At 37.8% G+C, this 144179-nt stretch overlaps 3 protein-coding genes and 2 pseudogenes across 3 annotated transcripts; all 5 read left to right on the top strand.

The window, feature by feature from the left end:
• The window catches only part of LOC138813724 (peptidyl-prolyl cis-trans isomerase FKBP3 pseudogene), a 650-nt pseudogene extending 386 nt beyond the window's left edge, over positions 1–264 (top strand).
• A 3031-nt stretch (positions 265–3295) lies between these two features.
• Positions 3296–18291, top strand: LOC138813723 (vomeronasal type-2 receptor 116-like). The gene is made up of 8 exons (XM_070002105.1): positions 3296–3307; positions 4845–4915; positions 5083–5229; positions 11974–12262; positions 13366–14172; positions 15187–15414; positions 16349–16472; positions 17369–18291. The coding sequence occupies exons 1-8, from the start codon at positions 3296–3298 to the stop codon at positions 18289–18291; spliced, it is 2601 nt and encodes an 866-aa protein (XP_069858206.1).
• A 25446-nt stretch (positions 18292–43737) lies between these two features.
• On the top strand, positions 43738–52032 carry LOC138813722 (vomeronasal type-2 receptor 116-like). The gene is made up of 6 exons (XM_070002104.1): positions 43738–43766; positions 45709–45997; positions 47259–48065; positions 49142–49369; positions 50315–50438; positions 51122–52032. Exons 1-6 carry the CDS (start codon positions 43738–43740, stop codon positions 52030–52032), a joined length of 2388 nt encoding a protein of 795 aa, XP_069858205.1.
• Positions 52033–86640: 34608 nt separating this feature from the next.
• On the top strand, positions 86641–91280 carry LOC138813721 (vomeronasal type-2 receptor 116-like; annotated as a pseudogene).
• Positions 91281–99209: 7929 nt separating this feature from the next.
• LOC138813719 (vomeronasal type-2 receptor 116-like) lies at positions 99210–143374 on the top strand. Its single transcript, XM_070002103.1, has 6 exons — positions 99210–99325; positions 136721–137009; positions 138091–138897; positions 140012–140239; positions 141195–141318; positions 142452–143374. Exons 1-6 carry the CDS (start codon positions 99210–99212, stop codon positions 143372–143374), a joined length of 2487 nt encoding a protein of 828 aa, XP_069858204.1.
• The last annotated feature ends 805 nt before the right edge of the window (positions 143375–144179 follow it).

The raw sequence follows: 144179 nt of genomic DNA, 5'->3' as shown, positions 1-144179 counted from the left end.
ATGCTGTTCACTGCTGGTATACAAGAACAGTACAGGATGGAACTGTTTTTGATACTAATATTCAAACAAGAAGAAGAAAAGGGCCAAGCCTTTAAGTTTTAAGGTTGGAGTAGGTAAAGTTATCAGACTATGAGTAAAGGAGAAAAGGTTGGACTGGAGATTGAGCCAGAATGGGCTTATGGGAAGAAAGGACAGCCTGATGCCAAAATTCCACCAAATGCAAAACTTATGATCCATTCATCTACTGAGGGGCATCTGGGTTGATTCCATATCTTAGCTATGGTAAATAATGCTGCAATAAACATAGTTGTGGTGGTAGCTTTAGTGTGGTCTTTTTTGTAAACATTAGGGTAAATGCCCAAAAGTGGGATTGCTGGGTCATAGGGGAGTTCTATGTGAAGTCTTTTGAGGAAACTCCATGCTGCTTTCCAAAGTGGTTGAACAAGTTTACATTCCCACCAACAATGAAGTAAAGGTTCCTTTCTGTCCACATCCCCTCCAGCATCTGTTGTTGTTAGTGATGGCACACTTGTTGCCGTTCTAACAATGAGTACATTTCTTATCAAGCATTGTTGCCTCCTCCTTTGTTTCCTCTTCCTCTTCCTTCCCAACTCCCCCCAGACCCCATTACCCACCTCATCTGCCACCCCCCCTCCAAAGTTGTAAAGTTCATTTTTTGACGTAACTACAAATTCAATGTGATACCTATCAATATTCCACCTGATTCTTCAAGGAAACAGAACAGGCAATCAAAAAATTCATATGGAACAATAAAAGATCCAGAGTAGCAAAAAATGATTCTTAACAGAAAGAACAGTGCTGGAGGAATATCAATACCAAATATCAAACTCTACTACAAAGCCATAGTAATCAAAACAGCTTGGTACTGGCACAAGAACAGACCTCAGGACCAATGGAACAGAATTGAAAACCCAGAAATGAACCTACAGACATATAGCCATCTAATCTTCGATAAGGGAGCTAAAAAATAGAATGGAAGAAAGACATCTTCAGTAAATGGTGCTGACAAAATTGGTTAATCAGCTGTAGAAAACCAAAGCTAGATCCTTATATATAACCTTGCACCAGAATCAATTCCAAACGGATAAAAGACTTTGAAGTCAAAGCAGACACTCTGAAAACATTACAGGATAGATTGGAGAAACCCTAGGTCTCCTTGGCACAGAGAAATTTTCTTAATAGAGACCCAGAAACACAACAAATCAAAGAAAGTTTAGACAAACGGAATTGCATGAAATTGTAGAGCTTCTGCATGGCAAAGGACATAGCTAGCAAAATCAATAGAAAGCCCACGGATTGGGAGAAGATCTTTACTAGCCATACAACGGACAAAGGTCTCATATCTAAAATATACCTGGAACTCAAAAAATTAAATCCCCCAACAACAAATCCTCAAAGAAACAACTGCCCAATAAATAAGTGGGCGAAAGACTTAAAGAGAAACTTCTTTGAAGAGGAAAGAAGGATGGCCAATAGACACATGAAGAAATGTTCAACCTCCCTAGCCATAAAAGAAATGCAAATTAAAACAACATTGAGATACTGCCTCACCCCAGTTAGAATGGCTATAATCAAGAATTCTAATAACAACAGATGGTGGAATGGATGTGGACAGAAGGGAACCTTACTGTATTGTTGGTGGGATTGTATACTTGTCTCGACCTGAATTCTATAGAATATCATTTAGTATTGGGTTGAACATTTTGAAGAATTCAGCAATTCCAACAAGTGAGATCGAGGTCTAGAAAAACATATAAATGGCTCATTGTACCCAGCTCACAATGTCAATGTTTTGCTCTGTGACACCCAAATGATATCAGGGATGTCAAACTCTACATACAGTGATTCAATGGAAATAGAGACACTGCAGCTGTTTCTCAGGTAGCAGGTAAAATCTTTCCTCCATTTTTGAACTTATGCAGAAATGAACAAGGTTTCCTATTAGTGTATGTGGACAGTTTGTAAACTATAGTTCTGCTTAATACACTGTTAATTTTTCAAAACACCAAATGGATAAATGCTTCACCTTAAGAGCTTCCTATCTCAGAATCCCAGAAAGAACTGCTGGTGTCAGGGAGACTTCTAATCTATGAGCCAGGCAGAATGCAAAGGCTGCATGCTTGTTCACATAAGGGCACTACATGTGCTGATTAAATACTTACATTCACAGAGCTACCCCCTCTGTGACTAAACTTACACATATCTTCTCTTTGGCACTGTGGCCAGATATCCAAGGGTGCTCTAAGTTATGAATGATCCTTGTTTTTCTAGACTCCAGAAAATCAAGAGCTAAAACTTAAGATAAAACAATATAGTGCAGATAGGAAAAATATCAGAACATCCTGTATAGCCAGTAACTTTCTGGTAAAAATTTCAAGTCACTCAGAACCTAAGAGCAAGAACCCTGAAATGGGATTATATCAAGCTAAACGCATTTGGCACAACAAACTAAAGAGTCACTAGCCTGAATAAGTGGCTTATACAATTTGCCACCTAAACCTGTGGCAAGTGATTAACAGCCAGAATATACAGGAAGCTCAAAACACTACACTCCTAAAGGATCCACAATCCAATCAACAATCTAGTAATTAAACTAAAAGAAACTTCTCAAAACAAGAAGTATAAAAGGCTAATAAAATAGAGAAATGCTCAACATTCTTGGCATCAAGGAAATGGAAAGATAATTTTATTTCACTCTTGTGACAATGTCTGTCATAGAGAATACAAATAACAAATGGTCATAAGAATGTAGGATCCACCTGTATCCCTAATTGAACCCATTGCAACAATGAGATGTACAAGACTTTTATGTTGAAAAATGAACTTTACAACTTTGGTGGGGGTGGGGGAGTGTGAGGGTGGGGAATGGGAAGGGATAGTAAAGGGAAACAAAGGAGGAGGTAACAATGCTTGATAAGAAAGGTACTCATCACCTTGTTCATTTAATTGTAACCCCTCTGTATGGTATTTTCACACAACTAAAAGGATGTAGGAAAGGAGACACTTAAACACTAATCATGAGGATGTAATTTCAGGTACACATTAAGGAAATCAGTATGTAGGTTCTTCCAGAACTTATAGATTTATGGCATGGACCAGTGCCACCATCTTGTGAGACTGAAGCCCATTGCATGCAGACATATACATATGTAAATAAATCCTAGGTCCAACTAATATATGGTACTAAGAACTTAAAAAATAAATGATAAAAATCATATGTAATGTAATATATACAAAAGTGTAAAAAAGGTCAGATAAATTTTTGTTGGATGAAATGAACCCCAAGGTAAGTATTCAAATGTTTTTTTCTTTCATTTGAATGTTTCTAACATATTTATAAGATGATTTTTTTGTTGCTGTGTATGTCCCTCCCCCATGGTATAACCGCTGCTCTCACTGTATTTGATGTTGGTATAATTTGTGGAGGGGAAGGGAAAAAAAACAAATCGTTTAAGTAGGGATACAGGTGGACCCATTGCCACAATGAGATGTACAAGTTGTCGAACTTTAAAACTTTGGCCTGGGCGGGGTGTGGGGGGGGTGGAGATTGGGGGGGAGATGGGAAGGGATGGGAAGGGGAAACAAAGGAGGAGGAGGAGGCAACAATGCTTGATAAGAAATGTACTCATTATCTTGCCCATTTAATTGTAATCCATCTATATGGTATTTTCACAAAAAAGTGTAAAAAAGCAGTGGCAATCTCATGAGAAAGGGTGTTACGTTTCCTCCTGCATTTTATTTTATTTTTTTATTTTTTTTTTTGTCGGTCGTGGGGCTTGAACTCTGGGCCTGGGCCCTGTCCCTCAGCTCTTCAGCTCAAGGCGAGCGCTCTACCCCTTGAGCTACAGCGCCACTTCCGGTTTTATGGTGGTTTATTGGAGATAGGAGTCTCGCGGTCTTTCCTGCCGGGGCTGGCTTTGAACCGCGATCCTCAGATCTCAGACTCCTGAGTAGCTAGGATTACAGGCGTGAGCCACCAGCGCCCGGCTCCTCCTGCATTTTAAAGTACAGATCTGATGAATATTTTCTGATACTCAGAGCGTGAATTTGCATAAGTGTACCATAACTTACATCCAGCACTACATTTTTGCATAGGGTGTGTTCACTGCCCTGAGCCATCTCAGATCTAAAGGGCCACTGAAGTCTCTGTATGGAATTTGGGTTTAACATATGTTGACAAATAAAAATCATATAGTTGGTTTTGATATTGATTTTTAGTTTGTCATTGAGAATAACTTCCTCTATTATATGTCCTCAGAAGGCTGCAACATGAAAATACCTACGTTAGCATGTTTAGTAATAAGTACTTGTTTGAGAGTGACAGTTCAGTATGCAAAAATGGGACTCAATTTCAGCATTGACTTTGAGTTACTGACATGTAATTGCTGGTTTCAGCAGCATCTTTGCTTCCTCAGGCAGTAGAAAATGGGTGCATTTCTGTAGGGTTCTGCACATGGAATTCCCATTGAAACCTGGCTGGATCAACCACCAATGTTCGGTGGCTGTTGTGACATGGTGTGTGTTAATAGAATCTCTGGATGTGATGCTCTCATAACTTTGGTTAACATCTCACAGACACAGACTCTTCAGAACATTTCACCATGCACAGCATATGGCATCCTCTTAGGCAATCCAGTTGCATCATCACAAATGGCTTTCATGAAAATAGTTTCCTGACACAGATGTTGGACAAAAACTATCCAAGATAACTTCATCTCTGGGGACTCACTCTCTGTGGTCTTAGATGGAATCATAGCACCTTGGCCAAAAGAAGGCAAATCCACAAACATGCTTTCTAACTCATGTTTTTCTCCTGGATGAAGGCCACAGATGTAGAGCCCCAGGATATGGTTTCTGGGGACTCACAAGAGGCTTTGATGGAAGATCAGCTACAGTATAGGTCTCTGGCAATAAAAAGATACATATGTACACATATGTGTGAATAAAGGTATCTGACACTGTGGGTCTCACTTCCAGCCAGAATTTCTGCTGGGCAGAGGATTCAGGGATGTACCTTATGACTTTCACACTCCTTCTTCTCCAGCTTCCCCTTTTTGTCAGATCATTGGCTGGCACTAGCTGCTTTTCTGCAATGAAGCATGGAGCACACATGGATGGAGATGTGATGATTGCTGGGTTTTTCCCTCTCTACACTTTGGGAATTGATCTTAGCAACAGTGAAGCTTCTAGGCAAGAAGAGAACATGCCGTAAGTAACTCATCATTTTATTTCCGTCTACTGTTATGTTCTGAGAATGGGCAATGGTTGAGCATACAATCAATGGTCTCTGTCTTTGCTACACTGACCTTCCATCTCTATTGCAGCAGGAATAGCTGTTTCTTTATTTTGTCTTGCATCTATTGTTGAGTGTTTTCCTGCCTGCTAGTAAGAAACAGGAGGAGGCAACAATGCTTGATAAGACATGTACTCATTACCGTGCTCATGTAATTGTAACCCTACTGTAAGGTATTTTCACAATAAAAAAAAGAAAATACTCTATTTCCTTCTATGTAGTTTCACCTTTCCAGGCTGGTAAATTCTTAACTTTACTGTAGCATCCTTGTATCTCCTCCATGCCAACGATCACTGCAGAAGATGAAATCATGTCCTTACAAACAACCTGAAATACTGCCACCTGTTCTGTACAAAAGGCTGCAGCCACATTTCCTTGCCCCTGAGGCCAGTAGTATGAGCAATTTCTATATTGATAGATCCCTTTTGAGGACATTGATAAACATTCTTATTGTATCTGGTGGCTCATGCCTGTGCTCTTAACTACCTACAGATCTGAGGTGGAGGTTTGAAGCCAGCCAAGGCTGGAAAATCTGTGAGACTTTGATTTCCAATTAGTACATTGCCTATTTAGTATTGTTACCTTCTCCTTTGTTTTTCCCCTGAAATACCTTCCCTGTCTATCTCCCTAACTTCATACCACCTCCTCCCTGGTGAAGTTATAAAATTCATTTTCAGTATAGTGTCCTGTACATTGCCTGTATTCTTTTTTTCCTCTGAGTGTATTTATTTACTATTTTTGCCAGTACCTGGGTTTGAACTCAGGGCTTGAACATTGTCCCTTAGCTTTTTTACTCAAAGCTAGCACTCTACAACTTGAGCCACAACTCTGTTTCCAACGTTCTGGTAGTTAATAGGCAAGCAGAGTCTCATGGGTTTGTCTGCCTAGGCACAGATACAAAGTGAAGTCTGGGCTGGGTTAGTAAATTTGGGGGGGCAGTTAGTATAATTTTATGCATGGACCACTGATGATTGGCTTGTTTTGCACTTTTGATTGTTTTTTTATGTCAAGGCTGATGTTCTACCACTTCATGGAGCTATGCCTCCATTTCTAGCTTTTTGTTGGTTAAATGGAGAGAAAGACTATCATTGAGTTTTCTGATGCTGTAGCCTTGACTTAGGATCCTTGGGTGTCAGCCTCCTGTTCAGCTAGCATTACAGGTATGAGCCACCAGCACAGGTAGTTTCAATTCCTTGAAGAATATCCAATCTTTAATTTTTAGATGCCATCACCAAAACTGCAATTTTTGCCTGGGTTGATAGTTATATTATGTTGTTTTGATTTGTATTGCCCTCATTACTCAAATGTTGGGACTTTTTTTGTATTGATTTTCCATTTGTACATTTTAATTTTTAAAGTGTCTACTCTTGTGTTTGTTCCTTGATTGGTTTTTTTTCCATCCCACTTTTGAGCATTTACCCAAAGGATCACAAACAAGATCATAACAAAGCTACCAGTACAACTATGTTTATCGCAGTATTATTTACCATAGCTAAGATACAGAACCAACCCAGATGCCCCTCAGTAGATGAATGGATCAAGAAAGTTTTATATATATATATATATATATATATGTATATATGCACACACACACACACACACACACACACACACACACACACACACACACACACACACACACACACACACACACACACACATAATGGAATCCCATGCCTTCATCAGAAAGAATGACATTGCCCCCTTTGGCAGGAAATGGAAAGACTTGGAAAAATTACATTAATTGAAGTAAGCCAGGCCCAAAGAAACATTGGTCCAATGGTTTCCCTTATTGCATTAACTAGTATATGTCTAGGACAAGCAGAAAAGGTAAAAACTCTGTACATATGACAAGATAAGTTGATGTTAAATAAAATTAGGCCCAAGATTAGGACCCAAGTGGTTTTTTTCTTGCTATTGTTTCTAATGTATATATAATGTACCATGTGAATTTTTTTGTTTCTTTTTATGATCCTTCTCCACACTATAACCCCTGATTTCACTGTATTTGATTTCAGTGCCCTCCATGTTGTACATACACTTCTCTAATTTGGGGAGGGGAAGGGAAAAAACAAAATGCTTAAATAGGGATACAGGTTGACCCATTGTAACAATAGGATGTACAACACACTACCTTAAAAACGAACTTTACAACTTTGGCAGGGTGTTGGGAGTAGTTGTGGAGTTGGGAGGTAAGTGATGGTAGGAAAAAACACAGGAGGATGTCACAATGCTTGATAGGCAATGTACTCATTATCTTGCTCATGTGATTTAAAGCACACAGAAATGTGGTGAGCTGGATGCCGGTGGCTCACACCTGTAATCCTACCTACTCAGGAGGCTGAGATCTGAGGATCTTGATTCAAAGCCAGTCTGGGAAGGAAAGTCCATGAGACCCTTACCTCCAGTAAACCACTCAGAAAACTGGAAGTGGTGCTGTGGCTCAAGAGGTAGAGCACTTCCCTTGAGCTGCAGAGCTGAGGGACAGCGCCCAGTTCCTGAATTAAAGCCCCATATCCAACCAAAAAATATCTGGCTAGTTTTTTTTGTCCTAGCCCACAATCTCTCCTGGAGAAAACTCAGTATGTTGATGAGAGATGGTTCATTCAGATATTTGTTAAAATGATCTAGGGATAAAAATCGACTAATTATCTGTGAGATCATAGGTTCCATCCATAGCACTCCAAAAACAAAAGAAAAGAAAGTATAAAAACTCATATATTGTTTTGTAGAATGGGAACTTCTATGTACAACTACTTAAAGATAATAAAATAAAAAGACAAGTTTCATACCTATTGTATCACTGATAAATGTTAAAGTTCTAAAATTGTAACAAAATAAATGTCTTTTAAAGATTATTATCCTTTTTATTTCTCACTGTGTGTAATTCTTAGAGCCCTGTATCATTTATCATATCTTAGTTTATTTACTTGTAGATTTATAGGCACATTTTAGGTGTTACAATGAGGGAAACCATGGAACTTACATTTCTTTGGGCCTGTCTCACATTCTTTTCTTAAGTCACCCAGGGCTATTGATGATGAATTGAGTTTTTTTGGAATTAATCTATAGTTTGGCCTTGAGTTTTTATTCGTTCATCCTTTCTAACTTTTTTTTTTAGGATGGCCAGGAAAAACATAAGCATTTTTTATTAAAATGTCTTAGGTGTTATTTGCATTTCTTTTAAAGTTATTTTGTATCCTTTTCTTTTTTTATTGTGAAAATACTGTACAGAGGGGTTACAATTACATGGGCAAGATAATGTAAAGTTTGTTTTCAACATAACGACTTGTACATCTCATTGTTGCTATGGGTCCACCTGTATCCCTATTTAAACGATTTGTTTTTCCCCTTCACCTCCACAAATTATACCGACATCAAATACAGTGAAAGCAGGGGTTATACTGTGGGGGAGGGACATACAAAGCAACAAAGAATTAATCTTATAAATGTGTTAGAAACAATTGCATGAAAGAAAAAAAAACATTTGAATATATATCTTAGGATTCATTTCCCTAACATCACCTTATTGGACCTTTTCTGCTTGACTCAGACATATACTAGATATTGCAAATAAGGGAAACCATGGGACCTATGTTTCTTTGGGCCTGGCTTATTTCACTTAATATGATTTTTTCCAAGTCTTTCCATTTCCTAACAAATGGGGCAATGTCATTCTTTCTGATGGATGCCTAGAATTCTATTGCATATATATACCACATTTTCTTGATCCATCATCTACTGAGGGGCATCTGTGTTGGTTCCATATCTTAGCTATAGTAAATAGTGCTGCAATAAACATAGTTGTGCTGGTAGCTTTAGTGTGGTCTTGTTTGTAAACATTTGGATAAATATCCAAAAGTGGGATTACTCGGAATTTTCTGCATTTCCATTCCCATTCATTGTTGATAGATCACTTCTGATTCCTGCCATTATATAACTTCTTCAGGTTTATTGAAGCTTCTTCCACACTTTCTCTCCTTTATTGAGTTCATTGGTAGTGACTTTTGATTTCTGGATTATAAGATTTCGTTTGTCTGTTATAGATTTTGTGCTACTTAGGAAGCTCAAAGAGGATTACAGCAGGATATTTTAGAATGATGACAACTATCCCGGCTGAAGAGGATGAAAAAAAAGAGACAATATACAAGAAATATTGGGAGATGATCAAATACATAAGTGGATATACAGTAATGTTTTAATGAAATCTTTCATTTAACTTTTAATAAAACTTTTTCATTTACTACTTTACAGTAAAATATTAAAGACATACAAATGAAAATTGCAACTGCATTGTAGTCTTCCCATCATTTATAATAATTTTACACTGTTCTATAGTAAATACTAGATACACCAATAATTTTTCCCACTTCATAAGAATTATATGTATGATTTCTCTAGCACATTTGCAATGTTAGAACAATCTCAGGTTACTTGTATAGTCACTTTTACCAATAATTTTGATACATTTTGTTTTATTTAGGTTGCTGCACCATTTTGTTGAAAAGAGTATTTTTCTTTCAATCTTTATTTTAGCCAGTTTATCAAATATTAAATGGCTATATGTCTGTGGGTTCGATTCCAGGTCTTCTAATCTGTTCCATTTTCATCTGACCTATTTTGTGCTGCCACTAAACTGTTTTAAGTACCATGGTTCTGTAATTGAGTTTGAAGTTTGGTATTGTTATTCCATCTACAATGTTCCACTAGCTAAGACTTGCCTTGCTTTTCAGGATCTTTTGTTATTTGAATTTTTTGGCTGCTCTCTTCATATCTTTAAACAAATTTGTTGGGGTTTTAATGGATATTGCATTGAATTTGTAATTTGCTTTGGGCAGTATTTCATTTTCACAATGTTAAATCTTCCAATCCAGGAGCTCTCAGATTATCTTTCCATCCTCTTAAGACTTCTTCAATTTTGTTTTTGAATTTTTTAAACTTTTCACTATAGAGGTCCTTCACCTCTTTGGTTAACTCCTAGGTATTTTGTATTTTTTAATTCTATTTCAAATGGAGTTTCTTTTCTGATTTCAGCCTTGATCTTCTTGATAATGGCATAAAAATGGTATTGATTTTTGTGGGTTGATTTATACCTGGCTATTTTGACAAAGTTTTGGATCAACTCTGTAAGCTGTGAAAGGAAATTTTGGAGTCCTTCAACTACAGGATCATGCCATCTTTAAAAAGGGATAGTTTTACTTCTTCCATATTTGCATTCCCTGCATGGTTTTCTCTTGCCTATTTTGCTTGCTAGGAATTCCAGTACTATGTTGAAGAGAATAGAGAGAGTATATATTCTCTTATTTCTGATATTAGAGGAAATACCTTTAGTTTTTCACCATTAATCATAACACTGACTCTATATTTCTCATACACACATGGAATGGTCCATGGATCCTAGCTTCTCCAGAGCTTTCATTATAATGAGGTGATAATCATGTAGCTGTTGTCCTAACTTCTGTTGATCTGTTGTAATATGTAATTAACTGATATCTGTTAACCTAGCTTTTCATCCCTGAGATAAATCCCATTCAATCATCATGTATGATCTTCTTGATCATTTTCTAAATTTTGTGGAGGAGTGTTACAACAATATACATCAAGGAGATAGGTCTAAAATTCTCTTTCCTTCATGAGTCCCTTTCTAATTTGGGGATAAGTGTAACAATGGCATCATAGAATGAGTTTGGCAGTGTTCCTTCCTATGCTATTTCAATGAAGAGTTTGAATGAGTATTGGTGATAATTCTCCTTCAAAAGTCTTACAGAATTTGGTTGTGAAGCCATCAGGTCTTGGGCTCTTCCTGGAAGGTCAGTTATTGCCAATTCAACCTCATTGCTTTTGCTGGGTCTGTTTATTAAGTTTATGTCTACCTGATTCAGTTTGGGTATATAGGAATATATCCATTTCTTCCTGATTATTATATTTGTTGCCAAGAGGCTTATAAAGTATTCCCTTAGAATATTCTGAATTTTGTTGGATCTGTGGTGATTCCCCCCTGTAATCTCTAATATTATTTATTTGGGTGTCTTTCTCTTTTATTTAATTAATTTGGGTAGAGTCCTGTCAATGCTGTAAATTTTTTCAAATAATCAACTTTTGTTTTTACAGATTATTTGCATTTTAAGTCTCTAATTCATTTAATTATACTCTAATTATTTTCTTCTGTGTACTTGTTTTGAGTTTTACTTGCTCTGGTTTGTCTAAAAGCTCGAGTTGCATCATTAGGGTATTGCTTTGAGATTTTTCTAATTTGTTGGTGCAAGCATATGGATATCAATTTTCCTCTGAGTACTATCTTGCTGTTTCCCAAAGGATTTGTTATTTTGTGTCTTCATTTTATTTGAATCCTGAAAATCATTAAACTTCACCTCTTATCTCCTTGATGACCTACTGATTCTCAACAATAAATTATTCTGTTTCCATGAGTTTGAGTATTTTCTTTGATGGTTTCTGCTGTTGAGCTCTACTTTTATTTTGTTATGATCTAACAAGGACAGGGTCTATATTCTTGTGTGTACACACACACACACACACACACACACACACACACACACACACACATATATGTATATATATATATATATATGTCGGTGGTGTGGCCATCAAAGTCATAACTTTTGAAATATTCCTTCTAAATTTCTATGTTCATTATGCAGGTTTATCTTGAAGAACTATCAGCTTGTGTTGGCCTTGGCTTTTGCTATTGAGGAGATCAACAAAAACCCTGAACTTTTACATAACTTGACTCTGGGATTTGATATCTATGATGTTTACTTCGAAGTTTGGGCAGTATTTAAGAATCCCTTCATTTGGCTCTTTGGGAAATACAAGATTCCAAACTACTCCTGTAGAAGAGACAGCAAGTCTATAGCAGTACTAACAGGACCATTGGGAATAACATCTGCCCGCATTGGGACATTGCTGGAACTCTACAGATTTCCACAGGTGAAGGTGAACTTAGTGGGGGAATATAAAAATGTCTCATTTGGTGCTATTCCAGATGTTAGGAGAGAATGATAAGAGCCTGGTGTTATGAACCTATCAGATTTTGTGGTATCAAAGAGTAAGTATGCAAAGATAGGAAGATATGTATATTCCCACTTTTTGGAAAATGAGATGGAAAAATCACAGAAACAAATGGATTATTTATTATTTCAAGTGTAATCAATAATTTAAAAAGACAAAAAGTGCAAAATGACTTTGATGTGTGGACATATGCTGAGCAGAGTATTGGTGACTCACACTTATAATCCCAGCTATTCTGGAATTTTTTATCTCCAATTAACCAGCAAAACCAGTAAAAAAAAGTGTGTTTCAAGTGGTAGAACACCAACATTGAGGACAAAAACCACGGGAATGCATGAGGCCTGAGTTCATTCCCTTGTCCTGGCATGCATGTGCACACACACACACACACACACACACAAACACACAGGTGCATGTGGACAAGATATTATGTTGAATGACATGTCAGGCTCAGAATGATAAAGGGGAGATATGTTCTCTCATATGGGAAAGATAGAACTAAAATAATAACATGTCATATATAATAAATATGATAATGTATAGCCATTTATATATATGTATATATATATATATACATGATTAATTGGAGTAAAGTATGGCATATATGGGGGTTGAATTCCATGGAATAACCATTTCTGATCTACTGAATATAAAAATATGAACACTAGGAAGCTGAAGCATATCTTCTCTGAGGGGGTTAGTTGTAACAGGAAAAAGTCAAAAGAATTGGGAATGTATGAAGAAAAACATAATGTTAAATGTACATATGTGAAAATAGAATTAGGAAATCAGGGAATTGGTTGGGCTGATAGACATGAGAGTAGTTAATGGAAATGGTGACAAAGACCAAGAGACATACAAATAAATTGATATTTTGTACAAATATTGATTTTTTTCTCAAAAACTAAAACAAAAATGTACCTTTCACCTAATTCAACTGGTTCTTCACATACTTGAAGATTAAAATTGTGATGGATGGCAATCTTCTCATTCATGGAGTATCCAATTTTGTTTCCATTTAGTTTACCTTTGGGCCTTTTGATCATGCCTTGAGTGACCATAAGCAGTTTCCTGCTCTCTATCAGATGGCCCCAAAGGACACATCAATAGCCACTGCCATGGTCTCCTTACTGCTTCACTTCAACTGGAACTGGGTGGGACTGTTGACATCAGAGGATGAGAATGGTTTGTGGGTTCTTGTTAAATTGAAAGAAGAAATGGTCAAGAACAGAGTTTGCATTGCCTATGAGCTAGTGATCTCAAGTAAAACCATCTCACAGATGTTCAATTTAATGAAAATATATAATCAGATAAATAAATCTTCAGCAAATGTCCTCATGATATATGGTGATAATGAGTCACTACTAGATTTAATGATGTGTTATGAGCAAATTTTAATAAAAGGAAAAGTTTGCCTCATGAACTCACATTGGGATTTAACCACGAGAAAGAACTATTTCATGCTAGGCTCATTCCATGTACCTCTCATTTTTTCACACCATCATGCAGATGTTTCTGGATTCACAGATTTTATCAAGGCAGTTAATCCTTCCAAATATCCAGAAGACTTTGTTCTTGCTAGGCTGTGGTTTGTGTCTTTTAATTGTTCTGATTCCAAGACTGACTGTGTAAAATGGGACAATTGTCTTCATGATGCCTCTTTGGATTGGTTGCCTGGGAATATTTTTGACAGGACTATGTCTGGAGACAGTTATCATATATACAATGCTGTTTACACTGTGGCCCAGGTTCTCCATGAGATGCTTCTTCATCAAACAGAAGTTCAAACAATGGGAAGTAGTAAAGAGACACTGCCTTCCCCTGCACAGGTAATTTCTTCTATATTTCAGTGCACACACCATGAGCAAAGACACTTCCTAGAGGATTTCTTACTGTATAAAATTAAATATTTCAGGTGTTTTTCAAAACCCAGTAAAGTATGGGTGAAATTTTGGTGAGAAACTCTATACATGTGTTCATTGCTCTTAAGAAAAAATAGGCCAGGTCAGTAACAAGGATAAAATATATACCATGGATAGTATTTTTGAATATATACATATATATATACACCTATAAACACATACACATACATACATACATGTATTTCTTGTTTAGTGTTAGAATTCAGTTAAGCTTTTCTTGTTTAGTGTTAGAATTCAGTTAAGCTTTTCTTGGAGCTTGAGCTTAGGGTGTGGATGCTGTCTCTGTGTCTTTTTGTGCTCAAGGATAATGCTCTACTACTTGAGCCACAGTAGTACTTTTGTCATATTCTGAGTGGTTTATTGATGATAAGTGTCTCATGGACTTTTTCTCTGGCCTGCTTTCAAATCACGATCCTCGGATCTTAGCTTCTTGAGTAGATAGGATTACAGTTGTGAGCCACAAACACCTGGCTTATGAATTCAGCTAGTTACAAATAACCTTAACATGCTCATAGCTACTGTTTTCAAAAGTGTAAATTCCGTGTTTCCCTGAATTACTTCAGTACTTGCAGAGGATGACCTACCAAACAGCATTTTTTAATCCATATTTTCATAAGTCATCTCTTTTCATTCAATTTTGGTATAAAAAGTTCAGCAAGCTCAAAAAATAATTCATTAAAATATGGAGGTAGGTAACTGAAAAATTGTCTTATTCATGGCTATTTGTCTGGTCTTGATTTCTCCAGAAAAAGGCCTTCTACTCCTCTTCTGAGTGACAAGGATTCAGGAGGGTTATTGTTATTCCTCAATAGATTTTCTTATGGAATACTTCATTGCTGTCTATGCTATTCTAGAATTCAGAATTGGAGATTAAAGGCAACTAGGAGTTTTCTTCACCATATAATGATGCATCTCTTTTAGTTGCACCTTTTCCTAAAGAACATACAATTTTACAATCCTGCTGGAGATGAAATAATTTTGGATGAGAAAACAAAATTAGAGCCAGAGTATGACATTCTGAACATATGGAATTTTCCGGAAGGTCTTCAACTTACAGTGAAAGTAGGAAAGTTTTCTCCATATGCTCTGCATGGTAATCAACTGTCTTTATCTGAAAATATGGTAGAGTGGGCCATAGGTACTACAGAGGTGAGTTGGATCTAATCCCAACGACTTTAAGGACATACATATAAGCAAAATTTACCCTTGAGATTTATACCTGGTTGAGTGTCAGCTTTCTCCCATAATGCTAACAACTCAGATATCTGAAATGTGAATATCATGGTTTAAAGTCAGTCCAAACAAGAAAGTTTGGACTTACCTCCAGTTAACTACAAAAATCTGGAAGTGGAGCTATGGATCAAGTGGTAGAGTGTTAATCTTGAGCAAAAAACTGAGGGTCAATGTCCAGTTCTTGGGTTCAAACCCTGCAATCAGCACCAACACATTACAGGTGTTTCTAAATATTGACTTATCATATTATCATAAAACATAAATTGTTCATTTCTTATTGGTTCCTAACATTATGATAACTTATGAGAAGAATCACTTTATGTGGTTGAGAGGTTTCTTTGCTCACTTGTGTGGATGGAGGTTTCATTAAATGGTTAGTTGACCTGTTACTTGGGCATCTTTGGTGAGAGTAATCATTGAATATGTCTGTGAGAAGATAGTGTCTTTATGGCCACTGGAAAATGAAGAGGAAGATAGGATGGCCCTGGGGTTCACACAACCCTCTGAAAGAGATGTTTCCTCCTTGCTCTTCCCCACATCACAGATGAGTAGGAGACAACATATACTGACATGAATTGAAGGAATTTCTACAGGCATCTATACTGGGTCTGACTTTCTCACCATTAGTTTCCACCTTTTAAAGATCCCATTTTTTTAAATAGTTCAACAGGTTAGAAATAAAAGTTGTAGCACAAAAGCCTTTTGTAATCATGATATATGGTTTCGATTACCGAATTTAATTAATCAACTTCACTTACCTGCTTAGAAACATTATTCTTATTAATACAATTCTTTAAAACAATGCACTTTTTGGAGTGTTAGTTACTGACACAGAACTGATTTTCCTCAGACTCCTCACTCTGCCTGCAGTGAGAGTTGTGGTCCTGGATTCAGGACATCTCGTCAAGAGGAAAAGGCTGCTTGTTGTTTTGATTGTAATCTTTGCCCAGAGAATGAGATTGCTAATGGAACAGGTAAGTCCATGACTTATGAAGAAATTGTTCATCTCTCCTTTGTTTTTGTCAATCCAACCATGTCAGTGCAAAAGTTGCATCTTAGGACTATCAATCTTGTTTTCTTCTCAGTGTTAAGAATTAAAATTTATGATGTAGTTAGTTGTATTGCTAGTTGGAGTATGGCAGATCAGGGCTTTGAGTTACATCTATAATAATACTTTCTAGTCTAGTGCAGGCAAAGTTATCTCCAGGAATTCCTCTTATCTCTAATAATTAAGACAAGTGTAAACATGACATTAAACACAAGTCTTATTGAGAACATTGATCATCTTGAAAATTACACACACAAAAAACATGGATCATGCATAGATTCATTTCTCTGTACTCAGAGACAGAGCAAGAGCTCAGAAAGGGGGATTCCATTTAATAAGGAAGCATGAATATAGAGTGTCCAAGAGTGTTTTCTCTGTTTCTACAGATTCATAGATGAGTTGGATAGAGCAATATAATGAAATGAATTCAAGGACGTTTCCACAGGAACAAAATTAATCTTTACAGAGATGTGTAGGAAATTGAAAGCTGCATTATGTACAATTTTCAGTAAGATTACAGTAAGCTGCAAAATTTTGTTAGTGTGAGCAAAAGTGTAGAAAATTGTTATTAGTATATTAGAATATTCCAAATAGCACATTAACAATACTTGTGATAATACTTGGAGGAAAAAATAGCTGAACAAAAAAGTCTGAATACTGAAGAAGTTGGTTTAGCAAAGAAAGAAAATTGATTTTTTGACAGTCAGTTTTGGAACTATGGTAGATTATGTTAGGATTACATCTAAGTAAACAATTTGCTAATATCTTTGAAAAAAAGGAAGCTCAAACCAAGAACTAATGGCACTTTACACTTCTTATCAGATATGGACCAGTGTGTGAAGTGTCCAGATCATCAGTATGCTAACACACAGAGAACACAGTGCCTCCTGAGAGCTGCAAGTTTCCTGGCTTTTGGAGATCCTTTGGGCATGGCTCTGGCCTTCATGGCTCTTTGCTTCTCTATGCTCACTGCTGTTGTTCTTGGGATGTTTTTGAAACACCATGACACTGCCATTGTCAAGGCCAATAACAGGGCTCTCAGCTACATCCTACTCATCTCCCTCATCTTCTGTTTTCTCTGCTCCTTGCTGTTTCTTGGCCGACCCAACACAGTCACCTGCATCCTGCAGCAAATTGCCTTTGGAATTGTGTTTACTATGGCTATTTCCACAGTGTTGGCCAAAACAGTTACTGTGGTTCTGGCTTTCAAGGCCACTTCCCCAGGGAGAATGATGAGGTGGCTGCTGGTATCAGGGGCTCCTAACTTCATCATCCCTATCTGCACCCTCATCCAGGTGACTCTCTGTGGACTCTGGCTGGGAACCTCTCCTCCTTTTGTGGACACCGATGCACACTCTGAACATGGCCATGTCATCATCCTGTGCAACAAGGGCTCCCTCACTGCCTTCTACTGTGTCCTAGGATACCTTGGCTTTCTGGCCCTGTCCAGCTTCACCATGGCTTTTCTGGCTAGGAACCTGCCTGACACCTTCAATGAGGCCAAGTTCCTGACTTTCAGCATGCTGGTGTTCTGCAGTGTGTGGCTCACCTTCCTGCCTGTCTACCACAGTGCCAAGGGGAAGGTCATGGTGGCTGTGGAGGTCTTCTCCATCTTGGCCTCTGGTGCAGGACTCCTAGGCTGCATTTTTGCCCCAAAGTGTTACAACATCTTGTTAATGCCAAATAGAAATTCTCTGCATGACTTTAGGGATAAAAGACATAGTAGAAGAAGTAAGCCTTCTTAAGATTGAACTCATGTTTGATTAGTATATAGAAGGTCTGATCTAAATCTCTAGCAAATTTTCATTGTCATTTTCATTTGTATGATGAGGTTTTTACCTCAGTGAATAAAGGTCAATTGTTTCTTTTTCTAGTTGTGGTAGTCTGAAGCAGTGGTGATCACCTTTTAAAAGTGATTTTTTTCCTCATATAATTTGGTTCTTCCTATTTGTTTTGCACTTAACCCTATTATCCCCTCTTGTTGGTGTCTTTTCACTATTGTCTTTCTCAGTCACTTTTCTAGATTTTTAGTTATATTGAATTCCTGTCTGCATACTACCATGTTTCAAAATCTTCTAATGCATTTCCTTACGCTTTTTGTTTACAAAGTTTCATCTTTTTATGTTAGCCTTAGAGATTGTTTTGTTTAATACTAATACTAATACTATTCTTAATCACATATTTTTCTTTTGCAATAATCCTAAATCTCCATCATAGGAAGTTTCTCTCTATGTCTTTCTTGGTCTGGCCTTTGGCCATTTTCCTCCTTCCCTCTCCTCCTCCTTCCCCTCTCTGTTCTTTCCTCCTATGGCTTTTGGAACAGATTGCATAAGATAAAAAATGCCCTTAATTTAATGTTACAATGTTAAGTTAATTTTTTACTTTTCTCTTAAGATTGAATTTTGTAATGCATAGTAATTTGTTCCTCCATGTCTGGAGACACCTTTCAATTTATTGTTGCCGAATCACTACTTATTAACATTATTTCTTGTAGTTTTATCACTTTCTAATAAAAGATAAATGTTAAAACATGAACATTTTTATCTGTAGAATTCTGAATGTCTTAATTTGATAGGGAATGTATTACTTATTGTGTCAACTAGTTTGATTTAGTAGGTTCTATACTATCTTTACGTAATCACATATAAACACATATAATCACATATAAAGACATATAAACACAATAACATCCATATCTTATCTCTTCCAGTGATTATTACATGTTTCTTCTGACATTAATTACATTTATTTATGCATGCTTAAACTCTGGTTTAGACTGTTCCATACCTTTCTCACTTAAGGCTGCTTTACCACTAGAGCCACTGGTACATTTCTAGCTCTTTGGACTTTAATTGGAAATAAGTATCTCAGCCACTTTCCTGCCCAGGCTGACTTTGAAACACTTCTCACATTTGCATTTCTAATAGATAACTACTGACAAGAGGTTTCTATTAAATTTTTCTTGAAAACACAACAGTGTGTTGGTTAAAAAAATATTGTGTATGTGTTCTTTTGAGGACATGCTGTCTAACAAATGAAAATGTAATTAGATTTCCAACTTCCTTAGCATGTTAAAAAATATATGATCAAAATATGCATGTTTTTATTGAGTTTTTGTCTATCTCCTTTATTTATTTTAAGAATTTCATTAATACGGTTGACTTTATATTTTTGAGTAAAATACTGAATCCTCATTTTGTGATGTGAAGTTTTTGGGAGGGTATTTGATGTTAGTGTTTTGCATAGTATTTTGTGTTCCTTGCTAATTTCTTCTTAGTTGAAATTTCAGTAAACTTACACAATACTTTTTATCTTTAATGAATTAATGAAGAGAATGACCACATGGATGTCTTGCTGTTTTGAAGCAAGAGTGGATGGATGTCAGGCATGGAGGAAGGTAATGGCGCATAAAAGAAAAGTTCATGGATAAATAATACGATAGAGACAGGAAGAAGTTCACAAGGAAAATGTGCCTTTATAATTTTTTTATGTTACAATAAAATTTTAACGATGAAAAATAAGTGGATTTAGGCCATGAGTCATGGCTCTCTCATTGTCTGTGCGTGTGCGTGTGTGTGTGTGTGTGTGTATTTTGTGTGTGTGTGTGTGTGTGTGTGTGTGTGTGTGTGTGTGTGTGTAGGGGGGTTAGAGTGGACAAATGCTATATGAAAAATTTTATCAATTTTATGTTGCTTGCAAAAGGTTTAGGTGCATTTTATCAAAACCTTGGGGATTTCATATGCTTGGAGGCCATTAAGATATATTAAATATTTTAGAATAAATAAAAATTTTGGACAAAGACCTGTGTAATCAAAAGACTTCATGAGCACATTTAAAACTCTCATACTAAACCCAATTTATCCATATACACTAGTAAAAATTTAAAGTAATACAAAAAATTAAAAGTCGATAACTTCTGCTTGGTCCAAAACTAATTTTAATCTACTAAGTTAAAGGAAACTGCCAGGCACAGTTTTTCTCGCCTGTATTCCTAGCTACTGAGGAGACTGAGATCTGAGGATTCTAATTTTCATTTTGTTCACTCTGTTAATTATGGCTTCCATTGTGCTTTACATAGAGGAAATTGAGCCACTTATGGCTTCTGTATCCTGAGTATTAACCTCAATTCTTAGCAAGGTGTGTACTGCATCTATTTTTGCTTGCATCCCCTGTTTGAAATCTTGCATGTCTTTTGATATTTTGTTCTGTGTTCCTTAAATTTCTGATCTATTTCTCACTTTAATTTTTGAGTCATTGCCTCCAGCATCTCTTGGATGTAGCATTTGTCTTCCCTTCTTGCTTTGCTTACACTGGGACTCTCCCCTGGGTAGCTGCTGGCTTTTGGGGGTAGCATGATATCCTGGGTATTGATAAATCCTGTAATTTTTCTCTGAGATTTTCACATGGAAATTCAGGGATTCTTTTGGACTAATCTGAAACTCTGACTGTTTTGTTTAATAGGTGCCTGTCTTTGCTTGGTTCTGGGTTGGTTCCTGGATCAATTGATGAAGCTTGCTCTTGGCACTGGGTTGGCTGAGAGAGTCTGTACCTGGTCTCTGTTCTGTTGGGGGAGAGGCTGACCTGCAGCTGCTAGCCTGACCCACATAGGGCTCTCAGCTCTCTGCTCGAGATCACAGGCAGTTCCTGCCTTTAGCCAAAGACTGAGCAGCCTAGACAGCTCATGCTTTCTCCTATGGGTGCTCTTGGTAAGACTGGGTGTTCTGGATGTACTCTCCCATTTGCTGGTGTCTGCTATGAGTTCTTGACTATAATCAGGTGCTGGTAGCCTGAACTGCCCAATCACCAGCCTGGGATATACAAGTCAGGCTCTTGTGGGATTTGGCCTTCTAGTTCTCCTGTCCTGGGGACAGAGGTCTTTTGCCATCATGTGTGCTATTCCTAGGGGGTGTGGTTCCTTCTGCAGAGGCATATTCTCAGCTTCTAGCTTTAACCAGGATGGGTGGGCTGTGCTGCTCAGGCTCTGGATCCCCAGGACTGGCTGCCTCCCAGGCCCCTGCTGGGGCATGCCAATTGGACCTGTGTTGCTGGGTATGTCCATGGGGTATGCTGCTGGATTATGCAATTTGGACTTTTTCCACTGCTTGGTGCTGTGGCCTGTGGACACTGTTCCTGGCTTGGGCATTTAAGCTCCCTCTCAGGGGCGATTTTGATCAAGCCTGGAGGATTGGATATGCTCCATTGGCTGGTGGGACGCTTTAACAGTTCCCAGTTTTAGTGGGACCTGTAGTTCAAGTAGTGGTGGGAACTCTGGGTCAAACGTTGGGGATTACCGTAAGCACTGGTTTTCATTGGAGGGATGCTGTCACACTGCAGCTAGTTGGGAACTCTCCAGTGGTGCTGTGACAGATAGCTCTTTCTGTGTGATGTAGGTGGCTGTTGCCACTGTGCTCTGTGTTTGGTTGAGATGCTTGTGGGCTGGACTGTGTTGTGGCCACTCTGGGTCTGTGCTTCTCACCTTCTCTGCCTCTGTTGATACTGCCCTTGTCAGCTCTGTGGGCATTTTTTGACCTGGATCCTGGCCAATGTGTGGAGGAGGGGGCTTCACTCAGGTTCTGAGCTCTGAAATTTCTGTCTCTGTTTGCACTCTCTGGGTGGGCACCAGCACCTTGTGAGTCTTCTGCACTGGTGTTCTATGGACCGACCTCTGTAGTTCTTGGATTCCCCTTGTGAGGCCCAGTGGTTTTGGCTGGATGGGGTGGCACAACTCCCGTTAAAGGTGGGGGAAGGGTCTTTGTGCAGGTTCCAAGCTCTGAGATTTCTGTTTGTAATCAGCGGGTCCAGCCCTGACACCTTGGGTATCTTTTGTGCTGGTGATCGGCAGAAGACCACTTGGGGCTCTGGTGTATCTGGCAGTCCCCGTTGTGCCAGGCTGGCCATGGTTTGTTGCATTGCTGTGCAGCTAGCAAGGGTTGGTGGAAGGGTCTTCGTGCTTTTCTGTTCTGAAATTCTTCCCTTCCTTCCCTTTCTTCCCTCCCTCCCTCCCTCTCTCCCTCCCTCCCTTACTTCCTTGTTTCCTTGTTTCCTTCCTTCCTTCCTCCTTCTTTCCTTCCTTCCTTCCTTCCTTCCTACCTTCTTTCCTCCCTCCATCCGTCCCTCCCTCCCTCCGTCCCTCCATCCCTCTCTCTCTTTCTTTCTTTCTTTCTTTCTTTCTTTCTTTCTTTCTTTCTTTCTTTCTTTCTTTCTTTCTTTCTTTCTTTCTTTCTTTTTCTCTCTCTCTCTTTCTCTCTCTTTCTCTCTCTCTCTCTCTTTCTCTCTCTCTCTCTCTTTCTTTCTTTCTTTCTTTCTTTCTTTCTTTCTTTCTTTCTTTCTTTCTTTCTTTCTTTCTTTCTTCCTTTCTTTCTCTTCTTTCTTTCTCTTCTTTCTTTCTTTCCTATCTCTTCCTGCTTTTCTCTGGATGTTGGTCTCCATTGGAATTCGGAATCTCTGTTTGGTTGGAGAGAGCTGTGATGTTTCCCTACTGTCCTGTCACCACCTTGGCCCCCTTCTGAAAGGGTTAACCCTTCTAAATACTCAGAAGACTATTACCTTGTTGGTTGTTGAAAGGTTAAAGTTTGAGGCAGTGACCACCACTTGTTGCCTGTTTCTGTCTAGCAAAGCAACACGTGGTGGTAATCAAAACCCCTGGTTGACTTTGGAAAGCAGTATGGAGGTTCCTGAAAAGACTTCACATAGAGCTCCCCTATGACCCAGCAATCCCACTTTTGGGCATTTACCCAAATGTTTACAAACAAGACCACACTAAAGCTACCAGCACAACTATGTTTATTGCAGCATTATTTACCATAGCTAAGATCTGGAACCAACCCAGATGCCCCTCAGTATATGAATGGATCAAGAAAATGTGGTATATGTACACAATGTAATTCTATGCCTCCATCAGAAAGAATGACATTGCCCCATTTGTTAGGAAATGGAAAGGCTTGGAAAAAATTATATTAAGTAAGCCAAGCCCAAAGAAACATAGGCCCCATGGTTTCCCTTATTTGCAATATCTAGTATATGTATGAGTCAAACAGGAAAGGTCAGATAATGTGATGTTAGGAAAATGAACCCTTAGATATGTATTTAAATGTTTTTTTTCTTTCATGCATTTGTTTCTAACTCATTTATAAGATTATTTCTTTGTTGCTTTGTATGTCCCTCCCCCACAGTATAACCCCTGTTTCCACTATATTTGATGTCGGTATAATTTGTGGAGGAGATGGGGAAAACAAGTCGTTTAAGGATACAGGTGGACCCAATGCAACTATAAGAAGTACAAGTTGTCATGTCAAAAACGAACTTTACAACTTTGGTGTGGGGGGAGGGAGATTTGGTGGGGGGGGCCAGGAGGCTGGGAAGGGATGTGAAGGGTAAACCAAGGAGGAGGCTGCAATGCTTGATAAGAAATGTACTCATTATCTTGCCCATGTAATTTTAACCCCTCTGTACAGTATGTTTACACAAAATAAAAATTAAAATTAAAAAAAAAAACAACCCTGGTTGATTGTGTGCATATATAAGACCTGCAAATCCTTAGCTCTGAGCTCTCCTCCTAGGCTCCGATGTGTCAGAGTGTAGGATGAGGTCTGAGCTGCAGCCCGTTTAAATAAAACAGCTGTAGAGTCTGACTCTCAGTGTTCTTCTTGCAGGGATTCCTGCGACCTTGGCATAACATATTAGTGGGGGCTCATCTGGGATACCCCCCAAAGGCCCCGAGACCTCAGACTCCAAAGGTAAAACAGCCCTGTCTTTGTTAATTTGTCTTGTCCTGTCATTTGTCTGCTTTACTTTCGCTTTCCTTTGTGAGGAAGGCTGCTCCAATTCGTAAAGGTTTGTCAAAGCGGATGCGCTTGCATGACAACCCAGGAGGAACTGGGAGACGTCCCAGATCCTCTTGTGGGTCGGGGGTCCTTGGAACCCTGGCGTGTGGGGCGGGGGTCCTTGGAACCTCACCCATGTGAATTGTGGGGCGAGAGTCGGTTTCGAGGCTCAACTCGCCCACTGTGGGTCTGCTCCTTCTGCTGTGGGGCATGGGTGTCCCATTACAGGAGTCAGTGGACCAATTCGGGAGATCTCTACTTTGTAAGCTTTTATTCATAATTGTCAGGCCTGCATGTGTTTTGTTTGTACTGTTTATTGTTTTTTGGACTGTACAACTGACAGGACTGGAAACCATGGGCAACACTCCATCTAGCCCCTAGACTTACAAAAAGAAACTAAGAAAGAGTTAAAGAAATTGTACTTCTCCCCCCCCCCCCCCCCCGGTTTTTCAGGGAGATAACTTGGAAGAAGAAATGTTTCCTCCCCCATACTCCCCTTCCCAGGTTCCTTTTTCAGAACCTGAGAATGATCAAGAGGAGGAGGGAGCTATAGAACTCTCAGCACCTGCCCTTAAAGTTTCTGAGGGGCCAGTCACTGGATGCCGCCATGGGATCAACCCTCCATCTAATGCAGCTGTTTTTCCCTTACACGCTGTAGGTCCTGTGGATGTGGATGGTCAACAACAACTCCAATATTAGCCATTTTCTACCAGTGATCTATACAATTGGCGCACCCAAAATGCCCCCTTTTCTGAGAAACCCCAGGATTTAATTCGTTTGCTTGAAACTATTCTCTTTACTCATCAGCCCACTTGGGATGATTGCAGTCAGCTTTTACTGAATTTCAATTGATTGTGTAGGCTGCTGTAAGGAGGGGCAGCCTCTTGCTATGTTTACCTCTGGGGCAGAGCCTTCTCTGCCTGGGCTGGGTGACTTTCCCCTGGGTGGAGCTGAGCCTGGCAGGACAGGTCAGGTTCCTGTGACCTGGTAAATGACTCTTGTTTTCTTCCAAGACCTGAATTGGAGGTAGCTGCTCAGCTGGGCCTTTGTTAGTATCAAAGATGGAGATTTCCAGTAGTGGGGTAGGGAGGAGCTGCCTTCCCTCCTCTGCATCCTGAGGAGGAGTGAGGATGTCAGGGTTCTATTCACACTGGAGTTTTGGTTCCTGGGTTGTCTCTGGTCTGAGATCTGCAGGATGAAGATATCTGTTCCTTGTTTGTTCTTGCTGGTGTTGAGCAGAATCTGCTCACCTGCTATGCCTGGCACCTTTGTCCCAGACTCTCTGTGTTGTAGGTATAGTGACTATGGCCACTGCCACCACAGCCTAGGCTACCGGCTAGTGCTCAGATCTGTCTCCTTGCCTGGATTTTCCCTCTCTGGCCAAACTCTCTGTACTGTAATGGCACACTTGGTGCAATTCTCTGGCCTAGGATTGTTCACTGGAACACTAAAACTGCTTTCTATGTGAGAGCTTGTTTAGCCTCCAGATTCTCCTCTGCCATTTTTTCAGAACCTCCTCCCAAAATACTGGTTTTTCAAAAAAGTAGAGGACATATGAAGAAAAATTCTACATTGGGTATAAATTGGGAAAAGGACTATTTTGAAAATATCTGCATTACTAAAAATTATATATATATATGTATATACACATATCTATATATCTATATCTATATCTCTATAAAAACCCAGGTCTGGAATCTTCCCAACTGTCCTTCAATGCATAAAGGAACCAAGAATGTGGTGTATATATACAATGGATTTTTGTTCATTCATAGGACTATATGATGTACCATTTGTACTGAGGTGAAATAATCTGGAAAAAATGTATACTAAGTGATGTTAGTCGTGCCTAGAGAAAGGAAGGATGAATGTTTCCCTTTATGTAGGGTAGATAGTAAAACCTTAGGTGATATGCAAGTTTATTCAGATATATTAGCTGAAATACAGTAGATTCATGGGAGAATTCAAATAATGTAATTCGGTACAAAGGCAAAGCCAACTTTCTGCAAAATTAAACACCAGGAAACAGGCACCCCAAAGGGTGGGATCAAATCACTGGAAAGGAGTAGCCAAATGAAGAGGAGAAGAGGAAAATGCAGCCACACATCTAATATATATCCACCAAAATAGAAAGATGGAAAAGGTGGATTGGGGAGATTGAGTCAATCATTGAAAGGGGTGACGTTGATGAAGTTATATATAGTATGTTTAAACTGCTTTATTAAAAGGCAATTTCACTGTATAGACTTAAAGATAATTTAAATTTAAAAACTAAAACTAAAAACGAAAAGAGTTTTTTAATGTATTTTGATGCTTCCATGTTTGTGTATAATGTACTCTTTTTAGAAACATAACAAATAATATGCATCAACAACACCCCTTCTTTTTTTTGGTTACATTTTCATTTATTTAACTATACTTCAAGATAACTCTGCAGGGCTTTAAAATGATTTTACTATTTTTTTAGTGTGAAAACACCATGCAGAGGGGTTACATTACATGGGCAAGATAATGATTACATTTCTTATCAAGCATTGTTGCCTCCTGAGGACTATGATAGGCAGGTACTGCAAAATGATCCCTATCTCTAGCCTTTCTTTGCACTGAGTATTTTTGTGATTGCTTTTGGTATTTGCCCATGAATGGGTTCTAGTCTTTCTATTGAAGTTTGGTGCCACAGATGGAATGACAGGCATATGACCCAATATTCAGCTTCTTCTATTTACATAGAGTGTCAGGATATTGTTTTTAGTCTGGGTTCGCCTGGAATAACAATGTTAGTGCTCTCAGTCTTCCTCCTCACACTCACATCTACATACACACACATACACACACACACACACACACACACACACACACACACACACAAATAGTTTGAACACAAAGCATGTACCTCATTAAGAGGGACTCAAGAAAGTTGTGCCTAGGCTGTGTGTGAACTATGATCCCAATCTCAGCCATGAGAGCACGTTGCACTACAGTCATGAGTCTCCAGGCCTGGCTCATTTCTTTAGTGTGCTGGATAGGGAACCAGAATCTAAAACTGAGCCACAGGATAGGCCATATTCATCAAGTTTTGTTCTTCTATCGTAAGCTATTGCAGTACTACTTAGAAAATCATTATCTATGTTGCTTCAATGTTTCCCTTATTCATCTATCTGTAGTTTCATGTTTGAAGCTCTTAAGTTCAAGAATCTGATGGAATGACAGGGAACTATTTCCAGTCTTCTTCAAGAGACAATGCAGTTTTACAAACAAAATACGTTACAGAAAAATCTTGTGTCCATTATATGTAATTGGCTATGTTGTCAACAATCAGTTGACTATAGCTATGTGGAATTGTTCTGAATCACCTATTATGTTTACTGGTTTCCAGATATTTTTTGATACCAGTGTCAATGTGACTTTGTTTCAGTGGTTGTGTAGTATAGTTTGAAATCATGTTTACCATATTTCTAGTATTGTGCTTTTTCCTCCTGTTTTTGTACTTTCATTGTGTGAATCCAAATAAATTTTAAGAGATTTTTTTGTGAGGGACAACATTGGAATTTTCAAGGGAAATGAATCTGTGAGTTTTTTTGTAAATCAGGCATTTCAACAACATTCATGCTCCTCTATAAAAATGAGAAGTGCTTCCTGTTCTCTTCTCTTCTCTTCTCTTCTCTGATTCTTGCTTCTACATCCTCTGGCTTTCAAGATGGACAGAGGACTTTGATGCCTTAGGTTGAATTTCCCTCGGACATCTTTGGAGGCTGTGGCAGACAGGTGCGTACAATGGTATCTTTCTTCATCAGTGTTTTGGGGTTGGTATAAAGTCTTCTGCTGGCATCTTTATGTTCCTGAAACTATGAGATATCATTTGAAAAGAGAAGATGTTTGCCTGTATATGGTATGTGTGAATTAACCCTCTAAGTACAGTTCTCTCATAACTTTAGTTGACAACTCAGAGGCATATACTTTTTCTGGCTATTTCACCATTCACATGACAGGGCATCATCTCATGCAATCCATTTGCATCATCCCAAATGACTTTCATGGGACTTGACACAGACTTTGGACAAACTTTAAGCAAGATAACTCCATCTCTGGGGCCTCACTATCTGTGGTCTTGAATGAAATCACAGCATCTGTGGGGAAGAAGGCAAATCTCCAAACATGTTTTCTAACTCATATTTTTCTTCCTGAGAGCCCTTGAGAATAGTCTTACCCATTACTTCTGAGGATTCACAGAGGCTTTGATTAGAGGTGAGCTATAGTGTAGATCTCTGTCAATAAAAAGACACATATGCACATATACATAAATGAAACTATGGGCCTCACTTCCTGCCAGCATTTCTGCTAGGCAGATGCTTCAAGGATGTGCCCTTTGGCTTTCACACTCCTCATTTTTTATCTTCCTCTCCCTGTCAGGTCCTTGGCTGGTACTAGCTGCTTTTCTACAATGAAGCACCGAGCACACATGGATGGAGATGTGATGATCACTGGGTTTTTCCCTCTCTACACTTTGGGAATAGAACAAGGTAACATCCATGCTTCCAGGCAAGAAGACAACAAGATGTAAGTAATTCAATAGTCTGTTTCCATTTACTGTTTTATTCTGAGGATGTTCACTGGGTGAGGGACTTCTGGGTGCACACATCAATGATCTCTCTCCCTCTACAGTGACTTCCATAACCGTTATATCAAGAGCAGCTCAGTTTCATTATGTTGTCTTACATTTACTGTTGAGTGATTTTCTACCTTCTAGCAGGAAAGGACTCTATATTTCCTTCCATGTAGCTTCTCCTTTCCAGGTCTGTAAGTTCTTCACTTTACTGTATCTTCTCCCTTTGAGCTTTCACTGTGGAAAATAAGTGATGTTAAATAAGTGATGTTCAATCAACCTGAGTCACTGTCGTGGGATCTGTATTATGGCTGAAACTACATTTCCTTACCCCCTAGGCCAGTAGTCTGAGAACTTTGTGTAGTAATACCTGAATGTTGCAAATGTTGATAAAATTTCTTATGGTGGCTCATTCCTACAATCCTAACTAATCATGGGCTCATTTGTGTGGATGCAGGTGTGAAGCCATCCCTGGGTGGCAAATCTGTGAGACTTTTATCTCCAATTTCCCAGCCAAAAGCTAGAAATGAAGTTGTGGTTCAAGTGACAGTGTGCAAGCCTTGAGCCAAAAAGCTCAAGAACAATGCAAAGGCACTGATTTCATGACGTACATTTGGGGAGCTCACACATACACTCATTCTTAGTGTGCAAATGTAGTTACTGTTCCAAATTAAGCCATATGTCATTGTTTCATGTCAGATATGCTCCACAACTCAGCTGTTAACAGGCAGCTCTGCATTATGAAAGATTTCTTGTGGGAGAATTTCATGTGCTCAAGATGAGTTCATCTTTACTTATGCACATACATATTCTTGAAATTTTGTCTGTAACACAGTTTCAGTAATATCTGGCTATAGTAAAAGAAAGAGAAAAGCAAAGAAAAATGACTGCCCAGAACTTCCAGAAATTCTAGCACACTATCTGACTTCTGTTGCAAAAGATAATGTCATTGTCTTTATCACTGGTACTCTTTTTTAAGTGCTACTATGACAACTATAGTCAGAGGCTGCTGTCCACAAATGAGACCAGAGACTCCAGGATAAGAATTCCATTCTTCTGTGCTATAGAAGATACATGTCCTTCGTTTTTATATCACTGGTACGTTTATATTACTCTCTTGCTGGTCTGGGGAACTCAGGGCCTGGTTGCTGTCCCTGAACATTTTTGCTGAAGGCTAGTGCTTTATCACTTGAGCCACAGCTCCTCTTCTGGTATCTTTTGGTAGTTAAATGGACATTAGAATCTCACAGACATCCTTGTCCAAGCTGTCTTGAAAACATGATCCTCAGGTCTTAGCCACATGAGCAGTTAAGACTAAAGGTGTGTGTCAATACTGTCTGGCTTACCTTATTTTTGTATTGCACACTATTTACCCATGTTTAACTGATTTTCATTCTCTTAATTTCCCAAAATATATTTGATATTTTTGTTGAGGTGCTAATATAGAAACGTTGAGTAGCATGGTTTCAGCTGATGGATATTTCTTTGCTATCCCCAGATACAAAGGAAGTCTGATCTTGGTTAGTACAATTTTATGCATGCTACTGACTACAGATAGAAATACTTATTGACTAAATCTTTGTTGTAGATAAATAGAACATGGCAGTTTGACATCAGTATGTGAGAGATCTGACTCAAGTCTACATCCATTGATGTTAGCTGATGCTTGCCAATTTTGATTCAATGTGGTGCTTGTGCTAAGTATTTGGTTCAAGTTGTGGTTCCGCACTACATGCCCTGCACTTTGATCATATTCACTCACTCTTTTAAAACCACTTTTTTTTCCTTGAGAAGAAATATTTTATTCAGTAATCATTTTTGAAGGCATATTTAGGTAAATTTTAACTACTTTTTATTGTAAAAATAGGAAATGTATTAATTAAAACCACTTTTATATCGTGTCATGCATCATTTTTCCTCTCTCGTATCTCCAATTTCTTGTACTCACTTTTACTTGTTTGAGGTAGCTATGAATGAGCCACTGGGTATTGGCTTACTTTGGCTTACATTGGCTTACATACAAGAGTATGTATTTTTTCTCAAAGCTGATATTCTACAACTTGAGGCACACCTCCATCTCTAGCTCCTTGTTGGTTGATTAGAGATAAAATGTGCCATGGACTTTTCTGTGGCAGATCACTTTGACTTTGCCTCCTTAGCTGTCAGCTTCTTGCTCAGCTAGGGTTGCAGGTATATGCCTCCAATAGAGATAGTTTTAATTTCTTGAAGAATCACCAAACTTTGATTTTTATATGCCATTCCCAAAACTGTAATTTTTCTCTGGGTTAATGAATAATTAATGGGTGCTCTGATTGCCCAAATGATGGAATATCATTTTTTATTGTGATTTTCTATTTCTATTTTTTAATTTAGCAAAATCAACTTTAATGAAACTAATTTCAAATAAAGGATTTAAGAGAGGCAGGACAAGGTGTTTTACTATACAGAACAGAAAAATAATTCAGCAAGCACTTGTTTCTTAATTCTATCCACTACAGAGGGTATAAATATCATATCTTATGGATTCTAGCAAATCAGCTTTATTTTGAAAATACATCACTTTATTTCCCCAACAATGCAGCCACACATCACAGACCTGACATAGGACAGTCACATGATTTCTTCAGCAACTTTCAAGGTTTCCAAAAGTTTCCTGGAGTTTACAGCCAGAAAGGTTTCAAATATTAAAACTTTATCCATAACTACAAGTTCCTTTGATGTTTGGGTTATTGAAGACAAACTCACTGGATAACTTGTCTTCAACATAGTCCATTTCTGTTCCTAGAAGTATTAGTTGTGCTTTCTTGTCGATGAATTCTTGACTTCATCTTGAACAACCTCTTCATCAGAATCTCCTCTTGTCTTCATATATTCTCGAGTATAAGAAAGGCCATTACAGGCCCTGGTTCAGACACCAACTTTCACACCTACATGTTCAGGCTTATCTTTAAGAAGCTGTTTTATCTTGTTTACTGCTGAAGGTATCAGAGTGAGGGTGGCTAGAGTGGACTGCAGCTTCCTCTTGCTCACAGCAGGAATAGTAGACCAGACTAAGAGACAGATATCTTCACCATCCCACGGTCCGGTTGTCCAGGTCCCTCGGGCCCAGCTGAGACCCTGCAGGCTCTCTCCATGGGCACAGCAGGTGCATTGATGCCACAACCTCCTGCCTCTATTTCTAGTTTCACAGTATCTGTTTCTTGATTGGATTTTTCTCTTCTGGTATTTAATTTTTAGAATTACATGATGCTATTTAACAGAAAATTTATATACACTTTATGTATAAATTTATATATAGTTGCATATAAGTATTATCTATAGTTTCATATATTTAGTTATATACATGTTCTTTTTTTACTATATAATACATAGTATGTATAATACATATTATACATACTCTATGTACTCCTACCAGTAAATTTAATACATTTTAAAAGATTATTTTCTTTATATAGCTGTACAAAGGAGTTGTCCTTCAACAGAGCAGTTGATGAAAACAAAGTGTCTTTTTGTCACCCCATTTAACATTCTAACCCACCACTCCCACCCTCAACTCCAAACGTCATTTTTCTTAATTGTAGATTATGTCTTGAATTTTTGCCATTTAACAAAGCAATTTATGTATACAAAGCATCTGGATCTGTATGATCCATCAATATGCTTCACCCCTTCTACCCAATCCTTCTCTATATCATATCCAATGTATTCTTGCCTGCGTTCTACTCGATATCCACGTTCATGCTTCTATTCCTCTGCATTGGCCTCCCACATCCCTCAGGTATTCCTAGTACTCATTTTGTTGGCCTTTGCCTTTATCGTGCTAAGGAATTATACTCTTTGTGCTCCTCATAGATTCTATTGTACTTCAGATAATTCATTCATTATTGCTTGGGTGCAATCCAGAGTGCTTACTTCTAGAATTATAGACACATTCTGCTTCCCATGAAAGAGGGAAATTATGAATTCTGGGCTACTCTGGGTCTGGCTTACTTAACATCATCTCCTAGTAATTCTATTTCTTTATTTTTGTTGGTTGTGGGTTCTGAACTCTGGGCCTGAGCACTGTCCCTCAGCTCTTCAGCTCAAGGTTAGTGCTCTACCACTTGAGCCACAGTGCCACTCCTGGCTTTTTTTTTTTTTTTGATGTAGTGCTGAGTAATCAAACCCAGGGTCTCATGCATGCAAGGCGAGCACTCTACCATTGAACCACCTTTCCAGCCCCCTCCATTTCTTTGTGAATGGTTCAACATCATTCTTTCTAATGGGAAGGTTTCCACTGTGTATGTATATAAAGGTATCTGGGATGATTCTATATCTTCGCTATGGTAAATAAAGCTGCAATAAACATGATTGTGGTAGTAGTTTTAATGTTTCCTTGTTCATGTTCTATTGGAAATATGCTCAGAAGTGGAGTTGGTTTGTCATATTTCTATATTTTCTATATATATATATATATATATATATATATATATATATATATATATATATAGTAAAGATACTGTACAGAGGGATTAAAATAACATTAGTAAAGTAATGAGAACATTCCCTGTCAAGCATTGTTAACTCCTTTTTTGTTTTTCCCCTACTATCCTTTTTCTCCCCACCTTACCAATTCCTCCTCACCATCAAGTTGCAAAGGCTGTTTTCAACATAGTGTTTTGTACATGTCATTATTACAATGGGTCAACCTGTATCCTTGTTTCAGTATTGTGTTATTTCCCTTCCCCTCCCGAAATGTTTGTACAAGATGTAGGGCACCAGAACCAAATACAGTGATGACACGGGTTATACCCTGTGGGAAGGACATAAAAAGAAATGAAAAAAAAATCACATAGCACATTATAAGTACATTTAAAACATCAGCAACAAAGATAAAGCCTCTGTGTCCCTATCTTGGGGTTCATTTTGCTTAGTGTCATCTTATATAGTCATATGCACATAGCATTTGAACTTTTCTGCTTGTCTTAGACATATACTAGTTATTGCAGATAAGGGAAACCATGGAACCTATGTTTCTTTAGGCCTGGCTTAATTCACTTAATATAATTTTTTCGAAGTCTTTCCATTTCTTAACATGGACAGTGTGATTCTTTCTGCTGGAGGCATAGAATTCACTTTTGTACATATAACATATTTTTTGATCCGTTCATCTACAAAGGGGCATTTGTGTTGGTTCCATATCTTGCTATGGGGAATAATACTGTAATATACATAGCTGTGCTGGTAGCTTTAGTATGGTCTTGTTTGTGATCATTTGAGTAAATGCCCCAAGTTGGGATTGCTGGGTTTTGTGGAACCTCCATACTGCTTTCCAAATTGTTGGGCAAGTTTACACTCCCATTAACAATGCAGTAGGGTTCCATTTTGTCCACATCCCCTCTAGCATTTGTTGTTACTAGATTTCCTGATTATAGCCATTCTAACTGGGGTGAGGTAAAATCTCAATTTTATTTTGATTCACATTTCTTTATGGCTAGAGAAGTTGAGCATTTCTTCATATGTCTATTGGCTATTCTTATTTCCTATTCAGAGAATTTTTTTTTTGCCCACTTATTTGTCGGACAGATGTTTCTTTGAGGATTTGTTGTTGGGATATTTAGTTTTTTGAGTTCAAATTATATTTTAGATATGAGACCCTTGTATGTTGTATCGCTAGTAAGGATCTTCTCCCAGTCCATGGGCTTTCTACTGGTCTTGCTAGCTATGACCTTTACCATGCTGAAGCTCTGCAGTTTCATGCAATCCCATTTGCCCATCCTTTCTTTGATGGGTTGTGTTTTGGGGTCTTCGTTCAGGAAATTTTGGTCTGTGCCATGGAGGCCTAGAGTTTCTGCTATTCCTTTCTGTAATGTTGTTAGGTTGTCTGCTTTGACTTTGAGGTCTTTGATCCACTTGAAGTAGATTCTGGTGCAGGGTGATGTATAAGGGTCTATCTTTAGTTTTCTGCAGGTGTTTAACCAGTTTTGCTAGCATCATTTATTGAAGGGGATTTCTTTCTTTTATTCTATTTTTTAGCTCTTTTATCGAAGATTAGGTGATTATAGGTCTGTGGGTTCATTTCTGGTTCTTCAGTTCTATTCCATTGATCCTCAGGTTTGTTCCTGTGCCAGTACCAAGCTGTTTTGATCACAATGGCTTTGAAGTAGTTTGAAATTTGGAATTGATATTCCTCCAGCACCGTTTGTTCTGCTAAGGACTGTTTTTGCTACTTGGGGTCTTTATTGTTCCATATTAATGTTAGATTGCTTCTTTTATTTAATTCAAGAATGAGGTTAGGATATTGATGGGTGTTACATTATATTTATAGATAGCCTTGGCACTATTGCCCTTTTCATGATGTAAATCCTCCCAATCCAGGAACATAGGAGGTTTTCCCACTGCCTTAATTGTGCTTTCATTTCCTTTTTCAGGTTTTTAAAGTTTTCATCATAGAGGTCCTTCACTTCTTTCATTAACTCCTATTTTATATTTTGTTGGTCTATTACAAAAGGAGTTGCCTTCTTGATTTCAGCTGCACTCTTCTCGTTATTGACATATAGAAATCCATTTATTTTTGAGGGTTAATTTTATACCTTACTACTTTTTCATATTTTGCATTAGGTCAAGTAACTTGGGAGTGGAGTTAATGGGGCTGTTTAAATACAAGATCATATCATCTGCAAGAGGGAGTGTTTTACTTCATCTTTTCGTATTTGGATCCCCTTTATATTTACATCTTGTATTAGTGTTCTAGGTAGGCATTATAATACTAATTAGAAGAGTCGTGGAGAGAGTGGATATCTTTGTGTCATTCTTGATTTAAGAGGAAATGGCTTTATCTTTTCTCCATTAAGTATAATGCTGGCTGTAGTTTTGTCATATACAGCCTTTATTATAGGGAGGAATGTTCCATGGATTCCTAGTTTTTTCTAGAGGTTTCATCATAAAGGGGTGTTGGATCTTGTCACATGCTTTTTCTGCATCTATTGGGTTACTCATTTGGATCTTATCCTTGCTCTTGTTGATGTGATGAATTATATTAATTGATTTGCATATATTGAACCAGCTTTGCATCCCTGAAATGAATCTTGTTTGATTGTGGTGTATGAATTTTTGGATGAATTGTTGAAGTCATTTGGCCAAAAATTTTTTGAGAATTTTTGCAAAATTAAATCCCCCAACAACAAATCCTCAAAGAAACATCTGCCCAATAAATAAGTAGACTAAAGACTTGAAGAGAAATTTCTCTGAAGAGGAAATAAGGATGACCAATAGACACATGAAGAAATGCTAAACTTCTCTAGCCATATAGTTTGTATTTGAGAACGTAAGGGATAACACATAGAAGGTAGAACAAGGAAGAATTAACACAACAGTGATATACACTAGAAACTATGTGGAAAATGAACTGGATATGTTGTGAGGGAGGATGGGTGGGAAAGATAGGGAGAGAATGATAAAACCACAAACATAATTTAAAAAAAATTGTACTCCTCACTCATGTACCTGTAAACATGCTGCATATCAACTCTACAATAAAAATAATATATGATAATTAAATTATAAGCCCCAAAATAAAATAAACAGGCCCTTCACAAGCAATGAAATTAGATTGGCAATAACAGAGCTCCTTCCCCAGGAATTCCTAGCTTTACAGCCAAATTCTAAAAGACTTTTAAAGGAGAATTTTCACCAGTACTCCTCAAAATCTTCAATGAAATAGAAAGGGAGGGAACACTAGTAATTCTATGAAGCCAGCATTACACTCATCTCCAAACAAGAGAAGGCCACACTGAGAAAACACAACTCTATACCTTTCTTCTCAATGAATGTCTATGCAATGCCTCTCAACAAAATACTGACAAATAGAATCCAACAACTGATCCAGAAAATCATACATTATGACCAAAGAGATTCATACCAGGGATGCAAATCTGGTTTAACTTATCTAAGTCAACTAACATATTATAGCACATCAATAGAAGAAAGACCAAAATCCACATTATTAACTCAATTGAAGCAGAAATCACCTTTGACGATATCCACACCCCTTAAGATAAAATGTCTAGGAAAGCTAGGAATCTTTGGAACATGTCTCAATGTAAGAAAGAATGTATACGAACAATCTACAACCAGTTTTATGCTTAATGGTGAACAACTAAAACTATCTCCCCCAAATCCAGGAACAAAACAAGGATATTCACTCTCTCCATTCTTCTTCCACATAATATTGGAATTGTTAGCAAGAGCAGTATGCAGGGTAAAAGCAGTTAGGTGAACCAAATATGGAAGGTAGAATAAAATCATCCTTTTTACAGATGACATGATCATATACTCAAGCAAACCTAAAATCCCCTCTTCTGTAGCTAAAATTGATCCTGAACTTTGGTGAAATAGCCAGGTACAAAATCAACTCACAAATATTAATGCCCCTTATGCCATTGACAGAAGTTCGAGGCTGAAATTACAATAGCACCCATTTGCAATTTCCTCAAAAATAATAAATTACCTGGGAATGAACTAATAGGGGAAAGACCACTATAGTGAAAACATTAACAATTTAAACCGGAAAGCAAGGAAGGCTTACAAGTGGAAAGACAGAGACATAAAATTCCATATATATATATATATATATACATATATATGTGATATATATATATATGTATATATATATATATATATATATCTCACATTTTCTTGATCCATTCATATACTGAGGGACATCTGGGTTGGTTCCATATCTCAGCTATGGTAAATAATGTTGCAATAAAAATACGTGTGCTGGTAGCTTTCATATGGTCTTGTTGTGATCATTTGGGTTTATGCCCAAAAGTGGGATTGCCGGGACTTAGGGGAGCTCTATGTGGAGTCTTTTGAGGAACATCCATTCTGCTTTGCAAAGTGGTAGAACAAGTTTACATTCCCACCAACAATGCAGTAGGGTCCCTTTCTGGCCACTTCCCCTCCAGCATATGTTGTTATTAGATTTTCTGATTATAGCCATTCTAACTGGGGTGAAGTGCAATTTCAATGTTCTTTCTGATGGAGTTATAGAATTACATTTTGCATATATAACACATTTTCTTGATCCATTCATCTACAAAGGGGCATCTGGGTTTATTTCATATCTTGCTCTGGGGAATAATACTGTGATATACATAGCTGTGCTTGTAGCTTTAGTGTGGTCTTGTTTGTGATCATTTGGGTAAATGCCCCAAATTGGGATTGCTGGGTTTTGTGGAACTGCCATACTGCTTTCCAAATTGTTGGACAAATTTATACTCCCACCAACAATGCAGTAGGGTTCCCTTTTGTCCACATCCCCTCCAGCATCTGTTGTTATTAGATTTCCTGATTATAGCCATTCTAACTGGGATGCGTGAAATCTCAATGTTATGTATTTATTTATGTAAGTCAATCACGTTGTGGGACCTGAACTCTGGACCTGTGCTCTGTCCCTCTGCTCTTCAGCTCAAGGCTAACCATCTACCACATGAGTCACAGAGCCACTTCTGGCTTTTTCTGTTTATGTGGTGCTGAGGAATCGAACTTAGGGCCTCAAGCATGCAGGCACTCTACCACTGAACCTCCTTCCCAGCCCTCAATCACTGTTTTTATTTGTAGTTTTATAGGGACATTTTCATCACCATAAATGAGGGAAATGCACCTCATATGTCTTAATATAATTTTTTCATGGTTTTCCATTTCCTCACAAAAGTTATAGTATCATTCTTTCTGATAGATAAGTATAATTCATATATATATATATATATATATTGTTTTATTGTTCCATCATCCATTGAAAGACATCTAGGTGGATTCCATATCATGGTTAGAATAAACAATGCTACAATAATCTTGATGAAGCTTGGGGCTTTAGTGTGGTCTGGTTTGTGGTCCATTGGATAAATGCCAACCAGTGGGATTGCTGGGTCATAGGCGAGCTCTACTCTTAGTCTTTTAAGAAAACTCCAGACTGCTATACAGAGTGCTTGACAAGATTACATTAATTGGGTTTCCTTTGGGCTACATCCCTACCTGCAATTGTTACTGTTTTTCTGGTAATGGCCATTATAACTGGAATAGTTAGAATCTCAATGTTATTTTGATTTGCCTTTCTTCTTTTTAAATTTTATTTTATCATAGAAGTGATGCAAAGAGCATTTACAGGTACATATGTAAGGTAATGAGTACATTTCTTTTCCAACAGTGATACCCCCTCCCTTGCTTCTCCCATTTTCCCTCCCTCGACTTCCCTCGTCCACAAGCAGAAGGTTTATTTCAAATGGAGTGTCTGGTGAGTATCACAGTTATAATGGTTCACTGTGTCCCTCTCTTTTTCTGATTCCCCTTTCCTTCTCAAATCAGATAAACTTATATAGAAGAAAAATGGTATCAAAATTAGAAACTGTGACCACAAGGAAGAAAGCAGAGCAGAAAGAAACAAAAGACAAAAGTAATGTCTCCTGAGGTGTTGAACACACTTCTTCATCTATCTAGTGCCCGTTTTTCTTCATATGAGAAGTCTCCTTGAAGGTCTTTGGCCCTTATATTGATTGGGTTGTTGAGTTTGTTACTTTTGTTTTGTGGTGTGAATTTTTGAGCTCTATGTATATGTTAGATATGACACCTTTATCTGCTGTATAGCTAGTCAAGATTTTTCTCCCATTCTCTGGGCTATTCATTTATCTTCCTAGCTATGTCCCTTGCAACACAGAATTTCTTCAGTTTAATACAGTCCCATTTATCCAGTCTTTCTTTGATTGGTTGTGATTCTGGATCTTTGATTTGAATATTTTACCCTGTGGCTAGAAGGCTTAGGCGTTTCCCTACCTCTTCCTCTAATATTTTCACAGTGTATGGCCTTACAATGAGGTCTTTGATACATTTAGGGTTGATTCTGGTGCAATGCGTTATATGGGCATATAGCTCCCATTTTCTGCCAATTTTGTGAACACTGTTTGTGTAAGAAGTAATCTTTCTTGTAAGCTGTGTTTTTGGCTCCCTTATCAAATATTAGGTGTCTACATGTTTGTGTGATTGTTTCTGTGTCTTCTGTTCTGGTTGATTGGGCTTCAGGCCTATTCTTGTGGCAATTCCAAGATGTGTTTTTTTATTGTAAAAATGTTGTACAGAGGGTTTACACTTACATGAGTAGGGTAATGAGCATATTTCATAGCGAGCATGGTTACCTCCTCCTTTATTTTCCCCCTACCATCACTTCCCTCCCTACCTTCCCAACTCGTCCCTCTCCTCCACACCAATATTGTAATGTTCATTTTCAATATTGTGTCCTGTATATCTCGTCATCACAATGAATCATTCTGCATACCCATTTATGCATTCTGCAATATCTCTTCCCCTCCTGAAATTACAAAAATGTATTTACAAGGTGCAGAACACTGGCATCAAATCCAGTGAAACAGGGGTTATACCATGGGGGAAAAACATCAGTAGAAAAAATATCATGCAGTGCATTGTAAGTACATTAAAAACAATAGCAAGCAAGGAAAAAAACCACTTGTGTTCCTGTCTTGGTGTATATTTTGCTTAACATTATCTCATGTGGCTGTATGTACATAGCCTTTGACCTTCTCTGCTTGTCCTAGACATGTACTAGTCACTGAAAACCAGGGAAACCATGGGACCTATGTTCCTTTGGGCCTGGTTTAATTCATTTAATATAATTTCTCTAAGTATTTCCATTTCCTAACGAAAGAAGCAATATCATTCCTTCTGATGCAGTCATAGCATTCCATTGTATGTACGTGTGTGTGTGTGTGTGTGTGTGTGTGTGTGTGTGTATCATATTTTCTTGATCCGTTCATCTACTGAGGGGCATGGGGGTTGGTTCCATATCTTAGGTATGGTAAATAATGCTGCAATAAACATGATTGTTCTGGTAGCTTTAGTTTGACCTTATTTGTGATCATTTGAGCATCTGTCCAAAAGTGGGATTACTGGGTCATAAGGGAGCTCAATATGGAGTCTTTTGAGGAACCTCCATACTGCTTTCCAGAGTGGTTGAACAAGTTTACACTTCCACCAACAATGCAGTAGGTGTCCCTTTGGCCACATCTCCTCCAGTATCTGTTGTTACTAGATTTCTTAATTATAGCCATTCTAACTGGGGAGACGTGAAATCTCAGTGTTGTCTTGATTTGCATTTCTTTCATAGGTAGAAAAGTTGAGCATTTCTTCATGTGTCTATTAGCCATTATTATTATTATGGCTTCTTAATAAAGCTTCAACTTTACTATTGATCTTCATCTTGCACTGTTCTTCCTGCTAAGATTTTATTTCTCCTACTCTAGATCTTTAATTATTCTATATGAATTTTTGGATTGATTTGTCTATTTCTTTGAAGAATGTTGCAGAATTTTGAATGGTATTGCATTGGATTTGTATACAGCTCTGGACAGAATTGCTATTTTCATGATGCTAATTCTTCTAAACCAGGAGCTTGGAATGTTTTTTCATTTCCTTGTCATCTTCAGTGACTTTATATGCATATTAAAAGATTTCACAATATAGATCCTTTCCAACTTTGGTTAATTTTTTTTTCGGTCTTGGGGCCAGAACTCTGGGCTTAGGTGTTGTCCTCAGGTCATTAGATCAAGGCTAGTGCTCTACCAGTTGAGCTCCAATGCCACTTCTGGCTTTTCTGCTTATGTGATGCTGAGGAATCGAACTCAGGAGCGTCATGCATGCAAGGCCTGATTAAGTTAATTTTTAAGTATTTTTGTGAGGGCTTTACAAATGCCATTGCTTTCTTGATTTTAACATTTTTTTCACTGGAAGGCTACAGGAAGGCTACATACTTCTTGGTTTAATTTCATAGCTTGCCCCTTTTCCAAACTTTTGAATTAACTTAAGTAGCTTGGGGTGAAGAACCTACAGGATTCTTTAAATACAGGATCATTTTGTCCACCAAGAGGAATACTATTTTTCCCTATTTGTTTGCAATTTATGTGTTTTTCTTGCCTTATTTCTCTTGCTAGGAATTTTACCACTGTGTTCAAAAGGAATGGAGAGTGTAGGCATCCTTGTCTTGTTCTGATTTTAGAGGGAATGGTTTTAAATTTTTTCCATTAAGTATAATGTTAACTCTAGGTTTGTCATAGATAAACTTTATTATATTGAAGAGCCTTCCATGGATTCATAGATTCTCTAGAGCGTTTATCATAATCAGATGTTAAATCTGGACAAATGATTTTTCTGTGTATATTGAGATGATCATGTGGTTCTTTGCCTCGGTTGATGTGTTAATTGACATGTATATTGAAACAGGATTTCAATACTGAATGAATTCCATTTGAACATATGTATGATTTTTTTGGTTACTTGTGGAATTTGGTTGGATAGAGATTTGTTGAGAAGTTTTTTTTTATCAATGTCCATCAATGAAATGGGTCTATAGTTCTCTTTTATTAATGGGGTCCTATCTGGTTTGGGTTTGAGTATTATGTTGGCTTCACAAAATGATTTTGGTTGTGCTCTTTCCCCTTCTATTTCATTGAAGAGTTGAGGAGTATGCAAGTGACTTCCTATTTGAAGACCTTATAGATTACTGCTTTGAATCCATCTGCTTCTTGGCTTTTCATGAAAAAGAGGCCTTTATATCCATTTCAATTGTCTTAATTGTTATTGGTATTTATATCACCTCCTGGAAGTGGTCTTCCAAGGAAGAGTCCCCTATGAAGAACTCACAGATTCCAGAGCCAGTTTAGAGCAGAAGTGTTCTTGAGGGTCTTTCTGTCTGGATATGGCAGATTCAATCTCCTCTTCCTGTTTCCCCTTACCTTGGTCCTGTGGTGTCTCTCCTCCTTTGACTTTTGTGGCAGCAACAGCTTCTCTCCATAGTGGTCCCCAAGGTGATTCTGATGACTGCCTGATTTCCCTCTTTGTGTTTCTAGGGTTACTACTTTGTGTCATGATTTTGTCAGTATCACACTGTTCTTTGTTTAAGGTCGACTGGTGACACTTCATGCATGTCCTTCTGGGTCTCCCTTGGCTGCCTAGGGAGGCTAGAGTCAGAATCTGCAGCTGCTCACAGTGGTCTGCATGCTCTTACTGTTCTGCTCCTGTGTTTCTGCTGTGTGTATTTGAATGAGTCTCTGTTTAAAGTTTGATTGATGTGGATTTCTTGAGGTGAAGTGGATGCAAGGAAATTAAACAGCTGTTTGGTTGGACCCATCCAAGGAGTTTACATGTGATGATTCCACCATATTCCAGGAAGTGTCTGGTCTGCCTTTGAGGTGCATCATTAAGGTACTGACGAGATTTTTCTAATTGTTTGATGGAAGCACTTACTGAACTGTGCTCTGAGAACTGCCTTTGTTGTGGGCCAAAGGAATTAATATTTTATTTGTTATTTCACAGTGAATCCCAGGAACAATTAAATTTCCATTTTTATTTCTCTCTTCAAAGAACTCCTGAAGACTCATCAATGACTTGCTCAGTTGCCATGAATTTGAGTACTATCTGTGATTCATTTGCTGTTGTGCTCAGGTTTCATTGTGTTCACAGGAGTTAGGGTATACATTCTTGTATATTTTTCTTGTTCATTAATGTTTCTGTTTTGTGGTCTAAAAAACTTACTTCAGTATTTCATGTAGGAAAGATTTAGTGGAGAAACATTCTCTTAACTGTGCTTCTCAGGGTATATCTTTATCCTTCCTCTATTTCTACAGGATAGGTTTACTAGGTGCAATACTCGGGATGGATAATTTAGATTTTTTATCTTCAGTACTGTGAAGATCACTTGTCATGTTCTCTTAACTTATATGGACTCTACTGAGAAGGCAGCTGTTATGTAATTGGGGGCACACCTATGTGATATAGGTCTCATCTCAGTTCTACTTTAGAGAATTATCCCTGTATATATATTCCACTTGTGAGTGATTCATGCTAAGACAACTTGCTGAAGATATCATGGTCAAAAGTTTGATCATCTTTTCAACTTTAAGACTTACTTTGTATACCTCTTCGTTTGCTTTTTAAAATTTTTTTTTATTGTGAAACTACCATACAGAGGGATTACAATTACATGGGCAAGTTAATGAGTACATTTCTTATCAAGCATTGTTGCCTCTTCCTTTGTTTCCCCTTCCCATCCCTACCCATCTTCCCTCCCTCCCCCCCGCCCCACCTGATCAAAGATGTAAAGTTCATTTTTCAATATTACAACTTGTACATCTCATTGTAGCAATAGGTCCAACTGTATCCCTATTTAAAAGGTTTGTTTGTTTTTGCACTTCCCCTCCACAAATTATACCAACATCAAATACAATGAAAGCAGGGGTTATACCATGGGGGAGGGACATACAAAGCAACAAAGAAATCATCTTATAAATATGTTAGAAACAATCACAGGAAAGAAAAAAACCTATCTTGGGGTTCATTTCACCTAACATTAACTTATCTGACCTTTTCTGCTTGACTACGTTTGCTTTTTTGAAAATACTCTCGTCAACTTTTTTGTTGTTGGTGGTGGTGATGTGGCTTGAACTCTGGTCTTGGGTGCTGTCCTTGCACTCTTCAGCTCAAGGCAAGTGTGCTACAGCTTGAGCCACAGAGCCACTTCCTCCCATCAACTTTTGACAAACCCTTTTCACAATCTTCATTCCTACATTTTATTCCTTCATATGTGGATGTTCATTTCCTCAAACTCAGATGTTCATTTCCTCAAGCTCAGTTTTTCCTTCTGTTTAGAACATTTTAGAATATGACAGGCTATTATTGTGACCACTTTACATATACCTACAGTGTAGATTAAGCAAGTTGATCTTTTCATTGGTATTTTCAATGTGCCTTTATTAATCCTTTTTAAACAATACCAGTTGATATCATTATATTAGTTTCTTTAGAATATACTCACTCAGGACCTTGCATGTGAACACACACACACGCGCGCACACACACACACACACACACACACACCCCTTGGTGAACACTGACAGGACACAGAGAAAGAAAGAATGAAAAGTACTTTGATCCTCTTTATTTTGTCTTATTGTATCCTTTGCAGTATTTCTATGTTAATATATTGGGAGGAGATTAGTGATCTATGCATTTTACCATGGAGGTCTTGGAACTGTTTTTTTTTTTAATGCAAAGATTATCTACCGTTACCTCCTCAATCTTCATGTGTTGGGTTCCTGCCTCCACAATGAGTACCTTGAATTTGGTAGCATCCTTTTCATTTTGTTACATAAATAAAAATAAAATCCACATCCTTGATAGTTTAGCTCTTTTCTGATTGTTACCAATAAGACTTATTCTATATGTTGGTCTATGGCAGAGCTTGCTATAGAATCATTCATAAATAACACTTTGCTTCTGAATATTGCACTTGAATTAAACATTCCTTTGTTAACCTGATGTGTGATACAAACATGTAACATAAACTTGGTGACTTAAAACACAAGAATTATTTTTAACACAAGTGTAGCTATTTGCCCTAAAATATAGTGGCAACACAATGTTGAATACCAAATCCAAGACAAAAGCCTTTTGCTGTGGTGCATGTGGTAAAGGGGAAAACAAATTCTCCCTTGATTTAGGTATCTCATTCTCATTCATGACAAATACCCTTCATGTCCTTAGATCTTTATACATGCACAAGATACTATGTACACATTCCCTTCTAATTCAGGTAATATTTAATATGTTACTTGACAAAGAAACCAACATTTAATGTGTGGAAGTCTTAAGTTTTGAAATACTCCTCCTCAATTTCTTTCCTCATTATGCAGCTTTTTGTTTAAGAACTATCAGTGTGTTTTGGCCTTGGCTTTTGCTATTGAGGAGATCAACAAGAATCCTCATCTTTTACATAACTTGACTCTGGGATTTGATATCTATGATGATGAATTCAGAACTTGGAAGATGTTTAAGAATCCCTTCGTTTGTCTCTTTGGGAATTACAAGATTCCAAACTACTCCTGTATAAGAGACAGCAGGTCTATAGCAGTACTTACAGGACCATCAGAAATAACATCTTACCAGATTGGGACATTGTTGGGACTCTACAAATTTCCACAGGTGAGAGTGAAAGGTGTGGATGGATTCAAAAATGTCTAATTTCATGCCATTTCAGGATTTAGAAGAGAATGACAGGAAGAGACTGGATTCACGAACAAATCAAGTTTTGTGGGATCAAAGGATAATTACTCAAAGATAGTGAAGATACATATTTTCACATTTTGTAAAAAGAGAAAAGATTTGAGCAGACAAATGGATAATTTATTGTTTCAAGCCTCATCAATAAATTTCTTAAATAAATCAGGAAATGGAAAGGACTTTGCAGTGTACTGACTGAGCAGGATACTGATGGACCACGTCAGTAATCCTAGGTAATCAGGAAAGTTGTATCTCCAATTAACCTACAAAGAGTACCAGGTGAATGTATGACTCAAATGGTACATCACAAACTTGAGGGAAATTGCCAAGGAAGTGCAAGAAGCCATATTTGTACCCCTGTACTGATATTCATATGTACACACACACACAAATACACGCGCGCGCACACACACACACACACACACACACAAAAGATACTATGTTGAATGAAATAAATCAGGCTCAGAATGAGAAAGGGTATACTATGTTGAATGAAATAAATCAGGGTCAGAATGAGAAAGGGTAAATGTGTGCTCTCATATGTGAAAGTTAGATCTAACATATGCACATGTAATATGAATTAACTCTGGAACACATACATAGACACACACACACATACACACACAAATATATATATGATCCATCTGACTAAAGTATCGTATACAGAGGAGTGGAACTCCATAGTGGAACTTTTCTGATCTATTGACAGTACAAAAAATAAAGACAAGGATGAGGCAATAATGCTTGATAGGAAATATACTCATTACCTTGCTCCTGTAACTGTAACCTCTCTGTATAGTATTTTTATAATTAAAAACTTATTAAAAATGAACACCAAAAAGATGAAACATATCTTGTTGGGTAGGTGTTAAGGGAAAATGCCAAGGAATATGGAATGGTGAAAAACAACATGATATACAATGGGCATATATGAAAATGGATTTAGGAGTGGGTCAGGTTGATGTAGACAGGAAAAATTGATGGAAATTGTGACAAACATAACTAGATAATTACAAGTCAATTGATATGTTCTGCAGCTTTTCAAAAACAAATTATTTTTCAAAAACTAAAAAAAATCATATCTTCCACCTACTTCAACTGGTTCTTAACAGAATTCAAGATTGAGATTACAATGCATGTAAATCTTCTCATTCATGGAGCAACCAATTTTCTTTCTTTTTAGTTTACCTTTGGACCTTTTGATCATGCCCTGAGTGACCATGTTAAATTTCCTGCTCTCTATCAGATGGCTCCAAAGGACACATCAATAGCGACAGCCATGGTCACATTACTGCTTCACTTCAACTGGAGCTGGGTGGGAGCATTGACCACAGAGAATGAGCATAGTACATGGTTTCTTGATGAATTGAAAGAAGAGATGGCCAAGAACAGAGTTTGTTTAGCCTATGAGTTAATGATCTCAACCCAAGAAGTGGCATATGTATTCAAACTCATGGCAATTCATAAAGAGATAAATCTATCTTCAGCAAGTGTCCTCATCATATATGGTGATAATGATTCACTGATACTTTTCATGGTATTTATTGAGCAAATTTTTATTCATGGCAAAGTTTGTATCATGAGCTCTCAGTGGGATTTCACCGTGAAGACAAAATATTTCATGCTAGGCTCATTGCATGTACCTCTGATTTTTACACACCATCATGTAGATGTTTTTGGATTCACAGATTTTGTCAAGGCAGTTAAGCCTTCCAAATACCCAGAAGACATTTTTCTTGCCAGGCTGTGGTTTCTGTCTTTTAATTGCTCAGATTCTGAGTCTGACTGTGTAACATGGGACAACTGTGCTCATGATGCCTCTTTAGCTTGGTTGCCTGTGCATATTTTTGACATGACAATGTCTGGAGACAGTTACAATATATACAACTCTTTGTATGCTGTGGCCCAGGCTCTCCATGAGATGCTTCTTCATCAAACAGAAGTTCAACCCATGGGGGATAGAAAAGAAACATGGCTTTCACCTGAACATGTAATTTCTTCTATGTTGGGGTACACACATCAGGAGCAAAGGCACTTCATAGATGTTTTTTTTACTGTAGGAAATTAAATATTCCTGTGTGTTTCTGTATGTGTATATGTATATGTAATTTGTGTATATGTATACATATGTTTGTATTAATATGTTATATACAATTTGGTTGTTGAAATGAATGAATATTTCAGTATTTGAAGCAATTTTCGGAACTCTTAAGCTTTTTTCTTCTACTGTGAGCTCAAAATTGAACAAATGTAGATTCACATTTAACAATTGAATATTTCAGGGGATTTTCAAAACCTTGTATGTTTCTTTATGTTTCAATGTCTTTGAGGCCTATGTGAATATGAAAACAACAGGCTAGAAATGAGGCTAAATTATATTCCATATTTCTATAAATTAATTTTGGCCAATGCAGGGACTTGAACACAGTGCCTAGACTATAACCTGAGTGTCTTAGTGCCCAAGGATAGTGCTCAATCACTAGAGCAGACCATTTCTTCTGGATTTTCTGAATTGTTTATTGGAGACATGGGTCTCACTAACTTTTCTGCCCAGGCTGGCTTCCAAGTATGATACTCTGATCTGAGCCACCTGAGTAGCTATGATTACATCTGTAAGTCACCAGCAACTTGCTCATGAATTCCTTTAGTTACTAATAACCTCAACATGTTCATAGCTAGAAAACTGCAAGTTGAGCTTTTCCCTATGAGTTTCTTCATCATAGCAAAGGATGACCTAATGAACAGAATTACCGATATTTTTTATGGGACCAAGTTTCGTACAACTTTTGGAATTAAACATTTAAAATAGTGGTTGTGGCAAGGTAGAGTAAAATTATTTCTCTGGAAAAAAACTGTTTCTAATCCTTTTCTGAGTGATCAGGAAAGATTTTCAGAGTGATTATTTTTATTCCTCCATAGTTTTTCTTCTGAGATACTTAATTAGATGTCTCTACTGTTTTTGAATTCAGAATCAGAGATTAAAGGCAATCAGGAGTGTCTCTTACTTCAGGTTTTTTGTCTTATCTCTGGGATTTACTTCACCATAAGTTGATGTCTTTCTTTTAGCTGCACAGTTTTCTGAAGAACATCCAGTTTTACAGTCCTACTAGAGATCAAGTGATTTGGGACGAGAAAAGGAAATTGGAGCCAGAGTATGACATTCTGAATATTTGGAACTTTCCAGAAGGTTTGGAACTTGCAGTGAGAATAGGGAAATTTTCTCCATATGCTCCACATGGCAGTCAACTGTCTTTATCTGAAGATATGGTAGAGTGGGCCATTGGAACTACAGAGGTGAGTTGCATCTAATCCTAATAATTTTAAGCACACGCACATCAGAAAGAGAAACCCTTTAAATTTGTACCTGGTTGAGAGGCATCAAATTTCTCCAATTATCCTAGCAACTAATAGAGATGAGATGATAATATCATAGTTCAGTGCCAGCTCATACAGGAAACTCTGTGAGACTCTTATCTGCAATTAACCTCCAAAAATCTGTAAGTGGAGCTGTGTCTCACCTAGTAGATTGCTATCCTTGAACAAAAATACCTCACGTCTGGTGCCCAGGTCTTGATTTCAAGTCCTAGGATCAGAACAAAAGAGTTAAATGTGTTTCTATATATTCATTTTGAATATTGTCAGAAGATGTAAATTACATATGTGTCAGTAGATATCTAACACTGAGATAAAGTACCCGAGGAGTTAAATCATGTGTTTTAAAGTTTTCTTTTGCTCCTTTCTGTGAAGATTCATTCAATGGTTAATTTATCTGCTACTTAAATGTGTTTGATTAGAGGAACCACGGAAGTCTCCTGTAAGCAGATTCTCCCTCATGACCACTGGAAAGTAAAGTGAAATGGTCCTGGGACTGATATAACCCTACAAAGTGGAGGGCTCCTCTGTTCTCTTTCCATTGTCACGGTGGAGTAGGAGAAAGTATATAATGACATGAATTCAAGGACATCCCATATGGCTGTGCACTAGAAATTACTTTCTCACCACTACTTTCCACTTTTTAAAAATCCCATACCTTTCAATAATTCAACAGACTACAAATCAAGATCGAAGCACATAGCCTTTAGGAATCATGGAGTATGGTACTTATAACAGAATTCAATAAATCGACTGCACTTACCTGCTTAAAAAATTATGCTTAAACATCCAATTGTAAGACAATGGATTGTTGTAATGTTTGCTATGAGTCTGAACAGTTACTGACACATCCCTGCCTTTCCACAGACTCCTCACTCTGTCTGCAGTGAGAGTTGTCATCCTGGATTCAGGAAATCCTCTCAGGAGGGACAGGCTGCCTGTTGCTTTGATTGTACACCTTGCCCAGGAAATGAGATTGCTAATGGGACAGGTGAGTCCATAACTTATAAAGAAATCCTTTATCTCTCCCTAGTTATCCTCAATCCAAACAAGTTAATTTAAAAACTCTGTATTGGGATTACAGAGCCCCTTCTCCTTCTCTCTGTTAATAAGTAAATTCTAACAAGTTGTGGTATTGCTAATGCTACTATGGTAGAACATCGCTTTAAATTACATATTGACAAAGATTTTTCAGTCTATTGCATGGAAAGTTTTCTCCAGGAATCCTTCTTATCACTATCTGTTAAGACAAGTCTAAATTCTTACGTAAATTAAACGTAAGTCCTGTACGGAAAGTATTCATATTAAAACTCACATTTTACTGCCACAGAAAACTTGGATCTTGCTTATCTTTATTTCTCGGTGCCCAGAACTCTTCTTGGCAAAGGGCAAGGGCTCAGTAGGCTAGAATCAGTTCAAGAGCATGACTCTAGAGGGTCTGTTCCTACACCTTCACAAGTAAGCAGGCAAGACAAGCATAATGAGATTAAATTGAGGATAATATAATACAAGTAAAATGAATGTCTTTCAGAAACATATAGGGAAATGTAAGCTGTATAATTCCCAATTTTAATTGATAGTAAGACTCTTTATCAACAGGACAAAAAGTATAAAAAATTTGTATATTAACACAGTTAATAAAAAAGTAATGGTATTATATACATGTCTCACTAGATATGGAGCAATGTGTGAAGTGTCCAGATCATCAGTATGCCAACACAAAGAAGACTCAGTGCTTCTTGAGAGCTGCAAGTTTCCTGGCTTTTGAAGATCCCATGGGCATGGCTCTGGCCTGCATGGCTCTTTGCTTCACCTTGTTAACCACTGCTGTTCTTGGGATGTTTTTGAAACACCAAGACACTCCCATTGTCAAGGCCAATAACCAGGCTCTCAGCTACATCTTACTCATCTCCCTCATCTTCTGTTTCCTCTGTTCCTTGCTGTTTCTTGGCCGACCCAACACAATCACCTGCATCTTGCAGCAAACTGCCTTTGGAATTGTGTTCACTGTGGCTGTTTCCACAGTGTTGGCCAAAACAGTGACTGTGGTTCTGGCCTTCAAGGCCACTTCCCCAGGAAGAAGGATGAGGTGGCTGCTGGTATCAGGGGCTCCTAACTTCATCATCCCCATCTGCACCCTCATCCAGGTCACCCTGTGTGGACTGTGGCTGGGAATCTCTCCTCCCTTTGTGGACACAGATGCATACTCTGAGCATGGCCACATCATCATCCTGTGCAACAAGGGCTCCCTCATCGCCTTCTACTGTGTCCTGGGATACCTGGGCTCCCTGGCCCTGGCCAGCTTCACTGTGGCTTTTCTGGCCAGGAACCTGCCTGACACCTTCAATGAGGCCAAGTTCCTGACCTTCAGCATGCTGGTGTTCTGCAGTGTGTGGCTCACCTTCCTGCCTGTCTACCACAGTGCCAAGGGGAAGGTCATGGTGGCTGTGGAGGTCTTCTCAATCTTGGCCTCTGGGGCAGGGCTCCTAGGTTGTATATTTGCCCCCAAGTTTTACATCATCTTATTAATGCCAAATAGAAATTCTCTGCATGGTTTCAGGGAAAAAAGGACAAATAGGCACTGAAGATTAAGCACATAGGTTCGATCAGATCAGTATACAGACGGTTTTATCTAAATCTTCAGTAATTATCTCCTATTTTATGGTGTATATTATGGATGTTTTGCTTCAAAGACTAAGGATCTAGTGTACATTTTCATAGCAGAAGTAGTCACTAATGATGGTCATCACAATTTAAACAAGAGTTTTCATTCTATGTTTTTGATTCCACCTATTTAATCTGAGCTTAATTCTATCATCACCTCATCTTCATTAATTTCTTTTCACTCCTGTCTTTCTCATGAACTTTTCAAAAATTTTCAGGATATTAACTTCCTGTCTGCATACCACCACATTTCAGAGTCCTCAAATCCATTTCATTAATATTTTCCTCTTCACAAATTTACATCTTTTAATGTTGTCTTTAGATATTGCTTTGTTCAGTACTTGTATATTTCTGCTCACACGTTCTCCTCTTCAAATTATCCTGAATCTCTTTTGTGGGACCTTCCTTTCTGTCCCAGTCTCTCTTTCTCTTTGTCTCTCTCCATCTCCTTTTTTGTCTTCTTCTTCCTTTTCTCACCTCTTCCCACATACATGTTAGAAATGACTTGTGTGTGTTAGAAAAATTAAACTTTGACTTAAGTTTTCAATTGATAAGATTTTTTAAAATTTCTTTGTATGGTTAAAGTCCATCATTCATAATAGTAAGCCCAATCTTGCCTGGATATGCTTTTTATTTTATGGTTTATTAATCATGGTTTATTAATTTGACACAAAGAAATTTGAATATTAAATATATGTAAGGTTACTTCCTGTAATATTCTCACTTCTAGCAGTCTGTTAAAACAACGAAATTTTTACTTGCCACATTTCAGGACTCATGATAAGCACAGCTTTATTCATTGTTTAAATAGGTTGATTTAGTGGGCTTTATAGTATGTTTACAGAATAACATAATTAAGAGATATGGACACAATTGCACTCGTCTGTTCAAGAGTTCTTTTCAAGTTGCTTTATTATTGAATTATTATATATATTCATATATATGTATATATATATAGTTAAAATACCCTACATAGGGGTTCCAATTACATGGACAATTAATGAGTTCTTATTAAGCATTGTTGCCTCCTCCTTTGTTTCCCCTTCCCATCCCTTCCCATCTCCTCCATCTCCCCCAATCCTGCCCTACCCTGGGCCAAAGTTGTAAAGTTCGTTTTTTGACATAACATCTTGTACATCTCATTGTTGCAATGGGTCAACCTGTATCTCTCTTTAAACAATTTGTTTTTTTGCTTCACTCCACAAATTATACCAACATCAAATACAGTGGAAACGGGTTATACCATGGCGGAAGTACATTCAAATCAACAAAGAAATCATGTTATAAATATGTTAGAAACAATCAAAAGAAAGAAAAAAGTTTTAATATCTTGGGGCTAATTTTGCCTAACATCAACTTATCGGACCATCTCTGCTTGTCTCAGATATATACTAGTAATTGCAAATAAGGGAAACCATGGGACCTATGTTTCTTTGGGCCTGGCTTACTTCACTTAATATAACTTTTTCCATGTCTTTCCATTTCCTAACAAATGGGGCAATGTCATTCTTTCTGATAGAGGCATAGAATTCCATTATATATATATATATATGTATATATATATATATATATATATATATATATATATATATATATATATACCACATTTTCTTGATCCATTTATCTACGGAAGGGCATCTGGATTGGTTCCATATCTTAGCTATGGTAAATAATGCTGCAATAAACATAGATGTACTGGTAGCTTTAACACAGTCTTGCTTGTGATCATTTGGATAAATGTCCTAAAGTGGGATTTCTGAGTCTTAGAGGAGCTCTGTGTGGAGTTTTTTGAGGAACCTCTATACTACTTTCCAAAGTAGTTGAACAAGTTTACACTCCCACCAACAATGCAATAAGGTTCCCTTTGTCCACATCTTCTCCAGCATCTGTTGTTATTAGAGTTCTTGATTATAGCTATTCTAACTGGGATGAGATGGTATCTAAATGTTGTTTTGATTTGCATTTCTTTAATGGCTAGGAAGGTTGAGCATTTCTTCATGTGTCTATTGGCCATTCTTCTTTGCTATTCAGAGAAAGTTTCTCTTTATGATTTCAGCCCACTTATTTATTGGGCAGTTGTTTCTTTGAGGATTTGTTGTTGGGGTATTTAATTTTTTTGGGGGGGGGATCTTGTCGTGGGGCCTGAACTCTTGACCTCTCCTCTGTCCCTCACCTTTTCAGCTCAAGGCTAGAACTCTACCACCTGAGCCACAGCGCCATTCCTGCTAAATGATTCTTTTGTTTTCTTCCAAGGCCTGAGTTGGAGCTAGCTACTCAGCTTGGCCTTTGTCAATATCAAAGATATGGATCTCTGGTGGTGGGGGAGGTGGCCTTCCCTCCTCTGCTCCCTGAGAAGGAGTGAGGATGTCAGGGTTCTACTTATGCCAGAGTCTTTGTTCCTGGGCAATATCTGGTCTGGCATCTGCTGGATGAAGATACCTGCATCTTGTGAGTTCTTTCAGATGTTGAGTAGAATCTATTCATCTGCTGCATCTGGTGCCTTTGTCCCAGATTCTCTCTGTTGTAGGTATGGCCCCTATGGCAGCTACCATTGCCACAGCCTCCACTGCCACTACAGCTACTGGAAAGTGCTCAGATCTGTCTCCTTGCCTGGATTTTCCCTCTCTTTTTTGTGCTCTTTTTTTAAAATTTAATTTTATTTTATTTGTGAACATACTATACAGAGGGGTTACAATTAAATGGGCAGGATAATGCATACATTTCTTACCAAGCATTGCAGCCTCCTCCTTTGTTTACCCTTCACATCCCTTCCCAGCCACCACCTTCTCCCCCCAATCCCAATCCTTCTCCTTCCCCCTCCTTTCCCACCCCTTCCCCACACCTACGTTGTAAAGCTTGTTTTGGACATGACAACTTGTACTTCTCATTGTTGCAACAGGTCCACCTGTATCCTTAAACAACTGGTTTTTCCCCGTCTCCTCCACAAGTTATACTGACATCAAATATAGTGAAAGCAGGGGTTATACTGTGGGGGAGGGACATACAAAGCAACAAAGAGATAATCTTATAAATGCGTTAGAAACACATGCATGAAAGAAAAAAACATTAAAATACATATCTAAGGGTTCATTTTCCTGACATCACCATTATCTGACCTTTTCCGCTTGACTCATACATATACTAGATATTGCAAATAAGGGAAACCATGGGACCTATGTTTCTTTGGGCCTGGCTTACTTCACTTAATATAATTTTTTCCAAGTTTTTCCATTTCCTAACAAATGAGGCAATGTCAATCTTTCTGATGGAGGCATAGAATTCCATTGTGTATATAGACCACATTTTCTTGATCCATTCATCTACTGAGGGGCATCTGGGTTGGTTCCATATCTTAGCTATGGTAAATAATGCTGCAATAAACATAGTTGTGCTGGTAGCTTTAGTTTGGTCTTGTTTGTAAACATTTGGGTAAATGCCCAAAAGAGGGATTGCTGAGTCATAAGGGAGTTCTATGTGTTGTCTTTTGAGGAACCTCCATACTGCTTTCCAAAGTGGTTGAACAAGTTTACATTCCCACCAACAATGAAGTAAGGTTGCTTTCTGTACATATCCCCTCCAGCATCTGTTGTTGTTAGAGTTCTTGATTTTTGCTGTTCTAACTGGAGTGAGGTGATATTTCAATGTTGTTTTGATTTGCATTTCTTTTATGGCTAGGGATGTTGAGCATTTCTTCATGTGTCTATTGGCCATCCTTCTTTCTTCTTCAGAGAAGTTTCTCTTTAAGTCTTTCGCCCACTTATTTATTGGGCAGTTGTTTCTTTGAGGATTTGTTGTTGGGTGGTTTAATTTTTTGAGTTCCAAGTATATTTTAGATATGAGACCCTTGTCAGTTGTATGGCTAGTAAAGATCTTCTCCCAATCCGTGGGCTTTCTATTGATCTTGCTAGCTATGTCATTTGCCCTGCAGAAGCTCTGTAACTTTATGCAATCCCATTTGTCCAACCTTTCTTTGATTTGTTGTGTTTCCGGGTCTCTATTCAGAAAATTTCAGGCTGAGCCAAGGAGACCTAGGGTTTCTCCTATTCCATCCTGGTTCAGGGTGATATATAAGGATCTAGCTTTAGTTTTCTACATGTAGTTAACCAATTTTGCCAGCACCATTTACTGAAGAGGCTGTCTTTCTTTCATTCTATTGATTTAGCTCCTTTATCGAAGATTAGATGGCAATAGGTCTGTAGGTTCATTTCTGGGTTTTCAATTCTATTCCATTGGTCCTGCGGTCTGTTCTTATGCCAATACCAGGCTGTTTTGATTACTATGGCTTTATAGTAGAGTTTGAAATTTGGTATTGATATTCCTCCAGCAGTGTTCTTTCCGTTGAAGAGCGTTTTTGCTATTCGGGGTCTTTTGTTGTTCCATATGAATTTTTGGATTGCCTCTTCTATTTCCTTGAAGAATGAGGTTGGAATTTTGATAGGTATTGCGTTGAATTTGTAGATAGCCTTGGGATGTATTTCCATTTTCACGATGTTAATCTTCCCAATTCAGGTGCATGGGAGGTTTTGCCACTTTTTAAGTTCTGTGTTGATTTCCTTTTTCAAGTTTTTAAAGTTTTCATCATAGAGTTCTTTCACTTCTTTGGTTAAGTTAATTCCTAGGAATTTTATTTTTTGTGGGGCTATTACAAATGGAGTTGCTTTCCTAATTTCAGCCACACTTTTCTCATTGTTGGCATACAGAAAAGCCATTGATTTTTGGGTGTTAATTTTATATCCTGTTACTTTGCCAAAGTTTTGAATTAGCTTGAGTAATTTGGGAGTGGAGTCTATAGATTCTTTAAATACAAGATCATGTCATCTGCAAAGAGGGAGAGTTTTATTTCTTCTTTCCCTATTTGGATCCCCTTTATGTCTGCATCTTGTCTTATTGCTGTAGCTAGGCATTCTAATACTAGATTGAAGAGAAGTGGAGAGAGTGGACATCCTTGTCTTGTTCCTGAGTTAAGAGGAAATGGCTTTAGTTTTTCACCATTGAGTATAATGCTGGCTGTAGGTTTGTCATATATAGCCTTTATTGTATTGAGGAATGTTCCAAGGATTCCTAATTTTTCTAAAACCTTCATCATGAAGGGGTGTTGGATCTTGTCGAATGCTATTTCTGCATCTATTGAGATAACCATGTGGTTCTTATTCTTGATGCTGTTGATGGGATGAATAATATTAATTGATTTGCATATATTGAACCATCTTTGCATCCCTGAAATGAATCCTGTTTGATCATGGTGTATGATTTCTTGGATGAATTGTTGAAGTCGATTGGCCAAAATTTTGTTGAGAAGTTTTGCATCAATGTTCATCAAAGAAATGGGTCTATAGTTCTCTTTCTTTGATGAGTCCCTGCCTGGTTTTGGGATGAGGGTTATGATGGCTTCATAGAATGTGTTCGGTAGTGAGCTTTCTCTTTCAATTTCATTGAAGAGTTGGAGGAGTATTGCTGTGAGCTCTGCTTTGAAGGCCTTGTAAAATTCTGCTGTAAAACCATCTGGTCCTGGACTTTTCTTAGCTGGGAGGTCTCTTATTGCTGTTTCTATTTCAGTGCTTGATATGGGCCTGTTAAGATAGTTTAACTCATCTTGGTTTAGTTTTGGCATGTCAATATTTGCTAGGAAAAGGTCCATTTCTGTCAAGTTCTCAAACTTATTAGCATAAAGTTTTGAGAAGTATTCCCTTATAATGTTCTGAATCTTGGTTGTTTCCATGGTGATGTTTCCATTCTCATCTCTGAGTTTATTTATTTGGGTGTGTTCTCTTCTTTTTCTGATAATATTTGCTAAGGGTCTGTCAATTTTGTTAAGTTTTTCGAAGAACCAACTCTTTGTTTTGTTGATTCTTTCTATAGTTTTTTTTGATTCTAATTCATTTAATTCTGACTTAATTTTAACGATTTCTTTCCATCTACTGGATTGGGGTTTATCTTGCTGCTCTTTTTCAAGGAGGTTTAGATGTGTCATTAAATTGTTAGTTTCCGATCTCTCCAATTTGTTGATGTAGGAGCTCAGAACTATAAACTTGCCTCTGAGTACTGCCTTTGCTGTGTCCCAGAGGAGCTGGTAATTTGTGTGTTCATTTTTGTTGAATAGCATGAACATTTGAATTTCCTTTCTAATCTCTTCCATGACCCACTCATGATTCAGCAGTGTGTTGTTCAGCCTCCATGTCATACCGGACTTTCTTTGGTGGCTTTTGGTGTTGAGTTCTAATTTTATTCCCTTGTGGTCAGAGAGAATGCAAGGTATAACTTCAATGTTTCTGAATTTAGACAAGTTTGTTTTGTGGCCTCAAATGTGGTCTATTTTAGAAAAAGTTACATGTGCTGCTGAGAAAAACGTGTATTCTGATGCTGCTGGGTGAAATGTTCGGTAAATGTCTGTTAAGTCTAGTTGATCTATGCAGCTGTTTAGATCTTCAGTTTCTCTATTGAGTTTTTATGGAGTTGATCTATCTAGTGTGGAGAGTGGTGTGTTAAAATCCCCAACAATTAATGTCTTTGGATGTATATGGGATTTGAGGGAAAGTAGTGTTTCTTTGATAAATTTGGGTGCTCCATTGTTTGGCGAATAGATATTTAGAATTGTAATATCCTCCTGCAGGAGAGATCCCTTAATTAGTATGTAGCGACCTTCCTTATCTCTTCTCACGAATTTTAATTTGAAGTCTATTTTATCTGATATTATGATTGCAACTCCCTCCTGTTCATGGGGGCCGTTTGCTTGGTAGATTTTGTTCCAGCCTTTAACATTGAAAATGTGTTTGTTTTTACGGGCAAGATGTGACTCCTGCAGGCAGGAGATAGAAGGGTCTTGTTTTTTAATCCAACTAGACAGTCTATGTCGCTTAATTGGAGAGGTCAGTCCGTTAACGTTAAGAGATAGGACTGAGAGGTATTTGGGAGTTCCTACCATGTTATCCACCTTCTTGGGGGGTGCGAAAACTGGGTTCTTCCTATGGTTCTTGGATTCTCAGTTTGGTTGCAGTTTGTTGGCCTTTATTGTGGTCTTGTTGGTTTTCTATGTGTAGGATATCTTTAAGAACCTTTTGTAGAGCTGTTTTGGTGGAGATGTATTGTTTCAATTTTTCTTTGCTATGGAAAGTTTTTATTTGGCCTTCAATTATGAAGGAGAGTTTAGCTGGGTACAGTATTCTTGGTTGATAGTTGTTTGTTTTTAGGGCATGGCATACGTCATTCCAGGCTCTTCTTGCTTTGATTGTCTCTGCTGAGAAATCTGAGGTGATTCTAATTGGTTTCCCTTTATAGGTGATTAACCTCTTCTCCCTGACAGCTTTAAGGATCTTTTCCTCGGTCTGAGTTGATCCTGTGTGGATTATCATGTGATGGTGGGATGGTCTGGTCTATTTGGGGTTCTGAAAGCTTCTTGTATTTGAATAGGACTATCTTCTTGTATGTTTGGGAAGTTCTCTGCTAGGATCCTGTTAAACAAATTTCCTAGACCATTAACTTCTGTTTCTAGGTGCTCCTCTACACCCATTATCCTTTGATTAGGCCTTCTGATCGTGTATTCCAGGTGTTGGATAGATCTATCCTATTTCTTGGACTTGTCTTGGATTGTTGTATGTTCTTTGTCTATAATATCTAGGCTGTCTTCAATCCCTCAGATTCGATCTTCTGCATGGTCTAACCTGCTGTCAAGACTTTCTACTTTGTTTTTTTTTTAAATCTCTTTTCCTTCTTATTGGTCAGCTTTGATGGCTTCAAGTTCTTTGTTGAAGCTCTGTTTTAGGTCTTGTATGAATTTCTTTACTTCCTTAATTTGGTGCTCAGTGTTTGTTCTCAAATCACTTAGTTGATTGGTTATGGTTTCTTTGGACTCCCATTCCTTCTGTTGGGTTCCATTCAGCATTCCCTTTGTGGTCTCCCTGACTTCTTTCAGTTCTTTGTTAATGGATTCCATGAATGCCTTTAGTGATCTTTGTGTATTCTCTACCTGGTCTCTCAATTCCTGTATTACTCTTTGATTATCTTCCTCCCGTTCATGGGATTCCTGCAGTTCTCTTTGAGTGTTCTCAGCCTGCTCACGCCATTCCTCCCTTTCTCTTTGAGTATTCTCAAGTTGCTCAACCAAATCCTGTATCAGTTTTTGAGTAGCTTCCTCACACTTATGATATTCCTGTTTAAACTTTTGGGATACTTCCTCTCTGTCCCTATCACGCACATACAGAGTCCTTTGTAAGTTGTCAAACTTCTCATTTATCATGTTTGCTAGTAGTGTTTGTAGAGCTATTTGGGAACTCTCCTCTGGATTATTCATTATCTGTTCTGACCCCTGATTATCACGATTGGGAATTGAGATACCCGGATTTGCCATTTTTCTTGTGTTTTTCCGGCTTACTGTGCCCATTTGAGATGAAAATAGCACCAGTTTTGTGCTAGAACACTATCTTAAGGCAACCATCAACCAAAGTTTTCATTTGTACAGTCAATAGTCTACAGATACAATTTAGTTCAACAGATACATCTATTCTACATCAAACAACTATATGTTAATGGGCTTCAAACCACAGAGAAGAATTTGGAAGACCAGAAATTATTAGTGTTAGGGAGAGATGTGGGTAAAAAATAGGAATAGATTGGTGTGGGGAGGCACAGGGAGAGTTAACTATGTCCTAATCTCAATGCAGGAAATAGGTTGAGTAGGATGCAAGTAGAGAGAGAGAGAAAAAGAAGAAAGGGAAAGGGAAATGAAAAGAGACCAGGAAAAAATAGAAACGTAAAAATTAATATTATTATGGAGATAAAAGACAGTCTATTTAGAGAGGAGTGTGAATATATTGAGAGAAGGGGAGGGACATAGAGGGGATGTGAAAAACTTAAAAAATGCTTAAAATATTATATAGGTATAAAGAGGTAGTACTGCTATTAAGGAATTTAAGTCTCAGAGGTTTTGAATTGAGTAATAAATTTGTGGATTAAGTGTGTACACAATGGGGGTAGAGTCTACTAGTTAACTATGGGTGTATCTGAGGATGTGCAGGACAAGAGTTAAGTCAGATAAAGAAGAGCAAAAAAGAGGAAAAGGTGAAAAGGATAAGAAAGGGGGAAAAAGATCAGAATTTCAGTAGAGCTAAACAAAAAACAAAAATATAATTAAAAAAGAAAGAAAAAGAGGAAGAAGACAAGAAAAGAAAGGAAAATGCACATTCACGTATTCCTAAAATAAAAATTATAAGAGGAAAAAAAAGTTACTGGAAAACAATTTTTTTTCAAAAAAGCCATAAAATAAAGATTAATAAAAGTTTTAGAAAAGAAAAAAAATTTATATATATAAGGTACCAAAAAGAAGAAGAAGAAGAAGAAAAAAAAAAAGAAAACAAAAAGTTCTTTGATTTTTTTTTTTTGATTTTTTTTGGGAGGGGTGGGAAAAATCTTGTATCTCCCTTGTGTCTGTAACCAGCCTCTTGTTGGAGTCTCTGGTCAGCTTGAGGTCCTGTGGCTTGATTGGTTTCTTAAGTCAGTTTGTTTGAACAGGCAGAAAAATGCTCTGCTTTACCCAAGATTTTGAGATCCCCCTCCCAGGTTAGTTTAATGGGAGGGTGATCTGCTTTGAGGATCACAAAAGAGGGGGATGCAGTGATGAGGCTAGGTTCTGGGTAGAGTTGAGGCATTTCAACAAACAGTAGCTTTTCCCTGGGGCTATTTTGTGAAAAACTCAGAGAGCCCAGCCTGGAGCCATTCTCAGGGTTTCTGTTTTTCAATTGATTGTGGAGGCTGCTAGAGGGAGGGGCAGCCTATGGTTCTGGTTACCCAGTGAGGAAAGCCACTCCAATGGCTGGCGCCTGAACTGGGTGACTTTTCCCTGGATGGAGCTGAGTCTGGCATGTCACTTTGCCGTTACGTTCCTGTGACCTGCTAAATGACTTGTTTTATTCCAAGGCCTGAGTTGGAGCTAGCAGCTCCGCCGAGCTTTGTCGGTATCCAAAATGGAGATCACCGGTGCTGGGGGGCGAGGGGTGGCTTTCCCTCCTCTGCTCCCTGAGAAGGAGTGAGGACGTCAGGCTTCTACTCACACCGAGTCTTGGTTCCTGGGTCGTCTCTGGTCTGCAAACTGCAGGATGAAGATGCCCGCTCCTTGTCGGTTCTTGCTTGTGTTGAGTAGAATCTGCTTGCCTGGTGTGTCTGTCTCCTTCGTCCCAGACTTTCTGTGGCTCAGGTTTGGGTGCCCTGTAGTCGCCGCCGCGACCCTGCCGCCGCCGCGGTGGCTGCTTGCAAGTGCTCAGATGTGTCTCCTTGCCTTGGTTTCCCCTCTCTTGCCTAACTTTCTGTCCTGTGATGGCACACTTGGTGTGATTCTCTGGCTTAGGACTGTTCACTGGAACTCTAAAACTGCTTTCTATGCAAAAGCTTCTTCAGATTCCAACTTCTCCTCCGCCATCTTCCCGGAACTCCTCTGGATTTTCCCTCTCTGACCAAACTCTCTGTATTGTGATGGCACACTTGGTGTGATTGTCTTGGCTAGGACTGTTCACTGGTACACTAAAACTGCTTTCTATGTGAGAGCTTGTTTAGCCTCCAGCGAGAATTCCCCTCCACCATCTTCCCATTCTTTCTCTTCCTGTTTCTTCTGATATTAATTCAATTGTTTTATGCATACTTGTACTCATGGCCTATACTGGCCTTTGTTTTTCTCTCAAGGCTTCTTTACCACTTCAACCACAGCTCCATTTCTTCTTGTTGGTCTGTTATTGGAAATAAGAGTGTTGACAGCACCTGTTCTTCACTCCTGTAATCCTAGCTACTTAGTAGGCTGATATTTGGGGATTGCAATTCCAAGCCAGGGCAGGAAGGAAAGGCCAGCACACTCTCTTCTCCAATTAACAAACAGAAACCTGGAATTGGTGCTGAGGCTCAAGTTGTAGAGTCCTATTCTTGAGCTGAAGAGCTGAGGAACAGTGCCCATTATCGACAAAAAAGGGACTCATATACTTTGCTCCACTGGCTGATCTCAAAAGTCTTCTCTCATTTACATTTGTAATAAATAAATGGCTATGATACTGTAGCTATTTATAAATTGAATTTTAAGTTGACAATATAACAATGTGAGGTAAAAATTTCATGTGCTTTTTCTTTTGTTGTTTAAAAAAATGCAATTAATTGTCAACTTCTTCACTATGGTAACCAAGATATAATCAAAATTCCCTTCAGTTACTATTGAGTTTTTGACCATCTTCTCTATTTATTTAGGGAACTTCATTAATAGAGTTGAGTTTATATTATTGAGAAAAATGCAGAATCCTCATTGTATCATGTGAAATTTTTGGAAGAATTTTTTTTCTAAGTTAGGTTTTTCATAATTTTACACAACACTTTTTCTCTTAAATGAAGGAATGAAAAGAATGTACACATTGATGGATTGATTGTTGAAGTAAGATTGGATGGATGGGAGCAAAGGAGAAAATAAATTCATGTAAAGAAAAGTTCATAGATAAATAGGTAGAAGAATGGAAGTAAGAACGGGCAAGAAAATATAGCCATATGAAAGTGTTTTGTAACCCATTGTAACACTGAGATTTACAAGTCACTTTGTTGAAAAATGAACTTTACAATATAGGTAGGGGTGAGGGGTATAGTTGTGGAGGTGAGAGGGAAGGGATGATAGGATAAAAACAAAGGAGGAGGCAACAATGCTTGATACGAAATGTACTAATTAGCTTGCTCGTGTAACTTTAACCCCTTTGTTTAGTATTTTTACAATAAAAAAAAACAAAAAAAATGTTCATGAAACTAAGGTGAGAGACCTCAGTTGGGTAAGACATTGGGGCCAGCTACATCGCTAAGCTTTCCTTTTAGCTGTCGGTGGAACCACAGCTCAGCAGGTTCCAAGGAGGGAAACAATGGGCAAGAGCAGAATAAACTGAATTGATGGTTGATTTAGGTGAAGTAAAAGATACAGGGTTGGTAAGAATTATGTGTGTGTGTGGGGGCCTAAGGGCTCAGAACCCTAATACTTTCATTGAATATTGCATTGATCTCGTATGTTGGAAAATGGGTGCTTAATTGAGTCAATTATAGAGTGACACCTCTCAAAAGTCACCCACTAGGTTAAGTGTTTTCAGACCAAGAAATGGTCTGAAAGCTGTAATAAATAATCACAAATATATGTTAAACCCATTCAACAAAGTAGTCAATAAACCAGCAATCACTAGAGTGAGAAGTCAAGGAACCCATCTAATTCCAAATAGTACCTAATACAACTGATACAAAGTATCTCAAATATCAAGGAATAAATGTAAACCAAGGAAGTGAAAGACATCTACAAAGAAAAGCATTGGTTTTTCAAAAAAGTAGAAGACATAAGAAGAAAAATTTTCCATTGGGCATACATTGGGAAAAGGACAATTATGGAAATATCTGCACTGAAAAACAAAGGAGGGGGTAATAATGCTAGCTAGGAAATGGGCTAATTACCTTACTCAGGTTACTGTAACTCTTCTGTACAGTACTTTACAATTAAAAATATATATTTAAACTAAAAACTAAAAAATAAAATATCTGCATCACTCAAAATTATATATACATACGTACTACATACATTATACATACTAATATACTGTATAAATATACAGTAACTTTACAATAAAATATATATTTAAAATAGAAAATAAAAAATAAAATATATGTATCACTCAAAATTGTATATACATATATACATACATTATATATATCATATATGTGATATATACACCTATCTATATCCAAAAAATATGATATGTATCTATATATCTATATCTATATCTAAATCTGTATCTATATCTATATCTACATGACCGAGGTCTGGAATCTTCCCAGATGCCCTTCAGTGGATAAAGGGACCAAGAATGTGGTCTACATACACAATGTTTTTTTGTTCATTCATAAGAATGAATGATGTACCATTTGTAATGAGACGCAAAAACTGGAAAAACTGTATATTACCTGAAGTAAGTCTGGCCCAGAATAACAAAGGATGAATGTTTTCCTTTATGTATGGAAGCTAGAATTAGTTTATAAATAAAAGCTTGGGTGATATGCAAGTTTATTGAAATGTATTAACTGAAATACAGTAGATTCAAGGGAGATTTAAAACAATGTAATTCCCTACAAAGGAAAAGTCAACTTTCTGCAAAATAAAACACCAGGAAACAGGTACTCCAAGAGCTGGAATCAGGTTAGGGAAAAGGGGTAGACAAATGAAGAGGAGAATGCAGTCATACACCAAATATATATCCTACAAAATGAAAAGATGGAAGAAGTGGATAGAGGAGGGATGAGTGAAACGTTGAAAGGGGGGACATTGATCAATTTATATATAGTATTCGTAAATTGCTTTGAAAATCCAACTCCAATGTACAATGTCTTAAAGACAATTTAAATTCCAAAACTAAAAATGAAAAAGTGAAGAGTTTTTGTAAGTGTTTTGATGTTTCCACGTATGCATATAATATACTCTTTTTAGACACACAACAAATAATATCCATCAATACCATCCCTTTTAAAAATGATTTTTGCAGGTCTCATTATCCCATTTTCCTAAATGTATATTAAGTCCATTGGTCATGTGGAAGCTGTTACATCTCCATTGACCTTCTGCCTCCATCATAAGCCATGACCTTTGTTTTATTCCCACCATTCATTTTTGTTGACCATTTTTGTGCCAGTACTATGGCATGAATTCAGGGCCTGAGTGATATCCCTTAGCTTCTTTGTGGAGTGTACAGATTCTTTCATGCTGATCCACACCCACTTTTGCAATGCTTTTTGAGGACCATGATAGCCAGTTACTATAGAATGAGCTCTATCTCCAGCCCATCTTTGCAGAGTATTTTTGTGATTGTATCTTACTTTTGCTATATGCCCATGCCTGGGCTCCAATCTTTCTATTAATGCTTGTTGCCACAGCTGGAATGACAGGCATAGGCCTCAACATCCAGCTTCTTCCCTTTACACAGAATCTGAGGATATTATTTATAGCCTGGACTGGCTTGGAATCACTCTCCTCCTGATATCAGCCCCGCTTCTCAGCACACTCAACTCACATACACGCACACAGAGGCACACAAACACTCATAGACACACAGACACACGCAAACAGACACCCACACATAGTTTGCATATAAAGCATGTACCAACCCACACTGCTATTGATTAAGAGGGTCTCATGAAAGTTGTGCCTAAGTTGTCTCTGAACTGGGATCCCAATCTCAGCTATGTGAGCATATTGCACTTCACTCATGAGCCTCTATTTTGGCTCAGTTCTTTAGTGTGCTGGGTATGGAACCCAGGATCTAAAACTTAGCCACAGCCTAGGCCATATTGATCAAGTTTTGCTCTTCTTTCTTAAGCGATTGCAGTACTACTTAGAAAATCATTACCTCCGTCTGTTGCTTCAAGTGTTTCCCTTATTTATCTCTCTGTAGTTTCATGTTTGAAGATCTTAAGTTGAGGACTCTGGTGGAATGACAGGAAAGTATTCCCAGTCTTCAACAAGTGGCAATGCAGTTTTACAAACAAAATTTGTTACAGAAGCAATCTTGTGTCCACTACTTGTAATTGGCCATGTTGTCAACAATCAGTTGATTGTAGTTATGTAGGATTGTTCTGGATCATCTATTATGTTTACTGGTTTCCAGTTGTTCTTGGCACCAGTGTCAATTGACTTTGTTTCGATGGTAGTGTAATATAGTTTTAAAACAGGTCTACCATATTTCCAGCATTATGATTTTTCCTTATGGTTTTGTTCTTTCATTGTGTGAATCCAAATAAATTTAAGAGATTATTTCTTGTCAAGGACAACATTGGAATTTGGAAGGAAATGAATCCAGTAGTTTGTAAATTGGGCATTTCAACAATATTCGTGTTCATCCATAAAAATGGGAGGTGCTTCCTGTTCTATTCTCTTCGCTGATTCTTTCTTCTACATCCTCTGGTTCTCAAGATTGGTCGAGGACTTTGATGCCTTAGGTTGAATTTCCCTTAGACAACTTTGGAGGCTGTGGCAAATGGGGTGTTACCTGAGTGTCTTTCTTTATCAGTGAATTTGTGTTGTGGTAAGCCTTCTGCTGGCATCTTTATGGCATTGAAATACATGATATCATTTGAAGAGGGATGTTTGCCTGCATATGGTGTGTGTGAACTTACTCTCTAAGTACATTGTCTTCATAACTTTAGTTAACAACTCAAAGATATAGACTTTTTATGGCCATTTCACCATTCACATGACATGGCATAATCTCATTCAATCCAGTTGCATTATCCTAAATGACGTTCATGCAAATAGTTTCTAGACATAAACTTTGGACAAATTTTAAGCAAGTTAACTCCATCTCTGGGGCCTCACTATCTGTGGTCTTGGATGAAATCACAGCACCTGGGTTGAAGAAGGCAAATTTGCAACTATTTTTTCTAACTCATGTTTTTCTTCCCCAAGCAAGGCTACAAATACAGAGTCCCTGGGAATAGTCTTACACAGTATTTCTGAGGACTCACAGAGGCTTTGATTAGAGGTGAGCTATAGTGTAGATCTCTGTCAATAAAAAGACTCATATGCATACATACAAAGATATATGAATATACGTAGCTGAAACTGTGGGCCTCACTTCCTGCCAGCATTTCTGCTTGGCAGATGTTTCCAGGATGTTCCCTTTGGCTTTCACATTCCTCCATCCCTATCAGGTCCTTGGCTGACACTAGCTGCTTTTCTACAATGGATGGAGATGTGATGATCACTGGGTTTTTCCGTCTCTACACTTTAGGAATAGATCACAGTAGCAGTCATGCTTCCAGGCAAGAAGAAAACAAGGTATAAGTAATTCAATATTTTATTTTCATTACTGTTTTATTTTGAGGATGTTTGATGGGTGAGGGAACTCTGTGTGCACACATCAATAATCTGTCTCCTCTATTCTGACCTCCATCCCTATTGCCCCAGGAGCAGCTCAGTTTCATTGTTTTGTCTTACATGTGATATTAATTGATTTTCTGCCTGCTAGCAGGAGAGGACTCTCTTTCCTTCCATGTAGCTTCTCCTTTCCAGTTTTATAAGTTCTTTACTTTTCTGAAATAAGCCTGTATCTCCTCCATTTCAACTGTCACTGTGGATTATGAAGTGATGTTAGTACAATCAACCTGAGTCACTGGTATGAGTTCTGGATTAAAAGGCTGCCACTTCATTTCCTTATCCCCTACACCACACATTTGAGACCTTGTTTTTTAGTAACACGTATATATGAGAATGTTGATAAAATTTCCTATGGTTGCTCATGCCTATAATCCGAACTAATCATTGGGGTGATATCTGAGGATGGAGGTTTGAAGCCAACCCAGTCAGGAAAAGCTTTGTGCCATTTTTCTTCAGTTAACCAGCCAATTGCTGGAAATGAATTTGTGGCTCAAGTGACAGTGTGTTAGCCTTGAGCCAAAAAGCCCAAGAATAGTGCCGAGGAACAAATTTCATGCCTTAGAACTCAATTGCACATGTGCGTGCGCACGCACACACACACATACACACACACTCATTCACATACATACAGTTTCTGAGTGTACACAAGCAGTTACTGTTCCAAATTAAGCCTTGTGGCATTGTTTCCTGTCAGATAGGCTCCATGATCCAAATGTTACCAGGCAGCTCAGTGTTATGAAAGATTCCTCGTGGGGGAGTTTACTTGCCCAAGATGAGTTCTTCATTCCTTGTGGCACATGCATATTCTTGAAGTTCTGACTGTAACAGTCTCCCACTAATAAGTGGGTATACTAAAAGAAAAAGAAAAGAAAGAAAATGACTACACAGAGCTTCAAGATACTCTAGCCAACTATGTGATTCCTTCTGCAAGAGAAAATGTCATTTTCTCCATCATCAGCACTGATTTTTAAGTGCTGGTACGATAACTATAGCCAGAGGCAGCTGCCCATAATTGAGAGCAAAGATCCCAAGACAGGAATTACTCTCTTCTGTGCTATAGAAGATCCATGGCTTCATTCTATATGTCACTGATATATTTATCTTTCTTACTTTCATCCTGGTCCTGGGATATTAACCCTGTGGGCTGTTCCTGAATATTTTTGCTGAAGGCTTGTGCTTTAGCACTTGAGCCACAGCTCTACTTCTGGCATTCTTTGTTGGTTAAAAGAAGATAAGAGACTCACAGCCATCCCTTCCCAGGCTTCCCATGCTGCCTTGAAAACATGATGCTCAGGTCTCAGCCTAATGAGTAGTTCAGAAGAAAGATGTGAGGCACTACTCTCCAATTTTGCTTATTCTTTATATTTGACACTATATACCTATGTTTTGCTGTTTTTTATTCTTTTAATTTCCCAATATATATTTGAGTATTTTCTTGAAGCTGTTAATATAGACACATTGAGTAGTATGTTTTTTAGCAGGTGGCTGTTTCTTTGCTACTCACAGATACAAAGTAATGTCTGGTCTGGGTTAGTAAAATTTTATGCATACTATTGACCACAGATAGAAATATTTGTTGACTAAATTTTCTTCTAGATAAATAGAACACTGCAGTTAGACATCAGTAGCCTAGGGATTTGACTAAAGTCTATACGTACTGATCTTATCTGATGTTTGCCAATTTTGATACAATGTATGCCAAGTACCTGGTTCATGTTGTAGTTGATACTGCATGTCACACACTTGATTTTATTCACTCATTCTTTATAACCATTTCTATGTCATGCCACACTTCATTTTTTCTCTCCCATATGTCTAATGTCCTCTACCCATTTTCATTTTTTGAGGTTCCTAGGAATAAGCCACTGGTGATTGGTGATTGGCTTACTTTGGACTCTTGAATGCATTTTCATCTCAAAGCTGATACACTATCACTATACCTCCACTTCAAGCTTTCTGTTGGTTGACTGGAGATAAAATGTGCCCTGGAATTTTCTGTGACAGCTCACTTTCACTCAGGATCCTGAGCTTTGTGTTTCTTTTTAGCCAGGATTGCAGGTCTAAGCCACCAGTAGAGATAGTTTTAATTTCCATTTTAAGTTGATGTTGTTGCACAGTGATATTTAGATATCTATTTTAAATTTTCTGCACAGGATGTCCAGTTTTGACGGCATTATTCTTTCAGCCTATATTTTTGACCCCTCTATCAAATATTAGATGGCAAAAGTCTTTGTGTTCATATCATTGTCTTTTGCTCCATTGGTCCTCTGTTTTATCTTTTTGCCAGTACCATGTTGTTTTTATTACTGGGCCTCTCTAATAGAGCATGAAATTCAGTATTGTTATTTGTCCAACATTGTTCTGAACACTAAGAATTGCTTTGCTTTCCTTGGTCTTTTCTAATTCTTTATGAGTATTTGGATTGCTTTCTCTGTCTCTGAATAATATTGTTGGGATTTTTTGAGATTGCCTCACATTCTTAAATTACTTTGGGCATTTTTTTCATTTTCACAATGCAAATTCTTCCAGTCCAAGAGCACAAAATATCTTTCCATCTTCTTAAGTCCTCCTTGCTTTCCTGTTTCAAATTGTTTATGTTTTCACTATAGTGGTTTTTCACCTATTGGTTCATTTCCAGGTATTTTATAATTTTGAGGCAATTGCAAATGGAGTACTATTGTAATTTCAGCCTGATCTTCTGTCAATAGCATAAGGAAATGCTATTTTGTCAAAGTTCAGGATCAATTTTAGTAGCTATGGAAGAGATTTTGGGCTCCATTAAGTACAGTGTATGTCATCTGTAAAAAGTGATGGTTTTACTCTTCCTTCCCTATTTGGTTCACCTAAACCCTTGTCCACTGCATAGTGTTCTTCTAGGAATTCCAATACTATATTCAAGAGGACTGCATAGAATGGACATTCTTGTTTTGTTCCTGAATTTAGGGGAAATATCTTTAGTTGTTCACCATTAAACATAAAACTGACTGTAGATTTTTCATGTACAGTATTTCATTTTTATTGTAAAAATGTTGTACAGAAGGGTTATAGTTACATCAATAGGGTAATGAGCACATTTCATAGTGAGCATTCTTACCTACTTTATTTTCCCCCTACCATCAATTCCCTCCCCCCTCCCCAATTCATCCTGGCTCCCCACCTCAACATTGTGACATTCATTTTTAATATAATGTCCTGTACATGTCATCATCACAATGAGTCAGCCTGCATCCCCATTTAAGCATTCTGCAATATCCCTTCCCCTCGTGAATTTACAAAAATGTATTTACAAGGTGCAGAATATTGACATCACTTCCAGTAACAACAGGGGTTATACCATGGGGGAAGAACATACAATAGAAAGAACAGAATCACATAGTGCATTGTAAGTACATTAAAGACAATAGCAAGCAAGAAAAAAACAAAAACCTCTTGTGTCCCTGTCTTGGGGTACATTTTGCTTAACATTATCTTATGTGGTTGTATAAACGTAGTCTTTGACCTTCCCTACATCATGGGATCTATGTTTCTTTGAGCCTGGCTTACTACTTAATATAATTTTTTCCAAGTCTTTTCATTTCCTAATGAAAGAGGCAATGTCATTCTTTCTGACAGAGGCATAGAATTCCATCATATATATATATATATATATATATATATATATATATATCTCACATTTTCTTGATCCATTTATCTACTGAGGGGGATTGGGGTTGGTTCCATATCTTAGCTATAGTAAATAATGCTGTGATAAACATGATTGTGCTGGTAGCTTTGGTATGACCTTGTTTGTGATCATTTGGGTAAATGCCCAAAAGTGGGATTGCTGGGTCATTAGGGAGCTCTATGTGGAGTCTTTTGAGGAACCTCCACACTGCTTTCCAGAGTGGTTGAACAAGTTTACACTCCCACCAACAAAGCAGTAGGATTCCAATTTGGTCACATTCCCTCCAGCATCTGTTTTTACTAGATTTTTTAAACAAGCTTTTATTGTGAAAATACCATACAGAGCAGTTACAATTACATGAGTAAGATAATGAGTGCATTTCTTTTTTTTTTTTTTTTTTTTTTTTAAATTGTATTTTATTTTATTTGAGAACATACTGTACAGAGGGGCTACAATTACATGGGCAGAATAATGCATACATTTCTTAGCAAGCATTGCAGCCTCCTCCTTTGTTTACCCTTCACTTCCCTTCCCTGCCTCCCCCCTCCCCCCACCCAATTTTACCCCCCTCCCCCCACCCAATTATACCCCCCTCCTCCCCCCACACCGAAATTGTAAAGCTGGTTTTGACATGACATTTTGTACTTCTCATTGTTGCAACAGGTCCACCTGAATCCTTAAACGATTTGTTTGTCCCCATCTCCTCCACATGATATACTGATATCAAATATAGTGAAAGCGGGGGTTACACTGTGGGGGAGGGACATACAAAGCAATAAAGGAATAATCTTATAAATGCATTAGAAATACATGCATGAAAGAAACGAAAACATTAAAATACATATTTAAGGGTTCATTTTCCTAACATCACATTATCTGGCCTTTTCCGCTTGACTCATACCTATACTAGATATTGCAAATAAGGGAAACCATGGGCCCTATGCTTCTTTGGGCCTGGCTTACTTCACTTAATATAATTTTTTCCAAACCTTTCCATTTCCTAACAAATGGGGAAATGTCATTCTTTCTGATGGAGGCATAGAATTCCATTGTGTATATATACCACATTTTCTTGATCCATTCATCTACTGAGGGGCATCTGGGTTGGTTCCATATCTTAGCTATGGTAAATAATGCTGCAATAAACATAGTTGTGCTGGTAGCTTTAGTGTGGTCTTGTTTGTAAACATTTGGGTAAATGCCCAAAAGTGGGATTGCTGGATCATAGGGGAGATCTATGTGAAGTCTTTTGAGGAACCTCCATACTGCTTTCCAAAGTGGTTGAACAAGTTTACATTCCCACCAACAATGAAGTAAGGTTCCTTTCTGTCCACATCCCCTCCAGCATCTGTTGTTATTAGAGTTCTTGATTTTTGCTGTTCTAACTGGAGTGAGGTGATATCTCAATGTTGTTTTGATTTGCATTTCTTTTATGGCTAGGGATGTTGAACATTTCTTCATGTGTCTATTGGCCATCCTTCTTTCTTCTTCAGAGAAGCTTCTCTTTAAGTCTTTCGCCCACTTATTTATTGGGCAGTTGTTTCTTTGAGGATTTGTTGTTGGGTGGTTTAATTTTTTGAGTTCCAAGTATATTTTTGATATGAGACCTTTGTCCGTTGTATGGCTAGTAAAGATCTTCTCCCAATCGGTGGGCTTTCTATTGATCTTGCCAGCTATGTCATTTGCCCTGCAGAAGCTCTGCAATCTTATGCAATCCCATTTGTCCAACCTTTCTTTGATTTGTTGTGCTTCCGGGTCTCTATTCAGAAAATTTCGACCTGAGCCAAGGAGACCTAGGGTTTCTCCTATTCCATCCTGTAATGTTTTCAGAGTGTCTGCTTTGAGTTCAAGGTCTTTCTAAACCTCCTCGAAAAAGAGCAGCAAGATAAACCCCAATCCAGTAGACGGAAAGAAATAATCAAAATTAAATCAGAATTAAATGAATTAGAATCCAAAAAAACTATAGAAAGAATCAACAAAACAAAGAGTTGGTTCTTCGAAAAACTTAACAAAATCGATAGACCCTTAGCAAACCTTATCAGAAAAAGGAGAGAGCACACCCAAATTAATAAACTCAGAGATGAGAATGGAAATATCACCACGGAAACAACCAAGATTCAGAACATTATAAGGGAATACTTCTCAAAACTTTATGCTAATAAGTTTGAGAACTTGACAGAAATGGACCTTTTCCTAGCAAATATTGACATGCCAAAACTAAACCAAGATGAGTTAAACCAGCTTAACAGGCCCATATCAAGCATTGAAATAGAAACAGCAATAAGAGACCTCCCAGCTAAGAAAAGTCCAGGACCAGATGGTTTTACAGCGGAATTTTACAAGGCCTTCAAAGCAGAGCTCACACCAATACTCCTCCAACTCTTCAATGAAATTGAAAGAGAAAGCTCACTACCAAACACATTCTATGAAGCCATCATAACCCTCATCCCAAAACCAGGCAGGGACTCATCAAAGAAAGAAAACTATAGACCCATTTCTTTGATGAACATTGATGCAAAACTTCTCAACAAAATTTTGGCCAATCGACTTCAACAATTCATCCAAAAAATCATACACCATGATCAAACAGGATTCATTTCAGGGATGCAAAGCTGGTTCAATATACGCAAATCAATTAATATTATTCATCACATCAACAGGAGCAAGAATAAGAACCACATGGTTATCTCAATAGATGCAGAAAAAGCATTTGACAAGATCCAACACCACTTTATGATGAAGGTTCTGGAAAAATTAGGAATCCATGGAACATTCCTCAATACAATAAAGGCTGTATATGACAAACCTACAGCCAGCATTATACTCAATGGTGAAAAACTAAAGCCATTTCCTCTTAACTCAGGAACAAGACAAGGATGCCCACTCTCTCCACTTCTCTTCAATCTAGTATTAGAATGCCTAGCTACAGCAATAAGGCAAGATGCAGACATAAAGGGGATCCAAATAGGGAAAGAAGAAATAAAACTTTCCCTCTTTGCAGATGACATGATCTTGTATTTAAAGAATCCCATAGACTCCACTCCCAAATTACTCAAGCTGATTCAAAACTTTGGCAAAGTAGCAGGTTATAAAATTAACCCCCAAAAATCAATGGCTTTTCTATATGCCAACAATGAGAAAAGTGTGGCTGAAATTAGGAAAGCAACTCCATTTGTAATAGCCCCACAAAAAATAAAATACCTAGGAATTAACTTAACCAAAGAAGTGAAGGACCTCTATGATGAAAACTTTAAAATCTTGAAAAAGGAAATCAACACAGAACTTAAAAAATGGCAAAACCTCCCATGCTCCTGGATTGGCAAGATTAACATCGTGAAAATGGCAATACTTCCAAGGCTATCTACAAATTCAACGCGATACCTATCAAAATTCCACCCTCATTCTTCAAGGAAATAGAGGAGGCAATCCAAAAATTCATATGGAACAATAAAAGACCCCGAATAGCAAAAACGCTCCTCAACGGAAAGAACACTGCTGGAGGAATATCAATACCAAATTTCAAACTCTACTATAAAGCCATAGTAATCAAAACAGCTTGGTATTGGCATAAGAACAGACCTCAGGACCAATGGAATAGAATTGAAAACCCAGAAATGAACCTACAGACCTATAGCCATCTAATCTTCGATAAGGAAGCTAAAACAATAGAATGGAAGAAAGACAGCCTCTTCAGTAAATGGTGCTGGCAAAATTGGTTAACTACATGTAGAAAACTAAAGCTAGATCCTTATATATCACCCTGCACCAGAATCAACTCCAAATGGATGAGTGCATTTCTTATCCAGTATTGTTGCCTCCTCCATTGTTTTTCCCTCGGTTAAAGCCATTCTAGCTGGGGTGAGGTAGAATCTCAGTGTTGTCTTGATTTGCATTTCTTTTATGTTTAGAAAGGTCAAGAATTTTTTCATATGTCTATTGGCAATTCTTATTTCCTCTTCAGAGAAGTCCCTATATAAGTCTTAAGCCTATTTTTTAATCGGGCAGTTGTATGTTTGAGGATTTGTTGTTGTGGGATTTATTTTTTTGTGTTCCAGGTTTATTTTAGATATAAGACCCTTATCCATAGTATGGTTATTGAAGATCTACTCCCCATCCATGGGCTTTTTGTTTATCTTGCTAGCTATGTCCTTTGCCTTGCAGAAGCTCTGCAGTTTTATGCAATCCCATTTCTCCAACCATTCTTTGATTTGTTGTGCTTCTGAGTCTGTATTAAGAAGATGTCGGCCTGTGGCAAGGACCCCTAGGGTTTCTCCTGTTTTTATGTAATGTATTCAGGGTGTCTGCTTTGAAGAGAAATCTCCCAAAGATTCCTAGCTTCTCCAGACCTTTGATCATAAATAGGTGTGGATATGTCAAGGGTGTTTTCTGCTTCAGTTGAATTAATCATATCGATTTTGTTGTTGCTTCTGCTGATGCACTATATTAATTGACTTAGGTATGTTAAACCAGATTTACATCCCAGGCATGAGTCCTCTTTGATAATAATGTATGATTTGCTAAATCAGTTGTTGGATTCTATTTGCCAGTATTTTGTTGAGGGGTATTGCTTCAATGTTCATTGAGGAGAATGATATAGTGTTGTGTTTCCTCAGTGTGGCCTTTTCTTGTTTGGAGATGAGTGTAATGATGGCTGTATAGAATGAGTAGTGTTTACTACCTTTCTATTTCATTGAAGAGTTTAAGGAGTACTGTTGAAAATTCTCCTTTAAAGGTATTTTAGAATTTGGCTGTAAAGCCATCAGGTGCTGAGCATTTCTGGGGAGTGCAGTCTGTTATTGCCAATACAATTTAATTGCTTGTGAAGGGCCTGCTTAATTTACTTATGGGTTTATAATTTATTTATCACGTGTTCTTGTTATGGTAGAGTTGATATGCTGAGAGTTTACACATACATGAATAAAGAATACAATTCTTTTTGAATCATGTCTATTCTTTCCTCACTCTCTATCAGCCTTTCCATATCCAGTTCATTTTCTACACAATGTCTAGTGAATATCACTGTTGCAATGTTTCACTGTGTCCCTCTGTTTCTCTGATTCATATTCCCTTCTCAAATCACAGAAACTTATATCAAAGAAGATGGGTACTAAAATCAGAAACTGTAATCAGAGGGAATAAACCAGGGCAGAAACAGAAGAGAAAAGTAATTGCAACTTTGCCAGAGGGGAATAATAGGGGATATGGGGGAGGAGGAGGGGGAGTTTGGATGGGATAGGAAGGGGAAACAAAGGAGGAGGCAACAATGCTTGATAAGAAATGTACTCATTATTTTGCCCATGTAGTTGTAACTCCTCTGTATGGTATTTTCACAATTAAAAAACAAAAGTAATGTTTCCTGATGAGTTGAACACGCTACTTCATTTATCTGTTGACCATTTATTCTTCCTCTGAGAAGTTTCTCTTAAGGTCTTTAGCCCCTTTTTTTGATTGGGTTGTTGAATTTGGGAATTTTGTTTTGTGGTGTTAATTTTTGAGCTCTAGGTATATGTTAGTTATGACCACTTTGTCTGATGCATAGCTTGTCAAGATTTTTCTCCCATTCTGTCGGCTATTCATTTGTCTTCCTAGCTATGTCCCTTACTATGCAGAATCTCTTCAATTTAATACAGTCCCATTTATCCAATTTTTCTTTGATTTCTTGTGATTCTGGATCTTTGCTTAGAATGTTTTAACCTGTGGCTAGAAGGCTTAGTTGTTCCTCAGCCCTTACTGTAATACTTTCACAGTATCTGGCTTTACATTGAGGTCTTTCATCCATTTAAGGTTGATTTTGCTACAATGTGATTTTGCTACAGAAGCATATAGCTTCTGTTTTCTGCATGTAGATAGCCAATTTTGCCAGCAATTCTTGTGTAAGAGGGTATCTTTCTGAGAAGTTGTGTTTTTTGCTCACTTATCAAATATTAGGTGGTTATATGTTTGTGTGATTGTTTCTGTATCTTTTCTTCTGTTTGCCAACACCAAAATATTTTTATTACTATGGCTTTGTAATAAAGCTTTACGTTTGGTATTGATCTTCCTTCAGTACTGTTCTTCCTGCTAAGGATTTTATTTTTGCCACTCCATGTGTTTTATTATTCTGCATGGATTTTTGGGTTGATTTGTCTATTTCTTTGAAGAAAATTGCTGGAATTTTGATGAGTATTGCATTGGATTTGTGTATTGCTCTGCACAGAATTTTATTTTCATGATGCTAATTCTTCCAAACTAGGAGAATGGGAAAATTTTCCATTTCCTTAAGTCAGCTTCAATGTCTTTACAAGAGGTTTAGATATTTTCTTTTCTTTTTTTTGGGGGGGGGGTCCAGTCGTGGGGCCTGAACTCTGTGCCTGGGTGCTGTCCCTGAGCTCTTCAGCTCAAGGCTAATGCTCTACCACTTGAGCCACAGCACCACTTCTGGCCATTTTTTGCTTATGTGGTACTGAGGAATCGAACCCAGGGCCTCATGCATACAAGGCAAGCACTCTACCCCTGAGCCACCTTCCCAGCCCCAAGGTTTAGATATTTTCACAATATAATTCTTTCCTATATTTGGTTAGGATAAGTATTTTAGTAAGACTATGAAAAATGGAGTTGCTTTCTTGATTTCAGTATCACTCTTCTCACTGGTGGCACACAAGAAGGCTTCTGATTTTTGTCGTTTGATTTCATAGCTTGCTCCTTTGCCAAACTTTTGAATCAATATAAGTTGCTTTGGGTGAGGAACTTACAGGATTCTTTAAATACAGGATCATATTGTGTACCAGGAGGAATACTTCTACTTTTTCTTTCTCTATTTGGATTCCATTTATTTATTTTTCTTGCCTTATTTCTCTTGCTAGGAATTGCAGCAGTATGTTCAAGAGGAATGGGCAGTGTAGGCATCCTAGTCTTGTTCTGATATTAGACAGAATGGTTTTAAATTTTGCCCTTTAAGTATAATATTGTAAGCATGTTTGTCATAGATAGCCTTTATTATATTGAAGAACCTTCCATGGATTCATAGCTTCTCTGGAGCTTTTATCATAAAGGAGTGTTCAATCTTATTAAATGATTTTTCTGAGTATATTGAGATGATCATGTGGTTCTTTCCTGTGTGGATGTGTTGAATTACATTAATTGACTTATGTATATTGAACCAGGTTTGAAATCCTGGAATGAATCCCATTTGAACATAATGTATGTTTTTTTGTCTTGGTTACTGTTGAGTTTGTTTGGCTAGAATTTGTTGGAACGTTTAGAATCAATGCCCATCAAAAAAAATTGATCAATAGTTTTCTTTTACTGATTGGTTCCTATCCAGTTTGCAAATGAGTATTATGTTGGCTTCACAGAATGACTTTGGTAGTGATCTTTCCCTTTCTATTTCATTGAAGAGTTTGAGGAGTATGCAAGTGAGATCCTTTGTGTATACCTTATAGATTCCTGCTATGAATCCATCTGGTCCTGGGCTTGTTATGAATGGGAGGCCTTTATTGCCTATTTCAATTGCCTTGATTATTATTGGGTATTTATATCACCACCTAGAACTGGTTCTCCAAGGAAGGACTCCCCCATGAAGTACTCACAGTTTCCAGAGCCAGTTATGTGCTGGGCAGTAGGAGTCTTCTTGAAGGGCCTCTGTTTCTAGATGAGGCAGCCTGTTTCCTCCTCCTTTTTCGTCCTGGTCCTGTGGGGTCTTTCCTCCTTTGTGGTGTGTGGCAGCAGCAGTAGCCTCTCCATAGTGGTCCCCAAGGTCATTCAGATGTCTGCCTTCTTTCTATCCTGTGTTTCTATGGTTAGTGTTTGTGGTGTGATTCCTTCAATATCACACTGTTCTCTGTTTAAGGCTGGACTGGTGGTACTTCGGGCATGTCCTGCTGGGTCTCTCTGGGCTGCCTGGGGATGCTAGGGTCAGAGGCTGTAGCTGCTCTGCAGTGATCTGCATGCTGTGGATCTCTTGAGGTAAAGTGGATACAAGGAATCTAAATAGCTGTTTTGTTGGACATGTCTAAGGAGTTTACATGAGAGAATGGCACCACCTTCCCTGAAGTGTTAGTTCTGCCTATGAGGTACATCATCAAGTTATTGACTTGAGATTTTTTAATTGGATGATGCAAGCACTTACGTACATGGACTATTCTCTGATAACTGCCTTTGTTGTGGGCCAATGGAGTTGATATTTTATGTGTTTTTTACATTGAATTCCAGAACTCCGGAAGACTCATCAATGAATTGCTCAGTTTCCATGAGTTTGAGTTTTTTCTGTGAATCATTTGCTGTTGTACTCTAGTTTCATTGTGTTCACAGGAAACAGGGTATACTTTCTTGTACATTTTTCTTGTTCATTAATGTTTCTGTTTTGTGGTCTGAAAATCTTACTGTATCATTTCATGCAGGCAGGATATAGTGGAGATACATTCTCTTCACTGTGCTTCCCTGGGGACATCTTTATCCTTCCTTCATTACTTTAGGATAGCATTGCTAGGTGCCATATTCTTGGTGAATAGTTTAGATTTTTTTTGAGAAGCCATCATTTATTCTGCTGTAACTTTTCCAGCCACTATGGCAAGCACAAATCAGCTGACAACCCAATGCAAAAATCTTGTTCATACTCACAAGAGAACAAAAAATGAATTTCACATTACCAGCCAAATTGCTAAAATTACATTTTTGACTTGAGTAAATATTTATTTTTTCATATATATTTGTATTGTAAAACTACTGTACAGAGGGGTAACAAATACATGGGTAGGGTTATGAGTACATTTTCTATCCAGCATCGTTACCTCTCCTTAGTTTTTTTCCTACCACTCATTCCCATCCCACCTCCTCAACTCCTGCCTTCCCCATTGACATTGTAAAGTTCGTTTTCAACATAGTGTCTTGGACATCTCATTGTTACAATGGGTCAAGCTGTATCCTTGTTTCCGCATTCTGTTGTTTCCCTTCCCTACCTGAATTAGAAAAATGTATAAACAAGATGCAGGGAACCGGAATCAAATACAGTGAAAATGGGTTATACCATGGGGGAAAAACATAGGAAAGACACACAAAAAATCACACGGTACATTATAAAGACATTAAAAACCACAACAAGAAGGATAAAACCACTTGTGTCCCTATGTTGGGGTTCATTTCGTTAGCATCTTCTTGTTTTTTAATCTTTTTTTTTTATTGTGAAAATACCATACAGAGAGGTTACAATTACATGGGCAAGATAATGAGTAGATTTCTTATCAAGCATTGTTGCCTCCTCCTTTGTTTCCCCTTCCCATCCCTTCCCTTCCCTTTCTACCCTCCCCACCTGATTCCCTCCCCTTATCAAAGTTATAAAGTTTATTTTTCCACATAAGGACTTGTACATCTCATTGTTGCAATGGGTACACCAGTATCCCTATTAAAATGATTTGTTTTTTCCCTTCCCCTACACAAATTATATCAACATCAAATACAGTGAAAACAGGGGTTATACTGTGGGGGAGGGACATAAAAAACAACAAAGAAATCATCTTACAAATGTGTTAAAAACAGTCACAAGAAAGAAAAAAAACGTTTGAATCCTTATCTTGGGGTTCCTTTTGCCTAACTTCAAATTATCTGATCATTTCTGCTTGTTTCAGACATACACTTGTAATTGCAAATACAGGAAACCATGGGACCTATGTTTCTTTGGGCCTAGCTTACTTCCCTTAATATAATTTTCCAAGTCTTTCCATTTCCTAACAAAGGAGGCAATGTCATTCTTTCTGATGGAGGCATTGAATTCCATTGTGTATATACACCACATTTTCTTGATCCATTCATCTACTGAAGGGCATCTGGGTTGGTTCCATATTTTAGCTATGGTAAATAATGCTTCAATAAACATAGTTGTGCTGGTAGCTTTAGTATGGTCTTGTTTATGATCATTTGGGTAAATGCCCTAAAGTGGGATTGCTGGGTCACAGGTATGGTCCCATGTACATAGCTTTTGAACTTTTCTGATTGTCCTAGATATTTACTGGTTATTGCAAATAAGGAAAACCATGAAATCTATGTTTCATAATTTAGATTTTTCATCATTAGTACTATGAAGATCTCTTGCATTTTCTTTTAACTTATATAGACTCTACTGAGGAGTCAGCTGTTACAGATATGGGTATGCACCTATGCCATAGAGGTCCCATTTCTGTTCTACTTTAGAGAATCATCCATGTATATGTATTTCACTTGTGAGAGCTTCATGCTAAGAGAGCTTGCTGTAGAAGGCATGGTCAAAAAAATTGATTATCTCATCAACTTTAGGACTTTTAGTATGTATGCCTCTCTACATTTGCTTTTTTGAAAATACTCTTGTCAACTGTTGACAAAACTTTTTCACACATCTCCATTCCTACCTTTTATTCCTCCATATGTGCATGTTCAATTTAATTTCCTCAAGCTCACTATTTTCTTCTGTTTAGAACATTTTCATATATGACAGGCTTTCATTGTGATCACTTCACATATACCTACGGTATATATTGAACAAGTTGATCCTTTCATTAGTATTTCCAATGTGCCTTCATTGTTTCCTTTTAAACAATATCACTTGATTTCATTATACTAGTTTCTTTATAATATGCTGAGTTGTGAGCTTAGATGCAAATGTGCATAAACAGTCACAGAAACTCACACATACTTTAGTGCACACTGACAGAACACAGAAAAAGAAAGAAGGAAAAGTATTTTGATTCTCTTTGCACTCTTGGTTCCTTTTTTAGTAACTAAATCTAAATATATTGAGAGGAGAGTAGTGATCAATGCATTTTACCATGGAGGCCTTGCATCTGGGATTTCTATGCAAAGCTTACCTACAATTCTCTCCTTAATCCTAATATTGTGGGTTCCTGTCTCCAAAATGAGTTCCTTGAAATCGGATGCATCCTTTTTATTTTCTTAGATAATAAAAATAAAATCCCTGTGCCAATAGTTAAGTTCTTTTTCTGGGTGTTATCAGTAAGAGCTATTTAATATGTTGGTCTGTGAGCAGATATAGCTATGGAATAATTCATGAATAACACTTTGCTTCTGAATATTGCAGTTAAATTAAACATTCCTTAGTTAACCTGATGTGCCATATAAACTCATAGCATACACTGGGTGACTGAAAACACAAGAATTATTTTCTACAGAGGTATGGCCAATTGCCCTAATGTAAAGGCAACATAACAAACATTTGATATCTCATATAAACTAAATCCAAGACAAAAGCCTTTTGCTGTGGTGCATGTGTAAAGGGGAAAACAAACTCTTCCTTGACTTAAATAAGTATCTGAATCTGATTCATGAGAAATATCCTTCATGTCCTTACCTAGATCTTTATACATGCATGAGACAATTCATTCACATTCCATTTTAATGAAGGTAATATTTTAACATATTCCTTGACAATGAAGGAAACATTTAGTGTCTCAAATTCTTAAGTTTTGAAATACTCCTCCTCAATCTCTTTGCTGATTATGCAGCTGTATCCTCAAGAACTATCAGTGTATTTTGGCCTTGGCTTTTGCTATTGAGAAGATCAACAAAAATCCTCATCTTTTACATAACTTGTGATTTGATATCTATAATGTCGAATTCAGAACTTGGAAGATGTTTAATAATCCCTTCATTTGTCTCTTTGGAAGTACAAGATTCCAAACTACTCCTGCATGAGTGATAGCATGTCTATAGCAGTACTTACAGGACCATCAGGAATAACATCTGACCAGACTGTGATATTGCTAGGCCTCTACAGATTTCTACTGGTGAGGCTGCAAATTGTAGAAGGATAAAATAATGTATTTGGTAGCTTTTCAGATGATAGAATAGAATGATAGGTAAAGATTCTATTTATGAACCCATCATGTTTTGTTTTATCAACGTGTAATTACTCAAATATAGCTAGAGATATATATTTTCACACTTTGGAAAAAGAGAAAGAAGATTTGAGCAGACAAATGCATAATTTATTGTTTCAAACTTTATCAATATTTTTCTGTAATAAATCAAGAAATGGAAAAGGACTTAGAGGTGTGAATTCTAGCTAATCAGGAAACTGGTATCTCCAATTAACCTGCAAAGGGCACAGGGTCAATGTATGAGTCCATCAGTACAGCACAAGGCTTGAGGGAAATTGCCAAGGAAGTGCAAGAATATCACAATAAAATTTTTTAAAAAAGAAACTGAGACACAATAAAAAAAGAATCCATGAGTTTGTGCCCCTGTACAGGCATTCATATATACATACATACACACACACACACACACACACACACACACACACACAAACACACACACACACACACACACGAAAGATATTATGTTGAATGAATTAAATCAAGCTCAGAACAAGAAAGGGTAAATGTATCCTCTCATATGTGAAAGTTAAATCTAAAATATGAACATGTAATATGAAATATATTTACATATATGGTCAATCTGAATAAATTATGGTATACAGAGCAGTGGAACTACATTGTCTAACTTTTATGATCTACTTACAGTATATAAAATGAACACCAAACAGTTGAGTGGGGTAGATGATTGGAAAAAAATGCAAAGGAATATGAAATAGATGGGTGGTGAAAAACACTATAATATTCAATTGGCATGTATGAAAATGTGATTAGGAGTGGGTCAGGTTGATGTAGAGTTGATGGAAATAGTGACAAATATCAAGAGACAATTACAAGTCAATGGATATATTGGGCAACTTTTCAAAAACAATTAAATTATTTTTTCTTTTTCTTTTTTAAATTTTTTTAATCGTGAAAATACCATACAGAAGGATTACAATCACATGAGCAAGGTAATGAGTAAATTTCTTGACAAGTTGCCTCCTTCTTTGTTTCTCCTTATCATCGCTGCCCTCCTATCTAATCTATTAAAAGGAAACCTACCTTTAACCTACTTCAACTGGTTCTTAACTGAATTCAAGACTGAGATTACTATACATAGATATCTTCTCATTCATGGAGTTCCCAATTTTCTTTCTCTGTAGTTTACCTTTGGGCCTTTTGATCATGCCCTGTGTGACCATAACAAGATTCCTGCTCTCTATCAGATGGACCCAAAGGACACATCAAAAGCCACTGCCATGGTCTCATTACTGCTTCATTTCAATTGGAACTGAGTGAGACTATTGACTTCACAAGATGAGAATGGTTCTTGGGTTCTTGCTGAATTGAAAGAAGAGATGGCCAAGAACAGAGTTTGTGTAGCCTATGAGCTAATAATCTCAACCCAAGACGCATCACATGAATTCAAACTGATGGCAGTTCAAAACGAGATAAAACTATCTTCATCAAATCTTTAGTATATATGGAGACACATGATAGCTTTAATGGTATTGACTGAGCAAATTTTTATTCATGACAAAGTTTTCATCGTGAACTCTCAGTGGGATTTCACTGTGAAGAGGAGATATTTCATGCTAGGCTCATTGCATGTACCTCTTGTTTTTACACACCATCAAGTAGATGTTTCTGGATTCACAGATTTTGTCAATGCAGTTATTCCTTCCAAATACCCTGAAGACATTTTTCTTGCAAGGCTATGGTTTCTGTCATTTAATTGCTTAGATTGTGAGTCTGACTGTGTAACATGGTACAACTGTGCTCATGATGCCTCTTTTTGACATGAATATGTTTGCAGACAATTACAATGTATACAATGCTGTATATGCTGTGGCCCAGGCTGTCCATGAGATCCTTCTTCATCAAACAGAAGTTCAAACAATGGGAAATAGGAAAGAAACAGTGAATTCCCCTGAACAGGTAATTTCGTCTGTGTAGGAGTACACACTATGAGCAAAGTCACTTTCCATAAGGGTTCCTTACTGTATGAAATTAAATATTTCTTTATGTATGCATGTGTGTTTCTGTATATGTATATATATGATGAGTGTTTATATACACAAATATATATATGTGTGTGCGTGTGTATCCATATGCCATATATAACTTGGTTGCACAAAATAATGAATGTTTCAGTATTTGAAGCAATTTTCCCAACTCAAGCTTTTTTTTTCATTATCAGAAACTACTCTAAGCACAACATTAAAAAAAATCGATTCACATTTAAAAATTATACATTTCAGGTGCTTTTCAAAAACCTATATGATTCTTTGTTTCAATATTTTTGAAGTACTCTAGACATGTGTGGATATGCTGTTAAGAAAACAACAGACCAGTAACAAGGATAAGTTATATTCCATATTTCTATAAATTAATTTTGGCCAGTGCAGGGACTTCAACACACTGCCTGAGATATGTCCCTGAATGTCTTTGTGCTCCAGGATAGTGCTCAACCATTAGAACACAGCATTTCTTCTGGCTTTTTCTGAATTGTTTTCTTCCCTGGCTTGCATCCAAGCATGATCCTCTGATTTGAGCCAACTGAGTAGCTAGGATTACATCTGTAAGCCACCAGCAACTTGCTCATGAATTCCTTTAGTTACTAATAAACTCAACATGTTCAAAGCTACTGTTTCGAAAACTGGAAATTGAGCTTTTTCTTACGAGTTTCTTCTGTCATAGCAAAGGATGAACTACTGAACACAATTATCCATATTTTTCATATGTGACCAAGTTTCATTCAACTTTTGGAATTAAACACTTAACCACTTCAAATTCTGATAAAGTAGTGGTTGTGGCAAGATGGAGTAAAATGAATGATCTTAAAAGAAATCTTTCTAATCCTGTTCTGAATGAACAAGAAAGATTATTTTTCAGAGTGACTTTTTTATTCTTCCATAGATTTCTTCTGAGATACTTGATTAAGTGTCTCTACTCTTTTTGAATTCAGAATCAGAGATTAAAGGCAATCAGCAGTGTTTCTTACTTCAGGTTTTCTGTCTTATCCCTGATATTTACCTCATCATAAGTTGATGTCTCTCTTTTAACGACACACTTTTCTGAAGAACATCCAGTTTTATAATCCTCCAAAGAAGCAAGTAATTTGGGATGAGAAATGAAACTGGAGCCAGAATATGATATTCTGAACATTTGGAATTTTCCAGAGGGTCTTGCATTTGAGGTGAAAAAAGGAAAGTTTTCTCCATATGCACCACATGGCAATCAACTGTCTTTATCTGAAGATATGGTAGAGTGGGACATTGGAACTACCGATGTGAGTTGGATCTAATCCTAATGATTGTAAGAACACACAAATCAGTCAGAGTCACCCTTCAATATGAGTCTTCACAGTCACTGGCACATCCCTATTTTTCCTCAGAGTCCTCTGTCTGCAGTGATACTTGTAGTCCTGCATTCAGGAAATCTCCCCAGGAGTTAAAGGCTGTCTGTTGTTTTGATTCTACACATTGCCCAGAAAATGAGATTGCTAATGGGACAGGTGAGTCTGTGACTTATGAAGAAATTCTTTATCTCTCCCTACTTTTCTTGAATCCAAATATGTTAATTCAAAAGTTATGCATTAGGATTACAAAGCCAATTCTCCTTGGTCTGTTAAGAACTAAATTCTGACAAGAGGGAGGTATTGATCATTACAATATGATAGATCATAGCTTTGAATTAAATAGTAAATAATATTTTTCAGTCTATTGCAGGGAAAGTTATATCCAGGAATTATTATTATCACCAATCTTTTTTTCCTTAAGTTTCTGGTGACCCTCAACTCTTTTCTTTTTTTCTTTTTCTTTTCTTTTTTTTTATTGTGAAAATACTGTAAAGAGGGGTTACAATTACATGGGCAAGATAATGAGCACATTTCTTTTTTTCCTTTTTTTATTGTGAAAATACTGTACAGAGGGGTTACACTTACATGGGCAAGATAATGAGTACATTTCTTATCAAGCATTGTACCACCTCCTTTGTTTTCCCTTCCTATCCCCTCCTCCCCCCGGCCCACCACCCAATTCTTCCCCCATGTGCACCAAAGTTGTAAAGTTCATTTTTGACATAACGACTTGTACATCTCATTGTTGTAATGGGTCCACCTGTATCTTATTTAAACAATTGGTTTTTCCCCTTCCCCTGCACAAATTATACCAACATCAAATACAGTGAAAGCAGGGGTTATACTGTTGGGGAGGGACATACAAAGCGACAAAGAAATCATCTCATAAATGTGTTAGAAACAATAGCATGAAAGAAAAAAAAACATTTGAATACATATCTTAGGGTTCATTTCCCTAACATCATCTTATCTGATCTGCTTGACTCAGACATATACTAGATATTGCAAATAAAGAAAACCATGGGACCTTTGTTTATTTGGGCCTGGTGCACTTCACTTAATATAATTTTTTCCAAGCCTTTCCATTTCCTAACAAATGGGGCAATGTCATTCTTTCTGATGGAGGCATAGAATTCCATTGTGTGTATATATACCACATTTTCTTGATCCATTCACCTACTGAGGGGCATCTGGGTTGGTTCCATACCTTAGCTGTAGTAATAATGTTGCAATAAACATAGTTGTGGTGGTAGCTTTAGTGTGGTCTTGTTTGTAAACATTTGGGTAAATGCCCAAAACTGGGATTGCTGGGTCATAGGGCAGCTCTATCTGGAGTCTTCTGAGGAACCTCCATACAGCTTTCCAAAGTGGTTGAACAAGTTTACACTTCCACCAACAATGCAGTAAGGTTCCTTTCTGTCCACATCCCCTCCAAGATCTGTTGTTATTAGAGTTCTTGATTTTAGCCATTCTAACTGGGGTGAGGTGGTATCTTAATGTTGTTTTGATTTGCATTTCTTTTATGGCTAGAGAGGTCAAGCATTTCTTCATGTGTCTATTTGCCATCCTTCTTTCCTCTTCAAAGAAGTTTCTGTTTAAGTCTTTAGCCCACTTATTTATTGGGCAGTTGTTTCTTTGAAGATTTGTTGTTGGTGGATTTAAATTTTTGAGTTCAAGGTATATTTTCGATATGAGACCCTTTTGTATGGCTAGTGAAGATCTTCTCCCAATCCGTGGGCTTTCTATTGATCTTGCTAGCTATGTACTTTGCCATGCAGAAGCTCTGCATTTTGATTCAATCCTATTTGTCCAACCTTTCTTTGATTTGTTGTGTTTCTGGGTCTCTATTAAGAAAATTATGGCCTGTGCCAAGGAGACCTAGGGTTTCTCCTATTCCATCCTGTAATGTTTTCAGAGTGTCTGCTTTGACTCCGAGGTCTTTGATCCATTTGGAGTTGATTCTGGTGCAGGGTGATATATAAGGATCTAGCTTTAGTTTTCTACAAGTGGTTAACCAATTTTGCCAGCACCATTTACTGAAGTGGCTGTCTGTCTTCCATTCTATTTTTTTTAGCTCCCTTATCGAAGATTAGATGGCTAGGTCTGTAGGTTCATTTCTGGGTTTTCAATTGTATTCCATTGGTCCTGAGGTCTGTTCTTGTGCCAGTACCAAGCTGTTTTGATTACTATGGCTTTGTAGTTGAGTTTGAAATTTGGTATTGTATTATCACTAAGCTTTATAAATCTAAACTCTAATAGAAAATTAAACATGTTTTATTATGGAAAGTGTTTATCTTAAAAGATATTTTATGCACACAGGAATCATGAATCTAACATATCTTTATTTCTTAGTGTCCAGAACTCTACTTTGCACAGGACAAGGGCCCAGTAAGTTAGATTCAGTATAAGAAGTGAGCATGACTATACAATATCCAAGAGAGTTCAATCTGTTCCTACAGCTTCACAAGTTAGCAGGAAAGTTAAATTTAATGAGAAGAAATCAAGGATAATATACCACATGGTAAAATTAACGTTTTACAGTAACACTTAAGCTGTTTAATTACAATTTAAATATGATTGAAGAACTGTTAATGAGATTGAGAAATAGTGTAGAAAAATATTAATAAGATATTATAGTAGCCTAACTGTTACATTATCAATACATGTGATAGTCATTGAGTCAAAAAATGTTGAATAAAAAAGACTTATGGAAGTATAAACACCATCCCATTTGTAAGGAAATGTAAAGACTTGGAAAAAATGATATTAAGTGAAGTAAGAAAGACCCAAAGAAACACAGGCTCCATGATTTCCCTTATTTGCAATAATTAGTACATGTCTAGCATAATCTCAGGAGATGAGCAGAATAGTTCTGTTTATATGGCCATATAAGATGATGCTAAGCAAAATGAACTCCAAGACATGGACACAAGAGATATTTCTTTGTTGTTGCTTTTTTTAATGTACTATGTGATTTCATGTATTTTTTGTACATTGTTCTCCATACAGTATATCCCTTGTTGTCACTATATTTGCCTTTGGTACCATAGAAATATATATATATATGTATATATATACATATATATATATATATATACATATACATATACATAAACACACGTTTATCAGAATTAGGGAAGGGAAGGGAAACAGCAGAATGGTGTGACAAAGGACAAAGGAGGAACCAATGCAACAGCAATATACACAAGACAATATTTTGGAAACGATCTGTACAACTAGTAGGGAGACTCTTGGGAGGAAGGAAATTAGGAAAAAAATAAGGGAAGTTTTACAAGAAATGTACTTATTACCTTACTTATGTAAATGTAACCCCTGCTTACATCACCTTGACAATTAAAAAAGTCTGAATAAAGAAGAAGATAAAAATGGGAGGTTGTTATGGCTTGGGAAAAAATACAAAAAATTCTTTTAATATACTAAATTCTGACATCTAGAATTTCACCTAAATGAAAAATTTCCTAAATTCTTTGAAGAAAAGGAAATTCATAAAACCAAGTAATGGCAGTGTACATGTCTCACCAGATATACAGAAATGTGTGAAGTGTCCAGATCATCAGTATGCCAACACACACAAGACTCAGTGTCACCTGAGAACAGCAAGTTTCCTGGCTTTTGAAGATCCTTTGGGCATGGCTCTTTGCTTCTCTATGCTAACTGCTGTGGTTCTTGGGATGTTTGTGAAACACCAAGACACTGCCATTGTCAAGGCCAATGACTGGGATATCAGCTATATCTTGCTCATGTCCCTCTTCTGTTTCCTCTGTTCCTTGCTCTTTCTTGACCATCCAAACAGTCACCTGTATTCTGCAGCAGATCACTTTTGGGGTTGTGTTCACTGTGGCTGTTTCCATAGCGTTGCCCTAAATGGTGACTGTGGTTCTGGCCTTCAAGACCACTTCCCCAGGGAGAAGGATGAGGTGGCTGTTGGTATCTGGATCTCCTAATTTCATCATCCCCATCTGCACCCTCATCCAGGTGACCCTGTGTGGAGTCTGGTTGGGAACCTCTCCTCCCTTTGTGGACACAGATGCACACTCTGAACATGGCCACATCATCATCCTGTGCAACAAGGGATCTCTTGCTGCCTTCTATTGTGTCTGAGATACCTGGGTTCCCTGGCCCTTGCCAGCTTCACTGTGGCTTTTCTGGCCAGGAACTTGCCTGATACCTTCAATGAGGCCAAGTTCCTGACCTTTAGCATTCTGGTATTCTACAGTGTGTGGCTCACCTTCCTGCATGTCTACTAGTGTGCCAAAGGGAAGGTCATGGTGGCTGTGGAGGTCTTCGTCTTGACCTCTGGTGCAGTGCTTCTAGGATGTATTTTTGCCCCAAAGTGTTACAACATCTTTTTAATGCCAAATAGAAATTCTTTGATGTCTTCAGGGATATAAGACAGTAGGAGAAATAAACACCTTTAAGATTAAGCACATAGGTTTGGCTAGTATACACAAGGATTGATCTAAATCTACAGTAATTATCTCTCCCTGTCATAGTTTATATTATGGAATATATACTTCAAATATTAAGGATCTACCGTGCATTTTCCTAGCAGTGGTAGTCACAAATGATGGTGATCACAATTTAAACTGGAGTTTTGTTTCTGTATTTTTGGTTCCTTCTTTTTAATCTGCACTTAATTCTACTGTCCCCTCTTTTTAATGTCTTTTCACTCTTGTCAATAACTCTTCTAAATTTTTCAGTTTATTAACTTATTGTGTGCACAACCACCATTTGGCAGAGTCCTCAAATCCATTTCATTAATATTTTCCTCTTCACAAATTTACATCTTTTAATGTTGTCCTTATAGATCTCTTTGTTCAATACGTGTGTATTTCCATTCACACATTCACCTTTTGAAATTATCCTGAGTCTCTTTTGTGGGATCTCTCTCTCAGTTCCAGTCTCTCTTTCTGTTTGTCTCTTTCTGTCTCCTTATTTGTCTTCCTCCTGCCTCTCACATGACCTGTATATGCTACAAAAAAATGCACTTTGATTTTTAAATTTTTCTCTTAAGATTAAAGTCTGTCATGCATAATTGTAAGCCCCTTCTTGCCTGGATATACTTTTGATTTTTTGGTTGATTAATCAATCTGCATTAATTTGACAACTATAATTTTGAACATTAAGTGTATAAGATTATTTCTTTTAATATCATCATTACTCACAATCTGTTCAAACAGGAAAACTTTTACTTCTTACATTTCAAAATCTTGAGAAGGCAAGCTTTGCTTATTGTTTCAAATAGGTTGATTTAGTGGGCTTTATACTATGTTTACAGAATTACATATTTAAGAGATATAGACACAGTTGCACTCATTTCTTATCTGCTCAAGAGTTCTTTACATGCTTCTTCTGATAGAAATTTCATTCATTTATGTAGGGTCTATACTGTATTCAGGGCCTATACTATCCTTTACCTTTTTCACTCAAGGCTTCTTTACCACTTGAATGATGGCTCCATTGCTAGTTGTTTGGTCTCTTATTGGAAATAAGTTTCTTGTACACTTCACTCCCCAGGGTGATTTTGAACCTCTTCTCAAATTTACATTTGTAAAAGCTACATGGCTAATAACTTACCATAGCTTTCTATACAGGGCATTTAGACAAAAGACTTTATATATCCACATAAACTAACATAACGAAACCCATTTTAACTACACTCTAGTAAATCTTTAAAGTAATACAAAAAATAAAATTTAAAAATCAATCTATTTAGAGTTGGAAAAAATACTATCTCTTTTGTCAATTAGGACTAAATTTCATGTATACCTTCAAATGGTGGCTACACAAAACAATACCTAGGATTCTCAACCTATGAAAAGATATTTAAAGACTTCTACTATGAGAAGAAAAGCTATGATATAAGACACTGGGTATGAAAATTAAAAGACATCCTGTGTTCAGAGTTTAGCAGTATTAAAGATGTGAAAGTTGCTATATCCCCAAGCTACAATTCTTTCAATGTTATTCATCTGAAAATTCCTGATCATTTATCAGTAAAATAAAAATCAACACTAAGCCAAAAAAATGGGAAATTCTGACAATCCTGCTTGAGATTAAGAAGATTCTTCTCACTTTGCTCATAAAAACAAACATTTTGAAAGTGAAAGGGTGGAATAAAATCTACCAAGCAAATGGTCCTCATAAACAGGCGGGAGTTGCAATCCTAATATCAGAGAAAATAGACTTCAAACTAAAATTAGTGTGAGAAGAGATAAAGAATGTTGCTACATCCTAATTAAGGGAACTCTCCTTCAGGAGGATATTACAATTGTAAATATCTATTCTCCAAACAACGGAGCACCCAAATTTATCCAAGAAACACTACTTTCCCTCAAAACTCACATAGATCCAAAGACATTAATTGTTGGGAGCTTTAACACAACATTATCCACATTAGATAGATCAACTCGGCAAAAACTTAACAGAGAAACCACAGATCTAAAAAAACTTCATTGATCAAATAGCTATAACAGACATCTACTGAATATTTTACCCAGCAGCAGCAGAATATACGTTTTTTTCAACAGCACATGGAACATTCTCCAAAATAGACCACATTTTAGGTCACAAAGCAAACTTGTCCAAATTCAGAAATATTAAAGTTATACCTTGCATTCTCTCAGAACACAAGGGATAAAGTTAGAATTCAACAACAAAAGACACCAAAGAAAGTCCTGTAACACTTGGAGGTTGAATCATCAGTCGGTCATGGAAGAGATTAGAAACGAAATTCAAATGTTCATGATATTCAACAAAAATGAACACACAAATTACCAGCTCTCTTGGACACAGCAAAGGCAGTACTCAGAGGCAAGTGTACCCCTCTGAGTTCCTACATCAACAAATTGGAGAGATCTGAAACCAACAATTTAATGAGACCTTAAAAAAGAGCAGCAAGATAAACCTCAATCCAGTAGATGGAAAGAAATCATTAAAATTAAATCAAAATTAAAGGAATTAGAATCCAAAAAACCATAGAAAGAATCAACAAAACAAAGAGTTGGTTCTTCGAAAAAATTAACAAAATTGACAGACCCTTAGCAAAGCTTATCAGAAAAAGAAGAGAACACACCCAGATAAATAAACTCAGAGATGAGAATGGAAACATACATCACCACAGAAATAACTAAGATTCAGAACATTATAAGGGAATACTTCTCAAACCATTATGCTAATAAGTTTGAGAACTTGGCAGAAATGGACTTTTACCTAGCAAATATCGACATGCTGAAACTAAACCAAGATGAGTTAAACCATCTTAACCAGCCCATATGAAGCATTGAAATAGAAACAGCAATAAGAGACCTCCCAGCTAAGAAAAGCCCAGGACCAGATGGATTTACAGTGGGATTCTACAAGGCCTTCAAAGCAGAGCTCACCACAATACTCCTCCAACTCTTCAATGAAATTGAAAGACAAAGCTCACTACTGAACTCATTTATGAATCCATAATAACCCTCATCATAAAACCAGGCAGGGACTCATCAAAGAAAGAGAACTATGGACCCATTTCTTTCATGAACATTGATACAAAACATCTCAACAAAATTTTGGCCATCGACTTCAACAATTCATCCAAAAAATCATACATCACAATCAAATAGGATTCATTTCAGGGATGCAAAGATGGTTCAATATACGCAAATCAAATAATATAATTCACCACATCAACAAGAACAAAGATAAGAACCACATGGTTATCTCAATAGATGCAGAAAAAGCATTTGACAAGATCCAACACCCCTTTATGATGAAGGTTCTGGAAAACTTAAGAATCCATGGAACATTGCTCAATACAATGAAGGCTGCTACTACTGCCAGCATTATACTTAATAGTGAAAAAATAAAGCCATTTCCTCTTAACTTGGGAATGAGACACGGATGTCCACTCTCTCCACTTCTCTTGAACTTAGTATTGGAATGCCTACCTACAGCAATAGGACAAGATGAAAACATAAAGGGGTCCAAATATGGAAAGAGGAAGTAAAACTCTCATTCTTTGCAGATGACATGACCTTGTATTTAAAGAATCCTACAAACTCCACTCCCAACTTACTCAAACTGATTCAAAACTTTGGCAAAGTACCAGAGCATAAAATTAACCCTCAAAAATCAAGGCTTTTTGTCTGCAAACAATGAGAAAAGCTCATCTGAAATAAGGAAGCCAACTCCATTCCCAATAGCCCCACAAAAAATAGAAGGAATTAAGTTAACCTGAGAAGTAAAGGAACTCTATGATGAAAACTTTAAAAATCTGAAAAAGGAAATCAAAACACAACTTAGAAAGTGGACAAACCTCCCATGCTCCTGTTTTGGAAGGATCAACATCGTGAAAATGGCAATACTTCCCAAGGCTATCTACAAATTCAATGCGATACCTATTAATATTCCAACCTCATTCTTCAAGGCAATAGAAAAGGCAATCCAAAAATTCATATGGAGCAATAAAAGACCCTGAATAGGAAAAACAATCCTTAACAGACAGAACAGTGCTGGAGGAATATCAATTCCAAATTTCAAATTCTACTACAAAGCCATAGTCAATAGAACAACTTGGTCCTGCCACAAGAACAGACCTCAGGACTAATGGAATAGAATTGAAAACCCAGAATGAACCTACAATCATATAGCCATCTAATGTACGATAAGAAAACTAAAAAAATAGAATGGAAGAAAGACAGACTCTTCAGTAAATGGTGCTGGCAAAATTGGTTAACTACTCGTAGAAAACTAAAGCTAGAGCCTAATATACCACCCTTCAACACAATCAAATCCAAATGGATCAAAGACCTCAGAGTCAAACAGATACCCTTAAAAAAATTACAGGATGGAATAGGAGAAACCCTAGGTCTAGTTGGCACAGGCTGAAATTTTCTTAATAGAGACCCAGAAACACAACAAATCAAAGAGAGGTTGGACAAATGGGTTTTCATGAAATTGCAGAGCTTTTGCATAGCTAACGACATAGTTAGCAAGATCAATGAAATCCCATGAATTGGGAGAAGGTCTTCATTAGCCATACAATGGACAAGGGTCTCATATCTAAAATATACCTGGAACTCAAAAAATTAAATCCCCAACAACAAGTACTCAAAGAAACAACTGCCCAATAAATAAGTGGGCTAAAGACTTAAAGAGAAACTTCCTGAAGATGAAAGAAAGATGGCTAATAGACACATGAAGAAATGCTCAATCTCCCTAGCTATAAAAGAAATGCAAATTAAAACAACAATGAGGTACCACCTCACCCCAGTTAGAATGGCTATAATCAAGAACTCTAATAACAACAGATGCTGGAGGGGATGTGGACAGAAGGGAACCTTACTTCATTGTTGGTGGGAGTGTAAACTTGTTCAACCACTTTGGAAAGTTGTACGGAGATTCCTCAAAAGACTCCAGATAGAGCTCCCCTATGACCCAGCAATCCCAGTTTTGGGCATTTGCCCAAATGTTTACAAACAAGACCACACTAAAGCTACCAGCAGGACTATGTTTATTGCAGCATTATTTACCATAGCTAAGATATGGAACCAATCCCGATGTCCCTCAGTAAATGAATGGATCAAGAAAATGTGGTATACATACCCAATGGAATTCTATGCCTCCATCAGAAAGAATGACATTGCCCTATTTGTTAGGAAATGGAAAGACTTGGAAAAAAATTATATTAAATGAAGTAAGCTAGGCCCAAGGAAACATAGGTCCCATGGATTTCCATATTTGCAATTACTAGTGTATTTCTGAAACAAGCAGAAATAGTCAGATAAATTGAAGTTTGGCAAAAGGAACCCCAAGATAAGGATTTAAATGTTTTTTCTTTCTTGTGATTGTTTCTAACATATTTGTAAGATGATTTCTTTGTTGCTTTGTATGTCTGTCCTTCATGGTATAACCCCTGTTTTCACTGTATTTGATGTTGGTATAATTTGTGGAGGAGAAGGGAAAAAAATAAATTGTTTAAATAGGGATACAGGTGGACCCATTGCAATAATGAGATGTACAAGATGTCATGTTAAAAAACGAACTTTAGAACTTCAGCCCTGTGTGGGGGGAAGGGTTGTGTGTGTGTGAGGGAGAAATGGAAAAGAATGGGAAAGGCCAACAAAGGAGGAGGCAACAATGCTTGATAAGAAATGTACTCTTTTCCTCCTATGTAATTGTAACTCCTCTAAACTGTAGTATGGATGTTCCTCAAAAGACTCCACATAGAGCTCCCCTATGACCCAGCAATCCCACTTTTGGGCATTTACCCAAAGGATCACAAACAAGACCATACTAAAGCTACCAGCACAATTATGTTTATTGCAGCATTATATACCATAGCTACTATATGGACCCAATCCAGATGCCCCTCAGTAGATGAATAGATCAAGAAAATATGGTATATCTCGGACATATACTAGTTATTGCAAATAAGGGAAGCCATGGGACCCATGTTTCTTTGGGCCTGGCTTACTTCACTTCATATATTTTTTTCAATTCTTTCGATTTCCGAACAAATGGGGCAATGTCCTTCTTTCTGATGGAGGCATAGAATTCCATTGTGTATATGTACCACATTTTCTTGATCCATTCATCTACTGAGGGGCATCTGGGTTGGTTCCATATCTTAGCTATGGTAAATAATGCTGCAATAAACATAGTTGTGCTGGTAGCTTTAGTATGGTTTTGTTTGTGATGACTCAGGTAAATGCCCAAAAGTGGGATTGCTGGGTCATAGGGGAGCTCTACGTGGAGTCTTTTGAGGAACCTCCATACTGCATTCCAAAGTGGTTGAACAAGTTTACACTTCCATCAACAATGCAGTAAGATTACCTTCTGTTCACATCCCCTCCAGCATCTATTATTAGAGTTCTTGATTATAGCCATTCTAATGGGTGAAGTGGTATCTCAATTTTGTTTTGATTTGCATTGCTCTTCTATCACAAGCTTTTACAATATTACTTAGAAAATTATTACCTCTGTCTCTTGCTTCAAGTGTTTCCCTTATTTATCTCTCTGTAGTTTCATGTTTGTAGCTCTTAAGTTGAGAACTCTGATGGAATGATAGGGAACTATTTCTCGTCTTCCATCAGTGCCAATGGAGTTTAAAAACAAAATTAGTTATAGAACAATCTTGTGTCCACTATCTGAATTAGCTATTTTGTCAACAATCAGTTTACTATAGCTATGTGGGGTTGTTCTGGATCATCTGTTATGTTTACTGATTTCCAGATATTCTTGATACCAGTGTCAATGTGACTTTCTTTCAGTGGTTGTGTAGTATAGTTTGAAATCAGACTTACCATATTTCCAGCATTATGCTTTTTCTCATGTTTTTGTTCTTTCATTGTGTGAATCCAAATAAATTTTAATAGACATTTTGTGAAGGAAAACATTGGTATTTTGAAAGGAAATGAATCTGTGAGTTTCTTTGTAAATTGGGCATTTCAACCATATTGATGCTTATCCATAAAAATGAGAGGTGCTTCTTGTTTTCTTCTCTTCTCTGATTCTTGCTTCTACATCCTCTGGCTTTCATGATGGACAGAGGACTTTGATGCCTTAGGTTGAATTTCCCTTAGACATCTTTGGAGGCTTTGGCTGACAGTTGGGTACAGGTGTTCTTTCTTTATCAGTTAGTTTGTGTTGGTGTAAAGTCTTCTGCAGGCATCTTTATGTTCTTGAACTATGAGATATCATTTTCAAAGTAAGGATGTTTGCCTGGGTATGGTCTGTGTGAATTAACCCTCTAAGTACAGTTCCCTCATAACATTAGTTGACAACTCAGAGGCATATACTTTTTCTGGCTATTTCACCATTCACATGATATGATATCAGCTCATGCAATCCATTTGCATCATCCCAGATGACTTTCATGGGAGTAGTTACTTGACACAGATTTTGACAAACTTTAAGCAAGATAACTCCATCTCTAGGGCTTCACTATCTGTGGTCTTGGATGAAATAACAGCATCTGTGGGGAAGAAGGCAAATCTCCAAACATGTTTTCTAACTCATGTTTTTCTCCTTGATGCAAGGCTACCAATGCAGAGCCCCTGGGAATAGTCTTGCACATTATTTCTGAGGACTCACAAGAGACTTTGATTAGAGGTGAGCTATAGTGTAGATCTCTGTCAATAAAAAGACACATATGCATATATATATATATATATATATATATATATATATATATATATATATAACTGAAACTGTGGGCATAACTTCCTTTCTGCTAGGCAGATGCTTCAGGGATGTGCCCTTTGGCTTTCACACTCTTCCTTCTTCATCTTCCCCTGCCTGTCAGGTCCTTGGCTGGCACTAGCTGCTTTTCTACAATGAAGCACCGAGCACACATGGATGGAAATGTAATAATCACTGGGTTTTTCCCTCTCTACACTTTGGGAATAGATCACAATAACATCCATGCTTCTAGTAAAGAAGATAACAAGATGTAAGTAATTCAATATTTTGTTTCCATTTACTGTTTTATTCTGAGGATGCTCACTGGGTGAGGAATCTCTGGGTGTACACATCAATGATCTCCCTCCCTCTACAGTGTCCTCCATCTCTATTGCATCTGGAACAGCTCACTTTCATTATGTTGTCTTATATCTAATGTTGACTGATTTTCTGCCTGGTAGCAAGAGAAGACTCTATTTCCCTCCATGTAGTTTCTCCTTTCCAGGTGCGTAAATTCTTCACTTTACTCCAGCATGCCTGTGTCTCCTCCATTTCAGCTGTCACTATGTATAATGAAGTGCTGTTATTACAGTGAACCCGATTCACTGGCATGGGATCTGTATCAAAAGGCTGAAACTGCTTTTCCTTACCCCCAAGCCAATAGTCTGAGAACTTTGGGTAGTAACATGTATATTTTGCGAATGTTGGTAAAATTCCTTATTGTGGCTCATGCTTGTAATCCTAACTAATTATGAGGCTCATATGTGAGGATGGAGGAGTGAAACCAGCCCACGTAGGCAAATCTGTGTGACTTTTATCTCCAATTAACTAGCCAAGAGCTGAAAATGAGACTGTGGCTCAAGTCACAGTGTGCAATCCTTAAGGCAAAAAGCTCAAGAACAATGCCCAGGCATGGATTTCTTGCCCTAGAATTGGTGGGCGTGCACACACACATTCCTAGTATACACAAGCAGTTACTGTTCCAAATTAAGCCGTGTGGCATTGTTTCATGTAAGATAGACTCCAGATCCCATGTGGTACTAGGCAGCTGAGAGTTATTTCTTATAGGGGAATTTTATGTGCCCAAGTTGAGTTCTTCTTTTTTTTTTAAATTTAAATTTTTTGTGAACATATTGTACAGAGGGGTTACAATTACATGGGCAAGATAATGAGTACATTTCTTATCAAGCATTGCAGCCTCCTCCTTTGTTTACCCTTCACATCTTCACATCTTCACTTTTTATGTTACTTGTGTGTTTATATTTCTCTGTTGCTGGTCTTGGGATCTCAGAGCCTGGGTGCTATCCCTGAAGATTTTTGCCGAAGGCTAGTTCTCTAGCACTTGAGCCAAAGCTCCATTTCTGGCATCTATTGGTAATTAAATGGACATTAAAATCTCACAAATATCCTTGCCCAAGCTGACTTGAAAACAGGATCCTCAGATCTCAGCCTCATGAGTAGTTGAGCTTGAGGCAATCGTGTCTGGCTTAGCTTATTCTTCATATTGCACACTATTTACCCATGGTTAGCTGATGTTCATTCTCTTAATTTCCCAAAATATATTTGATATTTTTGTTAAGATGCTAATATAGACATGCTGCGTAGCATGGTTTCAGCCAATGGATGTTTCTTTGTTACCCCTAGATACAAAGTAATGTCTGGTCTGCATTAGTCAAATTTTATGCATGGTATTGACTACAGATGTAAATACTTATTGTCTAAGTCTTTGTTTTAGATAAATAGAACACTGCAGTTAGACATCAGTAGGTGAGAGATCTGACTCAAGTCTATGTCCACTGATGTTAGCTAATGTTTGCCAGTTTTGGTACAATATGGTGCTTGTGTTAAGTATCCGGTTCATGTTATGGTTCCACACTGCATGCCAGATACTTTGATTTTATTCATTCACTCTTTTTAAAACTACTTTTACATCATGTCACACATCATTTTTTATCTTTCATATCTCTAGTTTCTTCTACTTTTCTTACCTTTTCTGAGGAAGCTATGAATGAGCCACTGGTAATTGGCTTACTTTGGACCATTGCATGTATTTTTATCTCAAACCTGTAACTCTACCACTTCAGGTACACCTCCACTTCTAGTTTCTTTTTTGGTTAACTGGAGGTAAAATATTCCATGGAATTTTCTGTGACAGCTCATATTGCATATATAAGTCACCAGTGCAGATAGTTTTAATTTCTTGAAGAATCTCCAAACTTTAATTTTTATATGCCATTACCAAATCTGCAATTGTTCTCTAGGTTAATGAATAATTAATGTCCTGATTGTCCAAATGATTGAATATCATTTTACTGTTGTGGTTTTCTATTTCTAACTTTAAACAGACTGTTCCTTGCTTGGACTTTTTTAGAATTGTTTTCAATGATGCTATTTATCCTCTGTGAGATATATAGCTAACAAGATATTAACTGTACATTTGGCTGTCCCACCATTTCTTTCATTGTGCTGAAACTTTTCAATTGGATGTAGGCACATTAACTTTACATTTCCAGTGTTTGGGGTAGAAGTTATGAGCTTATAAATGAGACAATGGATACTGACATTAAATTACACCCAGCGAATAATTATTCCTTTTCTTTTTGAGCTACTGACTTGTATTTAGATTTCTCCTCATTTTCTCTATTACTTACAAATTTTAAGTCTCTATTAAGAACCAATAAACTTTGAGATTAAAAAAATATATAGGCTAGTTATTGCAAATAAGGGAAACCATGGGACCTATGTTTCTTTGGGCCTCTCCACTTCCTAACAAAGGGGGCAATGCCATTCTTTCTGATGGAGGCATAGAATTCCATTGTGTATATGTACCACATTTTCTTGATCCATTCATCTACTGAGGGGCATCTGGGTTGGTTCCATATCTTAGCTATGGTAAATAATGCTGCAATAAACATAGTTGTGCTGGTAGCTTTAGTATGGTTTTGTTTGTGAAAACTCAGGTAAATGCCCAAAAGTGGGATTGCTGGGTCATAGGGAAGCTCTATGTGAAGTCTTTTGAGGAATCTCCATACAACTTTCCAAAGTGGTTGAACAAGTTTACACTTCCACCAACAATGAAGTAAGGTTCCCTTCTGTCCACATCCCCTCCAGCATCTGTTGCTATTAGAGTTCTTGATTATAGTCATTCTAACTGCGGTGAGGTGGTATCTCAATGCTCAATGTTGCTTTGATTTGCATTTCTTTTATGGCTAGAGAGGTTGAGCATTTCTTCATGTGTCTATTAGCCATATTTATTTCCTCTTCAGAGAAGGTTTTCTTTAAGTATTTAGCCCAGTTATGTATCGGGCAGTTGTTTCTTTGAGGATTTGTTGTTGGGGATTTAAATTTTTTTTCTAGGTATATTTTAGATATGAGACCGTTGTCTGTTGTATGGCTAGTGAAGATTTCCCAATCTGTTGGCTTTGTATTGATCTTGCTAGCTGTGTCCTTTGCCATGCAGAAACTCTGCAATTTCGTGCAATCCCATTTGTCCAACTGTTTTTGATTTGTTGTGTTTCTGGTTCTCTATTAAGAAAATTTTGGCCTGTGCCAAGAAGACCTAGTTTTTCTCCTATAAGTTGATGTTAGTTGAAATGAATCCCAAGATAACTATTCAAATGTTTTTTCTTTCTTGCAATTGTTTCTAACATATTTATAAGATTATTTCTTTGTTGCTTTTTATGTCCCTCCCCCATGGTATAACCCCTGCTTTCACTGTGTTTGATGTTGGTATAATTTGTGGAGTGGAAGGGAAAAAACAAATCATTTCAATACGGATACTGGTGGACCCACTGCAACAATGAGATGTACAAGTTGTTATGTTGAAAAACGAACTTTACAATTATTCCTGTTCTTCTATAAGCTATTGAACTGGATGTAGATTTTCCCCTCATTTTCCCTATGACTTGAAAAATTTAAGTCTTTATTAAGAACCAATCAAGTTTGAGATTAATATATATATATATATATATATATATATATATATATATATATATATATATATGCTAGATTTAGTGTTTCAAACATGAATGCCCAGTTTCTCAATACCAGCCCTCGCTAAGGGTGTCATGATTAGTACTTGTAATACGTGGTAACTTCTCCTACAATCAGATATCTATTGTTTGTAATTATTTTTTCATTTTTATTTCTTTGATCCATGTATATGTTGTATCAGAATATTTTCTGCTATTATGACTGTGCAGGATGAATAAAGAACAGACATGGGATGCTTTCATGTTGTTCGTGTGTCTTAAAATAGCTCTGGCTAATGGAGGATTTCCTTGATCATAAAATTCAGTTTTGCCTTTTCTATTTCTGTGAAGGAAGTAATAGGAATTTTGACATAGACTGTACAGAATCTTCTGTAGAATGTTTTTTCAGTAATACAACTCTTTTCACCATACTGCTTCTGGCATCTTGAATAATGGGAGGTGTGGGTTCATATGTATAATTTTGTCCCTGGCTATATTTCCATCTTACACTCATCAGGTCTTCACTTTACTTCCAACATAGTGTCTAGTGAGTAACAGTGCTGCATTTGTTCACCCTTTGTTCCAACTTTTCTGTGACTCCATGCTCACAAAAACAGCAACAAAGAACATAACCCTCGTATTCCCATTTCCTAGAGTTCTTTTTAACAAATACTATTTTATATGATCAGATGCACATTGGTATTACATCTTTGTGTTCCTCTCCTGAGTATATTCTCCTTTGTTCTCACTGTTGGGAATGCCTAGAGGCCTTTATAATTTAGCCTGCTCAAATGTGTTTTTTTTGTTTTGTTTTTTACATTTGCTTTGTTCTTTGTAGATTTACAGGTACATTCTAATTCTCAGAGAAACAGTACAACCTATGTTTCTCAGAATCTGGTTTACATTCCTTTCTTACTCTCACTGAAGGGCATTGATAGTGAATTGACTTTCTTAGAATCAAACTATCCTTTGGACTGAGGGTTTTATTCATTCAGGCATTCTAATCTTTATTTATAGAGCTTCCATTCCAAATTATTATTGACAGATTACTTCTCAACATTGCCATTATGTACCTTATTCTCCTGGTTTATTTATATTTTTTATTTTTTATTTTTATTTATTTTTTATTGTGAAAATACTGTACAGAGGGGTTACAATTACATGGGCAAGGAAACGAGTACATTTCTTATCAAGCATTGTAGCCTCCTCCTTTGTTTCCCCTTCCCATCCCTTCCCATCCTCCCCCAAACCCCAATCCTCTCCGCTCCCCCTCCCACACACACACCAAAGTTGTAAAGTGCGTTTTTGACATAACGACTTGTACTTCTCATTGTTGCAATGGGTCCACCTGTATCCCTATTTAAACGACTTGTTTTTCCCCTTCCCCTCCACAAATTATATCGACATCAAATACAGTGAAAGCAGGGGTTATACTGTGGGCGAGGGACATACAAAGCAACAAAGAAATCATCTTATAAATGTGTTAGAAACAATCGCATGAAAGAAAAAAAATTGAATACATATCTTCAGTTTCATTTCCCTAACATCACCTTATCTAATCTTTTCTGCTTGACTCAGACATATACTAGTTATTGCCAATAAGCAAAACCAATCGGCCTATGTTTCTTTGGGCTTGGCTTACTTCACTTCATATAATTTTTTTCCAAGCCTTTCCATTTCCTAACAAATGGGACAATGCCATACTTTCTGATGGAGGCATAGAATTCCATTGTGTATATACATCACATTTGCTTGATCCATTCATCTACTGAGGGGCATCTGGGTTGGTTCCATATCTTAGCTATAGTAAATAATGCTGCAATAAATATAGTTGTGCTGGTAGCTTTAGTGTGGTCTTGTTTGTAAACATTTGTGTAAATGCCCAAAAGTGGGATTGCTGGGTCATAGGGGAGCCCTATCTGGTGTCTTTTGAGGAACCTCCATACTGCATTCCAAAGTGGTTGAACAAGTTTACACTCCCACCAACAATGCAGAAGGTTCCCTTCTGTCCACATCCCCTCCAGGATCTTTTGTTTTTAGAGTTCTTGATTTTTGCCATTCTATCAGGAGTGAGGTGGTATCTCAATGTTGTTTTGATTTGCATTTCTTTTATGGCTAGAGAGGTCAAGCATTTCTTCATGTGTCTATTGGCCATCCTTCTTTCCTCTTCAGAGAAGTTTCTCTTTAAATGTTTAGCCCACTTATTTATTGGTCTCCTAGCTTATTGAAACTTCTTTCTCCTTACCTATCCTTTTGAAATTTCTGTATTTATTAAGTGAGTTCAATAGTATTGAGTTTTGACTTCTGGATTATGAGTTTTCATTTGTCTGTATAGATTTTGAGGTACTTATGGGACTTAAAATAGCTTACAAGAAGATATTTCGGAATGATGACAAATATCACTGATGATGAGGATAAAAGAAAAAGTAAACACACACACACACACACACACACACACACACACAAATAGTAGAGGGCTATGATCAAATCCATAATTGAATGTAGAGTCATTTTGTAATGAAATATTTTTCTTTTAATTTTAATGAAAATTTTCTTTAACATTTTAAGATAAGATGGGGTAACAAGTTTGGCAAGAAATATACTTACTATCTTACTAATGTAATGGTACTCCCTTTGTATATCACCATTGCAGAAAATCAAAGTAAAAACATTTTAAGATAAAATATTAAAGTCATACAAATGAAAACAGAAACTACATTGTATTCCTCCCATCATTTGTAAATTGAATATTTAATTTTACATTTTCTATGGCAATTATTAGATATGTTAATAATTTTCCCTCTTTATAAAAATTATGTGCAAGATTTGTCTACAACATTTACAATGTTAGAACTTCTTAGCTCACTTGTAGATTCAGTGTCTCCAGTAAGTTTTATACATTTTGAAAATTTTATTTTCTTTTGGTAATAGTATGAAGAATTGCCAGTCAACATATCAGTTGATAAATACAATGTCTCTTGAATCATGTCACTCCGTTTAACATTCTCACCCACACCTCCAAACCTACTCCCTTGTTTTATTAATTCTGGATTATATATTGTATTTTTTGTGATTTAGTAGAAAATTTATGTATACTTTATGTATAGTTATATATATATAAATAATAGTTTTACATATACATGTTCTTTATGTGTTATATGTACTATATATACTAGATATCTGGTATAAATCTTGTATATATATACTATATATAGTATATAGTGTATACATAGTATATATATAGTATATCTAGTATATAAATATATATATATATACTGGATATCTAGTATATATGTATTTATATATTAGATGTATAGTGTTTCTAGTATATCTGGATATCTAATGTATCTAGTATATCTAGTATATATTATATATAGTATGTATATCATATATAAACTATATGTGCTCTTACTAGTAAATTTAATACCTCTTTAAAGATTATTTTCTTTATATGGTTGTACAAAGGAGTTGTCCTTCAACAGAGCAGTTGATGAAAACAGTGTCTTTATGAATGTCACCCCATTTAGCATTCTAATCTACCACTCCCACCCTCAACCCCAAACCTCACTTTTCTTAACTGTAGATTATGTCTTGAATTATTGCCATTTAACAAAGCAATTTATGTATACAAAGCATCTGGGTCTGTGTAATCCCTACAACATGCTTCACCTGTTTTAACTAATCCTTCTCTTATTTTTCCCAGTTCTGTGGTATATCTAATTCATTTTTTGCCTGAATTCTACTCATTTCCCACATTGATAGTTCTATTTCTCTGCATTGGCCTTCCACAACCCTCAGGTATTCCTAGTACTCATTTTGTTGGGCTTTGCTTTATCGTGCTAAGGAATTATACTCTTTGTGCTCCCCATAGATTCTACTGTGCTTCAGATAATTCATTTATTATTGCTTGGGTGCAATCCAGAGTGCTTCTAGATTTATAGGCACATTCTGCTTCCCATGAAGGAGGGAAATTATGCAACCTCTTCACATAACATAATATAGTAATTCCATTCCTTTATTTTTGTTGGTTGTGGGGTCTGATCTCTGGGTCTGAACACTGTCTCTCAGCTCTTCAGCTCAAGGCTAGTGGTCTACTACTTGAGCCACAGTGCCACTCCTGGCTTTTTTTTTTTTTTTTGCATATGTGGTGCTGAGTAATCAAACCCAGGAAGTCATGCATGCAAGGCTAGCATTCTACCATTGAGCCACTTTCCCAGCCTCCTCCATTTCTTTATGAATGGCTCAACATCATTCTTTGTAATGGAAAGGTTTCCACTGTGTATGTATATAAAGGCATCTGGGATAATTCCATATCTTGGCTATGTAAATAAAGCTGCAATAAACATGATTGTGTTGGTAGCTCTAATGTATCCTTGTTCATGTTCTATTGGATATATGCTCAGAAGTGGAGATGGTTTGTCATAGGTTATTTCTTTATTTTCAATATACATATTATTGTAAAGATATTGTACAGAGGGATTAAAGTTACATGAGTAAGATAATGAGAACATTTCCTATTGAGCATTGTTACCCCCTTTTTTAGTTTTTCACCTACAATCCCTTCTCTCCTTTCCTCCCCACTCCTCGCTCCCCCTCAAGTTGTAAAGTTGTGAAGTTTTCAATATAGTGTCTTGTAACATGTCATTGTTATAATAGGTCAACCTGTATCCTTGTTTTAGTATTGTGTTATTTCTCTGCTCCCCCCCCCCCCGGAAATTAGAAAATTGTTTATACAAGATGCAGGGCACCAGAATCGAATACAGTGACAACAGGACATATACTCTGGGGGAAGAATATAAAAATGTACTCAAATGATCACAAACAAGACCATAGTAAAGCTAACAGCACAACTATGTTTATTGCAGCATTATTTACCATAGCTAAGATATGGAACAAACCCAGATGCCCCTCAGTAGATGAATGGATCAAGAAAATGTGGTCTATATACACAATGGAATTCTATGCCTCCATCAGAAAGAATGACATTGCCCCATTTGTTAGGAAATGGAAAGGCTTGGAAAAAATTTATATGAAGTGAAGTAAGTCAGGCCCAAAGAAACATAGGTCCCATGGTTTCCCTTATTTGCAATAATTAGTAAATGTCTGAGTCAAGCAGAAAAGGTCAGATAAGTTGATGTTAGGGGAATGAACCTCAAGATAAGTATTCAAATGTTGTTTTTCTTTCATGCAATTGTTTCTAACATATTTATAAGACGATTTCCATGTTGCTTTGTATGTCCCTCCCCCACGGTATAACCCCTGCTTTCACTGTATTTGATGTTCGTATAATTTGTGAAGGGGAAGGGCAAAAACGAATTGCTTAACTAGGGATACAGGTAGAGCCATTGCAACAATGACACGTACAAGTCTTTATGTGGAAAAACAAACTTTACAACTTTGGTGGGGGGGGGGAGGATCGGGTGGGGGCAGGTTGAGGGAGTATGAGAAGGGATGGGAAGGGGAAACAAAGAGGAGGCATCAATGCTTGATAAGAAATGTATTCGTTATCTTGCCCATGTAATTGTAACTCCTCTGTATGGTATTCTCACCATAAAAAACCAAAGACTGAGAAGGTGGCTCAGTGGTAAGGTGCTTGCCTTGCATGCATAAGGCCCTTTGAGTCCTCAGCACCACATAAGCAGAAATAGCCGGAAGTGGTGCTATGGTTCGAGTGGTAGAGCACTAGCCTTGAGCTGAAGAGCTGAGGAACAGTGCCCAGGCCCAGAATTCAGGCCCCAGGACCAGCCAAAAAAACAAAAAAAAGAAAGAAAGAAAGAAAGAAAGAAAGAAAGAAAGAAAGAAAGAAAGAAAGAAAGAAAGAAAGAAAGAAAGAAAGAAAAAGAAAGCAGAAAATCACATAGTACATCATAAGTACATTTAAATCAACAACAACGAAGATAAAGCCTCTGTGCCTCTATGTTCCTATCTTGGGTTCATTTTGCTTAGCATCATCTTATATAGTCAAATGTACATAGCTTTTGAATTTTTCTATTTGTTCTATACTAGTTTTTGCAGATAAGTAAACCATGGGACCTAGGTTTCTTTAGGCCTAGCCAACAAAATTTTTTCCAAGTCTTTGCATTTCCTGACATTGGGCAGTGTCATTCTTTCTGATGGAGGCATAGAGTTCAATTTTGTATATATACCACGTTTTCTTGATGCATTCATTTACTGAAGGGCATCTGGGTTGGTTCCATATTTTAGCTATGGAGAAAAATATTGCAATAAACATAGCTGTGCTGGTAGATTTGGTGTGCCTTTTTTTGTGATTATTTTGGTAAATGCCCAAAAGTGGGACTGCTGGGTTTTGAGGAACCTCCATAATGCTTTCCAGATTTTTGGACAAATTTACACTCCCACCAACAATGCAGTAGGGTTCCCTTTTGTCCACATCCTCTACAGCATCTGTTGTTATTAGATTTCCTGATTATAGTCATTTTAACTGGGGTGAGGTGGAATCTCAATATTGTTTTGATTTGCATTTCTTTTATGGCTAGAGATATTGAGCATTTCTTCATCTGTCTAGTGGCCAGTCTTATTTTCTCTTCAAAGAAGTCTCTTTTTAAGTCTTTAGCCAACTTATTTATCGGACATTGGTTTCTTTGAGGATTTGTTGGGGTATTTAAATTTTTGAGTTCTAAATATATTTTAGATATGAGACCAGTGTTCTTTGTAGAGATAGTAAAGGGCTTCTCCCAGTCCATGGTCTTTCTATTGATCTTGCTAGCTATGTCTTTTGCCATGTAGAAGCTCTGCAGTTTCATGCAATCCCATTCGGCCAAACTTTCTTTGGTTTATTGTTTCTGGGTCTTCATTAAGAAAATTTTGGCCTGTGCAAAGGAGTTCCAGAGTTTCTGCTGTTCCTTCTTTTAATGATGTCAGGGTGTCTGCTTTGACTTTGAAGTATTTGATCAATTTGGAGTTGATTCTGGTTCAGGGTGATTTATAAGGATCTAACTTTAGTTTTCTAGTAGTGTTTAACCAGTTTTACCAGCACCATTTACTGAAGGGGTTGTCTTTCTTCCATTCTATTTTTTAGCTCCCTTATCAAAGATTACATGGCTATAGGTCTGTGGGTTCATTTTTGGGTCTTCAGTTCTATTACACTGATTCTCAGGCTTGTTTTTGTGCCAGTACCAAGCTGTTTTGATCACTATGGCTTTGTAGTAGAGTTTGAAGTTTGGAATTGATATTCCTCCAGCACTGTTCTTTCTACTAAGGATTGTTTTTGCTATCCAGGTTCTTTCATTGTTCCATATGAGTTTTTGGATTGCTTCTTTTCATTAATTGAAGAATTAGGTTAGAATATTGATGGGTATCACATTGTATTTGTAGATAGCCTTGGCAGTATTGCCATTTTCACGATGTTAATCCTCCCAATTCAGGAGCATAGGAGGTTTTCAAACTTCCTTAATTCTGCTTTAATTTCCTTTTATCAGGTTTTTAAAGTATTCATCACAGAGTTCCTGCACTTCTTCAGTTAACTCCTAACCATTTTCAATTTCGTGCGTTCTTGTCTTTACTGACATACAGAAAAGCCATTGATACTTGAGGGTTAATTTCAAATCCTGTTACTTTGTCTTTTGCATCAGCTCCAGCAACTTGGGAGTAGATTCCATGGGATTCTTTAAATTGAAGATCATGCCATCTGCAGAGAGGGAGAGTTTTACTTCATCTTTTCCTATTTGGATCCCCTTTATGTTTGCATCTTATGTAATTGTTCTATCTAGGCATTGTAATACTAATTTGAAGAGACATGGAGAGAATGGACATCTTGTGTCATTCTTGATTTTAGAGAAAATGGCTTTATCTTTTCTCCATTAAGTATAATACTCACTGTAGGTTTATCATATACAACCTTTATTATATTGAGGACTGTTCCATGGATTCCTACTTTTTCCAGAGCCTTCACCAAAAAGGGGTGTTTGATCTTGTCAAATGCTTTTTCTGGGTCTATTGAGATACTCGTGTGGCTCTTATCCTTGCTCTTGTTGATGTGATGAATTATATTAATTGATATGTATATATTGAATCAGCTTTGCATCCCTGAAATGAATACTGTTTGATCATGGTGTATGATTTTTTTTTGATGAGTTGTTGAAGTCAGTTGGCCAAAATTTTGTTGAGAAGTTTTGCATCGATATTCATCAAATAAATGGGTCTATAGTTCTTTCTTTGATGAAGCCTTGCCTGGTTTGGGGATGAGGTTCCTAAGGCTTCATAGAAAGAGTGAACTTTCACTTTCAATTTTATTGAAGAGGAGGGTTGGTGTGAGTTCTGCATTGAATGCCTTGTAGAATTCCACTGTAAATCCATCCCGTCCTGGGCTTTTCTTGGGTGGGAGGGCTCTTACAGCTGTTTCTATTTCAATCCTTGATGTGGGTCTGTTAAGTTGATTTAAATCATCTTGGTTTAGTTTAAGCATGTCCATATTTGCTAGAAATTTGTCTCTTCCAGATTCTCAAACTAATTAACATAAAGGTTTGAGAAGTTTTCCCTTATAATATTCTGAATCTTGGTTGTTTCTGTGGTGAAGTTTCCATGTCCATTTCTGAGTTTGTTTATTTGGACTGCCTTTGCTTCTGTTGGGCTTCATTCAGCATTTCCTTTGTGGCCCTCAGTGATTCCTCCAGCTTTCTGTTTGTGGATTGCATGAATGGCTCTATTAGCCTGTGTTTATTCTCAACCTGCTCATGCAATTCTTCTATTAATCTTTGATTAGCCTCCTCAAGCTCACAAACTTCCTGTATTTGTCTTTGGTTTGCCTCATCCCACTCATGCATTTCCCTGTCTTGCTCACACAGAGCCCTTTGCATACTTTCAATCTTTTCATTCAACATGGTTAGTGTTTGTAGTGCATTTTTGAAACTCTACTCTGGATTATTCATGAACTGCCCTGTTACCTGATTATGGTGATCAAGAGTTGAGATACCTGCAGTTGCCATTTTTCTTGTATTTCTGCTGTCCCTCAGCTCTTCAGCACAAGCCTAGCACCCTACTTCTTGAGCCACAGTGCCACTTCCAGCTTTTTCTGCTTATAATTAAACCAAAGGCCTAATGAATGCCAGTCAAGCATTCTACCACTGAGCCAATTTCCCAGCCCCAGAAAGTTTTTAATCTGTTCTCAGGAGCCCTCCTCTTATCTTACCCTTCCCTGTAAAAGTTTCTGGTTTTCTTGCCCTACATTGACTTCTTTGATCCATTTTATATTGATGTGGGTTCAAGTTGATGTATAGATCTATAGATGTATAGATATCTAAATTAAATTTTCTGCCCATGGATGTCCAGTTTTGCCAGCATAATTATTTTTGCCTATATTTTTGGACCCATCATCAAATATTAGATGGCTATAGGTCATTGTGTTCATTTTATGATCTTCTGTTTCATTGGTCCTCTGGCTTATCTTTTTGCCAGTACCAAGCTGTTTTCATGACTATGCCTCACTAATAGAGCTTGAGGTTCAGTATTGTTATTCATCCAACACTGTTCTGACCACTAAGAATTGCTTTGCTTTTCAGGTTCTTTTCTAAATCTCTATGAGGTTTTGGGTTGCTTTCTAAGCCTCTGAATAATTTTGTTGGGATTTTTTTTTTTTGGAGATTGCATTGAATTTTTAAATTACTTTGGGTAGTTTTTCCAATTTCACAATGCTAATTCTTCCAATGTGTAGGGAGCCGAGGCGAGACTCCGCCCACTCCCTTGCAGTTTTGAGGATTACCACTCCAGACGGTGCTTGGCGGGACGCCTGGGCTGTGCGCGTGCGCGAGCAAGGTAGTGTCCCCAGCCAATCCCATGACACCTGGTGACGGTAAAAGGCAGGCGACCAACAATAGAAAAGACCCGTGTTCGAATTCCCTATATAAGCAGCTGTATTTCGGGTGCACGCTCTCTCGCGCCCAAGCTCTCCTACAACTAAAAGGCTCTCCAATAAAGCGTGATCTGAGAAGACTCCTGGAGTGGTGGTCGTTTTTCCTCGCTGGTCGAGTAGGCGGTCACTACAACTGGTGCCGAAACCCGGGAACGAACCTGGGACGGGACCCGCGCGAGAGGCCGAATCGGAGCCAGAACTCAACACGCGGAGAGGAGACGTTGGTAAATATCCCCCGGTATGCTGTTCACTGTAGATTTAGATATTTATTGGTTGCTTGCATTGCTTCTTCCCTTGTGGCTTGTCTTTTTGATGGTGCGCACTTGCCTCGAGGAGGGAGGGTTTGATTTAATCCAGGAAGGACGCAAAGTACTAACACAGCATCAGGATAGTCTATCAGAGTCAGTATACAGTAATGGGGAGGAAAAGAGGCCTAAAAGAAAAAGGGAAAAAAGACAGAAGGATCCTAAAGAATTGAAGCGAGAGGGGCTGCAGCCCTCACAAAAGGAGAAGGGTTTTAGGGAGGGGGTCTCAAGGAGACCTCCGTGCCCTTCTTTAAAAGCAAACCGGTTCTCAGCCCTACATGTGGAAGGGCGGGACCAAGAATATAGTAATCTTGTGAGTGACTCAGAGGAAGAAATGTTAGAGGAGGAGGGAGAGCAGCTCGATCCAGCTGATAGTGAAGAGTTAGAAGAGGCTGCGGTGGAGCACGTGGCAGACAAATATGGAGGGTGGCGCCCCCTAGGGGTGGGAGTACCGCAACAGCCAGGGAGAGGAAACGGAGCTGGCCCTCACCCGTCGGCCCCCCCGCCGTGCCCGCTGGCAGGGAAGAGTCACTTTATTAAAGAAAATACCTGGTCGCAGCTGGCAGCTGCTTTCCCAGTTTTTGAAAATCCGATTACTGCTGAAAGAAATTTTGAGCCGGTTTCCTACTCCCAGCTTAAGGATTTAGTTGAGGCAGTCCGGACTTATGGAGTGACGGCTAATTATACCACTGCCTTGCTCCGAAGACTGACCTTCAATGCCATGACGCCCACGGACTGGTTTGAGGTAGCCCGTACCTGCCTTAATCATGGGCAGTACCTCGATCTCCGGTCTATTGTTCAAGACAAGGCTCAAGCCCAATACAGACAAAATGTCCGTGACGGGCACCCGGACTGGACCGTAGACATGCTTCTCGGGCAGGGAATCTACTCGGTAGACCAGACAGGATATCCCTTTGAAGTATACCGCCAGGTAAACGAGGTTTTTTACATGTCCTGGCGAGCCCTCCCAAACAAGGGAGAGGTGGCTGGCAATCTAACAAAAATCATGCAGGCCCCTAATGAGCCATTTTCTGATTTTGTTGCCCGTATGCTAGAGACAGCCGAGCGGGTGTTAGGAAATCTGGAAACAGCCATGCCATTTGTACAACAAATCATTTTTGAACAAAGCACCAAGGAATGTCAGAGGGCAATTACCCCAGTAAGAACCCAAAGCCTAGAAGCTTGGTTAAAAGCCTGCAGAGAAGTAGGTGGCCCCCTGACCAATGCGGGGCTGGCAGCTGCTGTCTTGTCGGCTGCCGGGGCCGCAAAAGATAGTAAAGGAAAAGGGTGTTTCCGGTGTGGTCAGTTGGGACATTTTAGACAGCAATGCCCACAAAATGGTGGTCCTGCACAAAACATACCCAGGCCGCCAAGGACTCCAGGAGTGTGTCCTCGTTGTAAAAAGGGAAAGCATTGGGTCAACGAATGCAGGTCAGTTAGAGACATCAATGGACATTTTATCCCCCAAATTACTCCAAACACTAATTCGGAACAGGAGCCAAAAAACGGAGAGAAGGGCCCTCGTCCCCAGGGCCCGAAAGTTTATGGGGCATTTCAGACTCTGGCTCCTGGACAGCACCTGCTACAACCCCCCAGCCAAGAAGAGCAACCTCAGGCTCCGCAGGGTTGGACCTCTGTGCCACCTCCGGACGGGTATTAACACAGCAGATGGGAGTCCAGATTGTGGAGACAGACATGACAGGACCCCTAGATGAAGGCACTGTAGGAATAGTTTTAGGACGCTCCTCCTCCACAATGAGAGGATTAATAATTTTCCCGGGAGTAATTGACCCTGACTATACGGGGACTATCAAGGTCCTCTGCCATGTCCCCCATGGAGTGGTGTCCATTTCTCCCGGGGATAGAATTGCACAGCTCCTGCTTTTGCCTTCTCTTCATGGCAACTTCCCTGCTAAGGAGATAGAGAGAGGAGATAAAGGGCTAGGCTCCACTGGAGTCGACCTTACATGCCTGTCCATAACTTTAGACCAAAGACCCATGTTAACTCTCCAAGTAGAAGGGAAAAGATTTGAGGGACTGGTGGATACAGGGGCAGATTGAAGCATCATCCAAAGAGGGGAGTGGCCAAAACAATGGCCAACTCAGAAATCCTCCCAGACCTTGCAAGGGCTGGGCTATGCTGATGCCCCACAGTTAAGTGCAAAAGAATTGACTTGGAGAACAGACGAAGGCCAGGTTGGAAAAATGCAGCCATTTGTGGTAGACGTCCCTGTCAATCTTTGGGGAAGAGATGTGCAGCAACAGCTAAAGTTAACTTTAACTAATGATTATTCTGAGGCCAGTCAGAATATGATGAAACAGCAAGGATTTGTGCCAGCCTTGGGGCTTGGTCGGCGTCTCCAAGGACGCAAGGAGCCGATAGAGCCACTTCCTAAACAGGACAGGAAGGGTTTGGGTTTTTCTTAGGGGCCTCTGAAAACAAAGCTTCCACTGAAGGTGTGGTACCCATACCTTGGTTAACGCAAAAGGCGGTGTGGGTTCCTCAGTGGCCCCTCTCTCGAGAAAAATTGGAAGCGGCTCAAACTCTTGTCCAGGAACAGCTGCAGCTGGGGCATGTTGAGCCTTCAGTGTCATCTTGGAATACCCCAATTTTTGTTATCAAAAAGGCCTCCGGAAAATGGAGATTATTACATGACCTTAGAGCAGTAAATGCCCAGATGCAAATTATGGGACCCATCCAAAGGGGACTTCCACTGCTGTCTGCGTTACCTAGGGAGTGGCCTATTCTGGCCTTAGACATTAAGGATTGCTTTTTTTCCATACCTCTTTATGAAAAGGATAGGGAGCGCTTTGCCTTTACTTTGCCCTCGGTTAATCATGAAACCCCGGATGCTCGCTATCAGTGGAAAGTTCTCCCCCAAGGGATGGCTAATAGCCCAACAATTTGTCAATTGTTCGTGGGGGCTGCATTAACCCCTGTTAGGGAAAAATTTCCAAAAGTACGGATTGTCCATTATATGGATGATATCTTGTTGGCTGCTCCCTCGGTAGAGACTCTTCATAAAGTGTTTGGGCAGGTAACGGAGACCTTAGCTAATAAAGGATTAATTATTGCCCCTGAGAAGGTTCAGCAGACTAGTGTTGTTCAATTTCTGGGAACCATTGTTTCCCCTACTGAGATTAAACCACAAAAACTTTCCATTCGAACTGGTCATCTTAAAACACTTAATGATTTTCAGCAATTGGCAGGAGATATTAATTGGATAAGGGGGTTTCTTAATCTCCCTCGGTCAGAGTTGTTACCTTTATTTGCTATTTTGGAGGGCGACCCTGAAGTCACCTCCTCTAGATCCCTGACACCTTTAGCACTAAATTCCCTACAAAAGGTTGAGGCAGCTTTGTCTAGGGCTCAACTTTCACGGGTTGATTTAAAATTACCTATTGATTTATGTATATTAAAAACAAAAAATTATCCCACGGGGGTTCTTTGGCAAAATGGCCCCTTATTGTGGCTCCACGACAATTCTGTGGGAACAAAAACTGTTCAATATTTTCCTGAATTAGTGGCTAAACAGGCAATTTTGGGTATGAAGTATTGTTTAATGCACTTTGCAAAAATTCCAGATAAATTAATTATTCCATACACCCGTGAGCAAGTTGAAATTTTAGCAGCCACAATGGATATGTGGGCAATTCTTGTTTGCTCATTTCCAAATGTAATTGATAATCATTATCCTAAGCATCCTCTGCTTGCCATAGTTAACAAAAATTTAGTGTATTTTCCTGTTGTCACTTCAAAGGAGCCCTTGGCTGATGCTCTGACCATCTTTACGGATGGATCAAAATCTGGACAAGGTACCTTTTTGTTCAAGGACACAAACAGCCGGTAATCTTTAATTTTCGGCCGAATGTCCCACAGGCTGTTGAATGTTTAATTGTGCTTGAAGTTTTTAAAAGATTTGATCAACCTTTTAACTTATTTTCTGATTCATTATATGTTGTAAATGCCGTTGCTTCTCTTGAAGTTGCTGCTTCAGTTAAGCAGGCCAGTACAATTTCTAATGTTTTGTTACAGATTCAATCCCTTATCTTAAACAGAAAACATCCTTTTTATATTGGACATATTCGTGCCCACTCTATGTTGCCGGGCCCGATGGCAAAGTGTAATGATTTGGTAGACCAGGCAACTCGGGCTGTGGCTCTGGTCGCTGCTGATCCTGTAGAATTGATAAACGACTTTCATAGATTGTATCATGTACCTGCTAATACCCTTAGAAAAAGATATAATTTGTCCAGGCATGTGGCAAGAGATATTGTTAAAGCCTGTAAATCTTGTGTTACCTTTCTTCATCCTCCCCATGTGGGGGTAAACCCCAGGGGGTTGAGACCAAACGCCCTATGACAAATGGATGTTACTCATCTGACGGAATTTGGTAAGTTGAAATATTTACATGTGTCTGTGGACACCTTTTCTGGTGTCATTCATGCCACACCTCTGGCAGGAGAAAAGGTGTCTCACGTCAGAATACACTGCTTAGAAGCTTGGACAGCTTGGGGAAAGCCCCTTAGACTCAAGACGGATAATGGCCTTGCTTATACTTCCCATGGTTTTCGCGCCTTTTGCGCACAAATGCAGGTTGCCCACACCACCGGATTGCCCTACAATCCTCAAGGACAAGGTATAGTGAAAAGAGCTAATCGAAGCATAAAAGAAATGCTTCAAAAACAAAAAGGGGGAGTTGCTGAGTCTGCGTCCCCCAGGGAAAGACTTTCTCTTGCGCTCTTTACCCTTAATTTTTTAATTCTAAATGACAATGATCAGTCTGCTGCAGATCGGCATATGACAAGAGACTCCATGGATACTAAAGACATGGTTATGTGAAAGGATGTTATTAATAATAAATGGTATGGACCGGATCCGGTAATAACGAGATCCAGGGGAGCTGTTTGTGTTTTTCCACAGAGTCAAGAAGTACCTCACTGGGTGCCAACGAGACTGACCAGGCCGGTGGAGACTGCAGCAGAACCCGCTCTTGAAGATGCAGCTGATCTTCCTGCTGTTAGCAACAGTGCTAATAGCAATCCCTGTGATAGCTAAACCAATGATGCTGTGGGCTGTCACAATTTTTTACTGACTGGATTGCCTCTGCGGTGTCCTTTTCCAAAGAGCGGGTGGGAGTCGGAATGTTTTTAGCCTGCTGCTTGGGAGGATGCGTGGTCTGCCTATGGTTGGTCTGTCGCCTTCGAGCCCAAACCAGAAGGGACAAGGTTGTTATCTCGCAAGCATTAGCCGCTTTGGAGAGTGGATCCTCACCCCAGATTTGGCTGTCGGCCCTAAGAGGCAGTTAAGCCTTACCATTCTGCATAGCCTTAGCACCCCGAGGGATCAGGGGATCCCATTGCACCGGGACAGGTATGCAATTTGCAATTTGGGACAGGGTGCAAGGCAAGTGCACTGCACTTGAGGAGATGGTTCTCATCTCCTCAAGAAGAGCATGCTGGGTAGCAAGTGGGTTGATGCCCAAGATCCCACCTCTGCAAAAAAGGCATCGGACGGGCCTGGTCATCACTGGGGAAGGCGCCCCTCAGGCGAAGGCCAGTGCAAGGTCCTCTCATTAATGTCTTAGACAGAGGCCCAACCTCTACTCTTACCTGTTGCCATAAAACAAAGAAGGGGGAACTGTAGGGAGCCGAGGCGAGACTCCGCCCACTCCCTTGCAGTTTTGAGGATTACCACTCCAGACGGTGCTTGGAGGGACGCCTGGGCTGTGCGCGTGCGCGAGCAAGGTAGTGTCCCCAGCCAATCCCATGACACCTGGTGACGGTAAAAGGCAGGCGACCAACAATAGAAAAGACCCGTGTTCGAATTCCCTATATAAGCGGCTGTATTTCGGGTGCACGCTCTCTCGCGCCCAAGCTCTCCTACAACTAAAAGGCTCTCCAATAAAGCGTGATCTGAGAAGACTCCTGGAGTGGTGGTCGTTTTTCCTCGCTGGTCGAGTAGGCGGTCACTACACCAATGCATCTTCTTAAGTATTCCTTGTTTTCCTTTTTCAAACTGTTAAAGTTTTCACTATAGTGGACTTTCCCCTATTCGTTCATTCTCAGGGACTTTACATTTTTGAGGCATTTGCAAATGGGGTGCTATTGTAATTTCAGCCTTGATCTTCTGTCAATGGCATAAAAGCCATTAATATTTGAGAGTTGATTTTGTACTTGGCTGTTTTGTAAAAGTTCAGGATTAATTTTACTAGCTGTGGAAGAGGAGATTTTAGGTTCACTTAAGTACATGATCATGTCGTCTATAAAAATGATGGTTTTATTCTTACATCCCTATTTGGTTCACCTAAATGCTTTTCCTCTGCATACTACTCTTGCTAAAAATTCCAATACTATGTTGAAGACGAATGGAGAGAGTGGATATTCTTTTGTTCCTAAATTTAGGGGAAATATCTTTAGCTTTTCACCATTAAGCATAAAGCTGGGTGTGGATTTTTCATATACAGTCTTTCATGCATTGAAGAATGTTCCAAAGATTCCTAGATTTCCCAGACATTTTATCATAAAGGGAATGGATATCGTGAAAGGTGCTTTTTGCTTAAATTGAGTTAATCATGTGGAGTTTGCCCTTGCTTCTGTCGATGTGTTATTATATGTTAATTTACTTAGATACATTAAACCAGATTTGTATCCCTGGTATGAATCCCCTTTCATCATAATGTATGATTTTTTGGATCAGTTACTGGGTTCTATTTGTCAGTATTTTGTTGAGAGGTATTGCATCAATGTTCATGGAGGAGAAAGATATAGAGTTGTCTTTTCTCAGTCTAGCCTTCTCTTCTGTGGAGATGAGTGTAATGCTGACTTTATAGTGTTCCCTCCCTTTCTATTTCATTGAAGAGTCTGAGGAGTACTGGTGAAAATTCTCCTTTAAATGTATTTTAGAATTTGTCTGTAAAGCCATCAGTTGCTGGTCATTGCTGGGGAGGGCGGTCTGTTATTGCCAATGCAATTTTATTGCTTCTGAAGGGCCTGCTTATTTTAGTTATGGTTTTATAATTCATTTATCATATATTATTGTTATGGTAGAGTTGATATGTAGCAGGTTTACAGGTACATGAGTACAATTATTTTGTTTTGAATTATGTCTGTTGTTTTATCACTCTCTCCCTGTCTTTCTGGCCCTACCCAACCCACAACATATCTAGTTCATTTTCCACATAATGTCTAGTGAATATCACTGTTGTGTTTGTTAACCTTGGTCCATCTTCTATGTGTTCTCCCTTACCCTCCCAAATACAAACTAACAAACCAACAAAAGGTAAAGATACAAAAACAGAAACAATTGCAAATGGAAAAATAGCATTTGTTTATTTCTTGGAGTTCATTTTATAGAATATTGTTTTATACAGTCATCTTTCATAGCAGTTGGGCCCACTTCCACCACTCCTATGCATATCCTCCTTTCACATCTGTATGTTAATGTCTATATAAATTATCATGCCCCAGGTTTTGTGCATATATATGTATAACATTTATTTATTTGGTTTTGTTTTTTTGCCAGTCGTGGGGCCTGAACTCTGTGCTTGGGCACTGTGCCTCAGCTCTTCAGCTCAAAGCTAGTGCTCTACCACTTCAGACACAGTGTCACTTCTGATCTTTTCTACTTATGTGGGGCAGAGGAATCAAACCCAGGGTCTCATGCATACAAGGCAAAAACTTTGCCACCTAGCATTCTTCCCAGCCCCCAATCACTGCTTTTATTTATAGTTTTATATGGACATTCTCGTCACCGCAAATGAGGGAAAAATGCAGCTCACATGTCTTACTTTGCTTAATATATTTTTTCAATGTTTTCCATTAACACAAGATTTATAGTACCATTTTTTCTGATATATAAGTATATTACCATTTTGTACATATAACATGTTTTATTGTTCCATCATTCACTGAAAGACATCTAGGTTGATTCCATATCATGGTTAGAATAAACAATGCTGCTGTAATCATGATGAAGCTTGGAGCTTTAGCGTGGTCTGTTTTTTTGGTCCATTGGATAAATACTAACCAGTAGGATTGCTGCATCAGAGGAAAGCTCTACTGTTAATATTTTAAGAAACCTCCAGTCTTCTTTACAGAGTGGTTGAAAAGATTACATTCCCACTAAAAGTATAATTGGATTCCCTTTGGGCTGCGTCCTTAAATGCATTTGTTACTGTTAATTTTCCTGGTAGTGTCCATTCTAACGAGTAGGTAGAATCTCAATGTTATTTTGATTTGCCTTTCTTCTTTTTAACTTTTATTTTATTGTAAAAGTGATACAAAGAAGCCGGGCGCTGGTGGCTCACGCCTGTAATCCTAGCTACTCAGGAGGCTGAGATCTGAGGATCGAGGTTCAAAGCCAGCCCGGGCAAGAAAGACCGTGAGACTCCTATCTCCAAAAAACCACCAGAAAACCGGAAGTGGTGCTGTAGCTCAAGTGGTAGAGCGCTGGCCTTGAGCTGAAGAGCTGAGAGACAGCGCCCAGGCCCAAAGTTCAAGCCCCACGACCAACAAAAAAAAAAAAAAAAAAGTGATACAAAGAGGGTTTACAGGTATCTGTGTAAGGTAATGAGTACATTTCTTTTCCAACAGTGATACCCCCTCCCTTGCTTCTCCCACTTTCCCTCTCTTGACTTTGCTCTTCCCAGGTTGAAAAGTTGATTTTCAACAGGGTGTCTAGTGAGTATCACTGTTATTATGGTTCATTGTGTCCTTCTGTCTCTCTTATTCCCCTTCCCTTCTCAAATCAGATAAACTTATACAGAAGAAAAAGGGTAACAAAATCAGAAACTGTGACCACAGGGAATAAACCAGAGCAGAAACAAACAAAAGAAAAAAGTAATATCTATTGTCCATTTTTTTCTTCCTCTGAGAAGTCTCTCTTAAGGTCTTTGGCCATTTTATTGACTGGGTTGTTGAGTTAGAGAGTTTTGTGGTGTAATTTGTCTGATATAGCTAGTCAAGATTTGTCTCCCATTCTCTGGCCTATTCATGTATCTTCCTAGCTATGTCCCTTGCTACACAGAATCTCTTCCGTTCAATAAAGTCCCATTTATCAAATCTTTCTTTGATTGGTTGTGATTCTGGATCTTTGATTAGAATGTTTTACCCTGTGGCTAGAAGGCTTAGGTGTTTCCCTAGCCCTAACTGTAATATTTTCACAGTGTCTGGCCTTACAATGAGGTCTCGGATCCATGTAGTATTGATTCTGTTCCAATGTGATATATGGATATATAGTTTCCGTTTTCTGCATGTAAATAGGCTATTTTGCCAGCACTGTTTGTGTAAGCTGTGTTTTTGGCTCCCTTATCAACTATTAGGTGGCTATATGTTTGTGTAATTGTTTCTGTGTCTTATTTTCTGTTTGATTGGGATTGAGGCCTGTATTTGTTCCAATACCAAGTTGTTTTTATGACTATGGCTTTGTAATAAAGCTTCAACTCTACTATTGATCTTCATCCTTCACTGTTCCTCCTGCTAAGGATTTTATTCTCCTCTAGATCTTTAATTATTCCATATGAATTTTTGGATTGATTTGTCTATTTTTTGAAGAACTTTGCTGGAAATTTGAAATGTATTGCATTGGATGTGTATATTGCTCTGGACAAAATTGATATTATCTTTTTTATTTATATAATCTATTTTTTCTTTTTATATTTATCTTTTTTAATTTTTTTATTGTGAAAAAACTGTACAGAGGGGTTACAAATACATGGGCAAGATAATGAGTACATTTCTTATCAAGCATTGTAGCCTCCTCCTTTGTTTCCCCTTCCCATCCCTTCGAAGCCTCACACCCTCAACCAATCCTCCCCCCACCCCACACCAAAGTTGTAAAGTTCGTTTTCTACATGACAACTTGTACTTCTCATTGTTGCAACGGGTCCACCTGTATCCTTATTTAAACGACTTGTTTTTCCCCTTCCCCGCCACATATTATACCGACATCAAATACACTGAAAGTAGGGGTTATACTGTGGGGGAAGGACATGCAAAGCTATAAAGAAATAATCATATAAATGTGTTAGAAACAAATGCATGAAAGAAAAAAAACATATCTTAGGGTTCATTTTCATAACATCACTTATCTGACCTTTTCTGCTTGACTCAGACATATACTAACAATTGCAAATGAGGGAAACCATGGGACCTATGTTTCTTTGGGCTTGGCTTACTTCACTTCATGTAATTTTTCCAAGTTTTCTATTTCCTAACAAATGGGGCAATGTCATTCTTTCTGATGGAGGCATAAAATTTCATTGTGTATATATACCACATTTTCTTTCTTTCTTTTCTTTTATTTTATTTGTGAACATACTGTACAGAGGGGTTACAATTACATGGGCAGGATAATGCGTGCATTTCTTACCAAGCATTGCAGCCTCCTCCTTTACCCTTCTCATCCCTTCCCAGCCTCCTCCCTCCCGCCAAATCCCAATCCTTTTCCTTCCCCCCCTTCCCCCCCCACACCGACGTTGTAAAGCTCGTTTTGGACATGACAACTTGTACTTCTCATTGTTGCAACAGGTCCACCTGTATCCTTAAAAGACTAGTTTTTTCCCATCTCCTCCACAAGTTATACTGACATCAAATATAGTAAAAGCAAGGGTTATACTGTGGGGGAGGGACATACAAAGCAACAAAGAAATAATCTTATAAATGCATTAGAAACACATGCATGAAAGAAAAGAAAATTAAAATACATATCTAAGGGTTCAATTTCCTGACATCACATTATCTGACCTTTTCCGCTTGACTCATACATATACTAGATATTGCAAATAAGGGAAACCATGGGACCTATGTTTCTTTGGGCCTGGCTTACTTCACTTAATATAATTTTTTCCAAGTTTTTCCATTTCCTAATGAATGGGGCAATGTCATTCTTTCTGATGGAGGCATAGAATTCCATTGTGTATATAGACCACATTTTCTTAATCCATTCATCTACTGAGAGGCATCTGGGTTGGTTCCATATCTTAGCTATGGTAAATAATGCTGCAATAAACATAGTTGTGCTGGTAGCTTTAGTGTGGTTTTGTTTGTAAACATTTGGGTAAATGCCCAAAAGTGGGATTGCTGGGTCATAAGGGAGCTCTATGTGAAGTCTTTTGAGGAACCTCCATACTGCTTTCCAAAGTGGTTGAACAAGTTTACACTCCCACCAAAAATGTAGTAAGTTTCCCTTCTGTCCACATCCCCTCCAGCATCTGTTGTTGTTAGAGTTCTTGATTTTTGCCATTTTAACTGGAGTGAGGTGGTATCTTAATGTTGTTTTGATTTGCATTTCTTTTATGGCTAGGGATGTTGAGCATTTCTTCATGTGTCTATTGGCCATCCTTCTTTCTTCTTCAGAGAAGTTTCTCTTTAAGTCTTTTGCCCACTTATTTATTGGGCAGTTGTTTCTTTGAGGATTTGTTGTTGGGGGATTTAATTTTTTGAGTTCCAGGTATATTTTAGATATGAGACCCTTGTCTGTTGTATGGCTAGTGAAGATCTTCTCCCAATCCGTGGGCTTTCTATTGATCTTGCTAGCTATGCCCTTTGTCATGTAGAAGCTCTGCAACTTCATGCAATCCCATTTGTCCAACCTTTCTTTGATTTGTTGTGTTTCCGGGTCTATATCCAGAAAATTTCGGCCTGAGCCAAGGAGACCTAGGGTTTCTCCTATTCCATCCTGTAATGTTTTCAGAGTGTCTGCTTTGACTTCGAGGTCTTTAATCCATTTGGAGTTGATTCTGGTGCAGGGTGATATATAAGGATCTAGTTTTAGTTTTCTTCGAGTAGTTAACCAATTTTGCCAGCACCATTTACTGAAGAGGCTGTCTTTGCTCCATTCTATTGTTTTAGCTCCCTTATCGAAGACTAGATGGCTATAGGTCTGTAGGTTCATTTCTGGGTTTTTAATTCTATTCCATTGGTCCTGAGGTCTGTTCTTATGCCAATACCAAGCTGTTTTGATTACTATGGCTTTATAGTAGAGTTTGAAATTTGGTATTGATATTTCTCCAGCAGTGTTCTTTCCGTTGAGGAGCGTTTTTGCTATTCGGGGTCTTTTATTGTTCCATATGAATTTTTGGATTGCCTCTTCTATTTCCTTGAAGAATGAGGTTGGAATTTTGATAGGTATCGCGTTGAATTTGTAGATAGCCTTGGGAAGTATTGCCATTTTCACGATGTTAATCTTGCCAATCCAGGAGCATGGGAGGTTTTGCCATTTTTAAAGTTCTGTGTTGATTTCCTTTTTCAAGTTTTTAAAGTTTTTGTCATAGAGATCTTTCACTTCTTTGGTTAAGTTAATTCCTAGGTATTTTATTTTTTGTGGGGCTATTACAAATGGAGTTGCTTTCCTAATTTCAGCCACACCTTTCTCATTGTTGGCATACAGAAAAGCCATTGATTTTAGGAGGCTAATTTTATACCCTGCTTCTTTGAATCAGCTTGAGAATTTTGGGAGTGGAGTCTATGGGATTCTTTAAATTCACGATCATGTCATCTGCAAAGAGGGGAGTTTTACTTCATCTTTCCATATTTGAATCCCCTTTATTTTTGCATCTTGTCTTATTGCTGTAGCTAGGCATTCTAATACTAGATTGAAGAGAAGTGGAGATTGTGGACATCGTTGTCTTGTTCCTGAGTTAAGAGGAAATGGCTTTAGTTTTTCACCATTAAGTATAATGCTGGCTGTAGGTTTGTCATATACAGCCTTTATTGTATTGAGGGATGATCCATGGATTCCTAATTTTTCCAAAACCTTCATCATAAAGGGGTGTTGGATCTTGTCGAATGCTTTTTCTCCATCTATTGAGATAACTACGTTGTTCATATCCTTGCTCCTATTAATGTGATGAATAATATTAATTGATTGAACAAGCTTTGTATCCCTGAAATGAATACTGTTGGATCATGGGGTATAATTTTTTGGATGAATTGTGGAAGTCGATTGGCCAAAATTTTGTTGAGAAGTTTTGCATCAATGTTCATCAAAGAAATGGGTCTATAGTTCTCTTTCTTTGATGACTCCCTGCCTGGTTTTGTGATGAGCGTTATGATGGCTTCATAGAATGTGTTTGGTAGTGAACTTTCTCTTTCAATTTCATTGAAGATTTGGAGGAGTATTGGTGTGAGCTCTGCTTTGAAGGCCTTGTAGAATTCCACTGTAAAACCATCTTGTCCTGGACTTTTCTTAGCTGGGAGGTCTCATTGCTGTGTCTCTTTCAGTGCTTGATATGGGCCTATTAAGATGGTTTAACTCATCTTGGTTTAGTTTTGGCATGTCAATATTTGCTAGGAAAAGGTCCATTTCTGCCAAGTTCTCAAACTTATTAGCATAAAGTTTTGAGAAGTATTCCCTTATAATGTTCTCAATCTTGGTTGTTTCTGTGGTGATGTTACCATGCTCATCTCTGAGTTTATTTATTTGGTTGTTTTCTTTTTTGGTAAGATTTGCTAAGGGTCTGTCAATTTTGTTAAGTTTTTCGAAGAACCACCTCTTTGTTTTGTTGATTCTTTCTATAGTTTTTTTGGATTCTAATTCATTTAATTCTGACTTAATTTTAATGATTTCTTTCCATCTACTGGTTTGGGGTTTTTCTTGCTTCTCTTTTTCAAGGAGGTTCAGATGTCTCATTAAATTGTTGGTTTCAGATCTCTCCAATTTGTTGATGTAGGAACTCAGAACTATTAACTTGCCTCTGAGTACTGCCTTTGCTGTGTCCCAGAGGAGCTGGTAATTTGTGTGCTCATTTTTGTTGAATAGCATGAACATTTGAATTTGCTTTTTAATCTCTTCCATGATCCACATAGTGTTGTTCAACCTCTATGTGTTACCGGACTTTCTTTGGTGGCTTTTGGTGTTGAGTTCTAATTGTATTCCCTTGTGGTCAGAGAGAATGCAAGGTATAATTTCAATGTTTCTGAATTTAGACAATTTCTCTTTGTGGCCTAAAATGTGGTCTATTTTAGAAAATGTTCCATGTGCTGCTGAGAAAAACGTGTATTCTGATGCTGCTGGGTGAAATATTCGGTTGATGTCTGTTAAATCTAGTTGATCTATGCAGCTGTTTATACCTGCGGTTTCTCTGTTGAGTTTTTGCCGAGTTGATCTATCTAATGGGGAGAGTGGTTTCTTAAAATCCCCTACAATCAATGTCTTTGGAGTTATATGGGATTTGAGGGAAAGTAATGTTTCTTCGATAAATTTGGCGAATAGATATTTAGAATTGTAATATCCTCCTGAAGGAGAGATCCCTTAATTAGCATGTAGCGACCTTCTTTATCTCTTCTCACAAATATTAATTTGAAGTCTATTTTGTCTGATATTAGGATTGCAACTCCTGCCTGTTTATGGGGGTTGCTTGCTTGATATATTTTGCTCCAGCTTTTAACATTGAAAATGTATTTGTTTTTACAGGCAAGATGTGACTCCTGAAGGCAGCAGATAGAAGGATCTTGTTTTTTAATCCAACTAGACAGTCTATGTCACTTAATTGGAGAGTTAAATCCGTTTATTTTGAGAGATAGGACTCAGAGGTATTTGGGAGTTCCTGCCATATTGTCTACCTTCTTGGGGCTGCGAAAATTGGGTTCTTCCTATGGTTCTTGAATTCTCAGGTTGGGTGCAGTTTCTTGGCCTTTATTGTGGTCTTGTTGGTTTTCTATGTGTAGGACACCTTTAAGAATCTTTTGTAGGGCTGGTTTGGTGGAGATGTATTGTTTCAATTTTTCTTTGCTATGGAAGATTTTTATTTGGACTTCAGTTATGAAGGAGAGTTTAGCTGGGTACAGTATTTTTGGTTGATAGTTGTCTGTTTTTAGGGCATGGCATACATCATTCCAGGCTCTTCTTGCTTTGATTGTCTATGCTGAGAAATCTGAGGTAATTCTATTTGGTTTCCCTTTATAGGTGATTAATCTTTTCTCCTTGACAACTTTAAGGCTCTGTTCCTTGGTCTGAATTGATCTATAATGTGGATTATAATGTGACGGTGGGATGTCCTATTCTGGTCTGGTCTATTTGGGGTTCTGAAAGCTTCTTGTATCTGAATAGGACTATCTTCTTGTATGTTTGGGAAGTTCTCTGCTAGGGTTCTGTTAAACAAATTTCCTAGACCATTAACTTCTGTTTCTAGGTGCTCCTCTACACCCATTATCCTTAGATTAGGCCTTCTGATGCTGTCTTCCAAGTGTTGGATAGATCTATCATATTTCTTGGACTTGTCTTCGATGGTCGTATGTTCTTTCTCTATAATATTTAGGCTGTCTTCAATCCCTTAGATTTGATTTTCTGCATGGTATAACCTGCTGTGAAGACTTTCTACTTTGTTTTTTTTATTTCTTTTCCTTCTAATTGGTCAGTTTTGATGCCTTCAAGTTCTTTGTTGAAGCTTTGTTTTAGATCTTGTATGAACTTCTTTGCTTCCTTAATTTGGTGTTCAGTGTTTATTCTCAAATCACTTAGTTGATTGGTTATGGTTTCCTTGGACTCCCATTCCTTCTGTTGGTTTCCATTCAGCATTCCCTTTGTGATCTCCCTGACTTCCTTCAGCTCTTTGTTAATAGATCCCATGAATGCCTTTAGTGATTTTTGTGTATTCTCATCCTGCTCTCTCAATTCCTGTATTACTCTTTGGTTAGCTTCGTCCCGGTCATGCCATTCCTGTAGTTCTCTTTGAGTGTTCTCAGCCTGTTCATGCCATTCCTGCCTTTCTCTTTGAGTATTCTCAAGCTGCTCATGCAAATCCTGTATCAGTTTTTGAGTAGCTTCCTCACGCTCATGATATTCCTGTATAAACCTTTAGTTTGCCTCCTCTCTCTCCCTATCACGCTCATACAGAGTCCTTTGTAGCTTTTCAATCTTTTCATTTAACATGTTTGCCAGCAGTGTTTGTAGAGCTATTTGGGAACTCTTCTTTGGATTATTCATTATTTGTTCTGTCCCCTGATTATCATGAGTGGGAGTTGAGATACCCGGACATTTTTCTTGTGTTTTTCTGGCTTAGTTTGCCCATTTGGGATGAAAATAACACCAGTTTTGTGCTAGAACACTTTCTTAAGGCAAGCATCAACCAAAGTGTGTATTTGCACAGTCAATAGTCTACAGATACAATCTAGTTAAACAGATACATCTATTCAACATCAAACAAGTATATACTAATTGGCTATGAACTGCAAAGAAGAATTTGGTTAACCAGAAATTATTAGGAAGAGACGTGGGTAAAAAATTTGAAATAGAGAGATGTGGGACGGCACAGGGAGAGTTAGCTAAGTCATAATCTCAGAGCAGGTAATAGGTTGGATAGGATGAAAGTAGAGTGAGAAAAAAAAGAAGAAAGAGATAGGGGAAAAAAAGAGACCAGAAAAAGTAGAAAAGTAAAAATTAAAAATATTATGCAGAACCCAGAACAAATTATTCAGAGAAGAACGTGAATATAAAGAGAGAAGGGGAGGGATATAAAGGAGATGTGAAAAACTTAATAATAAAAATACTTAAAATATTATATAGGTATAAAGAGGTAGTACTGCTAATAAGGAATTTAAGTCTTAGATGTTTTGAATTGAGTAATAAGTGTGTGGATGAAGTATGTATACAATGGGGGATAGGGTCTAATAGTCAACTACGGGTTTATCTGAGGATGTGCAGAACAATTAAGTCACATAAAGAAGAACGAAAGAGAAGAAGAGGTGAAAAAGATAAGAAAGAAAGAAAAAAAGATCAGAAGTTCAGTAGAGCTAAACAAAAAACAAAAAATTTTTTTTAAAAAAAGGAAAAAAAAAAAAAAAGAAAAATGCACACACACATATACCCCTAAAATAAAAATTATAAGAGGAAAATAAAGTTACTAGAAAACAATTTTTTTTCAAAAAATGTAAAAATTAAAAATTAAAAAAAGTTTTAGAAAAGAAAAAAAATTATAAAAGGTACAAAAAAAAAGAAAAAAAGTTCTTTCATTTTTTTGGGAGGGGTGGGAAAAATCCTGTATCTCCCTTGTGTCCATAACCAGCCTCTTGTTGGAGTCTCTGGTCTGCTTGTGGTGTTTGATTTTCCTGTGGCTTGGTTGGTTTCTTAAGTCAGTTTGTTTGAATAGGCAGAAAAATGCTCTGCTTTACCCAGGATTTTGTGGTCCTCCTCCCAGGTTAGTTCAATGGGAGGGAGATCTGCTTTGAGTATCACAAAAGTTTGGAGATGCTGTGGTGAGGCTAGGTTCTGGGTAGAGTTGAGGCCTTTCAGCAAACAGTAGCTTTTCCCGGCAGCTAGTTTGTGAGAAACTCACAGAGCCCAGCCTGGAGCCATTCTCAGGGTTTATGTTTACTTAATTTCAATTGATTTTCAAGGCTGCTAAAGGGAGGGGCAGCCTCTGGCTCTGATTACCCAGTGAAGAAAGCCACTCCTGGGGCTGGCCCCTGAGCTGGGTGACTTTTCCCTGGGTGGAGCTGAGTCTGGCAGGTCAGGTTAGGCTCTTGTGATCTGCTAAATGACTCTAGTTTTCTTCTAAGGCCTGAGTTGGAGCTAGCAGCTCTGTCGAGCTTTGTCAGTATCCAAGATGGAGATCTCCCGTACTGGGGGGGCGGCGTGGGGAAGGATGGCCTTCCCTCCTATGCTCCCTGAGAAGGAGTGAGGACGTTAGGCTTCTATTCACATCGAGTCTTGGTTTCTGGGTCGTCTGTGGTCTGCGAACTGCAGGATGAAGATGTCCGCTCCTTGTAGGTTTTTGCTGGTGTTGAGTAGAATCCACTCACCCGCTGCATCTGGCTCCTTCGTCCCAGACTCTTTTTTGCAGGTATGGTGACCCAGATGTTAATTCTTCCAACCCAGGAGCTTGGGGTGTTTTTCTGTTTCTTTATGTCATCTTTAATGTCTTTATTAGTGTATTAAAAGTTTTTCCATATAGATCCTACCCAACATTGGTTAATTTTTTTGTTGGTCTTGGTGTCTGAACTCTGGACCTGTGCTTTGTCCTTAGCTCTTCAGCTCAAGGCTAGCTCTCTACCAATTGAGCCCCAGCACTAATTCTGGTGCTTATGTGGTGCTGAGGAATAGAACCTAGGGCCTCATTCCTGCAATGCAATCACTCTACCTCTAAGCCACCTTCCCAGGCCTGGTTAAGTTAATTTTTAAATATTTTTGTGAGGCTATTACAATTTTTTCTTGATTTTATTTTCATTCTCACTGGTGGCACACAGGAAGACTACTGATTTCTTTGGTTTGATTTCATACCTCGCTCCTTTGCCAAACTTTTGAATCAACTTAAGTAGCTTGGGGTGAGACACCTATAGGATTCGTTAAATACAGGATCATATTGTCCACCAAGAGGAATACCTTTAGTTCTTCTTTCCCTATTTGGATCCTGTTTATGTGTTTGTCTTGCTAGGAATTCCAGCAGTGTGTTCAAGAGGAATGGAGAGTGTAGGCATCCCTGTCTTGTTCTTATTTTAGAAGGAATATTTTTAAATTTTCCCCATGAAGTATAATGTTTACTCTAGATATTTCATAGACAAACTTTATTATATTGAAGAACCTTTCGTGGATTCATAGATTCTCTAGAGCTTTTATCATAAAGAGGTATTATATCTAGTCAAATAATTTTTCTGAATATATTGAGATATTCACGTGGTTCTTTGCTTCAGTTGATGTGTTAATTGATGTGTATGTTGAACCACGTCTTCAATACTGTAATGAATTCCATTTGAACATATGTATGATTTATTTGTTTACTTGTTGAATTTGGTTGGCTAGAATTTTGTTGAGATGATTTGCATCAACGTCCATCAAAGAAATGGGTCTATAGTTCTCTTTTTTGTTGAATTCCTATCTTGTTTGGAGTTGAGTATTATGTTGACTTCACAGAATGATTTTGGTAGTAATACTTCCCCTTTTATTTCATTGAGGACTTTGAGGAGTATTCCAGTGAGTTCCCATTTGAAGACCTTTTAGATTCCTGCTGTGAATCCATCTGGTCCTGGGCTTTTCATGAAAAAGAGGCCTTTATATCCATTTCAACTGTCTTAATTGTTATTGGCTATTTACATTACCACCTGGAAGTGGTCCTCCAAGAAAGAAGTCCCCTATGAGGAACTCACAGATTCCAGAGTCATTATAGAGTCAGTAGCAGGAGTCTTCTAGAGGAGCCTCTATGTCTGGATATGGCAGTCTCAGTGTCCTCTTCCTGTTTCCCTCTACCCTGGTCCTGTGGTGTTTCTCTTCCTTTGTGTAGTGAGGCAGCAGCAACAGGCTCTCCATAGGGGTCTTCAAGCTGATTCAGATGCCTGCTCTAATTTCCCTCCTTGGGTTTCTAGGGTTTCTGCTTTGTGGTGTGATTTTGTCAGTATCACACTGTTCTCTGTTTAAGGTTGACTGGTGGCACTTCAGGCACATCCTTCTGGGTCTCACTTGGCTGCCTGGGTTGGCTAGGGACAGAGGCTAAAGCTGCTCAGCAGTGGTCTGCATGCTATCTTGCTGTCTTCTCCTTGTTTCTGCTGTGAGATTTCTTCTGTATTTGAATGAATCTCTATCTGTTTAAAGTTTGATTGGTGTGGCTCTCTTGAGGTGAAGTGGATTCTGGAAATATAAACAGCTGTTTGGTTGGACACATCTAAGGAGTTTACATGTGATGATTCCACTATCTTCCAAGAAGTGTCAGGTCTGCCTTTGAGTTGCATCATCAAGGTACTGACTAATTGTTTGATGCAAGGACTTACAGTCATGAACTGTCCTGAGAACTGCCTTTGTTGTGGGCCAAAGGAGTTGATATTTTATTTGTTTTTTTCACATTGAATTCCAGAAAAGATTAAATTTCCATTCTTATTTCTCTCTTCAAAGAACTCCTGAAGATTCATCAATGAATTGTTCAGTTGCCATGAGTTTGAGTACTTTCTGTGACTCATTTGCTGTTGTACTCATGTTTCATTGAGTTCACAGGAAATAGAGTATACATTCTTGTATATTTATTTGTTTATTACTGTTTCTGTTTTGTGGTCGGCAAAACTTACTTCAGTATTTCATGTAGGAAGGTTTTAGTGGAGAAACATTCTCTTAACCGTGCTTCTCATTGTATATCTTTATCCTTCCTCCATTTCTACAGGATAGCTTTGCTAGGTGCAATACTTGTGTTGGGCTATTTAGATTTTTTAAATAAGTTTTTTTTAATCTTAAAAATACTGTCAAGAGGGGTAACAGTTACATGAGCAAGGTAATGAGTACATTTCTTATCAAGAGTTTTTTGCCCCTACTTTGTTTTTCCCCTGCTATCCCTTCCTTCCCACTTCCCCAAGTATACTTTACTCTTACCCCCACCCTACCCATGTCTAAATTATAAAGTTCTTTGTTCAACAATGTCTTGTACATCTCATTGTTACAATGGGTCAACCTTTATACCTATTTAAACATTTTTTCCCTTCCACTCCCCAAATTATAACGACATCAAATACAGTGAAAACAAATACCATGGGGGAGGAAGATACAAAGAAACAAAAAAACCTACATGGTACATTAAAAATATGTTAGAAAAAATAGCAAAAATAAAACTTTACTTTTGTCCCAATCTTGGGGTTCATCTTGCCTAACATCATCTTATCTGGTCATATGTACTTAGCTTTTGTCCTTTTCTGCTTGTTCCCGACCTATACTAGTTAATACAAGTAATGGAAACCATAGGACCTATGTTTCTTTGGGCCTGGCTTACTTCAGTTCGTATAATTTTTTCCAAGTCTTTCCATTTCCTAACAAATGAGCCGATGCCATTCTTTCTGATGGAGGCATAGAATTCTAGTGTGTGTGTGTGTGTGTGTGTGTGTGTGTGTGTGTGTGTGTGTGTGTGTGTGTGTGTGTATTCCACATTTTCTTGATCCATTCAGCTACTGAGGGTCATCTGTGTTGGTTCCTTATCTTATGTATGGTATAAACATAGTTGTTCTGGTATATAATTTAGATTTTTTTAATCCTTACTACTGTAAATAACTCTTGCCATGTTCTCTTGACTTATATGGACTCTTCTGAAGAGTCAGCTGTCATAGAAATGGGTGCACACCTATGCCATAGAGGTCCCATTTCTGTTCTACTTTAGAGAATCATTCCTGTATATATATTCTACTTGTTTGTGGTTCATGCTAAGACAGCTTGCTATAGATGTCATGGTCAAAAATTTGATTATCTTTTCAACTTTAGGACTTTTAGTTTGTATACCTCTCTACATTTGCTTTTTTGAAAATACTCTTGTCAACTTTTGACAAATCTTTTTCACACATCTTCATTCCTAAATTTTCTACCTCCATATGTGGATGTTCACTTAACTTTTCTTCAAGCTCAGTTTTTCCTTCTGTTTAGAACATTTTAGAATATGACAAGCTATCATTGTGACCACTTCACCTATACTACAGTACAGTATGAACAAGTTGATCTTTTCATTAGTATTTCCAATATGCCTTCATTTTTCCTTTTTAAACAATGCCAGTTGATTTCATTATAATAGTTTCCTTACAATATGCCTACTTGTAAGCTTGCATGTAAATACACATAAACACACAGAGATACTCACACATACCTTGGTGCACTCAGACAGAGAAAAAAAAGAAGGAAAGTACTTTGATCTTCTTTACTTTGCTCTATTGGTTCCTTTTTAGTATCTCAATCTAAATATATTGGTTGGAGAGTAGTTATCAATGCATTTTACCATGGAGTCCTTGGAACTGAGATTTCTATGCAAAGCTTACCTATCATTCTTTGCCCAACCCTCAGTTGTGGGTTCCTGTTTCCAAAATGAGTTCCTTGAAATTGGATGCATACCTTTCTTTTTGTTACATAAATAAAAATAAAGCCCCCACCCCTGATAGTTCAGCTCTTTTTCTGATTGTTATCAGCAAGAGCTATTCAATATGTTGGTCTGTGAGCATAGGAATATTCACAAATAACACTTTGCTTCTGAATATTGCACTTGAATTAAACATTCCTGTGTTAGCCTGATGTGCCATATAAACACATAACATAAACTTGTTGACTGAAAACACAAGAATAATTTTCTTTTTTCTTTTTTGCAAAAATGAGAAAACCTGATACTTTTTCTTTTTTAGTACTTTTTATTGCAAAAATACTGTACAGAGGGGTTACAGATGCTTGAGCAAGGTAATGAGAACATTTACTATAGATAATTGTTTCCTCCTCCTTTGTTTTTCCCCTTACAATCCCATCACTCCCACCTCCACTCTACTCCTTCCCACTCTCCCCCTACCCACTGAAGTTGTAAAGTTCATTTTCAACATAGTATCTTGTACATCACATTCTTACAATGGGTAGACCTGTATCCCTATATAAGCCTTTTGTTTTTTCCCTTCCCCATTCAAAATTAGAGAAGGGTGTATACAAGATGCAGAGCACTGAGATCAAATACAGTGAAAATATGTGTTATACCTGGGGGAGGAACATACAAAGAAACAAAAAAAATCACCTGGTACATTATAAATACATTAGAAACAATAGCAAGAAAGAATAAAAAATATTTGTGTCCCAATCTTGTGGTTCATTTCATTTAACATCATCTTATATGGTCATATGTTCATGGCTTTTGACCTTTTCTGCTTGTCCTACACATGTACTAGTTATTGCAAATAAGGGAAACCATGGAACCTATGCTTCCTTGGGCCTGGCTTACTTCAATTTATATAATTTTTTCCAAGACTTTGTATTTCCTAACAAATGGAGCAAGGTCATTCTTTGTGATGGAGGCAAAGAATTCCATTTATATATATATATATATATACTACATTTTTTTGATCATTCACATACTGAGAGACATCTGTGTTGGTTCCATATCTTAGCTATGATAAATAATCCTGCAATAAAAATAGTTGTGCTGGTAGCCTTAGTATGATCTTGTTTGTGATCATTGGGGTAAATGCCCCAAAGTGGGATTACTGGGTCATAGGGGAGCTTGATGTGGAGTCTTTTGAGGATTCTACTTACTGCTTTCTGCAGTAGTTGAACAAGTTTACACTCCCACCAAAAATGCAGTAGGGTTTCCTTCTGTCCACATCCCCTCCAGCATCTGTTGTTATTAGAGTTCTTGATTATAGCCATTCTAACTGAGGTGAAGTGGGATCTCAATGTTTTTTTTTTTTTTGTATTTGCATTTCTTTTATGGCTAAAGAAATTGAGCAATACTTCATGTGTCTATTGGCCAAAAAGAATGATTATAAACACAGTTGAAGGTAGTTGCCCTAATATAAAGGCAACACAACGTTTGCTGTCTAATTAAAATCGAATCCAAGACAGAAGCCTTTTGATGTGGTGCATGAGGTAACAGGGAAAAAAAGGCTCTCTCCCTCAACTTAAGGGTTTGAGTCTCATTAATGAAAAATTCCTTTCATGTCCTTACCTAGATTTTATAGAAGCATAAGACACTACATTCACATTCCATTCTAATTAGTGCAATATTTTAACATATCCCTTGACAAAGAAGCAAACTTTTAATGTGTGGAAGTCTTAAGTTTTGAAATACTCCTCCTCAATTTCTTTCCTCATTATGCAGGTTTATCTTCAAGAACTATCAGTGTGTTTTGGCCTTGGCTTTTGCTATTGAGGAGATCAACAAGAATCCTCATCTTTTACATAACTTGACTCTGGGATTTGATATCTATGATGATGAATTCAGAACTTGGAAGATGTTTAAGAATCCCTTCATTTGTCTCTTTGGGAAATACAAGATTCCAAATTACTCCTGCATGAGAGACAGCAAGTCTATAGCAGTACTTACAGGACCGTCCGGAATAACATCTGACCAGATTGGGCCATTGCTGGGACTCTACAGATTTCCACAGGTGAGGGTGCAAAGTGTGGAAGGATACAAAAATGTCTAATTTCATGCCATTACAGGTTTTAGAAGAGAATGATAGGAAGAGGCTGGATATACAAAAAATTAAATATTGTGGTATCAAAGAGGAAGTACTAAAAGATAGTTGGAAATATATATTTTCATATTTTGCAAAAAGAGATAAAAGATTTGAGCAGACATATTGATAATTTATTTTTTCAAGCCCCATCAATAATTTTATTTAACAAATCAGGAAATAGAAAAGGACTTTTCATTGTACTGACTGAACAGGATACTGATGGATCACATCAGTAATCCTAGCTACTCAGGAAACTTGTATGTCCAATTAATCTGAAAGGGCACAGGGTGAATATGTGACTCAATTGGTACAGCACAAGTCTTGAAGAAAATTGCCAAGGAAGTGTAAGAAGCCATGAGTTTGTGCCCCTGTACTGGCATTCATATGTACACACACACACACACACACACACACACACACACACACACACACACGAAAGATATTATTTTGAATGAAGTAAATCAGGCTCAGAAAAAAGGGTAAAAGTGTAATCTCATATGTGAATGTTAGATATAACATATGAATGTAATATGAAATAACTATACAACACGCACATAGCCACTGATGTATATAAGTGTGGTATACAGATGGGTAGAACTCCATGGCTGGAACTTTTCTGATCTGCTGACAGTATAAAAAATGAACAACAAAAAAGTGAAGCATATCATGTCTGAATGGGGTATGTGGTAAGGGAAAAATGAAAAGGAATAAGGAATGGATGGTTGGCAAAAAGAAACAGAATATACAATGGTCTTATATGAAAATGGAATTCAGAGTGCATCAGGTTGATGTAGATGGGAAGAGTTGATGGAAATAGTAACATATGTCCAGAGACCATTACAAGTCAATTGATATATTGTGCAACTTTTCAAAAAATAGTTTTTTTCAAAAACTAAAACAAAGCCTACCTTCTGCCTACTTCAATTGGTTCTTAACTGAATTCAAGCCTGGGATTACAATGCATGGATGTCTTCTCATTCATGGAATGTCCAAAATTTTTTCGCTTTAGTTGACCTTTGGGCCCTTTGATCATGCCCTGAGTGACCACAACAAGTTTCCTGCTCTCTATCAGATGGCCCCAAAGGACACATCAATAGCCACTGCCATGGTCTCATTACTGCTTCACTTCAACTGGACCTGGGTGGGACTGTTAACCACACAAAATGAGCATGGTGCATGGGTTCTTGCTGAATTGAAGGAAGAGATGGCCAAGAACAAAGTTTGTGTAGCCTATGAGCTAATGATCTCAACCCAAGATGCATCACATATATTCAAACTCATGGCAGTTCATAACGAGATAAATCTATCTTCAGCAAGTGTCCTCATCATATATGGTGATAATGATTCACAGACAGCTTTAATGGTATTGATTGAGCAAATCTTTATTCGTGGCAAAGTTTGTATCATGAACTCTCAGTGGGATTTCATTATGAAGAGGAAATATTTTATGCTAGGCTCATTGCATGTACCTCTGATTTTTACACACCATTATGTAGATGTTTCTGGATTCACAGATTTTGTCAAGGCAGTTAAGCCTTCCAAATACCCAGAAGACATTTTTCTTGCCAGACTGTGGTTTCTGTCTTTTAATTGCTCAGATTCTGAGTCTGACTGTGTAACATGGGACAACTGTGCACATGATGCCTCTTTAGAATGGTTGCCTGGGCATATTTTTGACATGACAATGTCTGAAGACAGTTACAATGTATACAACGCGGTGTATGCTGTGGTCCAGGCTCTCCATCAGTTGCTTCTTCATCAAACAGAAGTTCAAACAATGGGTAATAGAAAAGAAACAGTGATTTCCCCTGAACAGGTAATTTCTTCTATATTGGAGTACACACACCATGAGCAAAGGTATTTTCTAAAGGGTTTTCTTACTGTATGAAATTAAATATTTCTGTATGTATACAGTTGTGTTTCTGTATGTGCATATGTATATATGATTTGTTTTTATATACATAAATATATATATATATGTTTATATTCATATGTTATATATGACTTAGTTGCTGAAATTATTGAATATTTCAGTATTTGAAGCAATTTGCTCAACTCTTAAGTTTTTCCTACTATTATTAGAAACTGCTGTAAGCTAAATTTGAACAAATGTAGATTCACATTTAAAAATTAAGTATTTCAGGTGCTTTTCAAAACCCTACATGATTCTTTATGTTTCAATGTCTTTGAGATACTCTAGAAATGTGTGGATATGTTGTTAAAAAACAGGTCAGTAACAAAGATAAAATGTATTCCATAATTCTAGAAAATGATTTTGGCCAGTGCAGGGACTTGAACAAACTGCCTGGGCTATGTCCGTGAATGTCTTTGTGCTCAAGGATAGTGTTCAACCATGAGAGGACAGCATTTCTGCTGGCTTTTTCTGAATTGTTTATTGGAAACATGAGTCTCACTAACTTTTCTGCCCAGGCTTGCTTCCAAGCATGATCCTCTGATCTGAGATACCTGAGTAGCTAGGATTACATCATAAGCCACCAGCAACTTGCTCATGAATTGCTTTAGTTACTAATAACCTCAACATGTTCATAGCTAGTGTTTTGAAAACTGCAAATTGAGCTTTTTCTTACGAGTTTCTTCAGTAATAGCAACAGATGACCTAATGAACAGAATTATCCATATTTTTCTTAAGTGACTAAGTTTCATTAAACTTTTGGAATGAAAAACTTAGCAACTTCAAATTATATACATTCATAAAATAGTGGTTGTGGCAAGATGGAGTGAAATGATTCTCTAGAAAAAGGCTTTCTAATCCTCCATATATTTTCTTCTGAGTTACACAATTCTGTGTCTCTGCTCTTTTTTTTTTTTGAATTCAGAATCAGAGATTAAAGGCAATCAAGAGTGCTTCTTACTTCAGGCTGTCTTATTTCTGGGATTTACTTTACCATAAGATGATGTCTCTCTTTTAGCTGCACACTTTTCTGAAGAATGCTGAGTTTTACAATCTTACTAGATATCAAGTGAATTGGGATGAGAAAAGGAAATTGGAGCCAGAGTATGACATTCTGAACATTTGGGAATTTCCAGAAGGTCTTCAACTTGAGGTGAAAGTAGGAAAGTTTTCTCCATATGCTCCACATGGCAATCAACTGTCTTTGTCTGAAGATATGGTAGAGTGGGCCATAGGAACTACAGAGGTGAGTTGGATCTAATCTTAATCATTTTAAGCACACACAAATCAGCAGGAGTCAGCCTTTACATTTATACCTGGACGAGTGACAGCAAATTTTTCCTATAATCCTAGCAACAAATAGAGCTGAGAGGGTAATATCATAGTTTTGTTTGAGCCCACACAGGAATCTCTGTGAGACTTATCACTAATTAACCCCCCAAAATCTGTAGGTAGAGCTGTGATTAATGTAGTAGATGTAGTAGAATACTTTCCTTGAGCAAATATAGTTCAAGTCAAGTGCCCAGGCCTTGAATTCAGGCCTCAGGATCAGAACCAAAAGAGTTAAATGTGTTTCTACATGTTGTTTTGAATATTGTAATGAGATGTAAATTATATTTTTCTCAGTGGGATTCTAACACTGTGATAAAGTGCCTGAGGAGTTATTTTTATGTGGTTGAATGTTTTCTTTTGTTCCCTTCTGTGGAGTTCATTCAATGGTTAATTGACCTGCTACTTAAAGATCTTTGGTTAGGGGAATCATGGAAGGCACCTGTGAGAAGATTCCCACCTCATGACCCCTGGAAAATAAAGTGAAAGAACAAAGGTCCTGAGGTTCATATAACTTGTAAAGTGGAGGTCTCTTCCTTTCTCTTTCCATTGTCAGAGATGGGTAGGAGAAAGCATGTCATGACATGAATTCAAGGACATCCCATAAAGCTGCGCACTAGAAATTACTTTCTCACCACCACTTTACACCTTTGAAAGATCCCATACCTTTCAGTAATTCAACAGGCTAGAAATCAAGATTGAAACACATAGCCTTTGGGAATCATGGAATATGGAATCTATAACAGAATTCAATAAATTGACTGCACTTACTGCTTAAAACATTATGTTTAAGATTTCAATTTAAAGATATGGATTGTTGGAATTTTGGTATGTGGCTGAACAGTTACTGAAATATCCCTACCTTTCCGCAGACTCCTCACTCTGTCTGCAGTGAGAGTTGTGGTCCTGGATTCAGGAAATCCCCTCAGGAGGGAAAGGCTGCCTGTTGCTTTGATTGTACACCTTGCCCAGGAAATGAGATTGCTAATGCAACAGGTGAATCCATGAATTATAAAGAAATACTTTCTCTCTCCCTAGTTATTTTCAATCCAAGAAGTCAATTCTAAAACGATATAGTAGGATTACAGAGCCCAGACATCTTCTCTCTGTTCATAACTAAAGTCTGACAAGTGTTGGTATTGCTAATGGCAATATGATAGAACATGGCTTTGAATTACATATTTAGAGAGATATTGCAGTCTATCACAAGAAAAGTTATCTCCAGGAACCCTTCTTATCAGTAATCATTAGTACAAGCCTAAACTATCCCATAAAATTGAACATAAGTGCTACAAGGAGAATATTCATCTTAAAACTTATATTTTACTCACACAGAAAACTTGGATCTTGCTTATCTTTACTTCTCAGTGCCAAGAACTCTCACAGGGAAAGGGCTTAGTAAGCTAGAATCAGTTTAAGAAGTGAGCATGACTCTAGAGAGCCCAAGAATGATCAATCTGCTCCTACAACTTCACAGGTGAGCAGGCAAGATAAGCATAAAGAGATGAAATCAGGGATAATATACCACAAGGTAAAATTAGTGTCTTACAGAAACAAATAGGGCAATGTAAGCACTATATGATTCTTTTGTTTCTTTTGTGAGTTCTTCCCGCACGGTATAATCCCTGTTGTTACTGTATTTGATTCTGGTGTTCTGCATCTTATATATACATTTTTGTAATTTGGGGAGGGGAAGGGGTATAGAGGAATGCTTAAATTGGAATGTAGGTTGACTATTGTGACAATGAAATCAACAGGACAGTATGTTGAAAATGAACATTACAATGTTGGAGGGGGAGGGAGGAGTTGGGGAGTTGGGGAGGGAAGTGATGGTGGGGAAAAAGCAAAGGGAAGGTAACAATGCACGATAGGAAATGTATCATTACCCTACACATGTATAACTCTTCTGTACAGTATTTTTACAATAATAATATAAAAATATTGACTAGAAACCCCTGTATAAAGATTAAAATGACAGGCAGTTATGACTTGGGTAAAAATACAAAAACACTTTTATTTGTAGTAAATAATTATATCTTAGGATTTCACCTAAGTAATAATTTTCCTGAATTCTTTGAAGAAAACGAGGTTCATAAAAAGACGTAATGGTAGTATACATGTCTCACCAGATATGGAGCAATGTGTGAATTGTCCAGATCATCAGTATGCCAACTCACAGAGGACTCAGTGCTTCTTAAGAGCTGCAAGTTTCTTGGCTTTTGGAGATCCCTTGGGCATGGCTCTGGTCTGCATGGCTCTTTGCTTCTCTATGTTAACTGCTGTTGTTCTTGGGATGTTTGTGAAACACCAAGACACTGCCATTGTCAAGGCCAACAACCAGGCTCTCAGCTACATCTTACTCATTTCCCTTATCTTCTGTTTCCTCTGTTCCTTGCTGTTTCTTGGCCGACCCAACACAGTCACCTGCATCCTGCAGCAGATCACATTTGGGGTTGTGTTCACTGTGGCTGTTTCCACAGTGTTGGCCAAAACAGTGACTGTGGTTCTGGCCTTCAAGGCCACTTCCCCAGGGAGAAGGATGAGGTGGCTGCTGGTATCAGGGGCTCCTAACTTCATCATCCCCATCTGCACCCTCATCCAGGTGACCCTGTGTGGAATCTGGCTGGGAACCTCTCCTCCCTTTGTGGACACAGATGCATATTCTGAATATGGCCACATCATCATCCTGTGCAACAAAGGCTCCCTCACTGCCTTCTACTGTGTCCTGGGATACCTGGGTTCCCTGGCCCTGGCCAGCTTCACAGTAGCTTTTCTGGCCAGGAACCTGCCTGACACCTTCAATGAGGCCAAGTTCCTGACCTTCAGCATGCTGGTATTCTGCAGTGTGTGGCTCACCTTCCTGCCTGTGTACCACAGTGCCAAGGGGAAAGTCATGGTGGCTGTGGAGGTCTTCTCCATCTTGGCCTCTGGGGCAGGGCTCCTAGTTTGTATTTTTGCCCCAAAGTGTTACATCATCTTGTTAATGCCAAATAGAAATTCTCTGCATTACTTCAGGGATAAAGTACATAATAGGAGAAATAATCCTTCTTAAGATTGAGCATATAGGTTCCATCAGTGTACAGAAGGTCTGATCTAAATCTACAGTAATTACTCTTCTTATATATTATTCTTATATATTATGGACTTTTTACTACAAAGACTAAGGATCTAGTGTGCATTTTCCTTGTAGTGGTGGTCACACAGGGTGATAATCATAATTTAAATTGAGTTTTGCTTCTGTTTTTGGTTCTTTCTATTTAATCTGTGCTTAATTCTAACATCCCTTCTTCTTAATGTCTTTTCACTCTTGTCTTTCTCAGTAACTCTTCTAAATTTTTCAGTATATTGACTTCCTGTCTTCACACCACCATGTTACAGAGCCCTCAAATTCATTTCATTAATATTTTCTTCTTCACAAATTTACATCTTTTAATGTGCTTAAAGATTGTTTTGTTCAATACATGTGTATTTCTACTCACATGTTCACCTCTTAAAATTATCTTGAGTGTCTTTTATGGTACCTTACTCTCTGTCCCGGTCTCTCTTTCTCTTTGTCTTTCTCCATTTCCTTTTTTGTCTTCCTCTTCCTCTTCCTCTTCCTTCTCTCACCTCTTCCCTCATATAACTTAGGAATGACTTTTTTTTGTTAGAATAAATAAACTTTGACTTAAGATTTCAATGTATAAGATGTTTTTGAATTTCTTCCTGTGATTAAACTCCATCATTTTTGCCTGGATATACTTTTTATTTTAGTGCTTATTAGTCACTCAATTTTAATATGACCCAAAGAATTTTTAATATGTGTGTTATTTCATGTAATATATCACCTCTAACAATCTATTTAAACAGGAAAATTC

This window comes from Dipodomys merriami, unplaced genomic scaffold, assembly GCF_024711535.1.
Source record: "Dipodomys merriami isolate MVZ:Mamm:240054 unplaced genomic scaffold, mDipMer1.0.p SCAF_6, whole genome shotgun sequence".
Taxonomy (NCBI): Eukaryota; Metazoa; Chordata; class Mammalia; order Rodentia; family Heteromyidae; genus Dipodomys; species Dipodomys merriami.
The sequence above is the reverse complement of the archived record's forward strand: the minus strand, read 5'-3'. Positions and strand labels throughout refer to the sequence as shown.

Bases quoted from the DNA above. Each gene is read 5' to 3' on its own strand.
- LOC138813719 (XM_070002103.1), top strand. From the start codon at position 99,210: ATGAAGCACCGAGCACACATGGATGGAAATGTAATAATCACTGGGTTT. The intron at 138,898-140,011 runs GTAATTTCTTCT...TCTCTCTTTTAG, and splicing joins CAGTGATTTCCCCTGAACAG to CTGCACACTTTTCTGAAGAA. The intron at 140,240-141,194 runs GTGAGTTGGATC...ACCTTTCCGCAG, and splicing joins GGGCCATAGGAACTACAGAG to ACTCCTCACTCTGTCTGCAG.
- LOC138813722 (XM_070002104.1), top strand. From the start codon at position 43,738: ATGGACTCTACTGAGAAGGCAGCTGTTAT. The intron at 45,998-47,258 runs GTGAGAGTGAAA...CTTTCTTTTTAG, and splicing joins GACTCTACAAATTTCCACAG to TTTACCTTTGGACCTTTTGA. The intron at 50,439-51,121 runs GTGAGTCCATAA...ATGTCTCACTAG, and splicing joins TGAGATTGCTAATGGGACAG to ATATGGAGCAATGTGTGAAG.
- LOC138813723 (XM_070002105.1), top strand. The intron at 12,263-13,365 runs GTGAAGGTGAAC...GTTTCCATTTAG, and splicing joins AACTCTACAGATTTCCACAG to TTTACCTTTGGGCCTTTTGA. The intron at 14,173-15,186 runs GTAATTTCTTCT...CATCTCTTTTAG, and splicing joins CACTGCCTTCCCCTGCACAG to TTGCACCTTTTCCTAAAGAA.